The following is a 121,414-nucleotide window of genomic DNA, read 5'->3' as shown; positions in this document are numbered from 1 at the left end:
CATCTGACAGGGCTATCTTTACCACTTAACACCTGCAGAAGGTAATTGGTCGTGAGGGACCTACCAGATAATGTCTGTATGACCACAGCAGGGACTCGAAAATTAAATCAAGCAGCTCCTGAAAAACTCCAGGTGACTTCAGAACACCTGCAGGAAGTATTTTTCCAAAGCATTGGTACATCAGAAAACATCTTCTGATGAGCTTCTCACTTGTGCCAGGCACTGTTTAGTTCCAGCATGTTCATGTTTTACCATCCAAAGGTTAAACTATGTGTGAGTGAGAGCTCTCCAAGGTGAAAAACAATACCATGTCCTTCTGCCTTTAAAAAAATAAAATTTCCTGTTCAGGGCCCAAACCCATTGTTAGCCGAGTGCATTTTTAAATGGTTACAGTTTTTCCTTATGTTTCTAAATACTTCAGTCAGTTTCTCTGAGTTTTTAATTGCACAAGAGACCGAGTTAACAGTGCATTATTTTTAATCAGTTCATTTTATCTGGCTTCAGAATTCTGAACCAAATTATCACCATCACCAACTAATTACTGGTTTATAATAATTTCACAGTGTGGAGTCTCTGGTAATCCAATATGCATTGCCTACAAAACAACAATGCCCTGTGTCACCTCAGGGATTTTGGCTGTATGTGTTACTGGCTGAATTTCAGAGCACCAGATGAAGAAACCAAGGCTTATTTCCCTTGAGTTTGGATTTGCATGATTAGTTCTCTGTATGTTATCCTGAAAATGGACACCAAGTATCAAGAGAGAATTGCTTTCAAACAATTCTCTTTTTGCTTCCCTGCCTCTGAAGTACCTTTCCCTGCAGGCAGCATCACATTTCAACCTCCTTCCTACTTGTGGTGACACAGCAGGAACAGATGTCCCTGTGCAGGTACTGTCAGCAATCACAGATAGTTATTTTCCACATTGGTACAGGAAAACTCAGGATACTGCAATATGTTGGTGAACTATGTCCACCACCAGAGGTAGTGACTGAAAAGCTTCTGATTCCTTGTGTAGGATACAGACCTGAGAACCTCAGATTTCTGAAGTTTGGTTCTTCCTGCTAATAACCTTTCCATGTCAATGTGAGGAGTATTCCCATCCCCTGCTGGAACACAGCATCATTTACAGTAGCTATTTAGTAACACTGTAGAACAGCTGAAAGGGAACAAAACAGCTGTGCCTGCCATGACAGCAAAATCCACCTTGGTCATTCATTTATCCCTCCTGCAAGCACCTGTCTGGCTGCTTGGATGAACCCTTCCTCCTGGAAAATGCTGAAGATCCTACTGATGTGTTGTCTTTCAAATGTGCCCCATGGTGCTGAGGTCCTAATCCAGCAAGGTTTTCTTGTCTGCAGCCTTCCTTTTTTAATCTGTGCCACTGGAAACAGTGGTTTATGGAACCAGGGCAATTTCAGTGCTGTTCCCAGTGCATCATCCATCATTTTACTATCACTTAAATTAGTGTAGTCACATTCTTGCCTTGCTGAAAGCAGGTGATATAGAGGCTGTGAGCTTATATTCACTGATATTCACACACTTGCTGAGAGGAGTGATCCAAGCTAACTGAACTGTTCCAATCCTGGTAGTAACAAAGTCAGGCTTTAGTGCAGACTGGTCATAAACATCAGTGTCCAACATCCAAGAGAGCTCATGATGCTCACATTTAAATCAACCTTGGTTGAAACTAGCATGGACAGCTCTTTTTGTGCTGCAGTCAGACCTCCCACCTAAGAAGAGACATGCTTGAAGGCTCCTGCATTTTGGAGTGCAGCTGTGGTTCTTCAGAATTAAAAGGTAACAGTGACTAATAACATACATAATGAGTGATCCTGATTACTTGATTAACCAGCAGGAAAAAAAGAGAGGAGATCTGAAAGAGCACCCCTGGGTATCACCATGAAGCTTCAGCTGATGCAAACTGATCCAGCCCTCTGGAGAAGACATAGATTTGCAGTGTGTTCATATAGTTCACATTTAGAAAATGAGGCAAGAAGAGATTCACATTATTTCAGTGCTAGAAATGAGTGTCGAAAGGCAAAACTGCTGTCCAGATCTTAGCCAATGTGCTCAGTAATGCCAAGCACAGACATTTAAAGCTCAAGACAGATATCCAGAATATTGGAATTATATTTAACCAATCTGTATTTCTTTCTCTTTTACTTCTGGTTTCTGAGCTGCAGGTTCTGCTCCAAGTATGTTTTAAAGTCTTTTCTGAAATTGTGAAAGCCAGAACCTTGATTTAATTTATATTAAAAGATATATTGCTTAATCATCTGCAAGCCACTTATTTATAACAACAGCAGACTCTGTTACTGTTACTGCTGATATCCTAAAACTAGTATTTCTCTACTATCAATAAAGATGAAGCTTCAGTCAAGGACTGATTTAGGGTCAGATCCCATTTTTATGGGAATAAATGAGCCTCTGAAGGGCAACAGTGTTTACATATATAGATTCTTTCTGTCTGTCAGCATTGTTTGGGAATACTGGGTGTCATCCTCAGTGCTTTCTGGTCTAAAGAAGGTGCAGTAAGGGAGTAGCAGCCCTCAAGGAAACTAAAGCAGAGCACCTCTATAAGAAATAAACTGTAAACAGCACGAGTTCTACTAACATTACAACTACTTTTCTGGCATTTCCTGTGGAGACTCTAACGCTGTGTTGGTCACAAGTTCCTGGTCACATCTTGATAATTGTGGCTATTTCTAGTCATTATTGGATACATTATCCTGATGTATTATTTAGAAGACTGTTTATACCAACAGACAGATAAAAGGAAAGTTAGCTTTGCAAAAGCCACATATTGAAGTGTCTTCAGAAGTTCTGAGTTTCAGTTCTGATGTGCCTTGGCTGAAAACAAAAGGCATTGTGTCGCTGGCATCAATGCCATTAGCATTAGACCTTTCAGATCTGGATGATTCTCGCTGCATGAAACGTTTGCCATGGACACAGTCCTCTATTTAAGGTGATAGACTGGAACTTTGTTCCGGAGAGATCACTTCATCCTGCTAGGCTGGAATTACACAGAGGGGGCCTGACAATAGCCTGCTTCCCTTGGAAAGCTTTTGCTTTGTTCTGCTGTTAAATGCTGCTAAATGTTCTCTGTTAAATCTTGCGTGTTTATGATGGCATCATATGCTGCTTCAAATCACTGAGGGAGCAGATGGCAAAGGATTCAAGTCCTATCTCCTTCTGATGCCCCTGGCAATGAAGTATCCAAATATCTTCATAGATCAGAGTGTGAGAGCTGTGCCAGAATGCAAACAAAGGAATCTTTAATCTCAGGCATTGCAGCAGCTTGCTGATTGTGGACAGTCATCCTTTCAGTCTCTCAGACCCCACAGGTTGTTTGCAGTTATTGCTGTGGAGTGTTCTGGACTCCCAGAGAGACAGAGCAACATGACTAATTTATATTAATCACTCTAAAAATAGCCAAAAAGTTGTGGAAAAATATCAGGCAGGAGACAGTGGAAAGGCAAAACTGTCCTATCTGCTGCCCTGTAAATATAGCACATCACAGTGAAAAACATGGTGACATGTTTTTAGCAAAACATGGTGACAGAATTTTGTAAGTACCCTGAAAGACATCAAAAATCCTCACTCTCTGTACTGCTGACATCTCACATGGGACATGGTAAAACTATCCTTGTACTCTGAGGAAAGAAGTAATAAATTACTGGTGTGCTTATGATAATTATTTAAGTGAATGTCTGTTTCAGGGGTTGGAGATTGATGTACAATTGAATGTCACTGCTGAGGCAGAGTTTATGTATTAGATTAAAGCAAATATTCAAGATAAGGGGGATAGATAGTAGAAGAAAGTGCTTCCCAAAAGGATGAAGCGAAAATAAAGACCAAAAGATTGACCCGCTTGTAAAATATTTTCCCAAAGAGTCTCTTCATCAAATCAGAGCAATCCAAGTCTGATAAAATGTTCATAAAGAAAACCAAAAGGGAGCATCTGAGATGGAAAAAGGTGCCTGTGTTTGATCATTGGATTTTTTGGCTTCATGCAGAAGTTACTGGATAAGACTGAACACATTGACCATGCAAGAGGTTGTGACAGTCTCTTATCATTTAGACAAGAGAATATATACAAGTCTATCTCTGTTAAAATATGCAAATGTGAGGAGGTGATGTCTGCAATCTGATTTCAGGCCTCTGAAAATAAAGAAATCCAGACACAATGACACAGAGACAAAAATAGCTATTTACATGAGCTGTTATTTGTTTAACCTGCGGGCAGAACTCAGATCAACCTAAAATCATTTATACATAGCTTAGCACTGGAAAGTCTTGCATATATCCAGACTCTGGTTTGGTTTTGTAATTTCAACATTTGCCTACCTCTTACCTTGTTCCCTTTGAGTATTTGTTGCATTTGCAATGTGTAACAGAAACAGTGTCATAAATACAAATGTTCCTTGGCATGGAACACTCTTGGAAGGCCTATTTACAGGTAAATATACCTGAGGTAAATTCTTACACTACTAACACTAGGACAATCTTGGAGTTTCATAGAGAAGACCCTAATAATGTTTTAATTTTTATCATTCAATGTAATATTGGAATTACTGGTCCTTTAATTTCACCCATGGTAGTCAGATCTCAGAGAGCGTCTTGGACTGTCCTTCAGCTAGAAGGATTCCTGGTAACTTGTAACACTTGCACCTCTGAGTGCTTTAAGGAGTGTTGCCTTTTACAAATATTCCCCAGAAGGGTCTTTTTCAAATACATTCTTCCTGTGACTGACGCGTAACATGCTGGTTTTGCATTTTCTTGTGTTATACTACACACTGCCAGGGAGATATTTTGTATTTTTATAAAATCTCTCTCTTTTATCTTTGTTTTAAGATATGATTATACTTCTGGTTTTCTTCTGTGTGGAAAGCTTGACTTTCTCAGACCCATGCTCTCAAGATAACATACTTTCAACTGTTTATTTGAGGATTTAACTGTTTGTTTGAGGAATTCTTTGGTGTGTTTTCTTTGATGAAATTAACAGCAGCAGCTCAACTCTAAACACATCCATAGTTATTACTAATGAAAGCACCAATATCATCACCTTATTCACATCTCCAGGTAAGGCTTTAATTCACATTACAGGAAACAGATTGTAATATGCATAACAACTGCAGCTGTTGAGTTGAACAGATGTCTCACTGGCTTTTAGCAATCTTAGATTGGAGTTGTTCTGATTTATATCCTGATTCTGATTGAAATGGACTCTAAATATTTTGTGTGACCACTATTAAATACTATGAGACGTCTATGAACTTAGAGACTCCATGGGTTGTAGAGTGTCTCCAGCCAGGCCCCAAGAATTTCTAGTTGGTTTTAATATTTGGCTTGATTGATTTCATTAAAGGGCAGCAATTACATCAGAAAACTACTTGAAATAAAGCTGTCTCTGAGCTATGTTTCTAATGCATTTTGAAATCTTTTAACTTAATGTATTTTAGTTTGTCTGCAGCTACTTGAGTAATGTAAGAGGGAACAGCTTGTTTCCTTTGGAATGGAGATCTATTTGTGAAATAGCCTTTTCAAGAGTGAGTCACTGATGAGAGAAGGAAGTTCATTTAATATGCTCCCATGAAAACTGCAAAAAGAAAACTGAGTTTTCAGTTTGTCTGAAAGAAAACTGAGGGTTGATAAAGTCAGGCCACATTAAATATGGGATCTTCAGCTGCCACATGAAATAAACTCTTTCCTTTTGTTATAATTTTGATAGCACTCAAAGTCAAAAATTATGTCTGGAGTGTCAAAGATTTAACATCTCAAACTGCTGAGCCAAACTGGGTCCTGGCTAGAAACAAGTACTGCATGAAGTACTTGGTCCAATCACTTGTAATTAACTCTGAGGCACAGCCACCTCCATGGACATAGGGGACCTGGCAGTAAAGAGTGCACAGATTGCACGTCCAGAGAGTGGACATCAGGTGTCCACCCAGAGCTGTTCTTTCCTGGGCATGACCAGGGGCTGGTCTGGCTGTGAGCATGAGGTGGAGCCAGACACCAGTTCTGCCTGTGCACATCCCGTGTGCCTCTGGATTGCCTGCACAGCATGGAAAGGTCCGAGGAGGAGGCACCTTTCACCCCAGAGAGCTCAGATCATGAGTCCTGCTGGAGGGTGGTGCTGCTGTGGGAACACAGGGAGCCTATGGGACAAGTTCAGACCTGGAATTCAGCTCCACTGGTTGCAGTTGGTGTTATCTGATCAGCACCACGTGGATCAGTCCTGTTGGGATTGGCTGACTTCAAATAATATTTGTCATATTAGATTTGTTTTCATTTTAGTCAATGTCAGAAGCTTCATCCAGGGCCCTTCTTATTAGACATGGACTCATACTGGAGTCTGTTTTATAGGCTATAAATTTGTAGTAATGGATCTATTCAGAAAGAAGACCATCTCTTAGTTCCTCATTGTCCAGTCCTGATTGATTCATGACAGGTTTCATTCAGCAAAATGTAACTTTGGTATCTTTCCTTATAGGCCTCTTCAGCACATTCTCCCGGGTTCAGGCCTGCCCTCCAGTGGATGTATTGTCTGCACTTTGGTCTGGCTTGAATTCCCTGTAGGAAAAACATTATTGAAAAAAGCCAACCAAAAGCACACAGAACTACTGAAAAGCTGAACAGTTTTGATGGAGATAATTAAGTCCAGGGCCTTTGCCCTATTCCTCTGAACAAAAGATTTAGTAATAAGAAACACATTAGAAACAAATGCAGGAACTGGGAAAGAAAGGGGATTTCTAAGCTAATTTCTAAGCTAATTTGCAAGAAGAAATTATGCAAGAAAACTTGGACAAAGAGAAGGATTAGTGGTACTGTTCTGTTTCCAGTTTGAAATCAATCATGACTTTATTGGGTTTTATTTATAGTATATGAGATCAAAATTTTGTAGGAATTCTCTTGAGCGGAGGAGGAGGAGGTTTTATTATCATTATTTTTTAATAAAATAATTAACCTTTCTCTTTTCTGTATCAACAGGCTTTTCCGTAGGCAACTAGTGGAGTCAAGCCTGTAAAAAAATGGAAACTGATGGGAAGGTAAGTAAAAGAACCTGGAGCTATGATACGTCTCAAAGATAAATCCTTCAGTGAAAGACCACCAAACTCCCACAGAGAAACAAAGAGGAAAATGCCTGTTTATAATGATAACTTTATATTCTTCTAGCTGCAGTGAATTTATGCTCTCTAGAAAAGTAAAATAGAGGCTGGGAAACTGACTTTTCACTAATGGAGAACACCAGGAAAGCAGCTCTATTTTTCTGATGTTCAGATAACAGCAGACATATGCTTTATGTGCTTTTTTTTTTCTTTTTTTTTTTTTCTTTTTTTTTTTTTTTTTCCTGCAAGATCTCTCAGCTGAAGTGCTGAGTAAGCAGAATGATATTTTCCGTATCTTTTGAGAGCACTTCTGTTCACACTTTTACCAGAAAAATGCTGTTCTTGGAAAAGTAGATCACTCCCAGCCAGGCACGCTCCCAGCTTGTTTTCTTTTGGGCTATTCCTTCAACAGCACATAAAGATGACTCAGTTTCAAATCCAAAGGCAGCAGTCACATCTAAAGTTTGTCTGCAGTGATTTTCATTTGTGCCCATCAAGACTTTTTTTTTTTGCCATAAATATTTCAAGTCTAAAACAAGCAGCTATAGTGGAACAGTGATCTCCAGTGAGAACTTTCTGCTGCTGATTAATACAGTCCTGGTGATGTTGTCTCTTCTGCTGTCACCAATAAAATATGTAAATCTTAGCTGGATTCGGGACTGCTGACACTTAAACAGATGCCAGGATCTCAGTCCTGGCCAGCAGAGGCCACTAGAAGATCGTAGGAACAGCTGTACAAGGCCCTGGAGGCCTTGTCGTTCAGCATGCTCGCTGCTGAAGAGATAGTATCTGGGATGTGGATCAGGATTTTCCCAAAAGGAAGGAATTTTTGGGGAGGTTTTTCTAAGATTTTTAAAATAACCTTTAGATTAATGCTGCTTTTGCTGCTGATCTGCTCTTTATGTGGGCTGGTACTTGCCAGCAGTGAGCTGGAGCAGGTGCAGAGGGAAAAACTCTGTATAAAATGACGTCCAAGATACTCTTTTACTTGTGCCCAGTGCTGTGGAGGAACTTTGTAACTACGCTGTGCAGTTTGCACAGTCAGCTGAAAAGGCTAAATTCACTAAGCAGAAACCCAGCAGGACCTGGGAGGTGCAGCCTCACAGAGAGGCAAGATGCTGTCATTGCTCTTCTGCAATAAATTGGCTCGAGGAAAGAGGTTTTTGAGTGGATTCCCAACCCTGTGCCAGCCTGGCGTGCCACTGCAAACTGTGCCTGTGCTGTCCTTGGCAGCCACACTCCAAGTGGGAGATGGCAGGCAGGAAGTTCCTGTGTCAGGATTCATTACGATGAAGGGATGTTGAGCGGGCAAAACTGGGAACAGCCTTCCTCACAGTTTCACATGCACTGCGCCTGTTGTTACTCTGTACATCTGATTGTGATCAGTGTCCCTTGCCAAGTCAAGCACAGACCACAGACATGGAGAGTCCTCTGGCAAATCTGAATTTTCAATGCACTTGAAAGGTGCTGTTATGTCTGAATCGTGCAGAACACAGCGAGGAGCAGAAAGTGTCAGTTTTTACCTCTCTCCTTTCAACTGGGAAGACAAAGTAATGTATCCATTACTTCTTCAAAGCCTGAGTGTAAAGAACACTAGTGGAAGAGGGATGATGTTATTAGGTAAAGCATAGAATCATAAAATCCTTTAGATTGGAAAAGATGTCTAGGATCATCAAGTCCAACCAGTAACCCAATACTGCTGAACCCACCACTAACCATGTCCCAAAGTGCCACATCTACATATCTTTTAAACTCCTCCCAGGATTGCGACTCAGCCACTTCCCTGGGCAGCCTGTTGCAGTGCTTGAGAACCCTTTCAGGGAAGAAAATTTTCCTAAAATACGATTTTAAGCTTCCCTGGCTCAACTTGCCCTTTCCTCTCATCTTGTCACTTTTAATTATAAGAGAGAAATACCCACCCTGCTGCAACCTTCTTTCAAGTAGTTGCAAAGAGGCATAAGGTCCAGTTCTGAGAAACACCTTTGTTCTGTGGCACTTCAAGTGGAAGGTGCCAGCTGAACAAGAGACATTTTCAATGTGTTTCATTAGCGCTGAGCACTCAAATTCCTTTAAGATGTTTCTGTGAGCTCAGTCAAGTCCTTTAAGCACTTGAAACAGCAGGATCTAAATTGTACAGATTAGAGACTAAGCTGTAGATTATTAATAACATTGTTCTGGAAAATTATCATACACTCAAAAGGCAATTTTTGTAGCCTAATATCTGTCAGTAGCCTGTACCAGCAAGCTCTTTCACTCAGCAAAATCAAGAAGGATCTAAAAAGATGGGAAGACAATTTTTTTCCTAGGGTTTTCTTGCTTGCGTTTCACTGACAACAAAATCTATAAAATGTTTTATCCTCCAAGAAATGTGTTGTGCTAATTTTAGACCAAAGATATTGTATATTGTGTTCACAAATCCTGTTGCATAAACAATTGTTCAAACAGAAAAATTGGACAAATTAATGCTATAATAATGGCAAAATTTAAAGCAAACAGATTTAATAGGCTTTGCCTCTGAGATTGAAATATATAGTACAATAATAGAAGTTGTGCTTGGCAAAGACTTTAAAAAATAAACTGGATTGTCTCAGGCTCATTGCTGCTCTCTGCTGATTCTTCTGTGTGTAAAATCTGGTCTAACTTCAACAAGATTTTACTTTTCTGGTGGGTGGGAAATTATTTTTCCTCAATCCAGGTTATAAATGTTGTAGTGTTCAGCAGGTGGCACCAGCTGCCCGTGGCCAGTGCTGGCTCCAGAATGACACCAAGGTGTGCTCATGTGCCTTGTGTGAAAATCTGAGTGGTACCCAGAGGCAGGGAAGTGACAGCTCCAACTGGAAGACCACCTCCAGCAGCTCTGGATAATTCCCTCCTCACTGTAAAGAAAGTTTATTTTTTTTCCTGTCTCTGATGCCATCACATCTTGTACTTGTATTCTTTCACGTTCTTGTGCCTCACCTCTGCAGTTACACAATTTGTGTATACAAGGCACAGCTTTTCTCAGTGTTTTGCTAACCCTGCTGCCCAGTGCCAGGGCAGTGTGGGATTTGCTGCAGGAGGGGCAAGGGGCTGTGGGCCACATCACACTCTTACCTCCTGTGGTGGACACTCTGCATTCTCCTGCACAGCCCTTGGATTAATGACTCTGCTGTAAAAGAAAAAATGGAAATAAATTGCTGTTGCTGGCTTTGTTTCCTTGCCAAGAGTCCCAGCTCTTCAGTGCCTCTCTAGTGCCCGCTGTACAAAAGCAGTGAGGAGCCATCAGCCAGGCAGACATGAGGCACAGTATGGGGAGTGAGCACAGTGGAGAAGAGCCCTTAAAGCAAGGGTCATGTACTCCCAGACTGGCTTTGCACATATTCCTGATGAAAGCCCAGGGTTTGCAGTCTTCTGCTTATGATTATTTTTCACAGGAGAAGAGATCCATTAACTTTACCAGTCCAGACCATATTTACAGATAATACCATTTAGTCCTAGATTTATATTTTTTTCTGACAATGTGATGATTCCAAAAACCAGACATATATACATAATTATTTTCATGACCAAATTACAGATGTCCAGCCAGAATAATATCTCTGGCTGAGCAATGGAACCCAGACTCATTTGAGTTGCCCAACTAATATTTAATTTCTGGACAGAACCAGCCAGCTTTCCCTGGAGATACACACTCCAGATTTGCCTGAGCACAGACGGCAGGAGTAGATACAAGGCTTTTGCCCTATGATAGGCAAGGTCTGGATTCAGCTTTCCTTGACATGGAGAACACTGCATGGATGGAGTATAAAACCAGAGGAAGCTAAACAAAAATGCTTTGTCAGGTGATTGAGGATGCCAAAAGGGACAATAGCTTTAATCAGGTATTGATACAGAAGTCATTCTGTTAACACAGGGAGTAAGGTTTTAGCCTTATGTAAGCATTATATATTTTGATGTGGAGGCACAGAAAAGACATACTGCACCTCTAACATTTGCTAACATTAAAGAGGGAATTTCACAGTAGTCACAAACCCTGAAACCACAAGAAAGTTAGGTTAGAAAGTCATGTTTAGTAAACCCTTTGATAGCTTGTTGGTATGTGGTTCAGTTGATTTTTCAGGTTAATTCCTTTGCATGTTCTCTGCAGTTGAAAAGCATTGGCAGTTTCTCATAACTCCCCACCTTTAAAATGGGTTGCCTTAGTTACCGTGGCCAGCTTGAGAGACAGCAAATTTAGTACTAATACATTTTCAAATCTCTGCAGTTTCTGTAAAATCTGTGTCATAAGCAGCTACAATATATACTTTTTATAATAGTGTTAATAAGCATAGTGGTGATGCCTAATGAAGTTAAAAAAGAAGAAAAGATTATCACATGCCAGAATAGTAGCCTTGGGTCATTACCTTAGTGACTGTCCTGTGAATATTGAGTGAAACAGCTTGTGGAGTTCCCCTGTAGCCAGAAATAAGGTTGGCTTCACGTATCTCATGTATCTGGTGCTTGGAAGCAACCTGCTGCAGTCAAGGTCATACCTTCCCCAGGAGGAAATTGATAGGTCTTAAGTTGTCTTCTTAATGTGTGATTCAGTATTTCCTCTGGCACTTCAGAAAATCAGAGATTTATAATAACATTAGTATTTTAAAGGTTATTTTTAAAGGGTAATTTCTATCCATGATAAACAGAGTTAACAGTGGTCTCAAAGATTATTGATTTATCTTGGTTTCACCAGCACAGTATTTGGTTTGAGAACATCTCTCTGTGTAACATGATGTGATAAAAGTAATTTTTCACCTCTACTCTTTTTCTTTTGTTCATCTTTTAAAATTTTAAGTAGGATGAGCTGAAGTTTAGTGACATTTTATATTACTTGTGTAATTGCTTAAAGTTCCTAAAACCCCTTTAATTACAGAAAGACACTTTCTCTTCTCAAGGTGGAGGAGTTGGCATCAAGCAGTGCCTGAGAAAGTGTGGCTGTTTCCAAGCTCAGGGTCTTAGAGGACAGTGAAGGAAGGTATTTGGAGTTCTGCTTTCATGAAAGCATCTCCTCTAAAGAGCAACTGTGGGCTGTGCTGCAGGACTGGAAGTGCTCCCGTCATTTGTACAGAGGGAGTGCTTTTATTGTTCTTTAAACCTCAGCCTAGGTTGTTGTGATCAGCTGAGTGAAGAATAAGAAACCAAAAACTGTGTTTGTATTTATTTATAAAATTTAATGTATGAAATTAGCCAGTATGTATTTCACTGCAGCCCCACTGTTTTTCCTGCTCTGACACTTGTTGATGCTTCTAAACTGCATGGCTCTCTGAATTTGAGATAGATATCTCAAACTCAGTAAGAATAATAATGTGAAGGTGGAAAACACTGAATATGTGTTTTATAGCTTCTCCTAGTTGCAAAAGCAACTTTCCAAGTCTTGAAACCACTAAAAGAGCCCATTTTTTCTTAGAAGCCTCTGTTTTTCTGAAAGGTGGGGCTGAGTCTATCCTTGTGAAATTTCAGATGGCCAAAATGACTTAACAGGTATGTTTTATATAGCTTTAAATGACAGTGGGGAAAAATAAGCAACAAGTCAACCTCAGTCTTTGGTCACAGTTAGGACAAAACCAGGTGGTTTTGTGCATGTAGATTTATCTCCTGATACATGTAATTGTGCAAACTAACCACTGTGGGGTTTTAATACATGGTATCAAGAGAGCAGGTACTACTTCAGCTTCTGTCAGTTTCTGGACTTTCCTTCACAGCTTTACAAACAGAATTGCCCTCTGGGGTCAGCCACTGGTCCACTTGCTCCCCGTGATGTTGCTGTTTAGGGGGAGGACATGAGACCAGGCATTTCCTGCAGTCCTTTCTCCCCAGCCTCCTCAGCTGTTGTGTCTATGATATTAGGAATACATTTATGGCCCCTTTCCTTGAGAATACACCTAATCCTTTTTTGAACCTGTTGATACCATCTGCCTTGCAGCATCTTGCAAATTCTAGAGATTTACTGCCCAGTGTGTACTGAAGTACTTCCTTAAATGTGTTTTATAATAATTTATCTTTGCAACATCTCCAGGAAGAAGAGCGTAGTCATCCTCATTTGACAGTAGGGAAAGATTAGGAGGGTTGTTTCCAAAAGCACCTGTTACAAGATGTCTCACGCATGAGTTTCTCTAATGTGAAGCATTTGAGTTTTCAGATGCCTGAACTGATTTCCAGCCCAGAGCAGTCATGCGCAATGATTAACAAACAGATGAGGATCACTTGCGGTGTTGTTTGATTTACTGACTGACCCATAATTAAATACTAATTCCATGGCAAAGCAGGGACCAAACTTCATTCTCCCAGTCATGGTCAACTTCTATTTCTTGGAGGTTTTTATCTGGCTCATCATTTGTTATCTTGTGCAGCCAATATCAAAAAGGGGCCACAATAAAAGCTGGCATTATTCACTGATGTTCCAGACTTATCCACTGAACAAAGAGTGGCATTTGCCTGATCCCAGGAAAGCTGCAGTGGAAAACACAGTGTAGAACTGTAAAATTACAGCCTGTCTGTTAAGGCATGCATATAAAGGTATAGAATTAATATCACTAGGGGGGGAACCATCTCAAAAAGTGTCTTTTAGAAAAACATGTCTTAAAAGGAATGGCTAAGGGTTTACTGAGTCTAGAGGAGATTTAGAGGGACCTAATCGCTCTCTACAATTACCTGACAGGAGGTTATGGTGAGGTGGGGATCAGCCTCTTCTACTGTGCCTGCAGTGAGAAGCCTACAGGACAGTGGCCTCAAGCTGAGGCAGATGAGATTCAGATTACCCTCAGAATGTTTTTTCCCTGTGGTCTGGGGGTGAGAGTGCTGGATTGATGGCTGGACTTGTTGATCTTAAAGGTCTCCTCCAAACCTTGATGATCCTATGATTCAACGACCCCATGATTATCAACATTTCCGAATCTAAACTCCCACAGCATCCCCATCAAAACCGAAAGAGAAGAAAGCGCCAAAGAAGAACGAAAGCAGCAAGTGTCCAGAACCAACAGGTGGTGCGTGCTCTGTGTCATTCCACATCCAGCCGTGACGATGGGTCACAGGGTGTCGGTGACTCCGCCGGGGTACCGGGCTGGCCGGGAGGGCGGCGCGGCGGGGCTGGGGCGGGGCCGGGCGGGCGAAGGAGCCGCGGTGGCGGCGGCGGCGCGAGGGGAGCGCACTCGGCAGGGGCGACCCTGCCTGGCTGTGGCTGTGGCTGTGGCCGTGGCCGGGGCCATGCACCGCACGGCCGCCCCCCGCCCCGCCGCGCTGCCGCGCCTGCTGCTCTCGTCCGCGGCGCGGGCGCTGCTGTGGCTCGGGCCCGTGTACCTGGCCGGGTACCTGGGGCTGAGCGGCAGCTGGGTGCTGCTGGCGCTGGCGCTGTGGCTCTGCTGGGGACTCATCCGGAGAGGGAAGCGCGACCGCCTGGCCGCCGCCTTGGCGCTGCTGGAGGACGAGCGGGAGGCGGTGTGCAGGGGCCTGGCCGCCCGGCACCTGCCGGCCTGGGTGAGTGAGCACCGCGAGGTTCCCCCCGCGCCGGGGATGCTGCGGGGCCCGGCGGACCCGGGCGGAGGGAGCGGGATGGAGAGAGGGCTGTCCCGGAGCGAGCTGAGCTGCCGAGGGGGCGGCGGTGATACCTTGGGTCGAGCAGTAGTATCTTTGATTTTGAAGTCTTGCTCAGGAAAGCGAGGATTAAACTAGAAGTTGTGTTAGCCCGGGAGATGTGCTGTAAGTGGGTGTGTAAAACAGGCTGGTGTGTCGCCGGAGACGCCTCCCTTCAAATATATATTGTTGCATTGCAGGTATTTTGCTGTTAAGGATACTTATTTTAGACTTTCTCATCCAGCAGATTTTTCTCCCCTTTAGTGTCATTTGAAAACACACAAAAAATACATAAACATAATATTCTCTTCCTGCTAAAAACCCAAATATTTGATTTTAAGGATTCATCTGTGGATGGTACAGAAGGCCAACCCCTCTTGTTCACATTTGTTTCTAGTCACTCTATGTTTCAAAGTGAAGGGACTAGAATTTTTGCCTGCACATTTTATTCTGTCTTGGGCAGCTGTGATTGGCCAATGGAAAGGATGATGGGTCTTTCTTCTTTATCGTCGTTTGCTTAGCATTTAAAAATATGTCAGGGACTGGTAGGGAAATGCTTTCCTTGTAAAGAGTGTTGCATGGAGGCATTTACAGTCGGCAAACTTTTATATAGCCTACAGCACTTGGCTCTCCTTAATTCTGTGGGAAATGAAGGCAGCTGGCAGCTCTGAGGAGGGAGCCCAGGGTCTCCTGCCAGGGCTGATGCAGCTCCCTGCACAAGTTCCCTCCCGCCAGGCACAAAAGTCTGTCTCTGAATGAGGTTTCTACTTGTTTGTATTGACAGAGTGTAAAAAAACCCTATTCAGGGCGTTAATGAATGTGGTGGTGTCAGCTCTTGCCCTGATGCTGTGAGAGCAGTGTTGTGTTTTATCCTCAAGTGCCCTGAATCATTGTAACCAGAAATTGAGCCTCTTAGTCACTGTTGAAAAATCAGGCTTGCTCCCACAGTGCACACAAATCCAAAAAGTTCCATTAGGTTTTGTGGTTGAAAGTTTCAGGCTTCATTAGTGTGGGAGCAGGTGGTCCATTATTGATTGCCCTGGACTTGGCCTTCACAAGGCTGCAGGGAGAGCACCCTGTGCCCCAACCCAGGAGAGGTTTGGGCTAGTGGGGAGACTGCAGCAGAGGCCACTGAAATGGTCAGGGGCTGGAGCACCTGGTGTCTGACGCCCTGGGGCTGTTCAGCCTTCTTCAGGATAAGGGAAAGTTTAGGGGGTTTCTCATTTCTATCTCCCACTGCCCAGCATGTGCTCATAGAGATGATAGTCAGACTCTTTCCAGAGGTTTGACTCGTGACTTGTGAATTCTTGGACCTTACTCCTGGGAGGCAGGATGTAGGACCTGATGATAAAGGGGCTGCACGGTGTGCTTTTAGTTTCATCTATATTGCCACTTCCTTTCCTTTTGTGTGTGGGTAACTTTTGTTCATCAGTTGGGTGTTTGCTTCCACACTACACTTGTCTTTGATGCTTTTTAACTCCTCACTTTTAATTTTCCTTCCATCCCCATCCTCTATTTGATCTACTTCATCCATGTGCCCATCTTGGAGGCTGATTCTCACCTGATGTCAATTCAGTTTATTCTCTGTGGTGTTGTCTTTTTTATCTTTTGTGTTTGCCTTTCAATGTTCATGGACCTTCACTTGGGTGCTCTAAAACTGCCTGCTGAGTTCTTCTCTCCTGTCACACAGAGGTGGCAGTAGGAATACAGTCCAAGGGGAGCATGGCTTGGATTTCCAGTGTTGTAATCTTGGAAAAGGTTCTGAAGGTGTGAAATGATGGCAGTGTTTGGGATTCGTGAATCTTTGTCACTTCATGTGGTCTGTGATAAAATGAAGGGGATCCATCCAGTGAGGAGTTAAGAGCAATCATTGATTGTGCTGTTGGTTACAAATTGTTCTCCCTAGGAAGTGACTTCTTTAAATTGGCTCAGGTTCTGCTCAGTCCTGGTACAGTGCAGTCCTGGTAGAGTGCAGCCTTTCCTTTAGGGGGGATGCTGGGAGGGTTTCCCTAATCTGCTCAACCATCTGTTTTGGGGAATTTGCAGGATTGTTTCGCAGCACCAATTTCTTGGCTGAAACCAGCCAGTGAGTTTGGAATAGGCACATTCCTGTGCTAGACAGTGTAAGTGGGCAGGCTGTGCTTCCTCAGGAAACCAGGCTGGAAATCTGTTCATGACAGGCACGGCCAGATCCATATCTTGGAGAGGTGAGACCTGACTTCAGCCTTTAGCGTGACTTCTCTACAAGCAGGCAGTGCTCAGAGCAGAGGTAGCCAGGCTTCCACCTTCATTCCAGCTCCTGGGGTTGTGGTGACTGCTCTGTGTTGCTTTTACCACTGGTTATCTGGCTGCACATGGCAGAATCCAAGTATGCTGCGTTTCTTCCTGATGCTAAACTTCTTTTACGAGGCAAAATACTACCGGGTACAGACCTGTCCTTTTTTAAACTTTGCCTTTTAAGTCCTTGTTCATGCAAAAAACTTTTTTTTTTTCCTCCTGTATGAATAGCTAAAATTCCTGGGTTTTTGTAAAAAGAAACAAACAAAACACCAAAATCCCCAACAAAACCCGAAACAAACAAGCACAGAACCAAGCCAAACCCTGATGGATAGATTGCTGTGTTGAACAGAATGGTGCTGTTGTCAGACATGGGTTTTGTTGTTGCTGTGATCCTTGGTGTGGTTTGCTCCAGGGCAAGGTGGAGCCATGCAGAATTTACACATTTTCTTTACCTGTTAGTAATTGCCCCTTACTTAGTGTTTTTGATCTTCAAAGCTCTTTTCAAATGCTAAGTAATTTTTGCTGCGTTCCTTAAACTTTGGCAAGAAGTATGCCTGCTTTTGTAGATTGTTAAAACTGATTCTGATAGTGGGACTTGCCCAAGGCTACAGGATTAAATCTTACTCTGTGTCAGTATTAACTTTGGCAGCTCTTGGTGTCTGGTTCTGGGCTCAGTGGGAGTGTTTTGGGCTCCTCCTACCTGTGCTGTACTGATGACAAACTCAGGGCAAGACCTTGCTGGTGGAGCTCTCACCAGCAGCAAGGGCCAGAAGTGAGTCTGAAATCCAGAGCACATGGTTCAGAAGTATGGAACTGCAGATAGTTTTATTTTCAAAACATATTAGGATACATTAAATTCTTGGAATAAATGGTTGAGTCAAGAAGAGAGCTTGGTGGTGTCGCTGGGCTGAACTAGCCGTGTGAAATGCATGCTAGCATGCATGTTATGGGGATACCCCCTGGGTAGGAAAGGACTTGCTCAGAGCTTATGTCTTACTACACAGTGGATAATGCAGTTGCAACACCTGGATACCAAGCTCTGCTTCCTCACAGAACTGCTCGTTTAGTTCATACCACTGAGTGGAGCTGAACTTTGGTATTGAGACCCCACTGAAATTTGGTGGCCTGTCATGAAGGGCAGAAAGCTGTTTTTCACCAGAGTCATGTAATCAGCCAGTTTCTGAGGTGTTCTCTGCAAGCCCAATTGTGTCAGCCCAAGAGCCCCTGGTGGTCTTTGGTCCCAGCCCTTGAGCTCCAGCAGTGCCATTCCTTCCATCTGTCAGAGGCAACTGAGGCACCAAGTCCCTGGGTAGGAGCTGGGTTGCGAGACACCTGAATGAGGGGGTGTCAGGTGGGGTGAAAATATACCACAGATGTCTGTTATCACAGCATCTGAGGTGTGACACGGTGCAGTGTGATTCACTGCAGTTGCTTTGGGTGTTTGCTGTGGGCTGTTGGTGGTTCAGGTGTCTGTGGCACAAATAATAAATTAAATTTTACTTTTTCTTAAGTTGGGTCTACCTACAGCCTCATTCTCGTGTTTTTTGCCTCTTTTCTGGTGCTCCTCTTTGCTTTTTCAAGTCTCTAAGAGCCGTGCCTCTAGCAAATAATCCCAGACAACCTTAGTGGTTTATAATGGCCCACATTTCTCCCCTGCACATATGGGCTGTGACTTTCTCACTGGGAAGAGGTAACCTAACTATTGTCCTGTCCTTTCTTTTGGGTCACATCCCTCTCCTGTCTGTAAGATGTTTTGGAGAACAAGCTCACCATGCTACTTCCATCCCTGCTCTATCCTTCTACATCTGATCCCAAGCTGTGGCCCAAGTGCTGCAGGACCTTGGTACCTGGCAAATACATTGGAGCTGAGAACCCAGGATTTATGTGCCCTGGTGGAGAACCTTTAGGTGGAAGATGAAAGGCTGGCAGGTGAAGTGGAGGTCCCCTGATTCACATAATCTGCCTCAGTGTAAAATGTTAGCAGCAGTTTCTCTGTCCCTTCTGGTGCTGAATTCTTGCTTCACTGTGCAAATAGACCTGTGCAGACTGACGTTTCAGTGAACTTATATTGTCTCATTTAAGGGAAAAGCTGCTATTTAGAGCATCAAAAGAAATTTCTTACGAAGAATATAGTAATATTACTTTGAGGTTTTTAAATGAGATAATTTGAAACATTATTTGAGCAAGGAAAATGGGCTCTTCAATCATATATGAAGCTATACGAAAAACCAGACTACTATCCATTCCATCCAAACATCTTTGAGCACCTCTCTGAAAGCTGATGAACAGTAAGCCTTTGCCTGAAAAGTGTAATTCACAGCTCTTGTAAGAGGTGGTATTGTCCTACCCAATTACTATTGTCAGGCTAGATGACAGTCAGATCCCCTTTGTATTCAGGTGCTCTAATGTCTATTCTGAGAAGCTGCTGCAGTGTCCTTCCCCTCTGCAGTAACCTGTTACCAGCTTGTAACACCAGCTGCAAATAGCACATCCATAAGGTTTTAATGTGTGATTGTAGTGAGGTGATTGTAACTCTTCACTCGGCAGCTTCTTGCTGGGGTCTGAGAGATCAGTTACTTGAGAGTGGTCTCAGACCCAATTGTCCCGATGGTGATTAAACAAGTCATCACTTAAGGGAACTGTCAGGATTTTGTAAAGGCCATATACACTTCTTGTTGGCATTTGGTATTTCTAACTTGAAAACACAATGTATAAGTGACTATTTCATTTTAATTTGTCCTTACCATCTTAAAAAGCTCTGAGAGGTGAAAACACTGCACTGTTACACATGACAGTGTATGCTAATAGCCTTGGACTCTTACAGGGCTTCTCTTCCCTGAAGCCACTGGCACCATGTTGATATTAGTGGAGAAATGCTGCCACAACCAATAAACTGAGTTTCCCAAGCAGCTTCTCATTTTCCAAAGTGTGGTGTCCTGGTTGAGATGACCAGCGTGTACAGGAAACAGGTCCTGCACAGCTCATGATCTTCAAGAGAAGTAGGTTCTTGTGGCTTCCCAAGGCATGACAAAGAGAGGGATGAGAAATCTAATGCTGCTTTACATCATGAGCAGGATGTGACACTTGCTTTAATCATGTAAATGTGCCCAGAGGCATACCAATACATCACTGCACGTGGGTTCTTTTGTCTTTTACTATTTTTTACCGGCTTATTTGCATTTTACAATTTTTCAAGGAGGTAGTAAATTATAAAGGGTATATGTATGAAGGCAGAAGGATCTCAGCTTACTCTAAAACTTGTTTCACACTCCATGCTACCTTTTGCAAATGTTGCACAGTGCTCAAACAGATTGCACGTGGCACTCACTTTATTTTTCTTTGCATTCAGGTTCACTTCCCTGATGTTGAACGAGTGGAGTGGCTGAACAAGGTGAGAAGCTCTGAACTCCAGCTGGTGAGGCCACCTGCTCTGAGCTGCATCCCCCCCATCCAAACTCTGTGGGATAAGTCTGAGAAAGTTATCAAGTTACTACAGTTCTGGCTCAATTGTATCAGTGTCTGTACTGAAGTGTGGAGCCACTTAAGTGTGGGGTTGCCACTGAGATTGAGCCAACCTGAACCTGGTTGATACAAGTTCAATAAATTCAACAACACTTCATTCTGAGACTAAAAGGAAAAAGTCAGTGTTTATCTGTATATATGGATGCATACATGTGTATGTTATTATTATTATTTTAGCAAACCTGCTGGTATCTCCTCTTACCAGGAAGGTTCCCAGAAAGCACTGAGGCAAATGCTCCCATCAGCAGGTGTGGTCAACCTCTCAAAGCAAAACAGCTGAACTTGCAAATTAGCGTCCAGTGACTATCCTCTTTTTTGGTGTTTTTTTAAGCGAACTTTCTTTTTTGTATAAAAGCTGATCTCAGTCCTCTTTAAATAAACCTAACTTCAGGGAACACTGTGACACTTTAGAGTAATTAGGGACTATTGTACTTCATAAATTTAACCCTGGCCTTTGTTGGCTCCTATGGTTAGAAGCAGTCTCTATGGTGCTGGAAACGCACCCTCCAGTTCCTGAAACAAATTCCAGTTCTGAGGAACAGAGATAGATTCTTCCGTAGGGATGACTTAAGTGCACAAAAGTGACTTGGTATTTTTAAAGGACAGATGTTAATAGCCAGGGTTCTGTAATGGGTGTGTCTGTTTCTCAACAAAAAGTGTCTTACTCAAAGAATCTTCAGTGTGTTCCTGCTTTTGCCATTCTTTAGGTCCTCATACAGGCTTGGCCGTACTTTGGAACAATCATGGAAAAAACATTTAAAGAAGTTCTTGAACCAAAAATCAGAGCAAAGAGTGTACATCTGAAAACATGCACCTTTACCAAGATCCACTTTGGCGAGAAGGTAGGGGGAATTTTTTGTAACATTTGTGGTTCACTCTTTTCTGAAAAGTTCAGGTGCAAGGGGAGTGAGATGTTCAGCTCTGTAATAGCATTGCTCCCTCCTCGTGTTGACTTGAGCATCTTCACCATGAAGGAAGGATCACTCAGGAAAGACACACATCTCTTCCCACTTGCTGTCAGAATCCTGGGACTGGAGATTAAAAAAAAAAAGGACCATATGCATATTTATTCCTGTTGTACCCTTGCAAAACAGGAGTTTTCAGTGCTCTCTAAGGCTTGCAGGATGGCCTAGGGCTACTTGCAACTAGCCCTGTGTTTGAGAGCTGTCAAGGCTGTTCTGTCTTTAAAAAAAAATAAAAAAGTGTGATATATTCATATTTTATATGCAGTTTTGCAAAGTGTTTAATTAATGCTTCTGTGCTCAAATTAATCAAAGTGAGTAGGACTTTACACTTGTGCTTAGCTTGACAGATGTTGACTATGTTGTATCTTGTTTCTATTTCAGTGCCCTAGAATTAATGGAATAAAAGCCTACACCAAAGAAATTGATAGAAGACAGGTTACCCTGGACCTGCAGATCTGGTAACATTGCATCATTGATTATGTTGATGGTTCTCAACTTACTGCCTGTGTATGTGTCATGCTGGACTGGGCATGGTGCACTAAGATGAGCCTAGAATGATGTGAGATTATCTGTCTCCCAGCTGGATGTCCTCAATAGTTACAGAAATGAACTGTGCATCAGTTTCTAGACCAGAAATAACCTGTACAGCTCTGAGTATTACCTGCTCTGGCTCATCACAGCTGCCATGGGTATAAGAATGTGTCCCTTGGCTCTGCCATTGATGGCAGTGAGAACCCAAATTTTCAAACTGTGTTTCTTGTTCTCAGGAAAGCTCTCAGAACTGGAGGTGTTCAGTCTGTCTTGCCCACTATGGTTTCTCATTAGTCCAACCTCTCCAGTTCTTCCAGAACTACTTGCACTGTTTATTTTTTAATTCCTTCCTCTAGATTAATCCTCTATTTTAGTCATCATTTGTTCTATGTGCCATCCAACACATTTGTTTTTTTGATTACAGCTGTTCTCTGAGCAGAATACTGCCTCTGGTTCTATTAACAACAACAAGAAAATTAGATAAAACATTTAATACCTCCCAGGTTGTTTTGAATGAACTTGTGTGTTTTGTTTACATCAGAGCCATTACAGAGCTAAACTCTCTCATGGTTTAGCCCTGGAGAATGGAATTACTGGGGGAATTACCATTTACATGCTGCTGTGGCTCTGTAAGTTTAGTGGGTGACTGAGCTGTCTAATAGAAATGGCTTTTTGTGATAGTGCCACGAAGAAGCTGTGAAATTATGGACTGTCTTGGCAACAGCATAGAGCTCCTCAGAGCTGGGCCTGCTGCTTAATGTGGCAGTGGTGTGGCAGCATCCCCAGCCCTGGCAGAGCATCATCACTCCCTGTAAATTCACATCCTTGATTTTCAGTCAGGTGTTTCAGTGCTGTTGACAAAGTGCTCTTTGTAATACCTAGGTCAGTGTTAGGGCCTTTGGCAAAACATTTGTGCTTTCCATGTTGAGATTGAGAGATCTGATGCCTTTTAAGCCTTGCAGAAGGTTGCTCTTGTTCTCTGCTAAACTGCTTCTCCCACATGCTCATTTTCACTGTCTTTTGACAATCCTCTGCAGAGGGATTCCCCCACCTCCACATTCCTGTCCCTCTGGCAGACCCATCTACATCTCCAAACTGGCCAAGCACTTCTGTTCCTCATGCTGATGCTGATAACCTAAACCGAGCTGATGCATCCTTTACTTTGGCAAGTGTGAAAAACAGCACTTGGAGGTCCCTTATTTGTGTGGGCTGTAGTTGTTAACAGAGTCAGGGATGCATATCTGGTAATGCATGAAGTTACCAAAAGAGCTTGGGAGGCTGCTTTACCTAAATCTGTTAACAGCAGCTTACATGGCTGTAGCATCAGAGCATTGGGAATGGTTGTGTAGAGCACTGTCCTGTTATAGTCTTGACTGTCCCATATGGAAGAACTTTATATTCCATTTTCCAAAAGAGGAATTGTCCAAGTGTAGCCACTTGACTTCCTACAGCTGCTTTCCTTTCTACTAATTGTGATGCTGCCTGAGCTGCTGCATAGCCATATAATCATAGGCTATAATCATCAGAGTATTTGAAAGCACTATTACCTCCCTGAAAAACACCTTGCAATCCAGTTTCTTCCTATTTCATTAATATGATTTAGTATTCATAAGCATTTTTCATTGGAAATGTTCAGAATTTTCTTTTGCTTGATGTTCTGTGGCATTTACATTACATGAGATGTCATAGGAGAATAGTTTAATAATTGGCACCTGTAAAAATTCATTGATTGCAATTTACTCTTAGAAAACAATCTCTGACTTCCTGTCAAGTTTTGAGAGCTGCAAAGACAGCCTCTGTCTGATGAAAGAAGTAAAAAGAAATGTGCAACAATACTTTGAGCTTTAGTGGAGTTTGGGATAACTAAGTTTGTAGGCTCTAAGAAGAAACTGAAAGCATTTTGGAAACCTGTCAGTCTTGAGGAAAATGGGATACCTGCCCCCAGAAGCCTGACTGCACAGGGAGAGGGGAAAGGCAGAGGTGATCTGGCTTTTCTCATACCCTGTGTTGCCTGGTTACGTTTCCTTATCTCTCTACTTTGTGTAATTCTGTGTGTTCATCTCCCAAGTCCAAAGGCAGACTAAGCGTGGTCTGTGTTAAAAAGAGCTTGAGAAGGTGGGGCCAAAGGGGGCTTTCAGCATGGGGAGCCATGAGAAGGTGGGGCCCATGGGCAGTTACTTTGCCTGTGGGGAATTGCCCAGGCTTTTTCTAAAGAGATGTGCAGACAATACAGGTTAGTTAAACTTGCCAGCTCTGCCTTCAGCCAGTGGATTGCCTTTGTATCATAAACACTGGGCCCAGATTTTCCAACCAAGTATGGAAGAGACACAGATACATGAACTTGAACAAGGTTCTCATCCACAGCACAGGAATATGTGCATGACCTTGTGCAACAGGTGATGCAGGAGAGAAAAGGGTGATTCTTCCACCCTCCACAAGTGGGTAAAGCACAGTCCTGTGTAGGGTGGAGGGGTTCAGCCCTCAGCCTTTTAAGTGTCAAGGTTTGAGTTTGGCTCAGGTGTGCTCTGTGGCAGGACAGCAGAGAGCACAGCAAGGTTATGCTGCACAGAGGAGCAGATGGAAGCACAAGCAGCTGGGACTGGAAATGAGGAATAAAGTAATGAACGAAGTTCATCCTTCCTACTAAGCACCCTGGCAGGGGGGCGATGCCTGTATGAGGAGACATAAGGCTAATTAAAGGCTCAGGCTCTGATAAGACGTCTCTGACATCTTTACTGGAGAAAAGAGACATCTAGGACTGAGTGGGAAGAGGTTTTGACTGTGTGGAAAGGTAGAAAGGCTGTAAATTGAAGCACTACAGCTCTTACTTGTTGTGTTAGACATTTGCAAAAGCTGAATTAAATCCTCTTGGATTAATTACTGCAAATTGAGGAACTAATTTTGGCTTCTCATTTAGAATTTTATTGTAACAATACTCTATTAGCACCCAGTATAATGACCTGTAAGATAATGTCAAAACTGTAGAAGTTAACAAGCATAAAGTAAGTTTAATTATGTCACTAGCTTTTAAGAAAGATTGTATTAATTTTTGCATGGTTTACAAGGTTGGAAATAAGAAATGAGAATGCTCTAACATTAAAGGCTTTATTCTGTGCGTTATGAGCTCCTAAAATTCTGTTAGGTGACTATCTGTAAACAAATATACAAAGAACTTTGTTTGCAAAAGTGGAGGCAAATTCACACGGTCTTGGCATGTTTTTTTGGGGTGGGAGGGAATCTTTATTTGCAAATTACAGTTTGAATTTGTGGCAACTGCAGCACTACTTGCCCATATTCATGTGGTCAGAGCAGAACTCCTGCCCTTTTCCTTTGATTATGGAGTGAAGTTATGCATGCAGGCAGCAAGCACAGCACATTCACTGCTGCAGTACCTTTACACCCTGCTTTACCTGCAGGGTGTTTGTGTGTCTGCAGCCAGAGCTATTTCTCAGAGGGCTGAAAGGGAATTTGGTAGCTCCCATCAATTGTTTTCTGCCAGAGGCATCAACAGGTCTGGTCCTTGGGGAGTTTCTGCGTAAGGTCATGTTTGTACTTTATTAAAAGTCTAAGGTGCTTTCCAAATTGCCAAAGCACAGCATTCAGCATTTGCTTTATTTAAAGCCTGATGTTCTCCATGGCAACTGACCAAAATCTGATCTAAGTTGTTGTCTTTGAATTCAGCCTCAAGGGAACCAGGTTATTTTTAGTGATAAATTTGTCCTTCAAGTGGGCTTTTGGGTTGTGGGCAAGGGTGATCTATGGGATTTTTGGGTGTGGGCAAGGTGGGAAGCCCATAAATAATGGCAGGACGGCTCTGCACCAGCTTGGGAGCTGTGTTGGCAGGGTGTGGGGTGGAATCAGGCTTTTGGCAGAGAAGGGAGTAAGAGGGGAATTGAGCAATTGCTCTGACCTTGAATTTTGAATGAGCATCTTGGTCCCCTTCTTGGAGCAAGCTTGGTTCAGACAAGCACCAGTCTTAAGAACCGAAAAGTAACGTGAAAATACAGATGTTTCTTCAATGTTTTACAGGTACATCAATATCCCAGCTGGCTGCAAGGTTTCTCTTGTGAGAGATCTGACCTTTGTTCAACTTCCCTTTTTCAGTCACTTGAAAATCCATCTCTGCCTGCGGGATCATGTTGTCAATCCTTAAACTGATTTCATTTATGCTCTATACAGCCCCAAATTTCTCATGGGACTATTGCAGACTGTGGAATAATGTGAGAATTTTCTTTCAGTTACATAGGGGACTGTGAGATTCACATGGACATATCGAAATTTAATCTTGGCGTGAAAGGTGTACAGGTGCGTGCAGTGCTAATGTTGTCTGTTCAAGGCTGTGTGGGGCAGGAGGTGGCACCTCCCACTGGGGAGGTCATGACACTCAACTGGGAAACCAGCAGCTATTGGAATGATTGGCTTTATCTCCTTGTTCTTGGCTGGGGAAATGAGGCCTTCCATGGAAAGCACTTAAATTCCACTTTTAAGCTTCCTAGTGTTACCCTTAAGCAGGGTCGGTGCTGGAGCATTGAGTATGTGTGGGCCAGCAGCTGCCAATGGAGTTCAGAGGAGCTCAGAGTGTTGTTAGAGAACTTCAGAAGAACCATGATGTTCATAAACTGGTGTAGATTAAAGCTGTTTTTGAAATATTGCAAGCTAGTAGACAAATGGCTCCATTGTATGGCAGGATTTCAGAGAGACTCCACAAACACAGAAAGCATTGCCTGATACCAACAGCAATGGTTTTGGGGAAAAAAAGGGGGTTTTTATTAAATTCTAAATAAAATTACTTCAAGCAGAATTTCTAAAATTATCTCCATCGCTGAAAAGCACCGTTTTGAAGCTGCATCATGAGAGCACTTTAACACTGAGCTTTCCCATTCTGTTTGCAGTTGTATGGGACGTTGCGGGTGATCCTGGAACCTCTCCTAACTGATGCACCTTTTGTAGGAGCAGTGACCTTGTTTTTTATGCAGAAACCGGTGAGTCAGGAGTGAGCTGCTCTCTGCAGGCTTCTTGCTTCTTGGTCTTTGGTGGGTGACACAAGCTGTCCATCACTGATAACCCAAACTGCATAGCTGTGAACACCTCACAGCTGAAATGACAAACTCCTAATTGTTCAATGTCCTTCTTGAACTCTGTGAGGATGTGAATTAATTCACATTATACTTTTGAAATAGTGCCTAAACAGCCACTCGCTTCGCTCTAAGAATGGGAGGACCATCTTATGTGGCACCACAGAAACTGATTCTGCAAGGTTTCTGGCTGGTGGATCTTCCCATTCATAGATTTTTAAATACAGTCATTTTGGAGACCATTCAGTCATGGTTGCCTTTTGAAAGCTTGCCTGTTTAAGGTCATGTTCCTTGTACTCAACTGTGGTTTAATAAAATATGAGAAACCTTCTAGTCTTGTAAGAATCAGTTATCTTACAGCACACAGCTTTGCTTGTGGTTTATGCCCTGCTTGAATTCATGAAAGTCATGCATTTTTGATCTTGAATGAGGTGTTTGTATGTTTAGATGTAGCAGCATTATTTTGGCACATGAAAGAATACAGACTCCTGAAACCGGTGATATTTGTAAATCCCCCTGACTTGGGGCATAGACCAAACCCATAGCGAAAGGATGAGAAAACAACTTGAAAGTCTTACTAGAGTTGCTGAATTCCCTTCATGACCCCTGGGCATCTGCCAGTGGCTGTTGCTAAGGGCTGAACTCTGAATTTCCTTTTGCTTGCAGGTTAAATTCCAGTGATACCCTCAATCCAGGATGGCAGATAAAATAAATAAGGGAATTGATACCAACTGTTGATTCTAATGTACAGATGCAATTGATGGTGAAGGTTTTCCTTTCTTTAGACATCTGGCTTTGTTCTAGAAGCATTTCCCTTTTAAATTCTACATTTATTCTGAAAAATGTTAATAGATTTGTATAATATTTTCTCCCTGATCTTGTTGTAGCATTTGGAAATCAACTGGGCAGGCATGAGCAACCTTCTGGATGTCCCAGGGATTAAGTGAGTGTCTACTTTGTTTTAATTTATTTTTTGAAAATCCTCTGGAAGTTTAGATTTAGTTCTTGAGCAACCATCAAAGCTGTTGTTGAGAGCATTGTGTGCAAGGTGTTGTGCTGATGTTCATCCCATCATATCTGGCTTTGGCAAAACCTGAGGAGGATTCTTTTTATGTTCTGTCAAAACTGTTTCAATAATTTCATTGCATTTAGGATGGAAATAGTAAATCCCCCAAAAAACAATGACTTATAAATTAAAAAACAAGCCCTTCTGTTTCCCATGTGCCAGTTATTTGCAAAGGTAGATGAAGTAGGTTTAGACTTGCAGTCTGCTTATTTTTATTTACGGTAAAGTGTAAAAAGGCAAGGTATCACAGAGTTGCAGTCTCACTGACAAACTCAAGTACAATCCATGATAAAGAGAACTGCACCAGATTTATAAGGAGAACAATTATTTTCTTTCTGTGTAATCTGCTCACCTTTTAGGTGTAGCTCTTCTCCAGTGCCTCTTGAGTTAGGGTTACATACATACAACTTGCAAAGCAAGGATGAAAATCTTAGTGGGTTTCAGTACTGTTTCAAACTCTTTCACCAGATTGGGGATTCAGTTTGTTCTTTGGTGTAAGGAGAAAATTCTGTTGCACCAGAGAAAAATACTTGGGGTTACACTACCATTGCTTTTCTCCCTTTCACTGCAAATGCAGACACTTGTGTTCCTCTCTGCTCCCCTGCAGCTCATGGCTTGCAGACTCATAGGAAGTGTCTGGCCACTTTAGGTGACAGTTTATGCCTTAAAGATACTCTGAAGGCTTTTGATGTTGAATGAGAAGAAGTTTCCTTCTTCTCTTAATTTGAGGCCTCAGTGGCCTTTTGCCCTTAAGTTTAGCCTGAGAGCTCCAGTTTTTATCAGAGGAATTAATCTGTTCTTTTCTAACTTGCTTTCCCTAATCCTTGCAGGGAGAAGGCATGTAGGTGTTCCAGCCTACAGCCTCTCATATAATTAAGTGCAAATTTGGTGTCCTAAATTTTTACTGCCTGGTTCTCCCACAGAGATTTGCACACAGAAACCTTTGCTTGTTCCTCAGCAGTGCAATGAAAGCTGGGAACAAAAACATGCCTGACCATGAATGGGCTGAAGTACAGGTTGAACAAGAGCCCTCCATGTCAAATGGATTTGGCTCACTTTAGATAGCAAAGGAACTGGATACAGTCATCTGTCCTCACATACAAGCTGTGTTTAGTTGGGTGTACCCTGAGACTTGAGAGAGGGGACAATTCCGTGACATTCCTGTGGGTTTTTTTTTTTACAGGAAAGCCAAGAGCCTGACCAAGGTTCCTGGTTTGCCATTTGAAGTGGAAGACTTTCCTTATGTTCTTTATGTGTGAATCCAACCTCCTCTGTGAATTTGGACAATTTCGTTTCACAGTCTTACCCTCACAAGTACTAGGTCTATCAGGAGGATGAGTCTCAAATACTTGGTGCTCTTGGGTTTTTCTCTTAAGATTGATTTTGCTCATGCCAGTGTGTAGTGATGTGTTGAAATCCTCTCATTAATCACCTGGAGAGTACTTGGACATCTGTGATAGCTGTGTATTTCTTGTACCTGCCATACAAAAACAGTAGTTGTAAAGAGAAGATTTGAATTGAAAAGCTAAACATGGGCAAGTAGTAATTAGGCTGGAAAGTTCCTTGAACTCCAAGATAGTGCCCTCAATTCAGCCAGTGTGATCTCCAGTTACTTCAAATGAAATTTTCCTTCTTGCAAATTGAAGGAAATCAATTTCCTTCATTTTCTTCATGAATTTTTCCTTCAGTGCAAAATCTGCCAAGATCCAGAACCTTATCTGAGAAATGAGCATGGCATTTTTTTCTTTTTAATGTGTCTGGCTTCTTCAATTTTGCAAAAAGGTCACAGCAGGTGGCCAAGAGTAGGCAGCACTGTGTGCTGTGGCCATTTCTAGGTCTAAAAACAAACTATGTTGAGGCCTTGAGCCCCCTGTGAAATGCTGAAACTTCCTGGGTCCCTTCTCCCCTTGTCCATCTCTGGTGTCATTCCTAAGGAAACCCAGGAGGCACTTGAGTTTATTATGTTTGGGTGTGTGCATGAAGATTTCACACAGCCCAAGCTCCTGTTCATCGCTTACAATGATGAGCCAAATTCACACCCTGCAACAGGGATGTTCCATATTGCAGACCTGCACCACTAAATTGAAGCTGAGTGGCCACTCTGCAGCTCTTTCATAGAATCGTAAACTTTGAAAAAGACCTTTATAGGTCACCAAGTCCAACCATTAACCTCACACTGCCAAGCCCTTCACTAAACTACTGTCTAAACATTTTTACAAGTCTTAAACCCTTCCAGGGATGGTGACTCAACCGTTTCCCTGGATGTCTGTGCTAATGCTTGACAATACTTTGGGGGGAACTAGACTGCACCACTCACTTTGCAATGCCCATTCCTTCCGCTATCCTTCATTTTTCTGTTTTGAGTTGTGACTGATTGTGGAGATTGACGTTGCCTTTTTCCCCCACCTGCAGTGTAATGTCAGACTCACTAATTCAAGACTTCATTGCTGCACGGCTGGTTCTACCAAACAGGATCACAGTGCCTCTGAAAAAGAACATGAACATTGCCCACTTGAGGTTCCCTGTCCCCCAGGTGAGTTGTTTCTTCAGTGACATGGTGTTTATCTACCTGAGTGTGCAGCTGCCACCATGTGGATGCATCCAAGCTTAGTGTCTTTGGATGCTGCAGCAGCTCTGAAAGCTCTTGTGGGTTTTCAGTAGGTAGTATTTCAGAAATATAAAAGCAGTGTTGGATAGTTCATAATTTGGGAAGGAGAGTGTTCTGGTTTAGGTTGAATTAGGGGAAACCCTCCAAGGAATCCCCTAATAACAAAACCTCTACCACCCCTCCCCCCAACCCTGGGTTTGGGAAGGAATCTCTTGAACACAAAGTGGAAAAAACCGGTTTATTAACAAATGAATAAACACCCCCCGACACAAGGGAAAAAAAAAAGAACAGAAAAAGCTCAGGTTACTGTGAGGGGAGGGGCGCGCCGCTTCTTTTACAAGCCCCGGCGATCCTCTACGGACTCCTCCAGCCAGATCAGCTCCGGGTGCCGGTCCTAAATCTTAAAGGGGGGGGGGGGGGGGGAAGGAGAAGAGGAAAAGGGAAAAAAAAAACAAACAGAGCACAGAGGCGGCAGAAGGAAAGGAAGAAAAAACAAAAGAACGAAAAGGGCAAGAAACTAGCAGAAAAATTTGCGATACAGCGAGCGACTAGAAGCGACTAGAAGCAGGGAAGCCAAAAGCCAAAGTGGAGCCAGCCCAGCAGGCCAGTGCCCGCCCCCCCTAAAGGGGACGGATCACCTTCTTAGACATAACAAGGGTGTCCACGATATGGGATTATGGGATAGAGAGCACTGTCAACCCAGGACAGAGAGGCGCGTGCAGTGGGAGTTCCTACCCTCTCTACATGTCATAAGGAGTCTGTTTGTACTCTGAGATCATTTACCAATTAAACCTTCAGTCTGTAACTGCAGATCTGTGGTACATGCAAATGAGAGGATAAATACATAAGCAATGAGAATCAGGCTATTTAATATTTTTATTAATGCTGTGAAGAGCTGTAAATTGGAAACTTGAAGGATGACATCTCTTTGTTACAGAAAAAAAGTCTCATAAATACTCAACATATCCAGGTTTTCAAGCTCCTTCCTCCATCAAATACCTAATACACTTACTAACGAGCATAAATATAAATGAGTGACAAAGGCATGCTCCCTGTTGCAAACTTGCATCACTAAATTGAAGTGGAATGGCTCCTGTGCAATAAAATAAGAACCTGACAATGAGTGCTTAGTTCCTCCTTCAGTCAGTGGGAGTTGATCTATACACTTGATTTGACTGTGGCTGTAATGCTGTGTGCATATGTACATTTCTGATTTAATAATACATTGAATAATATTTCCTACACAGTTATCTAGACTGAATTGTGCATTTGTTTAAGGGGGCTTTTCCCCCCCTCTAGGTAAATGGTGGGAAAAGTGTTTTATTACAGCTGTCATTGGAAATGTACTGCATCAAACTAAGTGTCTTTGCAGAACTGTCATGGTGACTACCCTTGCTGCCTGAAATAAACAGTTTTAGGAGGCAGCATATTATAATTACCTAAAGATTGCATTTTCATGACCAATTCTGTATCTTATTTTATCCAGGGAGTAATAAGGGTTCATCTGCTAGAAGCTGAAAACCTTGTCCAGAAAGACAATTTCCTTGGTGCCATCAGGGGGAAGTCTGATCCGTACGCTCTCCTCCGCGTTGGCACCACGCAGTATCGCAGCAAGACGGTGTCCCGAGATCTTAATCCCATTTGGAATGAGACATTTGAGGTACTGAACCTTTTCATCTTTCCATCTGCAGGATACACAGCCATTCACATCCCTGCACTTGCAGGACCTTCCCTTAGCTGGCTGCACTGGGGCACGTTGACTTCCTTGTTTCTTGGTTGAGGCATTTGTGTCCCTTAACCAAGTTCAAATTTACATGGTAAATTTGAAATGTCATTCAGGTTGATCTGATTTACATGTGTGGGTTTTTAGAGGAGGTGCAAAGCACTGCATTAAATATCAATCAATGCATCAGTCAGTGCAGCTGCAGGCTGCCCTAGGATTGGTTCCTCTCTGCTTATTAGGGATACCAGTTTGAGGAGTTTAACTTGTAGCTCAAAAACAAGCAAGCAAGAAATATTTTTACCTGTAACTAATTGTATTTGTTATGCATTTAACCATAAGAAAAAACAGGAAATATCCTTGATGTGTTAGACAGCTCTCAAGCGTCATGTTCTTCTCCACAGCCTGAGCCTGAATATGTATATGTGAATGCTTTTTATTTTTAATCAATACTTCTTTCTCCTCCAGTTTGTTGTTCATGAAGTGCCTGGTCAGGACTTGGAAGTGGATTTGTATGATGAAGATCCAGATAAAGATGACTTTATGGGCAGGTAAATTAGCAAAACCTTTGATAGGGGTCCAGCAGCCTCTGCTGTGGGACACCTGAATTATTCATACTGGAAATTGAATACTGTTGGAAGTGATTCCCTTTGCCCAGATATTGATGCCATATGATTAGTTCCTAGTGCAACCAATGTTGAACAAGATTACACTGCTGCAGGGAATCCTGGGAAGCCATTAGAAATGATAGTTACTTGAGATTTATTTCAAGTTTGTTTTAGTTTTGGAAATATTTGGAGGGGGAGACTTCAGGAGTATAAGTGCATTCCTGCGCACATATACATGGGTAATTGGAGAAGTTGCTATTTGGAACAGACTTGAGAGTGGGCTTTTTTGTTGGTTCATGCTGTATGCCTCAATATACATTGAAATATTTGCTTTTTGCCTTTCAGCTTGCTGATAGGCCTAGTGGATGTAATGAATGACAGAACCGTTGATGAGGTAAAGATCACAGCTGATTTCTAAATGTGGCTGGTGGTATGTGCCTACGTGCACTCATTTGTACTGCTCCTCTGCTCCTACTGTGTTTCTTTATACTTAAAGCTTCCTTGCACATTTACACTGTGGTATTTTCACAAAAAGATAATACCAAAGTAGCCATTACAATCATTTTTAAGACCAGGCTGGTAACCCCAGAGAGCCCTGAGGTTACTCTGAGCCAGCAGTGGAGTATCTTGTTGATACCTTGTGTCCCACGTGTACCAAATGTTTTGTACAAAGCTCTAGATAAAGTTTGGTGAATCAGCCTGTTTGCTGAGGGAAGAAATGATCTGACCTTACTGTGGTTCATCCTGCAACCCAGCACATTACAGACAATGCCAGAGTGCCTGTGTTATGCTGCTGCTGGTTGGAGATATCCACATGCTTTGGCTGTTTATGGGTGTCTTATTTTTATTTTCTTCTGCCTTGTACCTAAGTAGATGGACGGGCTACAATCTAAGTGTCAAAAATGCAAGCTAAGGTGCTTGGAGTAAAATTCATGTTGTCTGTTGTGTGTAAGCCTCAGAATCTGCAACACACATATATATAAAAGCTACTCTACCTCTCAGTTCTCAAGTTGCTCTTTGTTATCTCCATGTAGTGGTTTCCCTTAAGTAAGACAACAAGTGGACACTTGCATTTAAAACTGGAGTGGCTTTCACTAGTAAACGACCAAGAAAAGCTACATGAGGTGAGTGTATTTGCTTAAAGGATTCAGGTACTCTGATCCCTGTCCAGTAATCAACAAAGGAGTGTGTAAAATTAGAAACCCCAGGCAAACTCACGGGAGTTTATTTTTGTCTGGCAAAGTTTTGATGTAATTCCCTCCCTGCCACTCCTGCAGAGGAAGGGCATTCGCTTGCCCCAGGTCTCTTGGTAATTCAGAAATAATTCAAATCTGGCAGCTCTTTTTGCTTGAATTAGCAAACCTTTGTTTGACTCACTGCAATGTGGCTTCTCAGGGGTTCTTTTCTTTCACAATTTTTCTCCTCCTTCTTCATCTAGGATTTGTGTTAGACCCTGGACCCCTGAAATAATCTGCATTAGTCATAAGCAAATACCCGGCCCTGGTGCTTGGTAGGGCCATGTTTCTAAATTGTGTGTTGTTTGTCCAGCAGAATTGCTTGGACAAAACCCATCTCCCAAAGAGGCTGTTTCGTCATAACCAAGCAAAAACATTTGAGTTCCCAGACTTTGTTCTGCTGACACTGGATTCATGTTGATGTATGTGGTTGAACATGTTTTTAGGTGTCTTGCTGCACTGGGAAACCCAACCAGTTCTGCACCAAGAGATTGACAAACATTAAAGGCAATGAATTGAAAAGAGTTACACATCTTCTTACTGGTCTGGTTAGAACTGTCATGCTGTGTTGACTTGGGCCCCTCTAAATTGCAAGTTTTAAGAGAAAGGCAGAGAGCTGCTTAGCCATCAGAAGCTGCCCTTGGAATTTTGCTGTTTTGCATTGTCCTTGGTGGGTGATCATAGCTACCTTGTGTTTTGGTTTGTTTTATCTTTCCCTGCCTTTACAGGATAAGAAGGGTCTGTCTACAGCAATTCTGATTGTCTACTTGGACAGTGCCTTCAACCTTCCTGTAAGTACAAACCCTCTGCAGCAGCCTTCACTCCTAACCTCCTTTTTTTTTAAAGACAACAAATTAATTGTTTTAAATACTCTTTCACCAATTCAGAAAAACCACTTTGAGTATTCGAATGGTGAATGTGGCACAAAGAAGATGAAAAATAACAAGTACCTCAAGGTAAAATTTATATTCTTCTCCCATGCTGACAAAACAGTGTTCTGGATTATGTGGTATCATAGGAACTGAAACAGGTGGTGGTTAAAAAGAAATAATCTCTCCACTGTCAGTATCTAAGTGAGCAGGGGTTCAAAATAGTGATTGAAAACCCACCCCAGTGAAAGTCTAGTAGGCCAAGTGGGAATGCAACATGGAAATGTTTGATTTTATGTGTGGTTATCTGTCTTTCTTATGCAAAAGAGAGCCTCCAAACATCAGACTAAGTCATAATATCCCTCCTGCTGCTGCTGCTCTTTCTTCCCTTGCTGAGCTGTTCCAGCTTGACATTGAGCTGGGAGAAATATGCTCATTTGTAGTAACTTTCCTGTCCACTGGAGACCTGACCACCAGATTCCTCCTCCCTTGGCTTTAGTGGGATTCAGAGGCCTCTCTGTCATTCGTGCCTTCTCTCTCATAGTTTCTGTTTACTTTTTCCCCCAAATACTGCATTTTGCTACTGTGATATAAATGGCAGGTATAGAGAAGGATGTCTTTCTCCCTTCTTTCTTGAACAGGCTGCTCACAAGTACAGCTCTGAGCTATGGAGTAAGCTTCCCATTCTCTCAAAGTAGCTCCTCTACTAAATACTATCTTTACAATTTAGATGAGTTACCAGCACTGTGATACACATCACATTCAACAATCTTTAATTCTGGACCTCACAGTGTGCACTCTGCATGTAGTGTTGTGCTGAGATGAGATCTTCAGCCTTAACTTCTATAGCATTAGTGCAAAGAGGTGCCAGAGGTTCAGTGTTGTTGCTTCCAGACAGGAATTATTTGATGCCAAAGACTCATTTCCAGCTGCTTTGGAGCAAGTCCTGATGAGCCTTGGAAACCAGTTCTGAGAGTCCTGGTTCAGTCAGGAAAGACCAAGATTTCCCACTGAGCCTTCAGCTCTCTTCTCTGTTTCCTCCCAGCTCCTGACAAATTTTTTAACTGCTCACCTGTTGAAACCTAAATACATAAAACTTTGGCTTAAATGTGTACTCTTGATGGTTGAGGGTAAGACTGTGCTGTTATGGCTGGAGGCTTTCCCATGTGCTACACTCCTCAGATGTCTCACATCCAGAAAATACTGTTTTCCAGCAACTTACTTCAAGTAAGAGTAGTGGTTTGATATTGCTTCCTGAAAACTATAAATTTTTTTATGCCTTCTTCTTTTTTCCTTATATTAAATGACAGAAGATGGAACGAGAACCTTCCTCCTTTGTCCTGCTCACAGTTGGGAACAAGACTCAGAAGAGTAAGGTGAGGCTGTTTAACTCTTCTGCTTTCATTAGATACTTTCCATCTTCTGAGTGACTCTCTTCAAGTGTCCCCTAGGAAGGGAAGGACTTCTTGTGAAGCTGATGTGAAGAGTTGTAGTGTTAGCTGCAGAGCCTGGGAATGGAATCATGTGTTGGAGTTGTGGTGATGGAGGGTGTCTGATCAGCTGCTGTACACATTGTGTAGTTCCATGCCTGTGTCCAAGAGTTCATGTTGGCCCAGACACTCTAGTACTATAAATCTCCAATCCAGCTCGTGATTTCTCAGAGCAGGGTGTCATTTACATCAAGCTGGCCTTTATTCCTTCCTCAGAGTCTTTCCTGGCTCCTGTGTATCACAGTTTTACTGTTTTGTGGGGTTGTTTTGTTTTTAAACCCAGGCAAGATGGATCTGCATTTCCTCCACTTCACTTTCAGTTCATTTTTCATTATTTAAAAATTACTTTTGTCTCATGAGTATGAACAACAGCTGAGCTCTGCCCTCCCTGTAGCTGCCATGTTCATGGTCCTGCAGCTGGATGTGGATGAGCCCTTTGCTCTTTAGGGCTCCCAGCAAACAGGAATGAATCCTGTTGGCTACACAAGCACACAGGACTGGCACCTATTCGCCTTTGTTCCTTCCACCTGCTCCACCCAGAAATTGGGTTCTGCTTGCATTTTTACCTTTTGTGGCTTTCCCTTTCCCTACCACATCATCTGCCTCTCCTAAGCCAGGTCAGACTTCCAGGCTTTCCCTGCTCCTTTCCACTTGCTGCAGCACTCATGGCCTGGCAGGGACAGCTGGTTTACAGTGCAGCCATAGTCCCTGTGGGTGCTTTCTATGCTCTTTAATCTTTGAAGTGGATGGTGCTGAAGCTGTGCCCTCCTACTCTTCCCACGAGTTCTACACCCCTGAAACTGCCCCTCCAGCTTTCCTGCCCTTCCCTGTCAGCTCACTGCAGCTTAGGGAACTGGCTCAGAGTGCTGCAGGCTGGAAGCAGCACTCTGTCTCTCCCTGAGTGGGAAGGTGGGAGGGAGGGAGGGAGCGGTGCTTTGCTGCAGGTAAGGCAGGCTGCTGGTCCAGGCAGTGCTGGTGGGGCCAACTGCAGCTCACCAGACTTGTTCTTTGGCATTTCCACACCTCAAAGAACTTGTTCTGGTTTTTCCAGAGACTTTGCTTCCATATGCTTCTGACCTGGAATTTCCACTCTCCCTGTAGCATCACTGAGGGTCACCTTGGCCCTCTCTGGTGATCAGGGTCATGGGTTCTTTGCTTCTCAGAGACTAAGCTCATGTATGTTCTTGTTGCAGACCTGCAATTTCAGCAAAGATCCCACGTGGGGCCAGGCTTTCACCTTCTTTGTCCACAGTGCTCATTCCCAGTCACTCCACATCGAGGTGAGAGAAAAGTCTTTCCTTTGAAGACCAACTGCACATCTGTAGGAAGAAACCCCTTCTATGGAGTTTAGTGCTGGTTGTTTCTCTGTAGGATTGTCACATACTGGGTTCCTCCTACTAAAAGGTGGAAGAAGCGCCTGTTGCACAGGCAGTTCTGTATTAGGTGGTGGTGCTATCTACCTTTGTTCTAGCATTATGTAATGTGTAGTAATTTAGTTCAAATTGTGGGATGTTTCTGGCTGCAAAGTGCAAAGGACATTTCATCCAGGTCTGTGTGTAGCAAAGACATCAATATTTTGCTGTCAAAAATTGCAGCCTTCATGATTCTTAACCAGAGCCCTACTTCTTCATCTCTGTGTTCTGACTTATTAAGCAACCCTGTCTCTCATTAGCAGCATTGCAGCCACAGCCAGTTCTGTGGCTGGTCACTTGGATACAGAAAGGAATTGAACTTGGAAGGTGTATTGAGGTTAAATAGGCTAAACAAACTATCACCTAAAACATGTGTAAAGATTTAGACCAGCTGCTTAGGACATTGTCCCCAAAGCAAGCAAGGAAAATCAAGTAAATCTCAGGGCATGTTTTTTCTGCTAAAGCAGTTCTTTCTCTGCATTATTAGAGATGGGATTTTTACTCTAAATGTACTAACTTGTTACACTCCTGAAATAATGGCATCAGCCATTGGGATGTAACCATACTGAAGCAAATAAGCTAATTTTAGTTTCTGTCTGAAATACCTTCTTGCTTTGCTGTTCCCAGTGGTATGCTTCCCAGTTTGCCAACTAATAAAAACTTTTGTTTTCTTCCATCCCCCAGATAAAAGACAAGGAGCGGGATAGTGCCCTGGGAACTTCAGTGGTATGTCTCTCCCACTTACTTAAGGACCCAAACATGACTCTGGATCAGAGATTCCAGCTGGACCATTCCAGCTCAGACAGCTTCATTAAGATGAAACTTGTATTGCGGGTAAGTTCTTTCCCATGTTCACTTGGTTTCCCCTGCAGAAGCATTCAGTTGTAACCAGGGAAAAGTGATGAAAGGTGGGTGTGGAGAAAGGCAGCTTTGCTTCACAGCTGAGTAGAAAGTAGAAGTGTGACAAGGTATTTAAGTGAAATTAGGAGTGTATGGTGGAGTTGAGAGGTATCCCAGGGGCTTCCTAAAACTTAGTGCAGTGCTGTGGCTGAAAATTTTCTCACAACAATAAAGAGTTGGACTGAGAAAATCTAAGCTGGGGAAATCAGTACTGATGCTTAGGACTTGTTTCCTCACTGTACTCTGGATCAGTGCTTAGACACTGCTGAGTACACAGTAGGATGAGAGGGGAGAACACCACAGAGAATCCCAGTGAATCTCTAATGGGAGATTCCTACTGTTACAGTTTTGTGGTGAAATTATGTCCTGGGTGGTAATGCTGGCATTCACCTCAGTGCTATGGGATGGACACTCACTGTCTTCCCTTGTGATTTTTAGGCACTGAAAGTTGAGGAACCTGATCCACAAAGAGTCAAGGCTGGTGTCAATGCCTCAAAGCCAGGTCCTGTGCATGCCACGGAGAAGGCTGGAAACCAGCAGAAGTTTTCCTCTCCACCACAAGTTTCAAAAGTACCTCCCACGAGCAAAGACTCTGCAGCACTTGAATCTCTGCCAAAAAAGGACAGTGGAGAAGAGCTGGATGCTAAAGACAGTTCAGGAGCCCCTGTACCATGTGAAATTGTGTCTAGCCTTGATGAAGCAGAGGGCAAGCAAAATCCAGAGCATGGCCCACCATCAGCATTGCCCAGTGGAGCAGTGGCCATGCCCACACTGCCTGTCCTGCAGGAAATGAGAGTGGCACCCAGTGTCACTTCACTGGGGTCTCTGCCTTCCTCCTGCTTTGAATTAAGTAGCAGCAACCTGGACATTCATAAGTAGGTGTTCTTCCAGCTGAATTGTTCCTCTCTTGGGAAAGTTTAGGTGTTACTGTTGCATAGAGGGGAATTCAAGGCTACTAAGTCATTTGCAGTCTTGGGTCTCAAGTCACCTCACAAAGAATTGACCCAAGTATTCCAGTCAACAGCAAAGTAAATTACAGGGCACTGTCAGAGCAGGTATAAAGGGAAAGCATTCACTCTATGGCTCTCCCAAGAGTGCTGCATGTGCTGGCTTTGTATTGCTGAAGATCTTCTCAGCACTCATTTAGCAACAGGATATTGGAAGTCTGAACATCCTACTTCTGTAATAACTTAAACGCTTGATAGGCACCCCTGGGTGCTTAAGGCTCTGACTGTGTTTATCCAACACATTTTAAGGTTGATAATGCTGTGAACAAAGTTTATGTGGATACATATGCTTGTGTGTGTCCTTCCCACAGTGCTCAGTGAGAGGTGCTCTGTCAGGCAGGATGGAGAGAAGGATTTGTCCCTCCTGGGGCACAGAATGGAGCTTGTAGAATCCTTAATCATCGGAAATTACAAAGATCCACCTCACTTAAGAGATCATCAGGGTAGTTACAAACCTGAACATCAAACTCAGCTCCAGCTGCAATTTGGTGAATTGGTGACTGGTGAATTCTCTTGCTCTTACCAGGGCTTAAATTATAAACTACTTTAAAACTATTTTTAAGCTATGGTTTGGATTTTAAGCCACTTTAGAATGAAATATGAAAAAGGTCCTATTTTGCATAAACAGACATTCCTGAGGGAACATGTAACAGACTAACCTGTACTTTACTGCTCCATCTACAGTGGGCCATGTTAGGGGCTTTTTTGGCAATTTGTGTTGTGAGACTGAAATTGGGTACCTGTAGAGAAGGCAGAGATGGGGCTGCTGTGGAACCTCTGTGGTCCAGCTGCCTCCTAGACAGCAAACCTTAGGATGCCAGGAAGAAGGATGGTGCCTTGAAAGCTGGTTTTAGTCTGCCTGTGGGCTGTTCAATGGCTGTATTCAAAAGCCTTGACTGTGCAATGTCTTGCAGTGGGACTGAGATGCCTCTGGGGGAGATCCAGCTGACGGTGCGTTACGCTTCCATTCGGCAGAGCCTCGTCGTGCTGGTCAATGGCTGCAGGTAATGCTTGTGATGGCTCACAGAGGGAAGAGCTCTCTGAGCTGTGTCAGTCATCCAGCAAAGCTGGAGCAGAGCCATGTGCAGCAGGAGATGCCTTAGCACTGGCTGGTTTCCAACTGTGCAGCCTCTCTGTGCCCAGCTCTGGTCAGTGCCAGCAGCAGGTCAGGGACAGAGCCCAGTGAGTTGTGCTTACTGCCGTAGAGATACTTCAACTGTCATCCACCCAAAATTTCCTCTGAACAGCCCTGAAAACTGGTGTGTGTCTTGGGGTGTTGAGATAGGCATCATGATAAGGATTGATACCTGTGACTGGATATGTAATTGTTAATTTAGGAGCCGCAGTAAGTGGCCACACCCTCAGGAGTTAAAAATTTAACTAAACAAACTTAAAGTTTTATTTGCTTATGTTCCAACTCCTGAGATTAATGGTTTTGGCCTTTGTGAAGGGTTGGTCTGATTCCAAGAGAGTCAAGATATTAAAACACACAATGGGAGAACCTGCCTTGTTTGTCTGTATTTCTTTCAACAGAAACTTGGTACCCTCTTCCAATCGTGGAGTTGATCCATATGTTCGTATATACCTGCTTCCAGACAGAAGATGGACAAGCAGGAAGAAGACTTCTGTTAAGAAAAAAACTCTGAACCCTCAATATGATGAGAAGTAAGAAAATATAAATTATGATTATGGCTGAAATAGTTATGATCTCTGTGTAAGACAGGGCTTCCTAAGGTGTGCTGCTGTAGCTCCTAAGGACTCTCTTGTGAACATTTTCAGGTTTTCTGCAACAAATGGCACTTGGACTGTGATTTACAACTACTTGGGGTTGGCCTTGATCTGCCTGTTGTGTTGTCAGTCCTCTGGAAGAAGGGTGCACCTTCTTCCCTGCCCTTTCCCTGCCCCCAGGCTGAATTTCCTTTTTTGCAAACTAACATTCTCCTATGGTGTTTAACTCCCTGCCTCTGCCCATTCAGGTACTCCCAGAGCTACTGCTCTGTTCACACTGCTTTGCCTGATGATTATTCTGACAGCTTTCCAAAGGTCCAAGGCAGAAGTACAGAGCCTTTTGGGACTGGACCAGTCTTTGGGCACACAGGTGGATGTTGCCATCAAGGATAAAATGCTCCCACCTCTTTGCTGACAGTGCCAGCTCTGCCACTGAAATGGAATGTGTTTTGCACAAACCCAAACACAGCAACGCTTAGAAATAGAGCTCTTTTGAGAGGTGGTTTTAATCCCATAATTAGAGGAAGGTACACATGAATATATGAGAACATTGTGCCATCTTGAGTGACTTATTTTTTTCCTATGTTGTGTCCTTTCTGTGTGAGAAAATGGAGAAAAGACTTTAAAACATTCCTTCTTAACACTCAAAACACTAAAGTTGAAGATGCTTATGTCTATTCTTAAGTAACTTCACTGATTTAGTGCCATCCCAGCAGCTGGGAACAGCATCTCCTTTTCCTCATCCTCAGGACTGACATATCCTGTGTATCCTCAATTCAGGATAATGCTTAGTTCCAAAACGTGTTACCTGTTTCACAGCTCTGACATGAGGAAAAGCTATTCAGGTGGGCAGAACTGGAGTGATTTAGCATGGACAAAACTCACTTGACATTAACCATGTGTGCCAGAGGCTTGAGTCACAGCCATTAAGAATTTAATTGCCACAGGTTTCAGTCTTTGTCTCTTATTGGGGTGGTGCAAGGCTGCTCTATGAACTTGCAGGGTTGGCTCATGATTATTTCCTCTTGAGTAATGAACATTGCATGGAAAACATGCTGATCTTCCATGGAGGAGGGAAAATGATGTTAAATGGCATGTCATCATGGATGCATGTTTTCCTCCCTCCCCCTGGCACAGTGGACAGTCTGAACACAGTGTTGTCATCTTTCATGAGGAAGAGGTTTCCTGCAATGTGAATAAAACCTCACTCTAGAATTGCCTTTTCTGTGTGTTCCTTCCCTGTTAAAGTCCTGGCCACTGATGCTGTACTTCGTCACTATATTCTGCCCACTGGTGCTCACAGGATTTTACTTTTTGCCTTAAGTCTCTTCTTTTTAAACTTTATTTCAAGGTTTGAATTCTTTGAATCTTTGGAAAATGTCAAGAAAAGGACACTGGACATTGCAGTGAAAAACAACAGGCCGTTCATTTCACAGGAGAGGAAGGAGCTGGGGAAAGTAAGTTTAAAGAATCTCCACTACAGATATAACAGAGCTGAACACTCCGGGCTATTCCTGACATCCTGAAATGTAGCTCCAGTAACTGATTCACAGTAATAGGACTGGCAATCTGGAAACAACCTTTTTTACCAGATTTTCATCTGACATGAGGCTGTATCCATGTGGGAGCTGTGTGGTCTCATTTCAGAAGGGTGCTCCTGAAGTAAGCCCTGGTTCCTGGGCCCTGGTGCTGCCCGTGCGGGGAACAGGTCCAAGAGCACAAACACAGAGCTGAGAAAGGTGTGGAACTAAACCCCCCAATCTGCCAACAGTGCTTTGAGCTTTCTGGGAACAACTTTGATTCTGTGAAAAGTAAACTGCAATTGCTCCTTTGGTGACAGATAAATTTCCAAGTAGTGCTGTAGGAAACTGAGATGGTTCATGCCTGCACCAGAATGTGGGAAGTTTCACTTTTCCTCAAGCCTGAGCTGCAGCCCCACAGCTGGAAAGTGGGTCTGACTTGGGAGGAGTGGTAGCTTACCTAATCAATTTATATGCTGAATAACCTACAAACAAATAAAATTTGCTTTTTAAAGGTACGCATTGACTTGTCCCAGGAGGATTTAATAAAAGGTTTTGCACAATGGTAAGTGCTCATCTCCATACTTCCAAACCCTGCCCATTGCTTTGCTGGGAGCTTGCATGGATGCTGTGGGAGTGAGTGCTGGTAACTGCCCTGTGTTTGGGTGAGCAAGAATAATATCTGACCTGCAAAGGCAGGACAAATTTGAGCTAATCTGGTAGTTCTATCTAAATTGTGTGTTAATCCATTGGCTGTGCAGTGCCTGCCCTGTGAGACAGCTTTAATGAGATGCCTGTGTCAATTATAGTCTTCAGCATATTTTAAGTTGCCTTAAAACCACAGGGGCACATAAGTAAAAACATTTTGTTTATTAAAGTAACCTTGCAACAAATTTTAACTTGAATAAAGATCTTAACTAAATACTCTGATCAGCAATATATATGCATGATAAAACTTTAATTACAAAGCATTTATAGAAACTATTATAATAAGCCACTTACAGTTTTGCTTATACGTTCATTGTGGTTCTGAGGTTTGTATGTTCCTGGTCTGAGGCAGAACAGAGAACCAGGCTTCGGTGTTTTTTTCCCTTCTGTGTCTTTAGTTAATGGCAGGAGCTCTTCCTTCTTTCTCCTTCAGTGGAGCCCAAGGAATGTAGTGTGGGTAGTCCAGGAGATTGCCATCTGCACAGGCAGTGAGCCAATATTCCAATAGGAAAACCACATTTCCCTGGCCAGCTTGTGTGTGTGTGTGTGTGTGTCTCAGGGCAATTATGGGAAGAGGAAAAAAGGACGCACCCAAAGCTGCTGGTGAAGAGCTGAAGTTTGAGGCCATCTCTGGAGCCTCCTTTGCTGTGCTGCCTGTGAAGCACAAGCAATAAAGCAGCCCAAGTTCTCTCTGTTGTGCCAGTTAAAAGTTTTAAGAAAGTTTTCAACTATTGTAATTACTTACTGTGTCTCTCTTGCAGGTATGAGCTGACAAGGAGCAGACGCAAGAAAATCTGATTTCTTCTCATGTATATAAGTTACTAATTTTTCAACTTTATATGAATGTACATATCTCTTGTAATTAACATGTTTTGCACAGTCATTGCAAATTTTAAGCAGGCTCCAGCTCAGGACATGCAAATGTAATGATCCTATTCAGGGATTAGTTCTCACTGAAGTCAAACATATTTTCCCCCACATAGGGAATAATTTGTCCTTAAAGAGTAAGTCTTCTATTTTTGTTATTTCTGGCAAATCCCCTCTCAAAGGTCCTCTAAGTGTGAAACCTCTCTTAAAGAAGGGTTGTACCTGGGGAGATTTTAGACTGTCAGCCAGGTGTCATTACTTTGCTTGGCAGTCTGATGGCCCTAGGAACTTGTTCATGTTGTTTCGACATGGAAGTGGTGTACTTTTAAAATAATACATTTTGAAAAAGTATTCTTCAGCTGTAGGGCTACAGAACCTGGTAAAAGAGAAACTCTTTAACAGCTATTTTGTTTTTGAGAAACGAAGAAGTTGGTAGTCCACTGTTCAGAAGTACTTTAGCAGACTGTGGCTGCAGGTATGTACATAATGAGCTTCCAAAAGCAGGAAGATGAATTTACCAAGATGTCATTAAGGTTTTAGTTTGTGATGCCTTAACTGGTTTTGTCCTTTGATACAGTACATTTCAAAATCTTGTAAACCCAGATTCTGTCTGAGGAACAGCAAAGTTTTGTAAACTAAGCTTTAATAATATTGAGGCAAAATATTTTTGGAAGCTTGGTGTACTTGTTTCTGTACAATAAACTTCTAATTGTCTTGCATAAGAGACTTGATCTATTCCTTTCTAAAACAGACTTTTGAAATACAACAATGGTAACTTCAAACCATCACCTGAAGCAAATTTCAAGTATTTTTGGCCTAGATTACATTAATCCAGTCTGCCTCAGTCCATAATCAGAGAGAATACTCACTGAGTATCAATGTGTTCCCATCCCAAACTGATCTGGAAATGTGAACATTTTAAAAGAGGCTCTCCAGAAAACCAAGACTGAGCATTTGTGTAAGTGTGATGGCAGTAAGGGTGTCTTTACCTCATACTTATTGTGTCAGCAACATTAAAAATGGTCAGTGGATAGAGTTTGCCTGGTGCTGTGCTGGGTTTCAGTTTTCTGGGCTGATACAGAGTATATTGGTTCTCTCTCTGGGATTGAGTAGACCAGTTGATAGCAGTTAATTTTTTTTTAATTGACCAAGAATTAAAAAAAAAAATAAAAAATGCAGCAAACTTTTATTTATGTTAAAAAATCTGGAATTTTTGCTTAGGATAACAGTCCTTGGAGGTAGCTGCAATGTCATGAGTACCAACAGGTACATTCACAGGTAAGAGAAATCTTGTTCAGGAAAAGCAGTCACCCATAACCAGCTCCCCATTTCAGGTTTTGCACTGTAGGTAAAATATCATCCACGTTACTGATCTCTGCAACAGAATGGAAAGAAAAGGGTAAGGCTTATGAACCCAGAACACCTTCGAGTTCAACCAAAATTCTAACTTAAACAGCTGGTGAATTAAATAAACTCCTCAGATCTTTTAATGCTTTCAGAAAAAAATCAATTTACCTTATAAGTGATATGCTTAAGTAAATGCAAGCCCATGTTCAATGAAAATAAAGTGTTTTGGTCACTTCCTGAGGAAAGGTGGAAAGGAGAGTGAGGCAAAAGGCAGCACCTTCCCTCACATCCTCCTCCTGTTTTAGCACAGCAGGAGTAAACAAAACACTTGCTAACTGTTTAGAGTTCTATGAGGAAGTGTTGGCATGAAGATAATTACTGTTGCAAATATTACTCACCTAGAAGACACAGCAAATCTTGAATGAGAGCTTGAAAGGGTGGAAAGAAGCACTCATGTTCTTCAAGCTTATTGATGATACTGGAATGGAAAGTGAGACATTCAGGTAAGAGGTGCAAGGACATGGCAAGTTCATCCCCTTGGCCATTTTGTTGTTCTGTGCCATGACTTTGTGAAAGTACTGCTACTTAGTAAATAAACCCATGGACACCAATGTTCTGTTCTGCAGTTCTGAACCCTGCAGCCAACAAGGGAGCTGGCACGAGGATCTCTGATTTCATTACTAATGCTAATACACGTCCTTCCTTTCCCCCTCACATGGCACCAGGTAGTCTAGGGCCTAGAACATTTGTCTGTGTATGCTAAATATACTGCCCGGGGGTGGCTGGTATAACTGCCTTGGAGGTGAAGCAAAAAATGCTTTATAAGCAGCTGTTCTCCAGTTAAAACTGAGAAATTAGTGCAGAAAGGCTGAGGGAGTGAGTATTGTTAACTCAGCATGTGTCAGACTTGCTGCCTGCTCCCTTTTTAGTCTGTCTGTAAAGCACATGCTGAATGCTCTTAGGGTCTGCTACCACCTAGATGTGGCTGTCATCTGTTGAACATATAACTGGATTTGTCCAGTTTCTAAAGTATTTGTAGGCAGCTTCAGGCAAACCCTGCCTTAGCAACCAGAACACTTCAATATTACATCTGAAACTTGCATCACTTTCTCCTCCCCACCCAGGTGCAGGATTTGTCTCCTGATGAAACATGTATCCAATTAAGGCTTGTTTGATCACATTAACCATGCAAACCAGAGGGTGTTTTGGAGCCTTCTGGCCTCAATTTTTCCCTCTGTCAGCTTTATCCTTTTGACAGGATTCAAGCTTTGTTTCAAGCAGGACAGCAGTAACTACCACCTGTGCTGTCATAGCTCACTGACTGTAACAAATAATGAAAGTTTCTTTCAGCATCAGTTTTTGCCAGTTGTCAACTACTACATTTGATGTTTGAAGAATGGTCAGCAATGGAACAGCCCCACATACCTGTGGATGTCTTGGGTGCCCAGAAGCTGCTGTACCTGCTCAGTCACGTTCTTATTAATGATGTCACACAGTTTCCCAACAGTATCCACTACCACAGTGGGTGGAGCTGAACTGTCTGTGGAAAAACAAGCACCTCATGATTCTTGTAAGAGTATTAATAGGAAAATATTTTAGACACAGTTGAATTCTTACAGGTGCAGAGATTTTATTTGGCTTTCATAGATCTAGGCATACACATTCCATCAGTCACAGAAAACAGAGTGCCCAGAAATGGTCGGAAATAAACAAACATTAGCTAGGACTGGGGATTCTCACTAATCCTTTAGTGGCTAAAAAATTTTTGGCAGTGCTGTGTGTTCACAGCAGAGAGTGTACTAAAGTGCACCCTTACAATGTCAGTGGAAATCAGCCAACTGAAATTATATATATAGAGAAGGTGTTATTCATCAAGTTCTTGTGACACAACAGACACACTATAGGGAGTAAGCCAATAAGGAACCTGCTTAACAAACATTTTGTTAACACCCAGAACTTGTTTTGGTACTAATTTTAACCTGTCTGTAGTGCTGTGACTGAAGGTAGTAGCCTCCTTGTCCTTTTCTTCCTCAATTTCAGAAGAACTAGGCTTGGACAAGGCATCCTCTGAGCTGCAGTTATTGGGGGAGGCGAGGTTTCCTCATCTCCCATGCTGGCTGCAGGCAGGAACACTGCTTCCCTCCTGGAATGAGGCTCAGCAGCCCAGGAGCCTTGCTCTGGGGCTGGACATCCTACAGCCCAGCCCAGCCTTTGAACCCAGGAGCAGCAGCAGCTGCTGATCTACAGAAGTTCCCACCAGAAGGAAAATAACCAACTACACCTCTGAGTACTGACAGTTTTTGACATTCAACAACTTGTTTTGAAGTTTAGCAGCATAAGATGGAACTTTCCAAGGACTGGACCTAATTACTGCTTGAATGAATTACTGAGCAGAAATTTATATCCAAGGCTGAGTTATTTTCTTCCTTAAACTTGTTATATCATTTTTAGGTGGAGAATGAACAACAATTATGAAAGCCAGCTGACAAAAAAAAAAAAAAAAGCTTTGTGGAAAAAATAAAAATTCTATTTCCTTGTTATTCCCCTCTTCTGCCTCCCTGTTATTCCTCAGCAACTGCTAAAGGCTTACAAATAATGGGGATTTGCTATTTGAACTGTAAATTGACAGGAAGGTATTTTCATCTTCCCAGTGAAGAAAATGCCTAGTTAATTCATTTCTCAATAGCTCAACATTATTTTCTATGAAGGAGGTCAGCTTTTCACCTGTCTCTTTTCTTTGGAATGCTGTGAAAAAGCAGCAGGTGGTAAGTCTTTACCTAGTTCCAGGAGCTCATGGAGATTCCTCATGGCATTGGTCATTTCCCCCAGCTTTGTGTAAACCTCATTCATCCGTGGATAAACACCATTCAGGGAATTTACATCAAACAACTTCTGGAAGTGAGAGACCATGGCAGACAGGGCTTGCAAGGACTGTGTCTGGCTGTTCTGGAACAAGCAGGAAGAACTCATCAATGTACTGCTTAACAAGGTAAGGCTTTTAGCTGTTAAACGTTCTCAAAACCAGTCTGAAGAACAGGTGTAACTTCCCTTCTGAAATCTCAGTGTTTCAAATATTTTTAAATCTGAAGACAGTTTCAATAGCTTTCAGGCACAAACATACACCAAACTCAAAATTCTCTTTTGAAAGCTTTCCTCTCTGTTGCTGAGAGAAGCATTTATGTATTCTCAGCCCTGAGAGACATAACAGGATAATTCCTGAGACTACAGGACAATGCAAATTCACTGCTGGTCAAGTGCCTTTGATTAAAGCAATCTTCCCCGGGGTGAATTTATCCATTATGTAAAAACAATCTTTGACTATTGAATGTCTTCAAACAGGTATTTCTTAAATGCTGTGAGGCTTTCGAATGCACCAATCCAATTACTGTGTGAAAAATGCATTTAAGAATTCTACAGTAACTTGTGATTATAAACCTCTGGTAAAAAATACCTTTTCCTTATGTTCTAATTCTTCCAAGATTCCATCTACTATCAGCTGAAGATCTTCAACTCGTATGGATTCTCTGTTATCCTGTGGATCTTTAGTGTTCCAAGGCAGCAATTCCAGAGACAGTTTTTTCAAGGACCTATGTAAATCCTTTTAAAAGAAGAGAGGGGTGCCAACTTATTTTAGAATCTAAGTGAAGTGGTTTTTATTATAGAAACAGGCATTTTTCTGTTTTCATATGCAGTAACATTCCAGCACTGGATAGGTTAGGGTTTTAATTTTCACGAATTTAAGGACAGCGTGTTGCTCATATTCTTTGATTTGAAAAGAACAGAGTAAAAAATATTATATTGGCTGTGTATTACAGTTTTAGTGAAATAGGAAGTATTGGTCACAAAGAGTTTGGCTTTAAACAAAACTATTTCACTTGTATTTGGATCAAAAAGTCACTGTTCTGTTCTGGTCAGACAAAAGGAAGGAAGAGAATGCACCATCATTAATATGTGAAGTCCAGACTCTTAAGTTTTTTCTCAGGGACTCTGACAGTTAATAAAATGAAATAAAAGAATTTGCACAGAGAACTATCTCTGGTACATATTTCACAGGACAGCAGATTATTTGTAAAATTTAACACCAAGTCAGACAATAATAAAAGCTACACACAAAAGCCCCCACAACTACACAGAGGGTGGGATGGAGGAGTGGAGAGCAGATGAAAGGAAGATCAAGAAACAGAGTTACCTTCAGGGCTACCAGCTGATCTGCCCACATTTCTATAGTGAGTGGAAGGTGCTCAAATCCACATCCCTGTCCATTCTCTTTAATGTAATTTTGCACTGACCCTTTGCTGGGCCGGAATATTGATGGAGGAGCTCTTGGGCTTTGCAAAATAGAATCAATATGGGACAAAACCTTCAACAACAAATAACAAATGTTATTGCTCAAATATGTATGATGTTTTGTATTAAAATCCCTCTCTATCACAGTCATGATTGCCTAAAATAAAGTCATAAATAGCTCCAATATTACTGTTGATGAATTTTACACATGCATTCAACATGCAATAGACTCAAAAGACTTCAACATACACTAGCTAAAAGATATGTAAAAGTAATGCAAGTATATACTTCCCTTTGAGGGATGGTTAACTTTTACCCACTTGAGGCATTGTAACTTCCATAGTTTACAGTTCACTAAGTTTTATTATATTTAGGCTTTTTGATTACAAGAAAAATAAAATCTACTATCGCCAAAGATCTTGAACAAATCCCTGTCCTGAAGAGACTTCAGCTAAATCGTATTTACCAGCCTCCTGTCTGTTTCCTTGCTGTGTTTTCAGGTAGTTTACACCGAGACAGAACAAGAACCAGCCCAGACTGACTGCCAAATCCAGAACATGACTCATCTTGCACAGAAGATTTGACAGGCATTCTTAGCCTCAAACCAGCACACTCCAGTTGACACAGCTAAACAGAACATGTATAATGTTTCATTGTAACACTGCTAGAAACATGCAGAACAGATACAATTTGGCTACCTGCAAGTATTGCTGGCAATCTGCCTGCAGCTGATCCACTCCTGCAACCCTCTCAGAGTCTTTCTTTTCTTCTCTTTTTTCTCCAGTCCTGCTTTCTGAAAATCTGCACAAAAATACACACAGTGGGTCACACAAGCTGCCCTAGCAGGAGATGCTGCCTTTTAACCTGATGGAAGAACCAGGTGTGCAGCACTTAAACATCCAAAGTAAATATCCATGTTATGGTGCGGGCCAATAGAATTCCACCAGACCCAAGTAGCACAGACTGACAATACAGTACCTAATGACAGTATTATTAATTTATCTCAAATCTCCAGGCTGAGGCTATGCCAGACTGTTTGCTGATTTAGAAGGGCACCACCAGTTTTTCTGTTGCCAGAGTTCTACTATGGCTGAAGACTTAAAATCCAGAATTTTAATCTAAAGATTCAAATTCCAAGCTCAGTTTTTATCCGCTTCTGTTGGAACATCTTTCCTGGCTTATTATACAGAGCTCACTCTTCTCTTCACCTAAGTGATACCCACTGCATGAGAGAATAGACCATTCAAATATACACAACATGTATAATTATTTTAAAGTTTAAGTGATGTGTTTCCCAGGCTATAAAATATTTAGCATTCAATATACACATGGACAAATGACTAAGTGAAATTACAGATAAAAACACTTTGTTAGTACTGCATCTTTTAGATCTTCCATGTATTTCCTTAGCAATATTTCAGAAAAAAACCCAGTCAATTTCTAAGAATAATATGGATATAACTTCAGTATATCTGCAACATTTTGCTAACTCACACTTTCACATTCATAATCCATAATGAAACCAGTAGCTTCCTTTACAGCTTATGGAAGCAGCAAACACCACAGATGGCCATTGCCAGCAAAAGAACTCAAATCAAATAGAGAAAGACAAAATAAAATAAAACCCCCCACACTGCTGTGCCCCCATTTGGAGCCCCTGCCATCATTTCAGAAATACAGAGGGCTTTAGAGGTCCAGCAGCACTTGCTGCCCATAACCAGGCTCCAAAGAATGCTGATAAGGCACATGCTTATAGAAGCTATTTTCTGTGTTACAGGTTGCAGAGTAACTTTGCCTTCTGCAGTCCAGAGGATTCATGAAAGTACCCGAAAGAATATACTTACTGAGTAGCTTTCTTTAAAGCTTTCTGTAGTTTCTTCACTTGGTGCTTGTAAAATTTTAATTCCTGTGCAGTTGGCCTGCTAGAAAGAAAAAGTACCATGTTATATGTCTTGCATTGGAAGGTATCTATAAAACTTGTTCAAGCAAAAAAGTAAGAATGCTTTGCCAGGTGCCAAAAGACCATCCTGGAAATTAAATTCTGCTACATTTCTACATGACAACAGCAATAAAGAGCAAACTAACCATTAGCAGCTATTATTAACAGTGTAGGGAGAAGAGTGTGGCTATTGCTGCCACATCTCATTTCTTTGATCACAGATTTCACACTTCACTTTTACAATTGCTGGTGCTTTGTAAAGCAAAGTCTACTGAAATGCCCTTACAAAGCATGATACTTATCCTTTCTCACCTTATTTCCAAATCTTTCTTGAGATTTATATTTTCAAGCAAAAGCTGTTCCTTCTTGGCTTTTGCTTCAATGAGTTGCTTCTGGAAAGACTGCAACATAGACTGGGTTATTTCTTATATTGCACTCATTTAATAATGAACAAGCTTCAACACTTTAAAGTATGTACACTTTAAGAAGGGTTCCCAACTGTCTGGACAGCAAAAGAGCATGGATGAGGAGGAATCAGAGGACTGAGACTAAGAGCCTGCAGCATTAGACCCCAGGTGGAGCACTGTGACTAAGGAGATCTATGCAATCCCCAGCAGACTCCCAACATTTTGCTGAATCTCTGCACAAAGACAGGGAACTCTGCCCACAGAGATTACAAGTTCAGAAGACATGACAAAAACAAGGAACAGAAACCAAACACATTTATGTTTCTATGTGGCTCTTGAAGGGTTACCATTGAGAGATCTGCACTGACTTATTCTTGGCAGTTCCATACCGTGAGCAGTGCTTTGTAATTAGGAGTAGCATCTAGATTTAAGAACTCTTCCTTGTTTTTTACTTCTCTCTGCACCTCATCTTCATCTTTTTTATATTTCCTATTGGGAAAAATAAATTGGCTCAGCTTACTGCAGTTCCATTAGCTCAAAATTTCAGTTGGTTTAGTTAGCGGTTATGTATGATAATAATGTTCCCATAAACTATATAAAGTAGATAGAACAGAATTCTGCCCTAGGATCCATGCTCTAATTTCTGGGAAAGCTGTTTCATATGCTAATGAAGTGCACTTATCCACAAGAGAAACTCCAGTACAAGGAAATCCCATTTCAGTTTTCTTAATAGTAATCTCAAGCTATAGGAATGTCTCAGGTATCTGTTTGTTGCTTTGTGCTATGCAGGCACTGGGATAGAGCTGAAAATCTTTAGTTTTGGGAGATCAATGAGCTGAGCACAGCTAATGCAGTAATTCTGCCTGTGAGCCACAGCAAAAGAGACAGGGAAAGAAAAAAAAAAGAAAGACTTATAGTTCAAATATCTGGATACCCCAAACCTCCTAACTGTCCTGGTCTCCTGACTGAGAAGCTGCTTAGCCTGACTGCCAGTTATTCTCTGGAAATATCCAAACTTCCATGATCATTATAACCCTTTGCTGTTTCTTACATGCTGGTGATACCTGGAGCATAGAATATTTACCACTATAAAAACACTTAAGAACAGTAAGGGCTAAGAAAATTTTGAGCAGTAGAACCACAAGGCATCAATGAGACCTACCTCAGCTCCTTTTTAATCTGACTAATTTGAGATTCATAATAATCAATTAGACAAAGGTACCTGAAGAAAGGAAAAATGTTAATTTTGAATTTCTGATATTCTCACAAAACTCATACTGTGAGCACCCCAGAGGAACAGGTCAGCTTACACAGCTACACTTTGGAAGTGGTTGCTCCAAACACTGAGGTTCCTCTCATACCAGACAAACACAGTCCCACTTTACCAAAATGGAAAAGCAGACACATTGAATCTATACTAGTTTAGAAATAGCTAAATATTTAAGAGGAGAAAAAAGTTAAATCTGCCCACCAGCCTCCTCATCTTATGCCTGTGGTTATCCAGTGAGATTAACAGAGAGCACAGTCAAAATAAAGTGTCTTGAGCACTCGGAGATTATCTGGTTTGGAGAGACAGATGAGAGAGGACAGGGAACCAACTTCAGTGATCCTTACTCTCATACAGTGAGGGCTCAAGGAAAAAACTGAGCACACACAATCCCTCTTAACAGCTTCCCAGGTAAGATTGCTGGCCAGGCCTAGAAAGCCAGGTGATATCAGCACAGTAAAGCAATGGCTACCTGAGGGCTAGGAACTGGCAAATGTCTGATTGTAGCAGAGCTATGGAAATCCTGCTAGCAAGAGACATAGCCTTGTGATACTGTGGGAACCTACCTGAAAGTACTTGAAAGCTCACAAGGAGCCTGCAGTCAGCAGTTGCAAAACATCACTTCCCAAAACTGGAAAGGTTTTTTTTGGGGGCTAAGGATGGTGTTTGTTGGGGTGTTTGTTTATTTTTAGCTTACATTTTTAAATGTTAGAATCCCAGGATGAGATCATCCAAGCTGACACTGCAGCTACAGAGCAGAGTGAATCATTCCCTTCCCTTTGCTGACATCTAGTGTGGGCAATGGATGGCAATTTTTAAATTTCTGCCATGGATTTATCTGGCTTACAATTTCACAAAAGAAAAATATCACTGCACTGAGGTACCTTCAAAAGAATTCATATTTCATCTTGTATTCCTAAAGTCTCCAGACTACTTTTTTTCCCACATATAAATACCAAAAAGCATTACTTTAAAATCTGTTTCCTCATTTAATGTTACAGGTGGTTCAGTAGTAGAAGAGAATTGCTTACCCCTGATCCAGGAGAGACTTGGGGGCTCTTTTGCAAAACTGACAGAACATTTTGTTTTGAGTGGAAAGTCGCTGCTGCTCCTCCCTCCCAACTCTGCTCAGCGCCTTCTGCAAGCGGGCAATAATCTCCTCCTGTTCTTGCAGCCTTTCCTGCTGCTGTTGGTATTTTTCCTGTGAACAGGCAATGAATTGTTCTGAGCCACAAGCTGTGGGACTGTGTACAAGCCCAGGCACAGCCCCAAGGAGGAAGAGCACTTGGGTTTTAGCTGTGCTGAAGAGACAGTGGAAGAGGGATACAGATATTTTTCTAAATTATTTCTAGAAAATTCTGCACAGTTTGAAGAAACTTATCTATAAACAGTGTACTAACCCTATGACCCAAGACTCATGCTTATTTACAGCAATGTAAATATTTTGAGACCTTTCATAAGTCAAAAGTTTGAATCCTCAGGCAGCACTATCTGAGAATTACCTGCGAGGCCTGTTGCTCTTTTTGAAGTTTCTTCACTTCGTTCTGCTGCTGGCATGCTTTAGCTATTGTTTCATCTTCCAGCTGACAAATTTTGGCCTTAATGTTTTTCACCACATTTTCCAAATCATTAGCCCGTTGCTCTTGCTGAGATGCCCGACCTTGTTCCAGTCGTACCACGTTTCTGAAAAAAGAAATAAATCCTTGATTTTAAATTAAACTCATTTCACTATAGACAGTGCAGGAAGCACATGCCTGACTTTATTGTGATGACCTTTGATAACATCCTGTGGCAGTAGGTATGGGAAATACACTGATAAGAGAAGAAGCAGCAGAAGAAATAACGGAAAAGCTTGAAAGAAACTGGGACAACATTACTGCACACAGAATAATAACCTCAGGAAAAAGGTCTTAGACCTCAGGTGAGGTAAGATCTCCACCAGGCTGGAGATGCTCACTGATAATACTTTTACTCTGCAGGTAAATTCCTTCCACTGTCTCTTACCTAAGACATTGATTTGCCTCCATAAGTCCCTGCATCACCTTCTGCTGTCGCTCAGTGTCTTCCACCAGCGTTTTTAATGCATGTCTTATTTCTTGAGAAGATTGACGGTCTAGGACAATCATATCTGGAGATACGAAGCATAAGTCACAGTGAAAGGGTTTTAACAGCCAAAGAAAATTGCCTGCCTGTTGCCACTTGGAAGTGAAATCTCCACTTGGAGATTATGAATTTAGGGTTACTATTTCCCAACACAAAAAGGGGCGAAATGACATTTCCTTACCTGACGTATCTCTGCACCTTTGGGGAGCAGCGAGACTCACAGGTTTCAGTCCATGACGCATTAATACCTTGTTTAGGCTTTCCCACTCTGCCTTCTCCTGCTTCATTGGGAGAACGGGAAAAAGAGGCAGAAACCTGAGTTTTTCCACATCAGCTGTGCAGCAGAAGGTACCAAACGCCCACAAATTAAAGCAAAACAACCCCAACTCCCCAAGAGGCCACTACAGGAGGCCTTGTGAGAAGCTCCAATAAGTATCTGCAAAGCACATTGGGGGAAAGCGTACTTAGCAACACAGTTTTCCTGATCCCTATTTGAAAGCAAAACACGCGCAATGAGTTAAATCCGCCTCTTTAAGAAACCCAAACCACCCTGGGCCCTCGGGTGCCTCCAACGTATCCGGGGCGCGAGCGGGGCCCTCAGGGAGGCGGCGGCGGCTCGGGGGGTTCACGGGCTGTTCTCTCGCAGTTTTATCCCGCTCCAACCACCCGGCAGCGACACCCGGGGCCAGCGGGGTACCTCGGCCATGGCGAGGGCGGCGGGTCAGGAGAGGAGCCGGCGCTGAGGCCGCGGAGCCGCCCGGGCGGGAGCGGAGCGGCGGGAAGGGGCGGGCGGGGCCGGCGCTGCGCGGGCGCCGCCATTTTGCGGCGCGGGAGGCGAGGGGAGGAGACCGGGCGGAGGTAGGAGCGCGGCCACGGCGGGGCGTGGGGTAATAACAACAGAAAATAAAGACAGGGGGAAAAAGGAAAAAAACGATCGATGCTGATGGTGACAGTGGGGGTAGATGTGTCGTTCTCGGGGCTCGTTTCCCGGTACGCCGCCCCGCCGGGATTAGGTGGATGGTGTGGGAGCCGTAATCCCAGCCTGGTTTGCAGGAGGAGCCCGTTCGTGTAAAGGAGTAAGTGTGGCCCCGGGCTGCGGCGTTGGTCAGTGAAGGGAGGCGGTGGGTGCAGCAGGGATGAGTGTCCCCGGTTCGGACCCCGCTCCCTCCTGGAGCATCTCAGGGCTTTCCCTTGTGGGACGGGCTCGCCCTCAGTAACACCCCTGGCCCGGAGCCTGCCTTGGGTTGGGTGTAAAATGGATGTGTATCGCTTCATTGCCATGATTTGAAGGGAGAAAAAATGAAATAAATAAATTTCTGTGTTCTGGGATGCTTCCTAACGCTTTCAGCATCGATCCTAAACGATGCCTAAGCGCGGCCTGCCCGGGGTGATGGAGGCTCGGGGTCTGGGACAGCCCTTTGGCATCTCCCGCCTGCCCGAGGCCGCTCCCTGTGCTGATCCCTGCCCGGGACAGGCCGGTCTGTGCCGGGCCGGATCCTTGGAGCGGAGCAGGGAAATATTCCCGGCCTGACTCCCACCCTGTGCCCGGGGATGTGCCTTCGCGGGGACCAGAAACTTCAGGAACAGCCAAAACCATCTCCTCGGCATCTATCAGCACGTGTTTGTTTATTGATAGGCACAGACAAGGCAGATGATGGTGAAATTAATTAGTGAAAAAAACCCACATTAAAACTCAGTGGTTGTAAAACACTGTCGTGGTCTAAAATCCTCTTAAGTAAGAAATTAGTTCCTTGTGGCTCACATAGATTTTGTGACTGAGTTGCCAGGTCAAATTTGCTAATGTGCTTGTAGAAAGTGGTTTAGAAAAGGCAGGAGGTGAAGTTATTGCCTGTGCTATTTCCCAGTCCCAAATTCATTACGGTCTGGGACTGAGATGGGCAGCTCTGGATTGGGTTCCTGCTTTGGTCAAGTTCTTAATTTCTAAGCTTTGTCTCACAAATCAGGCAGCCCATTTTTCCATCTAGTGACTGATAAAGTTAGGAGGAACTAGTGAAGTTAGGACATTCTGCACTTACTTGGTTTTGTAAAATATAATATTTTTTAAAATACACTTGCCTTTCTGTCTTAGAGACAGATGGTTATATTTTAAGTGGTTTTATTTCATCATATATATGACAGTACTGCATGTTAGTTAATGATGCTTTAAAAAATGTCCTTTATCTTAGCTGGAGAAAAATGATGAAACTTTAGACCTCAGCACTTCTCTGCTACTATTCTGCTTTTCTATTTTTTCTTGCTGCTAATTGGATTAAAAGCTCTTTTGGCTTCTATGGCATCCGGTGAGGAGATTACTGTCTGTGACGATGAAATAAGGTAAAAAATCAAAACTGTGATATGAACCGATCTGGAAAGATATCCACAGTTCAAGTGGTCACTTATGACTGTATCTAAACTTTAAAAATTACTTAAATGAAAGGATATCTTGCCAGATCCCTTCCCCTGTGTCTGTGTGTGCAGGGTTGTGTATCCCAATGATGTAGGTAGTGTTTATGAGATTACAGACAAATCTGTTAACACAGGAAATAGCTAAACTGGTCATACTATTTTTTTCAAGTCTAAAATGCTGGAACACTTTCTTTGAGACCAATCAAATAATGCATTTTAATGCCTACCAAGAAACAGCACAACTGTCCAGGAGTATCTTAAAAGTAAATATAATTTTCTTACCTATTGTCACCTGAAATGGGAGTTTCAGAGGTTAGATGGGTAGCTGTGTCTTCGTACTGTTTGTCAAAGTGAGTCTGTTTAACTGTTTATATTTTGTGATGTTTTGTCATATCTGAATGTCTGAAAAACATGAAAATATAAGCAGTTCTATAAGCTTATTCTTTCAAGTCTCATTTTTTATTTGCAAATAGTGACTTGCCCAGAAGCAGTAAAGCTTTGAACTGCAGACATTGAACTTTGGGACACTGGGACTTGAACTTTCAACAATTAATTTCCTTTGTTGGTTTCTCCTTAGATCTCGGTACAGCCACCTGGAGAAGATGACAGATCTGGTGGCTGTTTGGGAAGTAGCTTTAAGTGATGGTGTCCATAAGATTGAATTTGAACACGGGACCACTTCAGGAAAGCGTGTTGTCTATGTCGATGGAAAGGTGAAAATGCTATGTGCTCAAAATTCACTGTGATACAGATTAGATAAGTGCACTTCCATACAACACACATCACAACAAACAAAAGACTAATAAATGCAAGTGAGGTACATTCAGTTAATTACCTAATTTAATAAACTGCATCATTCTTTTTTTCAGTTCCAGTTAAGGTGTGAGTATTCATCAAGTGCTTTGCTGTCCTTGGGCAGAGGCACTCTGTGCATACCAAGCACTGTGTATGCTTTCATTCACAAATAATAGTTCAGTACTGAGTTGTCTCCTGAGTTCCAGTTCAATTTTTTAATATTAAAACATGCATTCAGGTTTTTCAATTAATATCTCCTGTCTTTTTTTTTTTTTTTTTTTTTTTTTTTTTTTTTTTTTTTATCTACAGGAAGAAATAAGAAGAGAATGGATGTTTAAATTAGTGGGTAAAGAAACATTCACTGTTGGAGCTACTAAAACTAAAGCTGCTATTAACATTGATGCAGTCAGTGGCTTTGCATATGAATATACTTTGGAGATCAATGGAAAGAGTCTCAAGCAGTATATAGAGAACAGGTTAAAAACAACCAATACTTGGATATTGAACTTGGGAGGTACAGACTACAGAATTGTTCTAGGTAAGTAAACATTGAGTGACTACATGTTGCTGCCTTTGAATAAACTTGTGTGCATTTAAAAGCTGGTAATTAAGAGAAAGCACAGTTCAGTGGGTGGCTCTGATGTAATATAAAGTCCTGGGTGATGTGGAAGTTTGGAATGAGATGCCAAAGACAGTCTGAAAAATAATGGTCTTGTTATACATGTGTGAGCCTACAGCATGTGGTCTAGATTTGGGGGAAAAAGAAAAAAAAAAGTTGGGAAGTGTTACCCCTGCTGAATCCATAGAGCTGTCCTAGCAAGGCAGTTCTCCAGGTGAAGCCTGTTACAGAAGTTTTACCTGCATCGGGATCAAACCTCACGTGTGTGTAAGTTTGTTCAGCCTGTAACCAGGTTTTCCTACTAAAAATCATCAGCCATGGTCAAGAAGTCTTTACCTGAAGTGCAACAATGTTATTCCACATTTTTGATAGATTGATGAGCATCCTTTGTTCTGCATCACTTCTTATCTACAAACTTAAACAAAAACCTTCCAATGATGTTCTTTCACTTTCCTAATAGCAAGGGAATACATTGCTTCTCTTCTGCCCCCCCTTTCCCAGTTACATTACAAGCAGGTGGGAGGAAGGTGTCCCTTTAGGAATTTGTCCATGGCATCCAGTGGGAAAACTTCCACTTGGGCACTACTGTGTGGTTAGAGCTGGAGACAAGAGATCTCAGACTATGACTTCTTCTTAAACCTCAGGACAGAATGAACTGCCCTAAAATGAAGGGGAGCAATGAAGAAAGACAGTTTTAGTGCCAGAAACAGATAAGTCTCTTCATAGAATTTTAATCTCCCAATGCTTACTGGAAAGGCAAGCAAGGTTCAGATCTCTGCTGATGTTGTGTGAATGACAGTGTCAGTAAAGGGATTCTAGAGCAAAGGAGTTTAAGGAGGATGTGCTGGGAGAAGTAAAAGAATATTCTGTTTCAAATGCAAAAAAAAAAAAAATCTAAGATTGATATTTAAAGTGGTACTTGGTGCTTTTGAAATGATAAGAATACAAACAGCTTGATGGATGTTAAATAATGCTGCTTTTGAATTAAATTGACCTGGAAAAAGTTAGAGCTTTATTGAATAAACAGCACTCTAATTCACAGAAATTACTTCACTTTTCTGTCTTTTAATTTTTTCAGTTTAAGACTGTCAGAGTACCTCTGGCACTATTCAGAACAACACAGTATTAACAGCCAGGACTAGGGAGGGGTAAAACTGTATCTTCAAGGCAAAAGTTGATGACAGAGCCTCCTCTCTCTCCAGTGTGAGATCAAACCCTATAGCTCAGGCACTACAGCTACTTACAAACTTCTTTTGGGAATCAAAAGTAAAATTCAACAGTAGATTTTTAAAATCCCTAGATCCTCGTTTGTAGGGAGAAAAAAATACCTTGTTCTTTCTACCTTGTTTTCTTTTTCCTTCACAGAAAAGGACACTATGGATGTGTGGTGCAACGGTGAAAAAATGGAAACAGCGGTATGTGATCCTTTCCAAAGGCTCTCCCTAGGCTATGGATATGTAACCAAAGCTTGGCAGAATAAGCCCCAGAGGGGCACTTTATCTCCCTTTACCAAAGAGGTTGAGGCAGCCAGGACACTCCTGGTCTGTTCCAAATTACCTTCACTGAATTTTATAATGGGCAGTATTTCAGTTCAGATGCCAAATATCTGCTTGTTAAGGATAAATGATGCTTTTCTTTAACTTCTTTTAGACCAACAAAAGAAATTTGAGTCAGTTGTGCAGGTTTTTAAGGGAGAAAACTTTCTGGGGATTGGGAAGGACTTGAGTTTGATGCAGAGTGTAGAGCTACTGCATCCAAACCTGCTTGTAATAATTGTCACTGAAAGCTGAACACATGTAGTCTGTTATGTCTCATGTTTTTTTCCATCTAGAGATGTTCCTGATACTTAGGGCTTAAGATCCTTATTGGAACAAGTCAAATCTTTTTTCTTGATCACATCTGCATTAATTTTTAGAGCAGGCTGAAAGCTAGGTGGTTTAATCTGTTTGTTGTCTTTCTGCTTATGATGGCTCTCAATATGCACACCAGGTAGGCTTCCCCATCCTTTAAGGATGTGCTTTCTCACCAGGGGGTGTCAAAGTTGTTACTGCTGCCACAAGGAAGCCCCTGGGTGAGTACAAATTCAAAAATCAACAATTCTGCTATGCCTGAGAGTAGGATGAAGATTCACCAAATGTTTGCTTAGTAATCAGTGGAAGAAACCTCCTCTCTTAGTAAATCAGGACTTCTGCTCCTGATGGCTCAGCCTTTTCTATAATGTACGGAAAACACTCAGAGATGTCGTTGCAAGCTGTGAGTGCAGGTTTAGTGCCAGACTGTGCTTCCACTAGAGCAGCACGTGGATTGTTCTGCTGTCACAAACATCATGACAAAAACACAGCCATGCCTGGCAAAATCTGTAACAGGAAATTACAGAATTGCAGCAGGAGATGTGTGTCCAAGATATACAACTGTTGTACTCAATTCAGGGATGTGCTGTGGAAGGCATCCTAAATAATTCACCTTTCACTGCTACTTGAGCATAAGTTTGTGTGGCACCTACGGGTTGTGCAGCACAACTTGGCAAGATGCTGCCTTTTCTGGTTTTGTTTACTGACATGAATCAATAATATTGATTCACAAACTCCACCTTTACCATTTCTGATTGTGTGCAATTTTCATTGTCATCTGATACCCACAAATCTTTAACTGGACACCTTGATAGAGCCCTGCCTGAGATTCAGCAGCATTGTTCAGCTTTCAGGCAGTATTCTAAAGCTGCTCTAACTGTGGGAACTGCAAGTGATCCTGACATTTATGCACTCAAGCTTTTAATTTATTAAAATACCACGTGTCTGTTTTTATTCTTGTCTCCTTTCTCCCAGGGTGAATTTGTGGAAGATGGGACTGAAACTCACTTCACTGTGGCTGATCACAGCTGTTACATTAAGGCTGTCAGTAGTGGGAAACGAAAGGAAGGAATTATTCATACCCTTATTGTGGACAACAGAGAAATCCCAGAGGCTGTGGAATAGCTTCTGGTTAACTGATTATGGTAGGACTAAGATCAGGAATTTTCAATTACTGTGGTAATTATTTTAATATGTACTACTTGGTACATCTAGTTTGTGCTGGGTTTATTTTCTAGTTTCTGTATATGAAATTATTTTTATCGAGGACCAGATGAAAATAATTATGTACAACCTCTTACATTACCAGTTTTTAAATATATATATATATATATATATATATAGAATATATAGCATATCACTACGTGTGGAGAACACTGGTGAAATATAAATTATGCATCAGGAAATAAACATGCTATAATAAAATGAAAGATAAATATTCAGTAACACTGAATCCTTAACTGCAGGTGTGTGCAGAGGGAAGAGAAAGCCTGTACTGGGCACAGGAGTAAGATGTTAAAAGCTTTCTCTATAACTATTTTATCTATTAAGATGACTACAGACCTTTTCACATGCAGTTAAGGGGAGTTATACAGTTAATAAAAAGGTTAATAATGAAATACATAGTTACCAATACTTGTGTTACAGTATTAAATTAATACTGAGTTATGAAAGCGGTTCTCTATTCCCACTTAGGAGTAAGATGTTACATTGTGCCAAAAATAACATTCCTTTAGGTGTTCTGAAAACTGATGCTGTAGTTCTGAAACTCTTTACTGAGTTTTTTCAAAAAGAAAATAGAAGAAAAATAAAATCTTGCCATGAAACCCCTTTAAAAATGATATCTCTTGAAGCATGTGGACATAAGAACTTACCTTTGTTCAGTGCTAACAAACCTTAAATCTATGGTTATGTGTTTTCATGGCAGTAATGTGTGAATCAAGAAATATGAGGAAAAAGTGGACAAAAATGGAAAACAATTGGTTACTTTAATGGAACATTAAAATAGGAGTAGACTAATTCTGTTTTCAGAATTGCAGCATAATTTCTAAGAGCAACCTTTGTGTTAGAGACTCACAGTACAAAACTACTCTTTGCAACTGCAAGTGTAGCTAATCTTAAAAATAATTTTTTAAAAACCAAAATATGAATATATTCATCTAAAAGTTTCTTTTGTAATGGTTAAAAAAATTCTACTTTTAACCATAGAATTCAGAATTAAACTTTTATAACTTAATTTCTTTTGGACTTGCGAGTGGTTCCTAGCACTAGCACACAACTACTAGCTCAGGAGTTGCAGATGCAGTACAAGTATCCTGGGAATCCATTAACAAATTATTTTGAAAAGTTTTATTAAATGCTAATATCATCTGTGTTTTAGAGATCAGACTGCTCCCTGTCAGCAGGATTTACTGAGGAAGCTTCTATGTACCCAAGTGCTGGGCTGAATTCCCTTTTACACTGGAATTGCTGTAACAGCTCTTGGGCTTTTCCCTGTGTTTGCTTCAGGTCACTGAAGAAGCAATGTGGGTATACCTGGCTACAAAGCTGACAATGTAATCTTTAAAAGATGTTGGTAAAGGTAGATTAATTGAAAAATAATTTCAAGCTGTAGCTTGAACCAGTTCTCTACTATTTTGTAGCCTTTCAAAGAGATTGAATGTTGCTGAGAAATCTGAAGCCCATGTATAGTACAAATCACATCCTTAAGACTAGAAAAATACAAGTTAACACATAGTAACATTCATACTTTTTATTTTGAATATATGTATCTACAATGCTTGAAGTAACTAATAAAAACTGTACAGTAACCACTGTCAGAAATAATGAAGTATTGCTCCATGTTTGTCATAACTGTATATAATAGCATGTCCCTAAGCAGAAAGCAGCTGCTCATTTTCCTTTCTTAAGTCAAAAGAAAACTTAAGAATCAAAAGGCACAACCAAGATTTCTTGTGTTTCCCTGACATATGCAATTTCTCAGATTAAGAAAATGCAGTGGAAGAATGACAGCCTGTACACAAACATCAAGTGCACAGTCACAAGCTGAGATCGCTTTAAGGAATAAAGTAAATGACCAGGTATGTTAAATGTTAAACAATCTGTGTTTTGGGATGCTTTCCCTCCTGCTTCCATTCACAGGTAATTTTGTCCTAATCTCCTTAATACATTAACTTACTCTTTTGTTCATGAATATTTCAGAGTACTTTTCAGGAAGCACTCTGGCCAAAGCACACTACTAAGCAGAACATTCTCTTAAATCTAAGCACTAGATTTTGTTCTCAGAGGGTCTTCATCAAAGCTACAGATCTGCTTTTTCCCCACCGAGGATCCTGCTTGATTCCTCCAGGAGCTGCATCGCTCTCAGTCAGTGGGGAACAAGTCAGCAAATACTGTGGCAGGGCTGCAAACCCATTGAAAATGACAAAGATCTCAGGACAGTGCAAATTATCTACTAAACTGTCATATAATGGAAAGGCATTCCTCTCCAGTGCTGGTGGCATAATACAAGATCGTCGGCCTGTAGTGTATAAGCCAGTTATTACATCAGCCACAAAAATGTACATTTTAGAATCCATTTCCCGAGTAGCTTTACCCTTGGTCAGGTACCTCAGGTTGTTTGTAAAGTAGATGCCAGCTCCATATTTTTGTTCTGGAAAGAGAAAGAAAAAGTTTCAGAAGACAAAGCATTTAGTAGTTGGTTCTTTCAGGATTGTAGTTCCAAGAGAACTCCTGCTTGATTCAGGGTTACAGGTGATGTGACTGCTCAATGCATGCCATCCTTTTGGAAATTACTTTGCATGGAGTGGCTCTGGTGCTTGTACTGACCTCCCACTGAAACCACAAGCAATGACAGCTGATGGCTGTCAATTATTTAACTGCTACCCCCGTGATAACTGTTCAGATTTATCTGTTAATCCACTGATTGAATCATCAAGGTCTAAAGGATTTATATAAAATAAATATATGACTCACACTTCAGTCATCATGTTCAAAGGATTCTGATAAACAACAAAGGCAGCACGATCTTAATAATGCAAACTACAAAAAAAAGCTTTGAGATTTATATGAAAAATGTCACATGAAGGTGCTGTTACAGTACCAAATGGAAAAGTGCAAAGAAATTAGACCATCATCTTATTGCTTTTAAAGTGTGGAAATGTAACATGGACATTGCACAGACAAAGAAAGGCAAATCTCCACTTTTTGAACAGTTTATTGCTTGAAATTCTGCAATTGACCTGCAAAATATCACACACTTCACCTACTGCAGGCGAATAAGCACTAAATGCTTATTCTTCCCTTTCTGGAAGCATCTGTCTACTACACTATTTCATGGGTTCACAACTTCCCTCCAAGTGTACTTTACCCTGAATGACAGCCCAAGCAATGAGATTATCTGCTGTCTCTGACCACACCTGATCTGAGCAGGGGCCTGGGCTGGGTGACCCTCAGAGCACGTTCCAGCCTCAGTGTCCTGTGATGAGATGCCCTTGAACAGGCTTTAGCATGACTAAATGCATGGCTGCAGCAGCTACATAAGGACACTGACTTTCTTTACAGTGATGCAACAAAATAAAACTTGGACACGGAATCATGTATATACTAATAATTCTGTCCAGTGTTTGGGCTAGGCTTGAATTCAGGCTTGTCTTCCTAGAGCCTTGCTGGCTCTAAAGTATCAGGAAGGGAAACCTTACTGTATATAATAAAGTAAGCTCACACAAATCTAAATACAAGTAAGAAACATTCCTTGTTTAGGAATGTCGTTTTTTCTAATTCTAACCTGAGTTTAGTAGTCAGTCACTGTTCATTTTGATTAAAGATGCCAAAGGAAGTTATTACCTTTTGGTGGAGAATACATCCTGTGAAATCCAGTTTGGCAAACTGAGCAACAGAACTCAGCAGGAACATCCTGGTACAATTTGTGAATTCTTTTGGAGCTACCATCTACATTTTTTGCCATTTGTTGGAATGCAGCAGATAGAAGTGGATTCTGTATCTTTTCCATCTGTAACAGAAGTAACAGCATACCATAAGCAGATGGAGGCCACTTATGAAATCCTTAAGTGCTTTTATTCAGGCTATGTTCTTCAATGCAAGAACCTTTGCTTTAGCCTATATGCATTGACCACATACTGGACAAAGCATCTGAAGTGTGCAACTGATCCAAAGAAAAGAACCATACCACTATCCCATGCCTCCTATTTAAATCACTGGGAATATTTCCTGGTGTACTTCAGTACTTGAGTTGTGCTGAAGAGATTGATCCACCCCTAGTTCAGTAAAGCAGTGATACCCAAGTATGATTCCAGCTCTAAAACATAATCAGATCAGAACTCTGGCATATTCAAGTAGTAATTTTGGGTGTAAAGCTCACAAAAAGAAAATAGACACTGAATTAATGTCCTGGAATATTGTACTTAATATGCCCTACCAACCTCATATTTCTCTAGAGTCATATAAAGGGGCATTTGAAGCATGAAGTACGAGAACATACAGTACAATTTAAAAGACTTCTCAGAATTTAATCACTTTTTGAGTGATTATTTGCGTTACGTTTAAAATACTTTTCATTAGGATTAAAGACTGGATTTATTTTAAGGATGAGGTTGATTTGATCTTAATTTTTAAAAGCAATGCATTGAAATAGTTCATCTGAATTTTTTAAGGTTACATTAAATATGTTAGCACAGATATGTGAGCTGAGATCCAGGTTTTTTATGAATATTCTCTTTACCCTGAGAAGACGAAGTCCAGCTTTTTCAAACTCTTTCTGTCTGTTTTTAAACTCCTGGAGGTGACATTCTACTGGCGAAATCTGGATGTAGTCAGCGTTACTTGTCCTGTAAAAGCCTCCTTCTGAAAGCAGACTTGCTTCTAGTTGGCCTGGATATGAATAAGGGAGTAAAATTTTCATATAGCATAATGTCTGAAGCAAAGGCAAGGGAGGCAGACCCACTACTTTAGTTGGTGGTTTAGTTAATAACAAAGAATGTTAAGTATTCTCTGAGGTAATGTCAGAGGCTAATATTGAGAGGGACTAGTGTGTGTGTATATATATATATATATCTAAGTGTATTCTATTTTTTTGCATTTATTATAAAGAAACCAGGGAGAGAAGAAACCAAAGAAGAGGAATTTATGTTCTCCACTACACCTCTCCACAGCTGAGCTTTTATAAAAAGATATCTATATTGAATGACTATACAAACACAAAAGTGATCACTCAGTAGCTTTCTGAAATACCACCCATTGTATCAATTGTTCATGACAGCCAAGGACTCTGCAGAACAAGTCCATTGCTGAGCCCTACAACAGTTGTCCAGCTGTAGCCAGCAAGAGCTCAGCAAAGGTGTGTGTTAATTAAGTGCAAATTCTGTAAATCTCTACTGGCCAGGCTTTAAAGTGAAGCTGTCCTGGAGGGAGCTCCACTACAGCTGGATATACATCATGGCCAGCCCCTGTATAAACTGTGCCCTACTGGGAATACCACCAGGTGAGTGACTACAGCTAATAAATGGTCTTCCAGGGGCTCACATGATAAAAGTACAGGAATATCAGTAATTAAAGCAATACTCAGTATGTGTGTGTGAACTGAGTGTACAACTGTCCACTCTCGGCAATACAGAGATATATGTTGTTTCATACTTGACCTTGTTTAGGCACTATTTACTTTACATACACATTGAGAAGAGCAGTTTCTCTTGTTCAGCTATAGTCTTCTCTTGCACACGAAGCAGTAATTCTTCAGTTGCAAGTACTGTATCAATCAAAACATCAGGAGGGCCCTGAAATTTCAGTCTTGCTTGTCCATCTCTCACTTCTTCTGACACACATACACTAGAAGGCTGCACTCGAGAGAGTTCTGCGAACTCCTCTTTACCAAGGCAGAAAATGAAGTTGTTTTCAATAACAGCATGGTGACCTTCTTGAAATTGCATTACATTTCGGAGCCATGATTCTGCTGCTCCCAGTGCTGTGGGTGTGCTGCCTCTAAGTTCAATCACGAGTTCACTGCTTTCAGTCTCTTTTGCAGTCTGACTGGCTGACTCTGTACCTGGAAGATGTATTTTTTTAATACAAGTGGATTGGAAGAGTGAGGAGCTTTCAAGGGCTGACACAAATTCCTACTTGTAATCCCAGCTGTACAGTGCAAGAACACACTACTCTTCTGGTATGCTCAAAAAAGAGATTAGCTACAAGGAGATAAGGTTTCCAGGACACACACACACATAGAGAAAATTTATCTGCCTTTCAGTAAACAAATTCCAACAAGTTAGGCAATGACAATGGGTTTTAACTCTTAAAAGGGATTGCACAGTTCCATTCTTATAAATGTAAAAATGCAAAGTGCTCACGAGTTTTTGCTTCCTCCTCTCCTCAAGACACATATGTAAATACTAAGTTCCCTGTTTTAAAGGAATGTGATTACAGATTCTCAAATTGGGAGTACTCATTTACTGGAAATGCCCCTTCTGTTCATTACTTACTCAATGGATCACTTCTGTTTTCCAGTTTGTATTTTGCTGAATAAAATTTTCTCTGGACAACCTTGAAAGATAAAAGTTTAGGAGCAGTTTGCAATCTCTTATCAAATATGCAATTAATTTCTTCAAAACTCTGTTAGACAAGCAGTTTACACCCCCACTCTGATTCTGAAATTGTTAACACTGGCATTTGTCAGCTTTCCCCAAAACATTATTCCTGAAAATATCAAATGCATTCCTGTTCTTCTGCATCTCCTAAGGTAACACACCTTACACACTGAATGGCACTTTACCAGCTCCTTGTGGTTGTGGCATATCTCATGCAATCACATAATTCATTACTTGCAGTATAATGCTGAGGCATCCTTCCTCAGTTTTAAAATCCAGACTATTCTCTGGCCTGTCTACTTGAAATCCTTCTATTATGTTAGCTCATATAATCTGTTGATAGTGCTTTGCCTTAGGAGTTCTATACAAAAAATCAAAACTGACTGAAAATATTTCCTGAGGAGGAATGCTTGTTCCTTAATGAGTTAATAGTAGACTCATTCTCACATTCACTGACAGACATGAGAATTTTAAAGTTCTCTCCCCTTTTTATCAGACTACAGTCTGAAGACTTCTAGTTTAGTGAAGAGAAAATAAGTATTTGCAAAGATTGAGTATCTCTTAATGAGAGTAATAGTTTCATAAAGGTACCTGCTGCTCACAATCATTGCTGGTACAGAACAGACTATCTTCATTTTTAGTCATCTATGGAAATACTTTTACAGTTTTGTGTTTCCCTCATGGGTAGTCAACAACAAATTTGTTACCTTATAGGCATCATGGTCATCTGGGCAAATGACAAACTGCACTTCTCTGTTCTTCATAGGATGTGCCCTGGCAAAATCTAAAACTGCTTCAATCATGGTCTCAGCCACTATGTCAACAGGCAGCATTGGTGACCAATATACTGGAAAAGAAACTGAGGGAGATGAGTCCTGAAAGTGACCCAGGCATTTTTTCACTACATCCTTCAATTCCTGCAGGAAAAACAAAATCTTTTAGTCCTCACATCATCTAACAAGAAAATCCATTAAAATCCAAAGTAAGGGACCATCACCTCACACAGTAACACTGGATTCTGGTATTGCAATGGCACGTGCAGTACAAACGCAGGGAACGGCTCATGCCTTTTGGTTACTATGGGCTCCTTAAAACATGTTGAATGTCTTAGACGAAACTGAAGTTCCTTCTGAAAAGCTTGACCCTCTTTTTCCAGCAGTCGTCTTGAAAATTGAAAGGAAGGCTCACCCTTTGCATTCAGGGGGTTAACAATAGCTGTATTCTGCAAGAAAAGAGTGCAAATTTCATTGTACTTCAAATGACTATTTGCAAGCTTTGCTATTATAGAGAGCATTCTTTTTAAGCACAATTACTGTACAAAGGCCTGACTGCCACAGATCAGCTGCTTGAATTTTCATACGACTTACTACTACAGCACTGTAATACATCAAAGTGTGCACTTTGCAGTGGCAGTTCAGAAATCAACGGCGTGCACAAAGCCGTTCCAGTCATCAAGAGTGTATTGAACAGAATTATTACTCTCACTATCCAAGTGACCCACCCAATTATCAGCAGGAGAGAACTATGGATATGGCTGTCATCCCAGCCTTAGGGTAGCAAGGATACCTCACCAAAGCAGTGGTGTCAGTACACACAAGGGTACTGCAAATCTATGATTGTTTCCAGTACCCAGTGGAAAAAGCAGATTCCCATAGTAGGTGCCCTGAATTTCAAATATGGAAAACACAAATAACTTGTTTACAGAGTGCTGATAACAGCAGTAATTGTTCTAACCTTAATTGTTGAATATTACCTAAAGATACAAGAACATGTTTTCCTCACGGTCTTGAGAGCATGTGCATCTTTCAGTGCTGTAGAATTTGTTCATAAAATTCTCTGCAAGGTCAACTTTGTGATCATTTGTTCTTACACCTAAAATCAAACTTCTTTTTCAATTATGTTACTTCTTTAAAATAAAAATTGGTTTCTTTTTTAAGATATAGTATTTCCTAAAAGTAAATGCTATTACTGTGATGTACCTTGCCGTCTAAAAGCTCTGTCAAATTCCTATGATTGACGTCATATATTTTGCATCAGATTTTCTAGCAAAAATGTTAATTTAAGTAATGCCCTATTTAAAGGTAAGTCACACATCAGCTGTGTAAGTTATTTTCTGCTATTTCAGTGTTTGTTGAATAATTCCAGTAATGGAGTTATGAGAACATAAATAATAGGAAAAAAGCAAGGCAGAAATTAAGAGGATCCTTCTATGGAGTGTATGATAAAATGTGAATTCCTACATAATAAGAAGATAAACCTTAACATAGAGATGTATTATTAAATCATTCAATTTTTAGCTGCTTCCTATTATAACACCATGCATAGAAAAATTAAATAAAGACATTAAAAAGTTCAATACCAATTTAGAAAAAAAACAACTCCTTGTTACTATGATTTAATTACTATGTCATAAATTTTTATCACACTGAGAAGAAAACCATTTAGTGGACTGATACAAAATGTGTTCTGAACTCTTGGGCTCCAAATCCTACGAAGACTTGGAGGCAACACCATGTTCCACAAATTACAGGACAGACTTACCTTCAAATTTTCAGGGTTTTGTTTTGTGATGCGCAAGCGAATGTTTCCATATTTGAGGTGAGTTGGAAACTGGCTTGGTGGAGCTGACACAGTGTCTTCAAGTGGACTGGTATCACCCAGAAACTTTTCACAGGCCTTCTTTATTTCTGCAACTGTAGACTCTTCAATGTTCACCAGGCGTATTTCCCTGAGACAGCTTGATGGACTTGCCTCAACAAATCTCTTTACAGCCATTACAATCACTTGAGAACACAAATGAACTGGGAAGGCATAGATACCTGAACTCACTGCTGGGATAGCCACAGACTTTAAATCTTTTCCTGGAGTACTAACATAAATCAGAACATTTAAAATAGCTGTCTCAAGTAGGTAACAACATATATCCTTTTCATGAGGATTCCACCTTGGACCAACTGCATGAATAATTTCCTTACAAGGAAGCTTCCCTCCACCTGTCACTGCTATATTGCCAACTTGGACTTTTCCATTCATTTGAATATAACGATTGCTTTGCTCTTTTATTTCTGGCCCTCCTGCTTTCAAAAGGGCAAGAGCAAGACCTCCTGCATGATCAAGATTCTCATTGGCTGCATTGACCACAGCATCAGCCTTGTGTCTTGTGAGATCATCCTTATAAACACAAATGTCAATGCCTGACTTTACTGTTTTCCTGTATACTTCACCAGTGCTTTTTGTTACTTTTCTGAAGGCCAACGTACAAGCAAACCTTTTGGAAACAAGATTATTTAGACAGTTGTCTCTTCTCTTAAGGGCCTCATAGGCATCTTTACTGATGGGGATCATCAAACTGACCTCATCCATTACCATGCTTGACCCTAGGATAAAGAATATAAAGTGAAATAGAAGGTATTACTATCAAACCATTTATTTTTATCTAGAAGTGTGGTTTATAGCTCTCGATTTTATCCCACTGCCATTGCTAAACAATCTTTTTTACACATTCTAATCTCTTCTCTCTCCTTTTCAGAGGTTTAGAAAACCCATGAAGATTCATTTAACTGTGTCACAGAGATCTTATACTGAGTTTTAATTCTGTGACTCTCATTTGGTCTGCACTTAAAGCCCACAAGCAAATTCCTTCTTTGTGTGGAACTTTATATGAACTCAGAAAGAAAGGCTTTTTAAACTACTTTTTTTAAGGAACAGTTTTTACATTATTACTATGGCTATACAGCCCTCTCCTGGCAGATGTCAGCAGTACTACAATGCAGCAGTTATGTTAATCAGTTTAAATCAATTTGTGTGAGTTTAATCAAACTTTCCTATGGGGTATGCTACCTGCTTGTAAAAAGTCTAACGTTTTGCACATATAAAACATAAGTGCTACACTCATTAAAACACTTCTGAGCTCTTGCTTTTAAAAGAGAAATGCAAGCAAGTCCTGTTGAAGTAATAATAATTAATAATGATTAATAATAATAATAATGTTGATTCATAACCGTGTGTATTTCACATTAATTATGAATTTCAGGTTGCTTTTGGTTTTCGTTTCCGAGTTTCCTGGCTTTAGCTGGCAGTTTTCAGCTTACATACAAGCGGGTGGCTAAATGAGACTTACCTAAAGCGGCCTTCTCTCTGAAGATATCTGAAACGTAACTCTATTGTAATGAAAAGAGGAAAAAAAGGAAAAGAGAAAGTAAATGTTACAAGCAACAAAAGTACGCGGGCTGCCATCCTGCAGCAGGAGAGATTCGGTTGCAAATCAAACCGACAGCTCCAGCTTCTCAAACATCTGTACCAAGTTTTCTAGTGTTTAAAATGCTGCTGGGAGCTGCGGGAGCTCTGTGGGCGATGTTACCCACGGCTTCCTCTGGCCCCGGTAACTCTGAGGAGCGAGAGGCCAGGAGGAGTCATTCCCGAGGCCAGGCCCGGGGACGGGACCGTTTTGTCCCCTCAACCCGCCGGGAGCTCCCGCCGCCCGGAGCCCCTGAGGCGGCCGCCCCGGCCCCCCTAACCCCGCTACCCCCCCTAGCCCCGCTCTGTACCTGGACGGCCCCCATGAGCCGGCTCGGGGCGGGCCCGCAGCGCTCGCAGCCCAAGCGGAGTCCGAGGCGGGAGCGGCGGGCGGAGCGGGACCGAAAGCGAAAGCGGGCGGCGGGGCGGGAAGCGAAAGCGAAAGCGGGCGGCGGAGCGGGATGATGGCGGCGGCGCCGCTGCTGGTGCGGCTCAGCCCCGAGCCCGCCGCCGGCGAGAAGGCGATCCTCAAGCTCCACGCGTATTTCCAGTCGGGAAAGCGCTCGGGGGGCGGCGAGTGCAGCGTGGTGGCGGGCCCCAAGCCCGGCACCTACTGCGTGAACTTCTCTAGGGAGCAAGGTACGGGCGGCTCTGAGGGGAGCGGACATGGCCGCCGGGCACCGCGGCTCCGGGCAGGCCGGCTCTTGGTATCTATCACCTTTCCGGGTATTTTATCAGCCTTACCTGCCTCATCTGTCCAAATTTAGTGGGGATCTCATTAATGATTATAAGTATCTCAAAGGTGTGCCAGACTTTTCGGTGGTAGCCAGCGACAGGACAAGGAGCAGAGGGCATAAAGTAAAAGACAACAAGTTTCATCTTAACATGAGGGAAAATTTCTTTATGTCGAGGGTGGCAGAGAAGTGGGACAGGCTGCCCAGGAAGGTCGTGAAGTCTCTGTCTCTGGAGACATCCCAGGGGACTCTGCCTTGGCACTGGGATGGGGAGGGATGATCTCCAGAGGTTCTCTCCAGCCATAAGAGTTCTGTCATTCTGTCATTCTGAAATTACCACAGACAGGAAGAGAGTGGAATCCCGCAAGAAACACAGCTTGGAATTGGGTGCAAGATCCGTGGAGATAGTGATCCTGCCGGGAGAAGGGGAGGCGGGCAAGAGCCGGGTTCCAGCACAGGGCTCTGCCAGCCACAACAACATCCCTGCCAGCCCTCCCCTGCCCCAGCAGGAACAGCGCGACAGCGGCGGCCACGGGGCCACGGCAAAGGAGGACCTGACCAAAAAGGTACATCTGGAACAGCAATGTCACAACATGCCCTGCTTGTGGTTCCATGAGTCCTTTGTGTTGGACTTCAATATTTTGTGGCAAAAAAGTGTAAGTTACCGTATCTTAGTCAATAAAATGGGGCCCAGGAGTGACACTGGAGTGCCGGACCAGAGTCAGTCTACACATGTTTACAGGCAACATGTTTTCCAGGCTGATTGTGGAAGGTGCCAACCACTATTCCCCAAAGCAGCACTCTGGCAGGTTCCAGGGGGTAGCATGCACCAAGGGCTGCTCCCAGAAGGTAGAAGAATTGTGTGAGATTTGGATCCTTTCCACCAACACAGACCTCTAACACTCTTTCTACATGGTTTGCACCTTGAGACAACCCTAAGTATCTCTATCCCTTACTTCAGCATTAAAAAAGTCTGCTGTGATGTGATGTAGCACCTCAAACATGATTTGAGACACTTTGAACAAAAAATTACACATCAAAAGATCAGCTGTGTTTTGGATGTGGCTCTACCAAGACACTGATACTTGGCTCAAAGGGTTTTACCCTGTTTTGCATGGTGACACAGATGTAGCCTTTGAGGTAAACACACTAACATAGTGTTTACCTGGCATCTGTACTGCAAATTTCCCTATCCTTCTGTGTAAAGTAGAGAAGTGAACATGTTTGTTACTATTTTTCAGAGTCCTGTTTTCTGCCCTAACTCTCGGAGTTATTAAAGCATGACTTCTGGGAAAGTTTTAAAGAAAGATAACAAGTGAAAACTAGAAAGTCTAGTATTAATAAGAACAATGAAGTACAACTTACAGGTGGTGGTAAAACATGTTGTGTCTGTGTAACCTGAATCTAAGGGAATAGACAGATTCTTTCAGGCATCCTTGGCAGAGTAACAATGGCACTAAGATGTAGTTACAATTAAAGCTTTTTGCTTTTTAAAAAGGGTTTAATCAAGGGTTTAAAGGGTTTAAAAAGGGTTTTATCATTAGCATAGCTTAGAGTTAATGGTCAGAATACCACAGGATCTCTACAAGCAGAATCGGTGTAGGACAGTTTTATAAGTAGTGTAGCACTGTGGCAGCTTGTAGTTTCTAGTCACCTGGACCCTCTGCAAATCATGTCAAATCGTAATTCTTGGGTTGCTGTATTGATAGAACAATCACAATCTACACTTGAAAACACATAAAAGCATATGAGTCCTCCTCATCCACAGTTGTGGTCTGAATTCCCAGTTAGGATTTGTAACTGGTGGATCTTGTAGGCAGTGCCACTAAACCTGCCTGCTCTGTGGTGGGTACCCTGGCTGTCAGGGTACCTGGACCTTCAAGGCAGTAAGGAGGGCACTGGTCAGCCTGGTGCCCACAAACCTTGAGGATGATAGGGAGGGAAAGAGAAAATCTGTTTGCTTTGTCTGCTTGGTGTGCAGGAGTTTTAGGCCCTGCTAATGATGGGAAAAGGGCCTAGCCACCGAGGTTGCCTGCCTTTAGTTATGCTAACACTGTTGTCAGAGGTTGGGAACAGAGACTGCTGGGCACAGGCTCAGCCCAAGTAGCAGAGTTACTGTCTTTCCTCCTGCAATGCTGGTGATATTAAGACATTTCATTTCTGCTGCTGACTTAGAAGCAGATTGTGTTACTCCTCTGTACTGTTAGTGTACATGACATAAAAGAAATACTGTGTGCAAACTTGTTTGTAGTAATCTGGCACCACTGGGATGGTCAGAAATTCTCCTTGCCCAAAATACAGAAGTAGCAAGCAGAGAACCTTAGAGAAAACTAATGTTGATGTATTCTTGTCTTTTCTTTAGATATTTCTTACAGTATCTGCTACTTTGAATGCCAGTATGTTCACTGAAGACCAAAGGGAGAAAATTACCATTATGTGTCCAAACTTAAAGAGAGAACGAATCCCTGGCATGGACGGCTTTGAGAAATTGACAGGAGATTTTGCAGATATTGAAAAGGTTTATCACTACCTTCAGGATATCCTTGCAGGCAAAGACCCTAACCATGATTTCTCACATTCTGAATGTAAGAATGGTTTGAAAGATGAAAATGGCCTGAATTCTGAAGAAATGGATGAGTTTACAGTTGTGACAGCTCTCTATGAGTATTTCAGTCATACCCGCAAAGAAGAAATCAAAGAACTGCACAAAAGGTTTGGGGCGTGTATAAGAATTAAAGGTCATGACGAGGAAAACACATTCATATACATATCTTCTGATAAAAGTCATGCATCATTAAAAGCAGCTAGTGACTTTTTTATCCAAACTTTTCAGGAAACTACAAAAGATCTGACACAGGAAAAAGTTCCCGTAACAAACAGTCACACATTAAAAGAGACGATAATAAAATTAAATGAAAGGTTTAGAAATCTTCTTGCTAAAGAGGAAGGGAATCAGTTGCTACTCCGTGGTCCAGGGAGTGAGATTTCAGCTGCTCTAAAATTTCTAGCAGAGGAAGGTGAGAACAGCCAAGTTGAAAAGAATATGAAAATATCATCTAAACAGTACGTATACAGAAATGGAATTGAAGTTGATGCTTTTGTGTTTAAATTGTTGGAAACCACATTAAGCAAAGAAATTGAAAACATAAATAGCAAATTTGATACACTGGTAGAAATAAAAGAGAATTTGTATGGCCAGAAGGTCATAATATTCAGCCCCAAACCCAGAACTTCTGATATGTCATCACATGCTACTGAAAGTTTCATCAATGCATTTCAGAGTGCCTCTGCAATGTTACGAGAAAAAATCATCAGCACAAAGCTTTCAGAAGATCAGAAGAAAACTTTAAATTCACTACTTAATACGAAGAAAATGGAAGATTTTAATGTAAAACTTACGAAGAAAGAAGATAAGTTAATCATAAGTGGTTTACCAGACCATCTTTATGTTGCTGAAAAGTTCTTGAAAGCCCTTAACATTGAAGACTCAACACAAACTAAAAATAGGGCAGCACTATTCTCTGACCTCAGCCCTCAAGAAGCTACAGGAGCATCTAAGAAGTCTGGTGTTAGGCAAAAGAATAATCTTCCTTCTGAAGGACAGACTCAGGCAAAGACAGAAGAAAAAGAAGAAGATGAGTGTCCAATCTGCAGGGACAGAATTAAAAATAAAGAAACATTAGAAAAGTGCAAACATGCGTTTTGCAAAACTTGCATTGACAGAGCCATGACTTATAAACAAGCTTGTCCTGTTTGTAATACTGTCTGTGGAGTCCTGATAGGAAACCAGCCAGAGGGAACAATGTCAACTCAAACAATCAAATTGTCTCTTCCTGGTTATCCCGATTGTGACACTATTAAAATTGACTATGATATGAATGGTGGTATTCAAACTGTGAGTATACTTAAAGATTTCCTAAAGATATTTTTCCCACAACAAAACCAATATTGAGTATAAAATTAACTATTTTGCCATTATTTTAATACATGTTCAGGCAAGATATTTCTTTGTTTACACAAATCTGCGAGTGTTTAATTCAGTATTTTTGGGTGCAATTAAGTAAATACAGTAGGAATGAAATAGTCAGATGGTCAGCTTCCATTTTATATGCACCAGAACAGAGGTACCTGTCTTTAATTTGTACATTAGGAATAAATGAACTGAAATCTACACAGTGATACCATATAAGCAAAGTTTTGCAAGTATAATGAGCATTTCTGGGGCATTCTCTTTGCTGTGGACTCCAATGGACAAAAATAAATAGTGGGCTGGCTTGGTGAGAGCTTTCCAGGTGAGAAATCTCCTTGTCTTACGTGCTTGGGTTTGGGACTGAGAATGGAGTAAATTAAAAAGTCACAGATGCAGTGCCATGCATTTGAGAGAGAAAAGAGGGAAAAGCAAATTTTAAAATAACAATGGATGCATGAGCAATGACAAGCAAGTGTGAATGAAATTTGTCTGAAAGAAAGCATCTAAAGAGAAAAAACCTCAGAATCAGTTATCAGTCATGCTATGTCCATCTGAACGATTTCTGATACACAATTCATTTTTTCTTTTGTTTTTCTACAAAACAGAGCAGCCACCCAAACCCAGGGCAGCATTATGGGCCAGCTCACCGAGTAGCATATTTACCTGACAATGAGGAAGGGAGAGAAATCCTGCAGCTCCTCAGAAAGGCCTTTGATCAAAAACTGATTTTCACAGTGGGGCAGTCACGTACTACTGGTCAACAAAGTGTCATCACATGGAATGATATTCACCACAAAACTTCCATACAGGGAGGCTCTACCCGGTAAGTAGTCTTCATGCAGTGCTGTTGTTACTCAGATGTGTCAGGAAAGCTGCCTTGAATATTTTCCACATATAGAGCTTTCAGATTCTGTTACTAACAGAGTGATTGTGGAATGCCCTATGGATCCAGACATTAATAACCTTCCCCTTTTGGGCACTTGGAACAAGGATGAGCTTAGTGTTCTGCTGCCCCTCAGGCTACTTATTCACCAGGGAGTTTGTGAGGCACTTTGTAACTCCTTTGATTAGAACTTACAGGACAACAAGCTCTTGATGACACCTAAGGTTGGACTCCTGATCTATGCCCCTCCTGTCACCTGCTGTTCTGCACCATTATGATCCCAGTAAAGATGGCACTTGGACTTTGTCAAACATGATTTGAAATTCTACTTAACAGAGCTAACACCAGGAAGTGAGGTTGTAGTACAGATATGATCACATCCTTTTAGATGCTAGGAACCATGAGTTGTGCAGCACTTAGTGGGTCAGAGCACAGGACACAGTGCTAACCCCATCCATAAAAAAGGTTACCCCATTTTGGGCATTCAAGCTGTGAGAGGATTTTCTGAGTAGATGACAGCAAGTTTTTGAGGACTTGCTGCACTTAAATGAAAGGAGCAATCACCAGTACTGAGTGTGAGCTGCATGCAGGAGAGAGTCTTGGACCAGTCCTTCAAGCTTGTTGCAGCCTCTAAGGGTCAGGTGGTGTCCTGCAAGTTCTAAAAGCTTGTGTCTGGAACCTCGTGACTGGGCTAGTATCATTAAAAGAGCAAAAAGTATCAGATTTACTTTATCCTCCACTGTGTGCAAATTCTCTGTCTTGTTTATCATTTGCTTCATATGCAGTTCTGGTGTTGTACTGCTTTTAGTCCAGAGATGCCATTATGTTTATGATTTGAAAGCTCACTTGGATATGCTTCAGGTCTGATTTTCTTTTTAAAAAGATGTATACCTAAACACCCTATTATTTTGACCCCAGGCAGCTTTGAAAATCAAGTTCTTAGTGTCAATTAGGACAACAAAATGTAGCATGTCCTTAAGTTTGTAGCTTTATGTCATCTGTATCACTTCTGTGACTGGCAATATGGGTCTGTTTTCTCTCTAGGGCAAGAACAGCATAAAATTTGTAAAGAGATTTCTAAAAAGATTTTGATGACATGGTTCTGGTGAATTGTCAAGTGCTTCATTGCAGAAATAGCCCAAACATTTCTTCTCTTCTCCCAGGTTTGGTTACCCGGATCCTACTTATCTGCAGCGTGTTCGGTCAGAATTGAAAGCAAAAGGAATTGAATGAGGAAATCCATCAACTCTCAACTCCTAAATGTAGTGACTGAACATAGAGCAGTTAATGTACTATTCAAGCTCTGAGGGAAGTTACTTTGTTTAACTGCCATACTTCAATCACTTGTATTTCACAGTTAGCTAAGCAAAGTAATCTTTTCTCATCAAACAATGTATGTTCTTTTCAGAAATCATTTACTTCCCTATAGATGTAGCCTTTACAGAATTTGGTTCTTGGGAGTGTGGTATCAGTACTGTTTACACTTTGTATATCTTGCTTTTCCAGCAAATCTGATCTACACTTCCCTACAACTCTCCAGTCTGATTTCCAAAACCCTTAGATCCACTACTGGTTTTTATTAGATGAAATGCTTCTCGTAGCTTTGAGTTATGATGTCTGTCTGCATGGCCAGCATCATGTAACCCATCTAATCGAAAATTTTTATGCAGCTATGACAATGTTAGCTGTGACAAGGCTATGGACTTCTGCTTCTTTTCATGGTAGAAATGGCCTTAGTGATTTGGTTAGTCATGGATCATGTACAAGTTGGTAAATGGATGTTACTGTATTTTTAGCTCTGCAGAAGTGCTGAATGCTGAGAGCTGCATTGGACCCAATGGGAAGTAACTGTGTCTATGGCCATATCTGATAGTGGGCTCCTGGTTCTGTGCCTGCCATTGTGCTTAAACTTAAATACAACTTTTAAATCAGTTTTTCAACTATAAAACTGTATTCTTTCAATTGCATCAATGTAGGTTTAAATTGTATCATAAAGCTACTCTGCAGTGCCTAAATAACTTGCTAACTACCTGTGTGGTGGTGTGTCACACACACAGACATCATTTTTAGTGGGTTGAACCATTTCTCTAAGGCTGTTGAACACAACTAATAAAGAAAATATAAAAATGCCATGTGTTTCTACATTCTTCTGTACAGATTTTTTTTCTCCCTTTTGCAATACATATAGCTGTATATTTTTTTACATTTAGGAGCTTTCCTGCAACACCATGTTTTGGGGCAGTTTGGACTCCATGCCATGCCCCTTTTAAAAAATGTTTTTGTTTTTGTTTTTGTTTTTGTTTTAAGATTCCCACATTGTGAATAGGCAGTACAACTTTGCCACCTTGAATTTCAGGTTTAGTAGTAATGGGCACTGTTAGGTTTCCCTGTGGGTTGGGATGTCCAGCCCTGGTTTTGTGTTACTGTAGTTGTTTTAGTAGTTTACATGATTCCATGTCCCCTCTCCCTTTTCCATGTAAAATGCCAACACTCCAGTTGTTTCTAAGTGACTGAGCTTTTCTGCACATGGAAACAAGCTGTCATTGTGCTTTAACCCCAGCCACTCACCCCCCAACCCCGACGGGCAGGGAATTGGAAAAGTAAGCCTTGTGCATTCAAATAATAACAGTTCATTAATTAAAACAAAATTAAGTAGGCTATTACTAATAATTGTAATGGAAAAGAGAGAGAGAGGAGAATAAAACCCACAAGGAACAAGTGATGCACAGTATGGTTGTTCACCAGCCGCTGAGCCATGCCCAGCCCATCTCTGAGTAGCAATTGTCCCCCTCAGCTGACTGCCCCCAGTTTCTATATTGAGTGTGATGCTCTGTGGTATGGAATATCCCTTTGAATGACCTGTCCTGGCCGTGCTCCTCCCCAGCTTCCTCACAGAGCATGGGGGACTGGAAAGTTCCTGGGGTGAACACTTCTTAGCAACAACTCAACCCTCAGGGTGTTGTCAACATTGTTCTCATACTGAGTCAGCCCGTATCAGCTACTAAGAAGGAAATTATGTCTATCCCAGACCAAGATAAATGTGAGGATCAAACCTTCTCAGCTACTTTTAGTCTCTTATATCACTTTCTGTCCTAGTAAGCCAGTTCACTGATGTCAAACCCCTATCAGTAACTCACCAGCTCCCATTTTGTCTGTGCCGAAGTTTGCAGGCTGAGTTGTGCAACAGAGTCCTTGTGACTGTCATGAAAAGTTCCTGAAGCCTTTAACCAGTTGTACCTTTATTTTCTAATCATAGTTGTACAGTTGTATGTACAATACACAGTTGTACTCGATCTACAATCACAGTCAGGAATTTTTTCAGGGAGAGCATGTATCTGGGCTAGTTGTGGGAATACAGATAAATAACAGATAAATCAGTTGCCCACCAAGAAACAAAGACATCCCCATGGGTCACTCAGCAGTGTGTCTGATGATACCTAGGCTTAGCTGGATGCTTATAATTTTTAATAACATCTGGTTATTTATCCATTTCTTCAATGAATGTTCAGTGAACTTAGGGGAGAAAATGTCATTTATCCATTATTTTAGTGTCCCATATTTGGCCACAAGGGTTAAATACACTACACGAAATGGCTGAAAACTAACTTTTGCAAAGGAAAGTGCTGAGCACTCAGCTGAAAACTCCACAGCTAGCTGGCAAGTTGGTCTGAAGTAAACACCCATTGCGACCTTCCACGATTGTGGAAGCATCTCTGGTAAAGAATCATGAAAATGGTAATTTTACTTTGCATCGTGACTTCATCTGGAAGGGTAAAGCAGGGAGAGGGAGTGGTTAACGATTAGCAGTTCAGCGGCTGAAACACTGTGACACTCGGTTCTCGGGGAGGCACAGGGGACTGCACAGCCCGGGCGCGCCCCGAGAGCGGGGAGAAGCCTGTCCTGCCCCGTGAGGAGGCGCGGCGGGGCCCGGGGCCCCCGGACATCCCGATGGGCCCGGAGGAGGCGGTCTGGTCCCGGCACTGGGCGGAGCTCCAGGCACTTGGGGTTTCGCCGCCGAGAATTGAAAGCGAAAGCGGCGGCGAGAGGAGCCGTCGGGCGGCCATGGAGGGGCAGCGCCCGTGCGCCTTCCCGCTGCTGGTGCGCGGGGACTGGGGCCCCGCCGAGCCGCCGCCCGCGCTCAGGAAGAAGCTGCTCTGCTACTTCCAGAGCCAGAAGCGCTCGGGCGGCGGCGAGTGCGAGCTGCGGACCGGGACCGACACCGGGACCGGGCACATCCTCGTCTGCTTCTCCTGCCCCGAGGGTGAGCGGCCGCGCCGGGGCGGGCGGGGGCTGCTGGTGGCGATGCCCGCGGCTCAGACGGGCGGGGGGCGGCCGCATCCCCCTGACCGGTGCCTGTTGTGTTGGCAGTGAGGGAGCGGGTGCTGCGCCGGCCGAGCCACGAGCTCGTGTGGGGGTCCGGAGGGCGGCTGTCGCTGCAGGTCACCGCGCTGCCCGCGGACGGCGGCCCCGCGCAGGTGAGGCGGGCGCAGGTGAGGCGGGCGCGAGTGAGGCGGGCGCAGGTGAGGCGGGCGCGGGTCCGGGCGGGCGAGGGAGGCACCGCGGTGACCGCTCTCCTCCCGTTCCCCTGCAGGAGGCGGGACCGGCCGGCGGGACCGAGACGCCAGGTACGAGCTGCGGCAGGAGCGGCGGGGGGCTCCGGGGCTGGAGGGGCACTGGGCTGTCCCTGCGGGGGAGCGGGGACTGGGAAACAGGCGGAGCTTCCTGCTGGGCCGGGCCGGGGGAACAGCGCTGCAGCGCTTTCATTCTCTTCCCCAGCGCTCCCCTTCACTTCCCGAATCCAAAACACGGTGTAATTCCTAAAGTGCAGCCCCTAAGCCACATCCCAGGTACCCGACAGAGTGAGCACGCTATCACGGCTGATACACACACACACACACACACACACACACACACACACGGCTAATCAATACACATACACCGCACAGTCAATACACACACACACACAGTGTCTAATCAATACACATACACTGCACACTCAATACACACACACACATACACATTGTCTAATCAATACACATACACTGCACACTCAATAGACACACACATACATTGTCTAATCAATACACATACACTGCACAATCAATACACACACATACATTGTCTAATCAATACACATACACTGCACAATCAATACACACACATACATTGTCTAATCAATACACATGCACCGCACAATCAATACACACACAGCTGTTCAATGCACATCTGGCTAATACACACACGTAGGACTAATCAGTGCACACACATGGCCAATACACAGCTAATCAATATGTGACTGTCAGTTCATACAGAAGTAATCCATATACACAGTTCTAATGCACACACAGAGCTCACTGAGCTCTACTTTCAGAGTACCTGCTTTTCAAAGCACCTGCTTGTGCACAGTGGGTTGATTGTGCAGGTGAGGGCTGAGGGCACAGGCTGCAAAAGCAATTTGCTCAATCTTACCATTGTTTTTCTACCATAGCTGCATTTCCTCTTCTTCTAAACTAGGAAGTTGAGCAGTCGAGCTGAATCAAAAGCGGCTCTTCCAGAAGTCTCGGGTTTCAAAGGCCCTTCCAAGGGCGGATGTCCTCAGCACCTCTCATGTTCAGGGCAGTTTTTTGTGCGAGGAAAGGGCTGTAGTGCATGGCAGGACCTGCTCGTGGTGGTTCATGCAGCATGGCTGTGTGCTGACATTATGTCCAGAAGCTTCTTGAGCTCAGAGTATTCCTGTAACCAGTCCAACATATGGTTTAAAAAGAGGAGTCTATGGAAGTCTGTGATTCTGACAAGTGTCAAATGAAACTCGGTTCAAGCTGTGTTAGCTCCTGGGTGTACATTAATGTTTTCTTCATGAAGTACCCAGCAACTGAGATACCGTTGTCCTTTATCTCTAGTTAATGAACCCCAGGTGTCTCTTCCCATCTCCCAGAATAAGGAAACTCCTGTGTGTACTCAGCAGGAGAAGACAGGTAAGTGTGTCACCCAGTGGTGACCATTGTATTCTTGCTTCTTTGGTTTTCTGGACCTTTCTGCTGCAGCAGTGCCCTGGTCACCCTCGTGGCTTGTGTTGTTTGCCTAATGGAGTGTAGGAATTGAGATCTCAGGCCAAAAGAAATAAATGTATTTTTTCCTTTCTGTGAGTCCCTTTAGAGCCCCCGCTTCACTGGCTGCCTCAGACAGATCAGTTCCTTAGGGGACAGCAGTGGAGGCTGGCCTTTGTTCTGGCTAAGGCTGTCCCTACCCAGACCTTCCCAGCAGCTGCCAGCCTTGCTGGGGCAGCCCTGTGCCGGAGCACCGGGAGCTGTGTACCCCAGGTACACCTGAGCAGCTGTGGCAGCCAGCAGGTACAGACCCCAGGTGACCCACAGCAATGTCTGGAACTGTGAATGGGGAGCATTCTCCTCACTGTGTGTCTGTGCAGAAGCTTTTGTATCTTTTATTTCTGCTGTCATTGTCTTCTGATGAACTGAAGAATTTCCTCCCTACGTGTTGATACGGCAACTCCCGCTAGTGATATGCTTAACTTGTTTGGGATTGTTACCCTGTTCTTTTCCCTGACCTTCAGTGTGATCTGAACAAAAAGTGGCATGAAAGTTTGGAAGAGAGGAAGCTTGGTTTCTCTCTTAACTTTTGCCTAAGGCATTAGGGTGTGATCTTTTATTTCAGAATCATGTGAGAAACTGGAAGCAGAGAAAGCAACCTCTAGGAATTCTGCTGTAGTAGTAACCACTGCCTCTGGGGAGGAAATAGAAGATGAACTTTTGGAAATGTACTTTGAAAATAAAAGGAAGTCTGGTGGGGGGAACATTGAGTCCTATGTCAAAAAGGATCAGCAAGTGATCATCACCTTTCAGGATGAGCAAGGTATGTTATGGGTGTTACAATGCTTAAGCTCCCTTTTAAAAATAGGCCTTTGCTGGTGCAGGATCTCTCTGGGGGCATTGCTCCAAGCAGAAGTGGTGTGTTATTGCTGTTGTTTAACGTGCTACTCTGCTGTGACATCTCTGTTTTTCTGTGGGACTAGATGCCCAAGAAGTTTTGCAAAGAAAGCATCACTTGAGTAAAATTGATCTGGTTGTGAAGCCGTGGCAAGTGGAGACTTCCCAGGAGTCTCGCCGAGTGGAGAACTCTGAAGGATCCCTGCTTCCCACTGCAGTTGTGCTGGAAAATGTGAAGGAGACAACAAAAGATTGCGTGTTAATTATGCTGGTAGAGAATGTCAGTGGCTTGTCAGAGGATGATGGTGACTTCAGGGTGGAAATGATACCAGAGTTATGTGCTGCTGTAGTTACTTTTACTGGAAATATTGGTAAGAAGGAGTGAGAGTTGAAGCTCTTTCTTATTAGCTACATTTGCATGAGCGTGTGTGAGTGAGATTAAGCTGGAAGTACTTTCTTTCATATTTTTAAGGTTTGATGTGATATTGTGTCCTTTTAAAGGAGGATTTACTCTACTGAAGTTAATGCTATAATCTTTATTTGTGAGGTATAGAGGCCAGTACAAGTCAAAAAGAGAGCTTCTCTGGTTTGGATAGTAAACACAACAGGTAGGACTAAAACCAAACTATAACTTCAAACAAGCAATGAAGGATGTAGTTGGTCTGAGAACAGATGGATGGTAAAAGCTATCCTTGCCAAAAGCTATCCTTCAGAGAAGGTGTAGTTTTTTCTGCCTTAGAAATGACTTGTCTCTCAAGTCATGCTCGCATCCTAAATTTTTGAAGTAGCCTTTAGTAAATAAGTAGATCTTTAAGAAACTGAATTGTTTTTCCTTAACAGACAGAAAAGTGACCTCACTGTCTTTTATTGTGAGGAGAACAGGAGGGAAGTAGCCAAAATGAGAATGTATTTATCATAAAACTGAAAGAATTTGATCTGTTAACTTGTGTTTTATTAGTTGTGTACAAAGCTGTAGCCCAAAAATGAACATGATCTTGTTTTCTGCTGGGGTTAAAGAAACCCGATGATGGTCAGTAGGAAAACTAGTGGCAGATTCTGGCTGCAGTCATTGTAGCCAACAACTGTGATCAACCATGAGGGGAATACTAAGTGACGGGTACTGAATATGTGGAAAGGAGTAACTTTGTGGGCAGCTCTGAGCTGATCTTGTAATTCAGTGCTTTGATCAGTGCCCACAATGATAGTCTGCTAACATCATGGTAGAAAAACAACCTCCAAGTCTGATCTTTTTTTTCTTCTCCTCCTTTCTCTTTCTAGATGCCGAGGAATTTGCTAAAAAGCTCAATCAAAACCACAGAGCAAGGAAACAAAACATTACTGCACGGTGCCTTGAGCGAACAAAAAGTGTTCGGGCTGAAAATATACCCCCCAACACCCCCAGTGACTATATCACCGTCTACTTTGAAAACGAGAAGTACGGAGGGGCACAAACGGTGGATGTTCAGCAGCTGCCTGATGAAGATGCAGCTATCATTACATTTGGTGACCAAAAAGGTAATGCAGAAATGCAGAGCCTTCATTTCTTCCAGAACCCCTCATTTAGAGACCAAAATGTGTGTTTTCTAGAGAAATGCCTCCTTTGCCCTTGTAAAACAGCAGATCTAGTGCTTTCCCTGCAGGTCTCATGCTAACTGGAGTGCAAGCTTCAGTTTTGGACCAGCTGGGCATAAGGCATAGATTTTTTATTTTTTATTTTCTACACAGTTTGTTTCACCCAGGCCCTGATCCTTACAGAGTTCAGGTTGCAGTTTGGGTTCTGTGGAGAGTGCACAGCCCCACGGGCACAGGGGACTTCTCCCTCACCTGCCATCTTGACCCCCAGCTGCTCATGGCAACATGCCATCCATGTCTGCCTCATCTTAGCACAATTTCTCAGGCTGGTGAGCAGATGCTCTGGGTTGTCCAGTCAATGGCAGAAAGATGAGTGACTGTGAAAAGTGCAGGATAAGGGAGAAGCTGGAGGCATTGCAGTGAAGGGGGGAAATGAAGGGGAGTTGAAGGAAAGAGATGGTCTTTTGGGGGAAAACAGGAGCTGTGGTTTGAACTGCTGAGTAATAGCCCAAACAACTATGGAGCTGGGCACTTCAAGTGCAGCATATAAGAGAAGTGGGGACAGAGATTATGCACACCTCCTCCCAGAGGTGGATGCTGTTTGCTTGACTGTCTCTCTTCAACTTAGTTTCTGACATTTAAAATAAATAATTTTTCAAATAGTTGGAATTATTTTTATCTGAGAAGGGGAGGAAATTAATCTAAAATGTTCTTAAAAATAAGAAACATTATTATATAGAAAATATAGTTTAAAGGCACCCAAACAATTAAAAAAAATCCAAAACAAAAGAGAAGACCTTAAGTGCTGACATTAATAACTTGGGGGGGTTGTTTTTTTGTTTGTTTTAGATGTAATAAATATCCTGGCAAAGAAGCATTCACTCAACAAAACACCAATCTTTGTCTATCCTTACTACATCTCACTGGAAACAGCTCTGTATGGGAAGGAAGGGCCACAGATAAAGAAACCAGATCCAATTACATTGCCTCTGGATCCCTATATCTGGAATTATTTGCAAGGAAACAGTAGCTTAATTGAGGCAATAGATCATGAAATGGCAAAGTGTAACTGTGTGCCAGTGTGGCCTGACTCCCTCTGTGCAGATCCAGAAGTTACTTTGCAACCTTCAGATATTTTTTCTGAGCGGAAGAGATCAGTATCTCGATTGGTCAAGGCATGGAAAGAGAACGTTTCCACAGCATTTTCACACAGCATATCAAAATACGAAGCAATTCAATGTCAAGTAAGCACAGAAGTGTGGGAAGCCATTAGGAACAGCTTTCCCCATGACGACGTTCTGGTGATCCCAGATATTTCCGAGGATTTACATGTTCTAGTAGGTGAAAAAGAAGTTGTGAAGAAGGTTGAACAAGAACTGGAGCTTCTGATCAAAAAGGCCACCAGAGAAATTGAAAGAGAAAAGCAAAGAACTGAACTGGAGATCAAGACAGTGAATCCAGGGGAATATGGACTTTTACAGATTATTGGTCTTGAAGAAAAATTTCGTACAGAGTTCCCAGACTTGCAGATAACTTATGATTATTTGCAGAAAAGGATTAAAATATCTGGAGTGCCTGAGGAAGTTTATAAAGTAAAAGGAGAAATACTTGATCATGTACACAAAATGGCAAATAAAACAATTAATATCCACCCTTACATTTTTCAGTTTTTACAGCATATTGATAGTGAAACTCTGTCACAGAACCTGTTTATATCAAAAGAAATTAGTGCCCTTTATGAACTTGGTGCAGGAGTGATCATCCTGAAAGGGAGTGCTCCTGAAGACCTCCTAAAAGCAGAGGAAGAAATAAAGAAAGGACTGGACCACAAAAGTATTACTTTGGAGGATGGGTCAGTCCTCCAGAAGGAGGAATGGCAGGTGCTAGCGAAGGAAATCTGTTCCAATGGAGCTGTAGTAGTCACTCATGCAGAGACTCAGATCATGATTGCTGGTCTTTCTGAAGCAGTAGCAAAAGCCTTTGAGGAACTTTCCAGCTTTATAGACAAAAACACACAGGTAGAAAGGGTCATTGAAGGAAAGCCGATGGCACTCATAAAATTTTTTGAGAAAGAGAAGATCGATGATTGGGCTGCCTTAGAAAAAAAAGGTGTGAAAGTTGACTTTAGCACGCAGAAAAACTGTGAAGTTATATCCTTGATTGGGCCGAAGACCGAAGTGCTGGAGGGAGTCAGCTTAGTTGAGCGAATTCTATCTGGGCTGCATTTTAAGCGTGTGATAATTGACATGCCAGGAGCCAAGGGTTATATAAAAGAGCAAGCACACCTTTTGGCTCCCCATATAAAACAAGTGTTCAAGTGTTTAATCCTGCTGGAAGAGCAGCTGCAAGAACAGAAAGAAAATAGTAACAGAGGCAAGCCCTATATGCAGGTGGCCGTGGGTGAAACTGTAATAGCGCTTTATAAAGCTGACTTGTGCACTCATGCTGTTGATGTTGTGGTGAATGCATCTAATGAAGACCTAAGACACATTGGTGGCCTTGCTGAGGCCCTGTCAAGAGCAGCTGGCCCAGCACTGCAGGTGGAGTGTGATGAGCTGGTGAGGAAGTTTGGGAGTTTGCAGCCTGGTGACGCGGTGATCACGCGTGCAGGGAGACTGCCCTGCAAGAACGTCATTCACGCTGTTGGGCCCAGGTGGAGCGAGGAGAAATCACTAACGTGTGTGGACTTGTTGAGGAAGACAGTGAAAAATTGTTTACAACTAGCTGAAACACACAAGCATCGTTCCATAGCTCTGCCTGCTATAAGTGGTGGGATTTTTGGCTTCCCACTGGAACTGTGTACTTATTTGATTGTATCCTCCATCAAGGAGACCTTGGAAGAATCCAAGGGGAACAGCAGCTTGAAGGAGGTTCATCTTGTGGGTTTTGCACAGGATAACATTCAAGCTTTCAGCAAGGCGTTCAGAGAAGTGTTTCCAGATTCTTCACTTTTCTACGGGTCACCGCATCATGTCAGTACAGTTCCTAGGCAGAGGAAAGCTTCTAAGCATTTTAAGAACTTCCCATACATAACAACTCAGGAAGGCCTTAACATCATGCTGCAAACAGGAAGCATTGAAGATGCTGCAGTAAGTGTTCCAAATTACGTCCTATTGATATATCAAGTGGGTTCTTTTGTGTCTTTTTTTAAAACTGAGAAACACGGAACCAATGTAATTGGTGAACACTGGCATGAAACATGCATGTGGTATTGCACATGTTATTGTGGAGAACCAGTGTCATTAATTGATTGCTAGTTGCCTCCCGCACTGAATTTCTATTAGCTAGCTGATAGATACTTTACTGGCATTGCCATTACTGGAAGCAGCTTCATCCAGGACCCTTCCTGCAATCGCCTGCAAAACCTCTGAGGAGTGGTTGCCTTCCACAGCTTGTGCATGCAGCTCCTCCAGTTGGCCAGGGCAGAATGTATGTTAAAATGTGTATAGGGACCCTTCCTGAGGAGCTAAACGATGTTTAGTGCCCTTTATATTTTTCTCGTTCATAAGTGACTGCTTTTCTCACTCCTTTCTCCTTAGATTATCCCCAGTCTTTGTCTTCAGTGACTGCTTGTCCCCCTAAACCAGCCACACAAGGGGGCCCTGCCTGCCTCAGTGAACTCAGAGTCTGGTCTGTGAGCCTCTCTTTAAGAACCAACTTGCACAAATGTTTTTCAAATGGAGGTGAAATGAATAAATGAGGAATGCAGAATTGTTATGTTTGTCCCATTAAGCTGAAATTAATTTCATTGTTAACTCAGTTTTGTTTCTTTGAGCCAGCTCATGATATTAGAATTGAGCATAATTTCTGGTTTATTGCAAAACTTTGTTCACTCTGGTTGCTGTCCCAAAAATTGACCTTGTAAACCATCAGGCAGGCTGTATTTGATTATCCAATGCAAAATTTAAATTTGATACTTAGAAGCTCTTGTGTTTTTCAGACATCCGTTGTTGTTGTCAGTGTTGGCAAAGATCTCCAGCTTGACAAAGGGCCACTTGGTAGAGCTTTGCTAAGCAAGGCAGGGCCAATGCTTCAGATAGGCTTGAAAGAAGAAGCCTGGAGGCTTCTTCAGGAAGAAGGTGGAGGAAGAACAGCTGAAGAAGGATCTGTGTTGAAAACTAAAGGTTACAATCTGGCTTGCAGTGTTGTGCTTCATGCTGTGGTACCTATGTGGTCCCAGAAAAACACAGCTTCAAAGGTAAAAGGGGTTTTATTTGCCTGAATTTGTCTGGGATTCATAGTGTGTTTGATGCCATTTTTCCTTTGAAATGGGGGACAGTGTCTCATAGAAGATGAGAGAGTTTGAGTCATTCTCTTTTAACTGTGGGCCGATCCCTTGCTGACTAATAAATTCCTTGTGAATTCCTTGTGTATGGAATTAATTGTATCTTGATACTAAGAGATAGCTGAAAGAGAAAGTGTTGCAATACACATACTGGGAAAAAATTACTTCCAATAACTGAAAAAATAATTGTGCTTTACAGGTCTTGGGTGACATAATCACAAAATGCCTGGAGATTGCTGAAGAACTGTCTTTGAAATCAATTACTTTTCCAGCAATTGGGACAGGGAATTTAGAATTCCCAAGACCTGTTGTTGCTAAATTATTGTTTGACAAAGTGTTTGAATTCAGTAGTCAAAACAGAGTAAATTCTCTTGAAGAAGTTCACTTTCTGTTGCACCCAAAAGACACAGCTAATATTCAGGTGAGTTACTGTGGTGTCCTCTCTCTATTATATTATGGTATATCTATATCTGTCTCGTGATACTTGGCTATCTGATGATCTTCAAAGAATCCTCAAGGTGGTTGTTTTTATACTAAAGAAAAGGTTTGCTGACAGTCTCATCTATACTGAAAGTTCTCTTTTTGATTCTACCTCCCACGGTCACCCACCTATTGAGAACAGTCTTGCTCCATTCCTGGGAATAATACACACAAAAGTGTAATTACTCTTTATCTCATGAACTCACCTAATTCTTCAGTCTGTGGCTCAGACAAGTTTGCTGTAACTCCTGCTTCAGTGCCCACACCCTTGGAAAAAAGTTGTGCTTTTAATGGAGTGCCGGTTTCTTTTTAGGAGGAATCATTCTGCTAGGATTGCTGTGCTGGTAAACTTCTCCAGTAGAAACATATAAATATTCTCCATTCCCCTCTCTTCAGTGTCCCATTAGCATAAATTTTCTATATCCACACTCAGGTTACTCATTTCACACCAAAAGAGAGCAAGCACGCTATGAATTGATGTCCAGATAAGTGTTTGTGCATCCGTTGCCTTCTGTACCTTGTGCAAGAGCTAATGCATTCTGAAAGGCTAAACTTGAAGGCTGCTGTGTCAAAGCCTGAGCTATTGTGCCTAGAGAAGGGTGGCATCACCTGTAAGAGCTGAGCTTGTGTGAACTACTCACTCGCTGTAAGGATGCCTTCTCCTGTGCATCCCTGTGGAAAGGTGATTAGGGCTTTGACTCAGCTATTTGTGATCCTGTGTGTTGCTCACACTGAATAGCCTTGCCCTCTGAGAATAACATCTGCCAGGACTTGCCATCAGCATTGTGGCAGATGACGTGAAGTAATTTGCATTTAGCTCTTTCTAAATGCTTTTTAGCTTTGCTTTTCAAACCTTTATTTCTACTGTGTAAAGACTTCTACAGGGGTTGATTGTAATTTCATTCTCTAGGAATTTTCAGATGAACTTGAAAACAGGTCTGTAGCTGTTAAAGTGCAGAAGCCTTCTCCAAATTATGCTAGCCAAGGCACAGGTAAGGTTTGTTCACAAAAGCTGTGTGCCTACTGACTTTTTTTATTTTTTCCAAGTATTCCAGGGAATGCCTTCATTATGGATATTTAGTACTTGCTTTGGGAGCATGTCATTCCCAAAGTGTGAGTGGCTGCTGTAAAGGCGGTGTTTTCAGGCTGAGTGTCTGTTATGTCTGAGATAGTGTTAGAGATGCTAAGGAAAAAAGTGTTCCTGTGCTTCCTTATCTGGATAGTGCCCTTGTAGTTTGGAATAGCAGAAGCTATGAGGTGTCAAGGGCATAAGTAGTGCTTTTTCTTTTATTGCTGCAGCAGTAGATTAAGCTGTGAACAAGTTAGTGTCTTCCTCTGTCCTGGGAAGGCAGGTGGGATCCTGGTTATGTGTGTTAAAGTGGTCTTTGAAATACTCTTAAATCTTTTAGGTGTTCAGATGAACAGCAAAACCAAACTGAAATGTCCATGGTATTAGCCATCTTAATGGAACTGCAGCCTGTAGAAAAATGAGTTACATATTCAAAACTTAATTATGACTTTACAAGTAACATATGAGTAAAAAGTTCTGCCTTTTCAAGAAGTAGAGAGCCTGCCTGGAAACTCTGTCAGACACAGGAGCAAGAGAGTGAGAATTGGAGAGTTTGCTGCTCTCTTACACTGGAGTTTTGCAATGGTAAAATGTCACTAAGTAGTGTCTGCATACCAGGTGTGCAGCAAAACCCATTTTCCCTGCCATACTGCCATGATAGAAATGATGGGAATGAGTGCAGATTGAGTACAGACTCCTGTGAGAAGCAATGGTTTTCAGTTAGCATGGCAGGCAATCCTTTCCATAGGCTGAGTCTGTAGCCACCTGTGGTCTCTGTAGACAGGCATGAGAAAAAGTCCCTTACCTTTTACATCATCACTGCCTTCTGCTCAGGGTCTGTATTTCTTTCCCTGCATCTTTTTCTCCTATGCCTTCGACCTCAGCACACAGTGGTGTGCCTGAAATGACCATTGGCTCCATCGTGTTCCGGGTGGCAGAAGGTGATATTACCAAGGAGGAGGGAGATGCCATTGTAAACATAACAAACCAAGCCTTCAACCTCAAAGCAGGTATTTTAATTGATATTATGTGTGAAAAAAGTAAATGTGATTGGAAGGGCTGGGAAAGAAGAGGAGCAAGTATTTTTCCTCTATGCTTTAAACCGTTTTATTTGTTTCACTGTGTAGTTTCTGTTTTGCTTCTTAGGGTACAAAAGTTCAATGCGGAAGTGCCTGAAACTTTATCCACTTGTAAATTGGCATGTTTAAGACTCCCTTGCAGAAAGGGAAAGGGAAACTAATACATATATATTTATAAAATCTTTTTATAGAACACCTCTCAGACTAAAGGAAGAGACAAGCGTCAATGGGATTTTGACATTAGTGAAACTTGTTAGGTACCCAAAACATCAATTTGAATTGAAAAGCACATAAGGCTAAAATTTTGGCTACAGTGTTTTTCATTTTTAATCTGTAATGATATCAGAATTGAGGTGCTTTAGATGGGATGAGGCATACAGTTTTGCCTCAGATTGGTCTTTAACAGCAGTCACAGTCATTTCATGTTGCTCTTCTCATTTCAGGTGTCTCCAAAGCAATTCTGAATGGTGCTGGAAAAGCAGTTGAAGATGAATGTGCTGTACTAGGTATGGTACAACATTTCTGACCTTTCCAAGGGTGTTAATGCAGGTCAGGGAATCTCTTGGAATACTTTCTCAGTACTGACTACTGTAGTTCCATCTGTATTAGGCACGGAATTACAGCAACTAGTTTTTAATCAGTTAAAGTGATATTTGTAAAACATCTAATGAGGGAAGGAAAAGAAAAATCTTCAAGAGGAGACAGCTTCTAAGCATACATAAAGATCCAACTCTATTAGTTATTACATCCTCCTATTCCAATAAAGATTTCCATGATAAAAACAGAGTCAACATCAAACAGAGCCAGGAGCAAGGGGTGATGCTGGCAAAAATGTTAATAGAGAACCATCTCTCACTGGAAACAACTGTGTAGCTGCAAGTCCTTTTGTTATTTCCCAGTGAGATGTTTGCTGTTGGCCTAACTAGTAACTCTCTACCACATCCTCTGGGTGGCTACTTTTCAGTTGTGTGAAGCTGGCTTCCTGCCTCAGAAGAGGAATTTTATTTGTAGGGCAAATAGAGCTGTTGGCCAGCAAGTAAAATGAAAGAGGAGTAAAAATGGATGAGTATGTGGTTTAGAATACCAGAATATGAGGGGAGTGAGAAATATGCAAGTGTGGAGGTCAGCTTGGAAGACCAACCAAAGGAAAAGATTTATGTGGAAGAGATCCAAAGTAAACAAACTTCTCTTGCACAGGCCAAGAGGGTAATTTGGGCTAGGTGGCCTGCAGGTAGATGGCATATATATATGTGTTTGTGTGTGAAGGCAGAGTGCCAGTCTGCATGAAGTTCTCCAAGTTTACTGAGCAAACATGACAAATAAACAACACACTAGATTTATTTGCCAAAGGAGGCAAATATTTTACAAAGGTAAACTGAGTTCTTGTGTCTTGGAAGTGAAAATTGAGCAAAGGTGTTGCTGACTTTATGGGGGCATATTTGTCACCACTTTGTATTTCCCAATGAGGACTAGTACACATCTGTATTGAGGATAATTGTTGATTATTTTCTCCTATTTTTGTTTCAGCCCAGAAAGCTGACAAAAACTATGTCATCACCCAGGGAGGAAACCTGCCATGCAAAAACATAATGCATTTTGTTTCCCAAGATGATATCAGGTCCCTGGTTTCCCAGGTGCTCCAGGAGTGTGACCGGCAGCAGTACACCTCTGTCGCCTTGCCAGCAATTGGAACAGGTCTGTGTCTCCCTTTTCTGAAGAGGGTTCAGTACATGTGATCCTGCTGATCTCAGGGCTCAAGTGATGAGTTTGATTTATCTGAAGAGGTTATTATTTGGTGAAAATTTATTTGGAAATACGCAATCTTTAAAAGTGGTGTTAGAGGCTTATGAAAGCTAATAAGCTTTACTCCTTACAGTGATCTCGTACATAAAGAGCATGAGTTTTCTAAAGTCAGCACTTCCTTGCTAACAGGGATTCAAAAGTATGTCTGTGCTTGCTGAAGAACCTGCAGCCTGGTATGTGTGGGCAGCTCATAAGAGAATAGCCAGGGACCCACTTCTCCATTGCTGAAATCAGCAGATGATGGAACTCTGGCCAGCAGCAGCACGATATTTGGGTTGATACAGATGGAACATGAACCTGTCAAAAAGCCCAGATTGTCCCTCTGTATTCTCTTGTTATTTTCAGTTAGTTTGGTAGAAATCTCTGCAGCTGGAAAATCCAGAACTGCACCCCATGTGCGTGGGAACCTCTTGCATGAATAAAACTAGGCTTGCATTTTGAGCAAGGAATGCACTACTGGGCCACTGAGGAGCAGGCCTGTGGCCTATTAGTTGCCCAGGCCATATCATCTACATCATTACCTGATTGGTTGCCAAGACAACAAAAGGAAACGTCCATTTTCCCTAGCTGGAAAGGTAGTCCCCAACTTTTTTTCCTGATAAATAGAAACCTTTCTTAATTGGCAGCCTGACATTGTTCTTAACCTGTTTATGATCCAGGTGATTGTGGGCATGTTCATAGCTGTTCTTTTAAAGATGTTTTAATCATCTATAACAGTTATTAACACTTTTTTAGAGCAAAATACCTGCAACTTTTTTCAGGAGCGGCACGTCGCAATCCAGCTGAGGTGGCTGACAACATGATAGATGCAGTAACTGACTTTGCAAAAAAGAATTCTGCTACGTCTCTGAAAACGATTAAAGTTGTCATCTTTCAGCCACACCTGTTGAGTGTGTTCCAAGCAAGCATGCAGAAAAGAGAAAAGTCTACTGCAACACGACTCAAATTGTTTGTTTCCAAGGCATATCACATGGGTAGATGTAAGTAGATGTCACTTAAGTACAGGTTATAGATCAATCTGTTTAGCACCAGCTAATAGAGATTAATATTAATGACAATATTTATGTATTTCAATGTAGCACTCTGGAGCTCTGAGAAACATTCCCCAAAGGAAAAAAACAAAGTGGTTTTGGAAAAGAAAATCGACCTGGCTGTTGTGCAGATTTGTGGTGAAAATAAAGAAAAAGTGGAAGAAGCTGAAAAGTGGCTGAGAAATGCAATTTCAAGAGAACAATCTCATACAGAAATTGTAGATGAGTCTATCTCTCATTTCAGTGAAGAAGAGAATGAAGAACTGGCTGATCTACAAAAGAAATTAAAAATTGTTCTTAGTTTGAAGAGTACCTCTATTGAAATTTCAGGGGTTATAAAAGATGTCTGCCTGGCTTCTGTAGCTGTTCATAAAATGATTCTCAGGGTAAAAGCTGCTAAAGAGGCCCAGGCAAAACTTTTACAAAATTCAATTGAATGGAAATATCTTGAAAAGGATTCTTACGTGCCCTTCAACAGTCTCACAAATATGGAGTTGGAAAATGCTTACATGGGAAAGCAGAAAACCATTGAAGTCACCATTGGTGAGCGAATATACACAGTGGATATGGAACGTAAGAGTGCTGTGGATGCCCAAGGAAGACAGATATCCATTACACGTGTTGACAAATCTGAGGGTAAGTAAAGGCATCTTGGCAGACTGAGGTTCCCATGTGAAAACATGGTTGCATCCAGTAAGAAAAAGGAGAAGAGAATGATGAGAATATTTAAAATATATGTTAGGAGCTTTGTGCAGGTACTTCTCGGGAGAAGGTAGAAAGGAACCAAATTGGGAAATAAAAAAAAGTTCCCGCTATTTAAAATATTTTGAAAAGAGAGTAATGCATTCTGATGTTCTTAACAGGCTTATTAGCAATAATTTTCTTTTAGCAACTGTCATGGTTCTAGATCTCGGCTCACTTCTATTCTTGAGCCATTCTCTCTTCCATTTACTACTGGTTCTTTACAAGACAAGGAGATACCTCTTTCCCAGTCATCCATAAGCAAGATGTATGGACTTCTAGGAGGATTTGTAGCAGGTCATGTTTAATTTTAAGCAGGGGATTTGGTGAGTAGGATTGATCATGTTTCTTCTGCAGATCAAACAGTGCTCCCTCCAACGTGGGACCATATGGAAAACGAGCAACTCAAAATAGTGGAACTAAAACCAGACTCAAGAGAGTATAAAGATGTGCAAGAAAGGTTTCTGCAGACCTGTCAGTCATTCAAAATTGAAAAGGTAAAAGCAAGTCATAATTTCTGAGCAAAAATAACTTGATGGCAAGCGACGAACGATACTGGTAACAACAGAAAAAGGAATTGAATTCCCCTGGGATTTCTAAAGTTGGACAAGTCTTTCTGGCTGTCACTAACTTTATTCAGATTTAATCAGTTGAATGTTGCAGTTGAGGTATTTGCAGCAGCTCTTCAGCAGCCACTTCTGCAGCTCAAGGGGAGAGTGCTCTTCCTTGGAATGGTTTGTGCTGTAGCAGAGCACACCTTTTGCCCACATAAGCCACGTGTGCTGTGCAGGCCCAGCTGGCATCTACAGGCTGGAAACCTGGGAAAGCTCCTGTCCTATTTCCCTGGAAGTGTTTGTCTCACGGTTTGGGCTGAATTCTGCTATATGCCATGCCAGATTTTGGAAGGATTTGACTAACTTATTTCATCTTTTGGTTTATGTGCATTGGAGCTAGGACGGGAATCTTAGAAGCTGACTGAATATGCTAATTTTTTTCAAGACAGCAACCTATCCACTTTTTTCTTTCTTTCCTTCTCTCTGACTTTCAAACTTCACAGATTGAAAGGGTACAGAATCGATATTTCTGGAAGAACTACCAAATAAAAAAGTATGAAATGGAAAAAAAAAATGGCCACAAAAATAATGAGAGACTTCTGTTTCATGGGACGAGTCAAGAGTCATTAGCCTTAATTAACAGACATGGATTTAACCGGAGCTATGCTGGAATGCACGGTAATGTAACTTTCCAAACAACTCTTGTTTTCCTGTATAGGGCTAGGACTGATTTGCCATGCCATGTATAGTCCTACCTTGTATGCAAAATTATTTGTTTTATGGTATCTCCCTATTGCAAATAAAAAGCAGAGTTGTCCAGAGATTCACAGGCTCTGAAGGTGGCAGATAAGGAATTCTGCTACTGAAACACTCTCAGACCTTTGGCTTTTCTGATTACAGCTGCAAACTTTGGAAATGGAACATACTTTGCTGTTAACGCCAACTATTCTGCCAACGACCTCTACTCTAAACCAGATGCAAATGGGAGGAAGTACATGTACTTGGCCCGAGTCCTTGTTGGAGAATATTCTCTGGGGAAAAAAGGATCCATTACTCCAGCACGAAAAAACCTTAGCAACGCTGTAGATCTGTTTGATAGTTCAACTGATAACATGATCCATCCATCCATGTTCATAATTTTTAATGACATTCAAGCTTACCCAGAATACCTTATCACTTTCACAAAGTAAGGATTTTGATTGCAGCCACAACTGCATGTCTTTCAGACCTTATGTAGGATGGAAACACCTGTAACAAAACACACAACAAAAATAACAAAGAGTTGTGTCAAATTAAATTCTTCCTTGATTTAAGCCATCTCTGGCAATTTCTGATTCCCCTGAAGCTTGTTTACACTTGGAGCAGCTGAATGTATTAACACTCAAGCGCAATATTGTACTGCAATACTCTCTTAGATTACGTAGTGAATCTTTGTACTGTATCAGCCTTTCCACACAGCCTTAGGGCCTTCCTAACTGCTGGGGGGGAATTAGAAGAGATAATGCAGCCACGGACTGTTCAGTGTTGCATTTCTGATACCTTCTTATACTCTGTGACAATCTTACAATGAATTATGTTAGCCCAGTTTTCAATAAATAAACCAGTTGTACTTAATGGCTTGTGTTTGTCTAAACCTCTTGGAACATTTAGCATTGGTTTCTAACCAGTGAACTTCAATGAACATTACAAATATGGATTGACTTGGTTTTAATACAATAACCCTGCAGCATCCCCAACTTTGAAAAGCCCTTGGCTCCTCTGAATGTATTGGGTTTGACTTGGTTGTATGATTTAGGAAAAAAAAAATCTTCCAATGCTTTCTTTACATAGTTAGTTAGGTTAAAGTTTTACCGTGGGTTGGCATGTCTGTAGGAACAATAAGTACTGTAGGGTAACTGTGGCCAAGGGACACCTTTTCTAGGGAAGGTGGTGTGGAATAACATGAATCTGCAAGTCAGGTATCTCAGTATAAACCTCAGGCTGTGCATTTGTACCCCTCTTCTCACTCCTTCTGTGACAGCACTGGAACTGCTCCCTTTGGGCTTTTTTGCTTTTTACTTTGTCAGTTTTCTAACCACTGAAAATTGCTGACTGTTGAAATGAAGTGTGTTGAAATCAATTTAACCTAGAGCTGGAAATCAAGGCAGTGGTATGGGTGCCCAAAGTCTTAAGTTTTGCTTGTACAGAGAATAAACTTACTAAATTCCTGGAACAAATGCCTGTGGCCAGTGGTTCATCAGTGTGCTGGGAGCCAGAGGAGATGGCTCCAGGTGCTTCATTGCTGCTGATGGGTCACTGGTACCAGTCTGACCATTCTCTCCAGGAGCCAGTCCTGCATCAGGTCTCAGATTCCCCAGCACCACAAGAAGCTGCACAGGACACCAAGGTGTTTCTTCACCAGTGCTTGCATTACAGGTGCCTGGGGCAGAAACCTGCCACCTGGGCTTTGTGCAGCCCGGAGTGACTGATGCTGCTTTTCCAAATGGGTTTATTGTAACAGGCAAAGGCCAGAGGCAGGAGCATACAAATGGACTGAGAATCATTGAAGAGACTTGAATTGGAAAGGACTCATAAGAATTGAGTCCAGCCCCTGGTCCTGCACAGGACATCCCCCAGTGACACCATGTGTCTGAGAGCATTGTCCAAATGTTTTCTGAATGCTGTCAGGCTTGGTACTATGACCACTTCCCCAGGGAGCCTGTTCCAGTGCATAACCACCCTTTGAGTAAAGAACTTTTTCCTGATATCCAACCTAAATCTCTCCTGACATAACTTGTTCCACCCTGATCTTGTCCTTTTGGCAGCAGTGATGCAAAATGTGGAATATGTAAAATCTTTTTTATGGAGCCATGTTCTTTGGTGTTTGTTCTTTGTACACTTTCAAGTTTAATCTACAAGAAAGGAGATTTCATCCTATAAATAGGTAGCTAGCAAGTAAGCTCTAATGTAACAGGTATTAGGAAAACAAAATACTTGTTAGTAGAATTGTCTTGTTAAGGTTTAGGGCTCAATATTTTCTAGTGATTTGAGACTTAGGAGGATGTTAACAAAGCTTGGAAAGAAGGATTTACCACTGATAGTGGGCACAAAGAATGCAGAATTTACAAGCCACAAGGACATCTGGCAGAAGCCCCAAGATAAGGAAAAAACAAAGACAACTCAGCAAGCATGCTAAATCAGCTCTTCCTGGGTTAAGGTAATTCCAGCAAGGGGAGATTGTGACCACCAAGTCATGGCCCACTGAGTCAAGAAACCCACTGACCAAAAGAAGAGAAAGACTGAACTGATTGGCATGAGAACCAAGAGAATCATTAACCAACAGAAGATAGAATACTAATTAATAAGAGAAGTAAGTAACTTGTAACAACGAACATTAATGCCATTTTTTTGCTCAAATGTACAATGAGTGAAAAGATTTGGTAGTCGCCGTGCTGGCTTTGTGGATTTGCCACCCAGCCCCCCTGTCTGTGCAGAACTGTAGATGAACCAAGTGCCTCGACTCTGTGTGTGGATTGGCCTCTTGCAGAACGGGTGGAAGAACTTCTCTTGGGACAACAGCGAGAGGGGCTGCCAGCCCCCGGCAGAAGGGCAAGCAGGGCATTAGATAAGGCAAAGGAGGCGCTTTGGATGTTGTAGGCGGGGAGGAGCGTAAGGAGCAGGTGTGAAGCCGTGCCTGGGGGCCGAGGAGGCGACAGAGGCAGAGCTTTCGCGGGAGGCGGCAGCGGCGACACAGAGGGTAAGTGATTGTGGGGAAAAGCCGCGCCCTGAGCGCGGAGAAACGAAAGCGATAGCGCGGCGGGGAGAGCAGCTGTGGAGCGGCCATGGAGCGGCAGCGCCCGTGCGCCTTCCCGCTGCTGGTGCGCGGGGACTGGGGCCCCGCCGAGCCGCCGCCCGCGCTCAGGAAGAAGCTGCTCTGCTACTTCCAGAGCCAGAAGCGCTCGGGCGGCGGCGAGTGCGAGCTGCGGACCGGGACCGACGCCGGGACCGGGCACATCCTCGTCTGCTTCTCCTGCCCCGAGGGTGAGCGGCCGCGCCGGGGCGGTCGGAATGAGGGGACCCGGCGAGGACAGGGACCGGGACATGGATTAGTGTCTGGGCTCCCTGCGGAGGTGGTGGGGTCGTAACTCACAAGTCTAAACTCTCTGCAAGTTAAAAGATACATACTAATTTACTTAGTAATGCGATGTAATAATACATCCCGTCTGGTACGTGATGTGCAGTGTCTGTAGTATATAATATGTCGTATACACCCTCTACTTTGTAATACAGAACAGTGTGTATGTAAACGTGGTGTGATTCTTGTGGATATCCTGTGCTGGTCCAAAAGTTGGACTCGATGATCTTTGTGGGTCCTTTCTAACTCAGAATATGATATGTACTTCTATATATGCTTAGATTTGGTGCTTAGTACTAGCCTCTGGATTGTGTTTGGCATAAAGGCTGTAAGCAAATAAATATATCCTAGGAGGAATATATACATATTCATCTTGATGCACAGTAGTATTCTCTATATTTCACTCAGAATAATCATTCTACTTCTGTAACTAACAATTAGATTAATTACATACATATATATATATATATATATATATATATCAAATGACATCTGTAACATGCACATATTTTTATAAACTTGCAGCAAGCTGGAAAGAATTTGGCTGCAGTTGAGTTAAATGTATACATACACATGCATGTATGTGCAGAAACACACAGATACCTATACACATACCTATATACAATTTTTCCTTTTCTTGCCTTCACATGCTTCCCAGTTGCTGGCTCTCCCGGCTGGTAAGTTCAGGACATACAACCCCAACCCATTTCGGCACTGTCTGGAAGAGGATGTTTAAGGCGTGGGGGGACTCTCCGGGTACCACCATGAAACCCGTGATAGAGCCGAGTTTGCATCTCTGGCAGTTTTTCGCAAGAGTAATTTCCTCTGCTGTTCTTCCGTTTGATTGTTTGTTTATTTGTTTTAAGAAAGAACGCCTTGTGCATACTGCGTCGGTGTTATGAGCTTAAAGCTCTTTCATTTTGCGAGACAATATATCTGTATATCCTTGTTCCGGCCAAGGCGAGATTTACTTTTCCAGGAGCCCGGAGGGGCACAGCCAGCTCCCTGGAGATATTCGATCCCACCTTAGCCATACTCTGCGGGCACAGAAAGGGAGGGAGTTTTTCCCGGGTTTTGCCGAGTGCGGGGTCGGGTGAGCAACGGCGTTCACCTGTCTTGTACACCCTGTTATTAGTATTGGTATTGTTCCTGCTCGTTTTTTCTTCCTTCATTGCTATTTGTAGTCTGTTGTTCTCATCTCGTCCTGTAATCCTTTGACGTTTTTGTGCCTGCCTTCATTTCTCCTCTCCATCCTGCCACGGCGCGGGGAGGGGGGAAGGAGGGGGAAGTGAGCGAGCTGCGAGGTCTGCCGCCTTTCAGTGGAAACAATAAATTGCGGAGTACCATTCCTAAACCGCGACAATGTCATAACGGTGGGGAAATGCCATGCAATGTAAAGCTGTGTTTCCATTCACATTTTCACTTTTGGTTTTAATTAGTCAAGCAACGAGTTCTTGAGAGACAATCTCATCAGCTGCATTTGGAAGGAGAAGGAAATTTGAGGTTGATTGTCACAGAGCCTGAAACAGCACTAACTACTAAAAAGGAGACATTTGAAGAAAAATCAGTTCCCACAAAGGTGAATAAAAGTTGTAATCCTAACCAGAGCTTTGAAATAGCAGGGAGACTGTCTAATCTGTCACTGATATTTGGCTTTCATTTTATTTTAGGTTTTGGATGCCATGAGCAGCCTTGAAAAAAAAGGTAAAATGCTATCCATCACTCTATGTGCTCATTCTTCGTAAACCAAAAATGTTGGTGTTTTTCTCCACACATAGGTTCCAGTTCTCCAAGTTGTCATCTGGTTTTTAGTTATACTAGAGAGGAACCTGGAAATCTTGGGATGCTGCACTCAATTTCTTCATTGGGTCAGCTTGGCATTTGGTTTTGGCTTTTTGGTATTTTCTTCATTGTAGTGGAGGAGATGACTCCTTCAGCAGTCTAGTAACTAACACCTGAAGAACTGTTGCATCTTATTTCTTTAGTTTTCTTCTTGTTTATGGTGGTAGGCCTTCAAAGACAGCTGTGTTCTGGAAATGTTATGGGTTTGGTATCAGTAGTTTTTGTACCTCGGAGAGCAGGCAGAGCCAGCCTGTTGGTCATTCCAGTTTAGAGGTTCTCTCACACCTCTACCCTCATCTGTCTGCAAAGCTGGAGATGTGCTTGCCTTTGGCAGATACTGGACTTCTAGGATAGTCAGTGGGCACTTCTGTTATATTTTCTGTTTGCAAAATGTAGTTGCATCCCTATCAGCCCTTTGTGCACATGGGCCCTCCAGCACTGTCATGCTGCACTGATGGCAGGGCACAGTGGTCATCAGGGGGCTTTACATCAAGTCACACAAAGCTGCTTGTGGTCTATGGTGCCTGTGCATTTCCTGAGCTGTGTTCAGGCTTGTTTTGCCTGCACATGGGCTAAGAAACAGATCCAGAGGCTGCAAGGTCTCTCCCAACCCCTACCAATATCTGAGCAGCTGTGGCCTGTTATCCCAATGGATTTTAGTTTAGTCTCTGACTCAGAGATATACCAGTGACCTTGGACATGTTTATTCAGGTCTGTTTTTGTGCCACCAAAGAAGCTGCCTGCAGCTGTTCAGAATATTGCATCTGGGCTGTTTTGGATCTCAAAATGTTCAGTGATACCCTGCAGTATTTGTTTGGTTAACAATCTCTTTTCTCGGGAAAGGAAAGGAGAGGAAAGGTAAGAAAAACCTGTTTATTCCAGGAATGTGTACCAACATTTTATGTGGCTTATCTTTCTGCTGCAGATGATACAAAAGCCTTCAAGAAAGCAGAGAGTTTTGTTCCAAACAGTGAACTCCAGGAGAAGGTTGACTCTGCAGAGGCCTCACCTTCCGTGGTATTTGAAAACACAAACAGATGCAGTCCTAACTGCCTACAGATGCTGTTGGAGAACATCAGTGGCCTGACTCTAGATGCTGACTTTACTCTTGAACTGATACCTGCAATAAATGTTGCTGTAGCTACCTTTATAAAAAGTATTGGTAAGACAGGATGACACCATTGTTAATGTCCATCTATAAGCATGAGTAATAGCTTTCAGAGCTTGGTTCCTCTCCCACTAGAGATCCAGACTGTTTTTAAAAAGCGCCTTGATTGCAGGCTCTCAAGAAAAATGTCTTATATACTGCTCCACAAAAGTGCCTATGAGCCAAATGTTACACTGAAAAAATGTGGCATCTTTATTAATTGAAATTGGACAAGAATGTTTTGTTGTTTCTATCTTATTTTGGATTAGATGAAGAAGATTTAAAAATGCACTGAGCATGGGGATTATATAAAGTCTCCTTTATAGAAGACAGTATACTTATAAGATGGGAACAGAGACATAGTGGTAGTGAATAGCAGAGAATAACATGGTTGTCTGCTTTTCCTCTTTTTTATCGCAATGCAGAGTTATTTGGCACCAGAGACAGTTTTGCTCCAAGTACAGGGAGTAGATTCTGCTCACTTCTCTGACCGAAGTGATCAGGAAATGACACAGGAAAACACAGTCAGTTCATACTGCTCCTCTGTTTACAGATGCTAAGGAATTTGTCAAAAAATGTTCACAACACAAGAGAATCAGAGAATTCAAAATGACTGCCAGGATCCTTGAATCGACGCAGACCATCAAGGCTGAAAACCTACCAGACAGCGTTTCCACAGACTACCTCACAGTGTACTTTGAGAGCGCACGGAACGGAGGGGGGCCCGTGTCAGATGTCAAGCTCCTTCCCGAGGAGAACTCGGCCATCATTACTTTCTGTGACCACAAAGGTAACACTGTGATTTGCCTGACCAAGGTACTCACAGCTGATGACCTGCAAGAAAATTACTGCAAATGTGGGCATTAGGAGAAGCCTGGCTTTCTGTCGCTGAAGTCAGTGTACACTGTCCTGCTCCTAGGAAGTGCTCTGGATGTAGAAATACTGCTGCATTTCTAGGGCTTCAGTATCTATTTTTGTTTGTTTGTTTTTTGTTTGTTTTGCTTTTTGTTACCAGAGATTTATTTTAATACCTGCCTTGTGCATGGGTTTTCCTCCCTGTTTTTTTCCCCTCTATTTGCAGAGGTTTTTATATGCAATATAAAAATAGTTGTACTTACAGGTAGAGGGACAGAGCAGAATCTGTCAATGACTTCAGCTTGCAGAGTTAACTTTCACAAACTAAATAAGGTCAAATATCCTCATTTCCAGCTAATTAAGTCAAATATCTTCATCATCAGGGAAGAACAAAGCTAAAGAACAATCTTGTTACTATTTCTTGCTTTCCTTGAATCACTGTCCAGTTTTTGTGCCAGCACAACTTCTGGTAAATATCTGTTAGGAGACTCCAGGCTTAGTAAATTTACTTTGAGAAAAAGCTTTAACTGCCAGGTGATTTTCTTCTGACTCTCAGGATTTTCTGAAGAATATTTTGTACATAAAGTTAAAATGTAACTTGGATCATTGTAATGGAGCTTTAAGTTCCTGCAAACATTATAATTTCTTTGCTTAGTCCATTCCAACAAAAATGGAAAAAAAAAAAAAAGTGTTTTATCTTGTCCATTACAGAGTAGTTTGAAAATCAGAAATACATAAAAACAGCTCTTTGAAATTAAAGAAAAAGAAAAGAAGAATCAGTGTAATAGTTCTACGAGCAGAGACACTTGCCTGATTTGAGGTTAATTATATGTTGTTTGTACATATGTGCACTTTTAGATCTAACCACGGTCTTGGAAAAGCAACATTTCCTGGATGAGACACTGATTTCTGTGCATCCATATTACCACTCTCTGGGAACAGCTCTCTATGGAGAAGAAAGACCAGCTGTCAAGATGCCAGACTCTATTGGGATGCCACTTGACCCATATGTATGGCAGTTTTTACAAAGGCATGCCAATCTGATGCAAGACATAAACCAGGAAATGGCAGTTTGCCATTCTGAGCTCCAATGGCCCCAAGCAGACTGTGCAAATCCAGAAGTTATGTTGTGCCCATCACCATCTCTCTGCAAGCAGAAAAAGCCAATGATTAAGTTGCTCAAGACATGGCAGCAAGATGCTTCCTCTGAGTTCACACGTATCATGGCACGTTACACAGCTATAAAATGTAAAGTCAATTCATCAGGTTGGAAAGATGTGAAAAAAAGATTGTTGAAGGGTGTTGGTCTGATCATAACTGATATTTCTAAGGAGATTGTGGTGATTGCAGGCAACAAAGCAGCAGTGGACAGTGCAGAGAAAGAAGTGAGGGAATTCATGAAGCAAAGTGAAAGGGAAAAACAGAGGATAGAAATTTCTGTGTCAGTGATCCCAGGGAAGTATGCTGTGCTGCACAATGCTGGGTTAGAAGAGAATATTCGGAAGGAATATCCATGCCTAAAGCTCTTTTATGATGGTAAAAAAAAGGCTGTTCAGTTGTGTGGACTACCTGCAGAAGTATATAAAATCAAAGCTGACTTACTGGAAAAGGTATTGAGTGTGCCATGTACATCAGTTACCATTGATCCCCATGTTTTCCACTATCTACGGTGTGTAGATAATAAAAAAACCTCAGATATGTTATTCCTTAGGGAAAAAATTAATACTTTTTATGAACTTCAGGATGATACTGTGTTGCTATATGGAGATGCTCCCAAAAATCTTCTAGAAGCAGAAAAGCAAATAAAAACATGTTTAGAATACAAGTGCATCAATGTGGAAGATCGTGAACTCATAAAAAAGGATCAGTGGAAGACTCTTCTTCTCTCCTTGCTCAGGATATATAGTTCTTCCCAAGAAATTGTCATCACTTGGCAGTCTGCTGGAAAAGAAAATAAAATGATTATTGCTGGCTTTTCTAAGGCTGTAACAGAGGTTTATCAGAGACTTAATGCTTTTATAGATAAAAACACACTCATTGAAAAAGTGATCCCAGCTAATTCAGTGCTGGTAGTGCAGTATGTAGAGAATGAGAAGTCTGATGTTTGTGAAGAATTGAAGAAGAAAGGTGTGACAGTACTTTTTGACAGCAAGACACCATGTATTTCCCTGAGGGGCCCAAGATCAGAAGTGCCAGAAGCATCCATCATGTTTGAAAAAATTGTCTCATCCCTTTACTCAAAAAATGTGCCAATTGATAAACCAGGGGCAAAGGAGTTCTTCACTGAGAAGAAAGATTTATGTGTTTTAGAAGCAAAGCAGAAATTTAGCTGTTTCATTAGAATTAAGGAAGAAGAAGAAGAAGGAGAGGAACAGAAGGGTGGAAAAGCTGGTGATGAAGTGAAAAGAGAAGTCTACTATGAAAAAAACCTGCTTGGTGGAATTGTGGTCGGAGTGTATAAAGGTAACTTGTGTGACTACCCTGTTGATGTTGTGGTGAATGCATCTAATGAGACACTAAAACACATTGGTGGCCTTGCTGAGGCCCTGTCAAGAGCAGCTGGCCCAGCACTGCAAGAGGAGTGTGATGAGCTGGTGAGGAAGCTCGGGAATTTGCAGCCCGGCTCCGCGGTGATCACACGCGCCGGGAGACTGCCCTGCAAGAACGTCATTCATGCTGTTGGACCCAGGTGGAACGAGAAGGAATCACAACAGTGCATGTGGTTGTTAAAAAAGACAGTGAAAAAATGTCTACAGCTGGCTGAAATATACAGTCATTGTTCCATAGCTCTGCCTGCTGTACATGGAGGGGTTTATGGCTTTCCACCACAGACGTGTGCAGACTCAGTTGTGTCCTCAATCAAGGAGACCTTGGAAGAATTAATGGAGGACAGCAGCCTGAAGGAGGTCCATCTTGTGAGTGATTCAGATGAAACCATTCTGGTTCTGACTGAGACAGTAAGAAAAGTATTTTCAGCTAAATCATTCACCCCAAAATGGCTGAGGCTGAAAAAAAGCCAGAAGGAGAATAGAGAAGGGGATCTGAAGATGGTTACAACAAATGAAGGACTTTGCATACGAGTGGAGAAGAAAATTATTCAGGAAGCTGTGGTAAGTCTTTACTTTTCTGACTCTATTCTAACTTGATGGTAATATCTTTCAATTGAAATGAAAAAAGAAAGACAGTAGGTTTTACAAGTCCTGCTACATAAGAAATAAACAGCTGTGTGTAGCTAAACAACGATGCAAGCTTGCAAAACTTGAGTGTGCGTTGAGATCTGTGACTGCAGCCATTTCTAGAAGGCAGCTGTGAATTTCAGGATATTTCAGTTCCCAGCTATATCTTATTTATTTTCCAGATCTAAGGCCAACATGTGAAAGAGTTTGCTTTTTTTTTTTTTTTTTTCATAAAGGTGAAGTACTAAAGTACTTTGTAAAAGTAGCTGTCTGGGTTGGATATTTGCAGAAATCTACCTGTCTGGGCTGCTGTTTTGAGTATCCACTGGCATCTTGTTTCTTTTGCTGTGTGTTGCATTGGTAGGACTTTTAATCTTGGTGCATATTTTTGCTTAAATTCTGCCTTTTTTGTTATAATTTTGTTGTATTATTTTGTGTTATTTTATAATTTTGTTGTTATACTTTTGTTGTAATTTTGTTGCAGACAGATGTTGTGGTCAACAGCATTGGCAAAGATCTGCAGTTTGGCATGGGGCCTCTTTGCAAAGCCTTGCTGGAAAGAGCTGGACCACCTCTCCAAGTTGAGTTTGACCACAAAAAACAAAGTCAGGTTCTTGGTCCTGGGAGTGTGCTCTGCACCAGTGGATGTGCTATGGCTTGCAAGTCCATCTTTCATGCCATACTACCCAAGTGGAGTGGAAGACAGACAGAGAAGGTATAGTTTAATTATTAACCCCTCATTCACCCCATCTACGTATTTATCTGGGATCTGTCCTGAAATTTTGGGTTTAAACATAGTTAATTTAGATGATTTGACTCCATTTTCTTCCATTGGAGTGACCTTAAAGATGCCTTGGTGCACTCAGAGCTGCTTCTCATACCAGTTTCTTTGGAACTAATAATAAATAATACCTTTAGGAAAAAAAGTACCTTTGCTGTGTTTTACAGGTCCTAGAAAATGTAATCAATTTCTGCTTGAAGAAAACTGAAGAACTTGGACTGAAATCGATCACTTTCCCAGCTATTGGGACTGGAGGATTTGGATTTCCTAAAACCATTGTTTCTAAGTTAATGTTTGATGTGGTATTCAGGTTCAGTAGCAGTCACATTCGGAAGAATCTCCAGGAAGTTCATTTTCTCTTGAGTCCACAGGATATTGATAACATTCAGGTAGTTCTTCTCAGGACAACGCTGTCTTTGTAACATACTGCTCTAGTTACACTTTAATAATCTGTTTTACTTACACTGCTTTCTAAAGGAATAATTTGGCACTTTCTTACTGGTGGGGGCCAGTGACAATAAGATGTCTTTCCAGTGTCTCTGAAATACCAACTCTCAGCAAGCTGAAGCTGCAGACAAAATGGGCCTTGCTGTTGGCACTGTAAATGACTGTAGATGCCCCCTCATCTTTTGACAGAGGAGTTCTAGCAATGCAGAGCTATCTCTTATCACACTGTCCACACTGGGTCTTCCCCTGCTATTAACACCTAAATATGACTATAAAATGTGTGAGGTGCCTCAGCAAGAGCTACATGTTAATGTTAATTACAGAAACATTCAGTGTGTATACTGTGAAATACTATCTTGTGTATTTTATTTTTTCTCTTCTTAGGCTTTTACCAGTGAACTAGAACTTAGGGCAGATGAAAGTTGCAATGTCACAGCAGCACAGCCAAGTAAGTTGTGTAGGGGTTGGGACAGAATGTAAATACTGTAAAGTGGTTTTATGTGTGTCAGGAAACAGAAGAAATATCATCAGAGCAGAGGGCATTTCTTTTCCTCCTAACGGACTTGTATTTTTAAATGTCATTTGTAAAATTCTTAGGGAGGAATTAATTTTGTTGAGACATGCTGAACTCTCAGTGAGGCCAGTCTTACTAAAACAAAGAGAGTCTTCTGATAGGAGACACAGTAGTTTGTTCAGCTCAAAGGATAAGAACTTGGAACCACTTGGCCAAAAAAGCCATAAATAACATGTATTTGTGTAGCTTTAATCTTCTACATGTATGTATTTATATATAGAGAGTGGATAATTTCCTTTCCATTTATTAATTGACAATAGTGGGACACAATACCCCAAACATGAGTGTACTGCATCAAGGGTAGAGGCTTACTCGTAAAGATATAAAGCTCTTCCTCCTCAGCTGCTGAGTATCAGAGAGATGAAGTTAAGAGTGGGCAGATAAAATATGAGTTGGATAAGTTTAGAGTAGAAGAAAGGAACAGTTTTATATCCATGAAGGTAAATAGGAAATAACTTACAAAAGAGATGTGATCTGATCTCCATTACTGGCAACACTTAAGGTTGACGCTCCATTTCTTGTAAGAATTAATTCAGCAAATTCTGTTACAGAGCTGGTCAAATCAGATAAACCCTGAAGCCATTTTCTGAATTCATATTGCAGAAATTTACAGGAATAGAAATGGTTTTACTTTCATAGCATTTAAACAGGAAGAACAATACTGTGCCTCTCAGCTTTCAGAAATGGAATAAAGAGAAAAACAGAGACACTCTACATCCATCAAACTTATCTAGACCATATTTCTTGAAATGATAAGTAAAAGTTTCAATGAGTGGAAGAGAATAATACTCTAGACTAAAGGAGAAGTTATTTAATGTATTTTTCTTTCCTTTGCAGGTTTCAGTAGGCCTGTTTCTGATGAACAATTGGGAGTTCATGAAATGAAGATTGGTTCCATCACACTCCAAATAGTTAGCGGAGATATTACCAAGGAAGATACAGATGTTATAGTAAACATATCAAATCCATCATTTGATGCCAAAACAGGTATTATATTGAATATGTAGTTCCTTAGTAATATATCTGGGCTAGTTTTTAGAAGGGGGTAGAGGAAGGAATTGTCTACAAGGGAAACTTTTATGAAGCATTTTTCAGATGAGAGATAAAGAGTTGTGATTAGTCAGGAAATAGATCGAAACCATTTTTTATGTGTCCTGAACATTTGATTTAATTTCCAAACAGAAGCATCTGACCGTATTTTTCTTGCTTAAAACCAGAAATGTTTAAATGGAATTTTTAGATTAAGTGTAATTCTGAAAAAAATGCTCTTATCCTAAAATGTTTCACTGTAAGACAAAGCCATGGTTAAGTAAATTGCCTTGTAAGAAGCAGAGGGTTTTGACATAGTGAATTATAACCATGAAAGATACCAAATGATGTAGTTCAAAGCCATTGTGGAAAATTTGGTGAGGGGCATATGGGTTTGGCAAGTGAAACAATGAAACAGGAGTTGTTCTTAATGACTTCTGATCAGCATTGAAGGAAACGTTCTCTGTGCAGCCGGTGCAGTGTGTCATGGACAGTACTTAGGGAAACTGTCAAGGTTTTGAACTTTGTGGTATCTTGCCATACAGGAATTCAGGATATATGTAGAGCACAGAAGTTGGGTAGGGTTTTGAATAGAGATAGTTAAGGAGACTTAATGACTGTATGTGCTTTTCTTGTGTGATTTAAGGGGTCTTCAAAGCAATTATGGATGCTGCTGGTTCCCAGGTAGCAGATGAATGTGCTCAATATGGTATGTTAAAACACACTATTTTTTTGGTAATTCTTTTTTGTTGTTGTTATTCTCTCTGAAAATTTAAATTTTCTTTATAATTCTCTACACTGATGATATAATTATTTTATCTGAATAACAGAGCTTTCACTTTTAGGAATTTTGAAAAGTTGATTCTTGTTTTGATACATACCTTGAGAATTTTTCTTTTAATAGTTGTCTAGCAACAACTAAAACATCAGTGTGTTACACACTTTATTCTCATACTGGATCCAAAACACAGCCCTTTACTACTAAAAGGAAATTTAACTCTATCCCAGCTGAACTCAGGACAACCCTGATGATAAGTTCCTCCACAGTCTGCATTCTGCCAGACCAGTAGAGAAGTAAAATTCCAGCTCACTGTGGTTGGCCTCTACAAGCACAGAAAGGGACATTTTAGATGCATAACCAAAATGTGCCTGCTCTGAGTCTGGAAGCTCAATTTCAGGATGAGTTTCCTGGATTTTTTGCCCAGCTTTTGGCTCTGTAGGAACATTTGTACAAACACACATGTATCATTAACTTCAAATCAGGCAAATGTCTCTGTTCTTAGAACTATTGCACTGATTCTTCTTTTCTTTTTCTTTCATTTCAAAGAGCTGTTTTTATATCTTTCTGATTTCCAAACTACTCTGTATGGGACAAGATAAAATGCTTGGCTCCAACTTGTTTGGTAAATATGTTCATGTCTGCATTCCCATGCAGAGCTACACCCTGCTCATTTCCCAAGGAAACTCCACCACAGAGCAGGGCCTTATCAACACACTACCCTGAAATAGTCCTTACCCTCAACTTAAAATAAACTCTTAGTGTCAGTGCAGTTTTACTTTTTTGTTGGAATGGACTAAGCAAAGAAATTATAATGTTTGCAGGAACTTAAAGCTCCATTACAATGATCCAAATTACGTTTTAACTTAATGTACAAAATATTCTCCAGAAAATCTTGAGAGTCAGAAGAAAATCACCTGGCAGATAAACCTTTTTCTCAAAGTAAATTTATCAGCCTGATCTCAGTGCTTGCAGAGCATCTTACAGTCATTATCTTCATTATCTGTGAGGTGGTCTGGAACTCTGTGCACATCAGTCCATTCATCCTCACAATATGACTCTGTTTTGTAAGCAATTATGAGTACTCTGAGAAATCACAAACATATTTTTAAAAATTCCATACCATTCTTAGATCAGTTGGTCATAATTTTAATAATATTATTTTAACCACTCAGCTCTTCTGCAGAGTAAGAGTTCAGGCTTTTAAGGAATAAGTGGCATAAGAAAGGTTTTCTCGTATAAATTAATTTGGCATGCTTTTATATAGAAGAGAGATGTATTCAAAGTCATAATAAATTCTTATATTATACTTAATAGAAAAATACTTTGTAACAGATATCTTAGGAAATTAGAAGACACGCATTTAGTTCAATTAATTTCTCAAAGAAACTTCACAGAGTATTTAGAAAAAAAAACAGAATCAAGTAAACCCATAATAAAATAGCTCACTGTGGATTTCTTTCCACTTTTTCCACTTCTCTTGTAGCACCAATATAACAATCAGTATTAACAAAAGAGATTGCCACTTTGTAAATATTATGTTGCCTTCTTTATCTTCTCTCTTGCAGCTGGGCTGTATCAAAGTGGCTTTATTACTACACATGGTGGGAACCTGTTGTGCAGTAAAATCATCCATTTGATTACCAATAACCAGGTGAAGAGTCAGGTGTCCAAAGTGCTTCATGAGTGTGAACAAAGGATGTACAAATCTGTTGCCTTCCCAGCTATTGGAACAGGTTTGTGTTTTCTTGGAAAAGCAATGTGTGATGGGGTAGTTCAGAAACAGGCAAACTTAATATGGCTGACAGCATACTTGCACAAAAACTGTTCACTGATATGTGCCCTTTATTTCTGTTTAGGTCAAGCAGGACAGAGTTCAGCCAAGGTGGCTGATGAAATGTTGGATGCTGTAGTGGAATTTGCAAGACAAAAATCAGTACAGCATTTACAGACAATTAAGATTGTGATCTTCCAGACAAATATGCTCACAGACTTTTATGAAAGTATGAAGAAAAGAGAAGATTCAGATTCATCCACAAAGGAATCATGGTTATCTGTGTTTCAATGTAAGTTGGTGTGTTTTCTGTGTGCATGGGCAAATAAAATTGAAGTTCTTTTACTTACAACTAATAATTCACATATTTATTTACAGCCTTTTTTGGGGGCAGAAAACAATCTTCTGAGAAGAAAAAGTTCATGATTTTGGAGAAGAAAGTTGATTTAGTCACATTTCAAATTTGTGGAGAAAGCCAAGAAAAGGTGGATGCAACTGAGTCCTGGATAAAGGATTTAATTTTAAAGGAACAGTTTGAAAACATTATTTCAGATGAGGCAATTGAAAGTTTTGATGAGACACACATTGCCATTTTGGAAGGTCTCCAGGGAGAAAAACAAGTCACCATTCAGATTTTAAATAAGCTTTCTCCCCCTCAAATTAAAATTTCTGGCATAAGCAGGGATGTCTATTCCGTTTCTCTAGTAGTTCAAGAAATGGTCCAACAAATCAAGTCTACTGAAGAAGAGCAATCCAAAGCAGAACTTCTTCATAATCTGGTAGAATGGAGGTATCCAGGAAGCAATGATAGCTTTGTTGCTTTTGATAAACTGACAAATATGCAGTTAGAGCGTGCCAAGATGGCTAAAAAACTACATCTGAATATCAAAATTAAAATGAAGAACTACAGGGTGGATCTGAATACTCTAAAAGCTACTGATGACCAAGGAAAAACTATAAATCTTCAACGTGTGATAAAGGATGAAGGTAAATTATACTTCTGCTAAATAAAAAACTTGGATAGTTATTACTGAATGATGATTTGGATAGATGCAAGCTCAGGTAGCCCAAAGAAGTAAGGTGTTCCTTAGCTTTTTTCACTTTTTCTTTTTTTTTTGTTCCTCAGCCAGCAGTTTTGAGTATCACGATCAGTGGGAAGTATGAGTGAAATCAGAACATCAGTTTTAAGTGCAAATATTATTGGCATATATATGAGGAGTGAGCATAGATTTCATGCTTAAGTCTGACAAAGGAAGTGGTATATGAAGAATATATAAAATTCTTCTGGGGTTTTAAAGCTTGTTTTAGTTAGATATTGGTATGGGGATAATTAGACAAGATATAAAGCCTTTACAGTGTATTACAGAGCCTGTGATGTTTTGATGTTTGTAAGAGCGAGAGTACTTGTTGAATGAAGTATTGCAGAAGGTGCTGTCCTCTCAGTCCTCTCTATGCAGGTGGTTTGCAGGATGTGCCTATGGAGCTGAGCTAGTTGTCTGCCATAATAATGCAACTTCTGTTTTGCAGAAATGCAGTCAATAGAGCTCCCTAAGGAGTGGAGAGACATGCAAAATGAACAGGTCAAAGTGGTGAAGCTCAAGCCATCACATCCTGAATATACAGCAGTTGAGAAGATGTTTGCGACAACTTGTCCTGACTTTACCATAGAGAAGGTGATATCATATGGGGTGGGGAGGGGGAAAATGTCAATGCTTGGGCAAGAAACATTAATACATTTCTTAAATATTTGCTGATAAGATGTCTGCAACCCAATACACCTTTTGTATGTCAGTCTCCCCAGCACTGTACAGGGGGAATATAAATCCAAGTAAGTTTCCTAAGAATTGTTCTGCCATTTCTGCCATCTAATGGTGCAAACCCAGCGACCGTCAGTCTTCAGGCTGACTCTATGTTCAATTGATGTGGTACTCACTAGTTAATATGGCATTTCCAATTAGGAAATTCTATATTGAAATGGAGGCATGAAGAAGTACATTCAGAATACAAAGAAAAATACAAATGCAGGCTGACATAAAGCTTTGGACTAATTTATAACTTCTCCTCTCTCATCCCAGAGCCTTTCAGACTTGGCTGTCAGTTTTAACCAGTGTCAGTATTTGATCCTGCTTATTTAGAAGTCTGCAACACAATGCACATAGATTTAATTGCTAGGGAGAAGATAGGATTGTTCTGAATCAAGAAAAGAGATCAACAGTAGAAAATGCAATCAAATTAGAAGTGAGAACAATGTGTTTAAATTTTTTTCTTCCATTGCGAGCTTCACGAAAACACACAAAGAGAACAAAATATTAGTGTACTATAGATAAAATCGAGTAATGACATTATGTCTTTTTCTGTTAAAAATGGAAAGCTGTTACAGAAATGCCTTTAAGATTACACTTTGATGCAGAGACACTGCTCCCCCTTAAGCTATGTTCACATTGTTGGCATAGGGAGTGAGCAACATCCATCCTCCCACCAAGAGATTTTTATATAGTAGTTTCTTAAGGGTTGCTAAGCTACACATTAGAGGAAGCAATTTCGACTTGCAAGTTTAGATCTAGAAGAGAAACTTACATTCAATCTAATTCTATTGCTATAGTGTGTCCTTTAGTGAGAAAATCATCAGTAAAGATGATTAGGATGTATAGAAGGCATTTTACATCATTGCCTCTGGCAGTGGTACAGCAGCCGGTTTCTAGAAATGACAAAGCACAGCTATTATCAGCTACTATGACTGCTGTATACCTGGTATAGTAGGTAAGACAAATACATACCCAAAATTACCAAGCTTGAAATTCTCCTATAAGCTGCTTTGGTCTGTGATTTTTCAGGCCTACATATTCAGTTCCTCTACACAAACCTCATGCTAACAGGTCATAGTGAAATTTGCTGTAATTCTTTCAGTTTGATTTAATTTTAATTCTTTCATGCTATGATAAATATTCATCCCTACCCTATTTATCCCTATTATAAATATAGTTAATTTTGTAATTTTGCAGATTGAAAGAATACAAAATCGCATCCTCTGGCAGACATACCAATTGAAAAAAAAATTCATCTGTAAAAAGAACAAAAATCGAAATAATGAAAAGTTGCTATTCCATGGTACAGCTTCATCCTCATTGAGGCTGATTAACACCTATGGATTTAATCGTGGGTATGCTGGAAAGAATGGTGAGTCATTATCCAAATCAGTTAATTTCCTAGGCATATATGAGTGCTCCAGGATGTCAAGGTTACAGTGCTCTCAGCACAACATGAAAACTTAATGAAATTAGAGAACACAGCAATAAACAACTTCTGAGATTTATCTGTTTGGACAGAGGAACTATCCTAGTCAGTTAATCACTTGTTGCTGGATGCCACCATGTAAAGGGTATCAAAAAGAGTTGACCTACTCTGAAATGAAGCCTGGGCAGCTTGATACAAATATTTAGCATAAAGATATTCTGCAATTAGCTCAAAGCTCGTTTTGTCCACTACCTCTAGTACAGTCATGTTATATGTATTATTTGGCAGCATTCAAAGATGGACAGGATCCAAAGAAGTGGAACATGGACTAAATTGAGATGCTAGTTGATTTTAGCAGCCATGTAATCTCACTTCAAAAGTCCTTAATTTTTGCTCTTAATGTTTTCTTCCTTGAGACAAAATTGTACATGCCTAGGGGTGATTTGATCTTGAGAGAGGTGGGCAGCTTAACTCAGATCTAGTTGACACTTCAGTGTGATCTGGATCCAAAAGTAGATCTTTCTCTGCTTGGTTCCTCTCATGGAATATAATACTCCGAGATTTTCTTGAATAAATGAAGCTCGGCACACACAAAATATATCAGTTTGTACACAGGTAGGAATGGCACCCACCACTTTTTTTAAAACATGACCAGAGGAGATGTAGTTTCGCTTTCCTGCTCTTTGGTGGTGTCAGGAGGTTGGATTTACTCAGGAAGCAAGAGCCCTAGATCCCCATGTCCTCTCTCTGCTTGTGGGTATTGAAATCCACCTTTTCATCTCAGCTGTGATTAATGATTGGGAAGGCACACTTGCCTTCTGTCACGCTGGGTAGCCAAGAAAAAGTATCCAAAGATCAGGGCAGCCAGATAGGAAGGACCTGTCTGGCTTAAACAGTTTTTTATCAATGTCAGAAAAAAGAAATCTGTCTTGAACAAAGACATGTGATTACTCTAACTTCTGGGAAGTGTGACTAGAAAACTATAATTACAGTTATATAGTAATTTTAAATCCAAAAATCTCTGAATTGTAATTTGATGGATTGCAGGCTAAACCATGCTAAACAGAGGAGCCCTTTTCTCCATAGGAAAGAGAAGTCAAAACCTGGGTGTTGATACTTACCTGGTATCTGTGTGAGTTCATATTTGATTCTGATACAAAGGATTAGTACTAGAATTTTGTGTTTGAACTCTTACCACATTTATAGCTTCTGCAGATTTTAAAAAAAGAGAGTTTTAGATATTCTTGGGACAATAAGAACACTAACTATATTTGAAAATGTATGTTCTCTTTCCTAACAGCTGCAGCCATTGGAAATGGAACCTACTTTGCTCTTGAAGCACGTTACTCTGCTCAGAATACTTACTCCATTCCAGATGTGAATGGCAAAAAGCACATGTACGTGGCTCGGGTCCTGACTGGGCAGTACTGTGTTGGGAGAGAAGGACTAAAGGCTCCACCACCAAAGAGCCCAGCAGATCCTACTGACCTCTTTGACAGCGTGGTTAATGATGAGTTTTATCCAACAGTGTTTGTCATATTTAATGACATTCAGGCATATCCACAATACCTCATTACTTTCAAATACTAGAATGATCTTAATAGTCTAGAAAACTTTAGTGCCTTTTATGTGTTAGAATTTACAGGGTAATTTTTTTATTCTTTTTACATCTAGGTTTCTTCTTTATTGATCTATCCATATGTCTTCAAATTCCTTTCAACAGAAGGACTAACACAAGCAAATATTTTAGAGCATGCTATTTCAGTACTCACATTTCAAGTTCTGTTATGCAGAGATGTAGGCAAGAGCTCTGAGAACAACTCTGACTTCTTCCTACACAAGGCAGAGGGGAGTGAGTGGTAGGAGAAGAAGCTGCTCTGCCTTACCTGTGGCCAGCAGTAAGAGGTGTGGGGTAGGTCAGAGCATCTCTGCATATTCCTGTTTCCAGTAGTCACCATAAAGCATCTCCTTGTGAGGGTTTATTTAAAATATTCTGTGCTGAGGGAATCTGAAAGGTCTTTTCAAATCAAAGCAGTGCTATGGTTCTAATAACCTCACCCACCAGCAGAGTTTTCAGTCATCCTCAGGTATCCACTCAGCCTTGTTGGTGCTAAAAGTCTGGGAAAAAAATAATTGCAATATGAACATGCACTTTGTATTTATTGTTTCAGCCCCCTTACCTATATGTCTGTTACCCTGGCATACTTTGGTTATTCCTTAGGTATGAATTACTGTATTCCTTAGGAGAATTCTCTATAGTCGTCCCCCCCCATTACTTTCAGCTTCCACAAAGTCATTGCTTTTACAACTTTCAAGACTGTAAAGAGTTTTAGTTTTTTTCTTTTCAATACTGAAGCATTAACCCTTCTGTAGAATCACCAATATGCAGAGTCAGCTATAGGGGCATAACTTAGTTCACATGCTTAAACAATTCTGATTGCTGAATTTTTCTGATGGCTGAAAATTTTTAAAGTTCTCTAAAAAAAGTAAATAATGGTATTTTTATATCTTTGTCAGCGGTACTTTTAATCACATCTTAAAATGTGTTTTAATCTTAAAACTGCCAATCAAAAGCCATATACAGGGTTTTAATAAAAGTAGTTTCAAACAGCTACACTGTATTGCTGAGTTGCAACAGGAACGAACTTTGTTTAGAAGAGTTGTTTCACAATTGAATATGTTACAGTAATGCAATAAAGACTCTGAAGACAAAATGGTTTTCTTGTATTATCTGAGTGATGTGACTTGTACGTACAAATTCCAGGTGAAATTATTCTGCCTTGGTCGAAAAAAGACCTGTGCTGCAAATAGCTGCCATGATGTCTTAAAACTTCACCGTGATGTTCTCATTGCCTGC

General features: G+C 41.6%; 7 protein-coding genes across 14 annotated transcripts; 5 read left to right on the top strand and 2 right to left on the bottom strand.

Annotated features, from left to right (window-relative positions):
- Positions 1–14,147: 14,147 nt before the first annotated feature.
- Positions 14,148–45,500, top strand: ESYT3 (extended synaptotagmin 3; the record flags this gene model as incomplete). The annotated part of the gene is made up of 23 exons (XM_083864905.1): positions 14,148–14,600; positions 20,326–20,367; positions 21,206–21,340; positions 21,845–21,921; positions 26,233–26,299; positions 26,887–26,976; positions 27,957–28,012; positions 30,548–30,668; positions 32,230–32,403; positions 32,932–33,014; positions 33,417–33,465; positions 34,106–34,195; positions 35,035–35,097; positions 35,194–35,262; positions 36,486–36,551; positions 37,859–37,945; positions 38,762–38,911; positions 39,416–39,852; positions 40,899–40,988; positions 41,518–41,649; positions 43,064–43,169; positions 43,748–43,797; positions 44,702–45,500. 23 exons carry the CDS (start codon positions 14,148–14,150, stop codon positions 44,736–44,738), a joined length of 2,724 nt encoding a protein of 907 aa, XP_083721031.1. The 3' UTR covers positions 44,739–45,500.
- A 467-nt stretch (positions 45,501–45,967) lies between these two features.
- On the bottom strand, positions 45,968–56,937 carry CEP70 (centrosomal protein 70). 5 transcript variants are annotated; one of them, XM_083865816.1, is made up of 17 exons: positions 56,855–56,937; positions 56,339–56,438; positions 56,059–56,182; positions 55,828–55,866; positions 55,557–55,737; positions 55,086–55,255; positions 53,950–54,009; positions 53,177–53,276; positions 52,693–52,781; positions 52,286–52,363; positions 51,140–51,242; positions 50,344–50,514; positions 49,606–49,752; positions 48,932–49,100; positions 47,580–47,694; positions 46,553–46,632; positions 45,968–46,182 (listed from the first exon to the last, which is right to left on the bottom strand). In XM_083865816.1, the coding sequence occupies exons 1-17, from the start codon at positions 56,861–56,863 to the stop codon at positions 46,115–46,117; spliced, it is 1,803 nt and encodes a 600-aa protein (XP_083721942.1). In that variant the 5' UTR covers positions 56,864–56,937; the 3' UTR covers positions 45,968–46,114. The 5 variants fall into 5 exon arrangements, with proteins under 5 accessions (XP_083721942.1, XP_083721945.1, XP_083721943.1 ...); XM_083865819.1 differs by having other exon boundaries at positions 48,932–49,046; XM_083865817.1 differs by having other exon boundaries at positions 56,339–56,435; positions 56,855–56,890.
- Positions 56,938–56,976: 39 nt separating this feature from the next.
- On the top strand, positions 56,977–70,258 carry FAIM (Fas apoptotic inhibitory molecule). Of its 3 annotated transcripts, XM_083865011.1 has the most exons (6): positions 56,977–57,015; positions 59,141–59,276; positions 59,668–59,896; positions 61,343–61,392; positions 62,803–62,972; positions 70,192–70,258. In XM_083865011.1, the coding sequence occupies exons 2-5, from the start codon at positions 59,166–59,168 to the stop codon at positions 62,950–62,952; spliced, it is 540 nt and encodes a 179-aa protein (XP_083721137.1). In that variant the 5' UTR covers positions 56,977–57,015; positions 59,141–59,165; the 3' UTR covers positions 62,953–62,972; positions 70,192–70,258. The 3 variants fall into 3 exon arrangements, with proteins under 3 accessions (XP_083721137.1, XP_083721135.1, XP_083721136.1); XM_083865009.1 differs by lacking the exon at positions 70,192–70,258 and having other exon boundaries at positions 62,803–63,139; XM_083865010.1 differs by lacking the exons at positions 56,977–57,015; positions 70,192–70,258 and adding an exon at positions 57,022–57,233 and having other exon boundaries at positions 62,803–63,140.
- On the bottom strand, positions 64,120–82,427 carry PARP9 (poly(ADP-ribose) polymerase family member 9). 2 transcript variants are annotated; one of them, XM_083865007.1, is made up of 10 exons: positions 82,386–82,427; positions 73,546–73,585; positions 71,967–72,802; positions 70,423–70,647; positions 70,133–70,342; positions 69,321–69,381; positions 68,513–68,887; positions 67,568–67,716; positions 66,673–66,838; positions 64,120–65,479 (listed from the first exon to the last, which is right to left on the bottom strand). In XM_083865007.1, exons 3-10 carry the CDS (start codon positions 72,792–72,794, stop codon positions 65,109–65,111), a joined length of 2,385 nt encoding a protein of 794 aa, XP_083721133.1. In that variant the 5' UTR covers positions 72,795–72,802; positions 73,546–73,585; positions 82,386–82,427; the 3' UTR covers positions 64,120–65,108. The 2 variants fall into 2 exon arrangements, with proteins under 2 accessions (XP_083721133.1, XP_083721132.1); XM_083865006.1 differs by lacking the exon at positions 82,386–82,427 and adding an exon at positions 73,973–74,061.
- On the top strand, positions 73,986–81,370 carry LOC310911468 (E3 ubiquitin-protein ligase DTX3L-like; the record flags this gene model as incomplete). The annotated part of the gene is given in 7 exon segments (XM_083865008.1): positions 73,986–74,009; positions 74,011–74,045; positions 74,047–74,300; positions 74,738–74,961; positions 76,758–78,290; positions 78,971–79,188; positions 80,412–81,370. Coding segments are annotated over 7 exon segments (2,358 nt in total). The 3' UTR covers positions 80,482–81,370.
- A 769-nt stretch (positions 82,428–83,196) lies between the features above and the next one.
- Positions 83,197–120,147, top strand: LOC310911412 (protein mono-ADP-ribosyltransferase PARP14-like; the record flags this gene model as incomplete). Its single annotated transcript, XM_083864904.1, has 27 exons — positions 83,197–83,509; positions 83,688–83,873; positions 85,149–85,223; positions 85,921–86,118; positions 86,279–86,563; positions 87,471–87,707; positions 88,614–90,853; positions 91,705–91,962; positions 92,249–92,470; positions 93,440–93,526; positions 102,598–102,826; positions 104,360–104,499; positions 104,591–104,624; positions 105,688–105,924; positions 106,463–106,699; positions 107,623–109,874; positions 110,425–110,655; positions 110,889–111,110; positions 111,553–111,616; positions 112,580–112,729; positions 113,418–113,480; positions 115,118–115,285; positions 115,409–115,615; positions 115,702–116,310; positions 116,851–116,996; positions 118,326–118,500; positions 119,858–120,147. 27 exons carry the CDS (start codon positions 83,197–83,199, stop codon positions 120,145–120,147), a joined length of 9,555 nt encoding a protein of 3,184 aa, XP_083721030.1.
- Positions 94,459–100,410, top strand: LOC310911811 (protein mono-ADP-ribosyltransferase PARP14-like). The gene is made up of 8 exons (XM_083865789.1): positions 94,459–94,608; positions 95,121–95,183; positions 96,205–96,372; positions 97,242–97,460; positions 97,560–98,147; positions 98,610–98,749; positions 99,310–99,484; positions 99,707–100,410. The coding sequence occupies exons 1-8, from the start codon at positions 94,467–94,469 to the stop codon at positions 99,994–99,996; spliced, it is 1,785 nt and encodes a 594-aa protein (XP_083721915.1). The 5' UTR covers positions 94,459–94,466; the 3' UTR covers positions 99,997–100,410.
- Positions 120,148–121,414: the final 1,267 nt, after the last annotated feature.

This window comes from Zosterops lateralis, assembly GCF_965231275.1.
Source record: "Zosterops lateralis genome assembly, chromosome: 7".
Classification (NCBI taxonomy): Eukaryota; Metazoa; Chordata; class Aves; order Passeriformes; family Zosteropidae; genus Zosterops; species Zosterops lateralis.
This window is presented reverse-complemented; position numbering and strand designations above follow the sequence as displayed.

Bases quoted from the DNA above. Each gene is read 5' to 3' on its own strand.
- PARP9 (XM_083865006.1), bottom strand. The intron at 70,648-71,966 runs GTAAGTCTGTCC...CTTTTCTTGCAG, and splicing joins AAAACCCTGAAAATTTGAAG to AATACAGCTATTGTTAACCC. The intron at 68,888-69,320 runs GTAAGTAATGAA...TACATCTTCCAG, and splicing joins AAACAGAAGTGATCCATTGA to GTACAGAGTCAGCCAGTCAG.
- LOC310911811 (XM_083865789.1), top strand. From the start codon at position 94,467: ATGCCTTCGACCTCAGCACACAGTGGTGTGCCTGAAATGACCATTGGC. The intron at 95,184-96,204 runs GTATGGTACAAC...TTTTTGTTTCAG, and splicing joins AGATGAATGTGCTGTACTAG to CCCAGAAAGCTGACAAAAAC. The intron at 97,461-97,559 runs GTAAGTAGATGT...ATTTCAATGTAG, and splicing joins GGCATATCACATGGGTAGAT to CACTCTGGAGCTCTGAGAAA.
- CEP70 (XM_083865816.1), bottom strand. The intron at 49,753-50,343 runs GTAACTCTGTTT...TTCTTTTAAAAG, and splicing joins ATCAGCTGGTAGCCCTGAAG to GATTTACATAGGTCCTTGAA. The intron at 49,101-49,605 runs GTATTTTTTACC...TGCTTGTTCCAG, and splicing joins AATTAGAACATAAGGAAAAG to AACAGCCAGACACAGTCCTT.
- FAIM (XM_083865011.1), top strand. From the start codon at position 59,166: ATGACAGATCTGGTGGCTGTTTGGGAAGTAGCTTTAAGTGATGGTGTC. The intron at 59,277-59,667 runs GTGAAAATGCTA...TTTTATCTACAG, and splicing joins TTGTCTATGTCGATGGAAAG to GAAGAAATAAGAAGAGAATG. The intron at 59,897-61,342 runs GTAAGTAAACAT...TTTCCTTCACAG, and splicing joins AGACTACAGAATTGTTCTAG to AAAAGGACACTATGGATGTG.